General features: G+C 43.2%; 1 protein-coding gene across 1 annotated transcript; it reads left to right on the top strand.

Annotated features, from left to right (window-relative positions):
• The first annotated feature begins 44435 nt into the window (after window positions 1-44435).
• LOC124789913 lies at window positions 44436-142087 on the top strand. The gene is made up of 3 exons (XM_047257430.1): window positions 44436-44800; window positions 84579-84893; window positions 140727-142087. Exons 1-3 carry the CDS (start codon window positions 44448-44450, stop codon window positions 141067-141069), a joined length of 1011 nt encoding a protein of 336 aa, XP_047113386.1. The 5' UTR covers window positions 44436-44447; the 3' UTR covers window positions 141070-142087.
• The last annotated feature ends 2092 nt before the right edge of the window (window positions 142088-144179 follow it).

Below are 144179 nucleotides of genomic sequence, written 5' to 3'. Positions count from 1 at the left end.
TACAAATAAGAGCTCCGATAATGCATTGCCTTTCTGTTCTTTCTGTGGGCGGTACTTCCGTCATCGGTATTTGTGCATAACTTTGTCCCATAAGTTTTGTCAACTAAATGGATGTTGCACGTAGATGTAGCACTTCGTGGCCTCACAGAAAATCTTTTCTCTTTTCAGCATAAATACAGGAATGAAGATGAACAGGACAATGAGCAACTAGTAAACATTTGATGGCAATCGTGTGACACTGAAGATAGACTACGACTGAAAATGAAGCGTGAAGTTAAAGTGTTGTGGTGGGCCGGCGTGGCCGTGTTGTGTGCAAGCGTGTGTTTAGGGGAAAGTGTTGACTCGGACACTGCGACGAGAAATAGCCAGAAGGACAAAGAACGTAGTGGCAGAGACAGTTCGAATAATACGGAGGCGGAGGCGGAGGCGGAGGCGGCGACATGGTGCCCGTCGTGCGCGGTGAACTCGCTGGTGGAGGAGATGCGGCGCGACTGCGGCGAGCGGCCTGGGGGCGGGCAGGCGCCGCCACCGGATGTGGTGGCCTGTGCGGAGGCGGTGCTGGGGAGGCTGCTGCAGCGCGCCGAGGTCCGCGACGTGCTGCCACTGGCGCCAGGCCTGGCGCTGCGCCGCACCACCGGGGGCGGCGGGGGCGGAGGTCGTGGCGCCGCGGAACCGCTTGCGACCCGCGTGGGTCGCTTCCTCCGCACGCACGCCCTCACCGTCTCCCTACGCGACGCGTGGGCAGCCCTCTCTGGGTCTCGTGCATCTACCGCCGCCAGAAGCTTCTTTGGCCTCTTCCAACCAGGTAACTCCACCCCTACGTCTCATTTCACCAGTCTACGTTATTTTGGTAACTTCTGTTAAGTCACTCAAAGTACGATGGGCGTTCAATAAGTAATGCTACACATGTTCCTCCCGGTCAATTTAGTTGCTGGACGTCGTCAACTATTCCCCCTTTCAGCTCCTATAGTTCCATTAAGTTACGATAGGTGGCGGCGCTATACGCAGCCTTTAAAATGGCGTCTCTAACGGAGGTGCGTTCCGAGCAGATTAGAGATTAGATTACATTAGTTTTTCCTTCCATAGATCCGTGCTGAGGAGATCCTAGTGGATGTGGAACATATCTATACTAAGATGGTATCTGTTCTTTCGGACATGTCCGAAAGAACAGATACCATCGGTGACCAAGCAGCTCGTTAGTATGAAATTACAATCAAATGAACACCCTTAGCTGCTTACAGGCGTTGACATACGGGAATCGGCAACGCGCCGCGAGTAATGAGCATAATGGGCGGAGGCACTACGAATGTAGTGCGGGACAATAGGTTGAGAATGTGGGTTTCGCGGGAGCCGTACCAGAGATAAATCCCTGCAGTCGCGCTATCCTCTGTGTCCTCGGTGGCTCAGCTGGGTACGCCGGCACGGTAGGTCAGCGTGTCCGGTCAGAGGGTTTAGCTACCCTCTGTAATAAAAAAACTGAGTGCACGGATCAACAAACAACCAGAACGAGTGTCATAGATACGTCCGCCATGAACAAATTCAACGAACAGTATAGAACAAAATGGCATCAAAAAAAAAAAAAAAAAAAAGATAGATAGAGCGTCTGCCATGTAAGCAGGAGATCCCGGGTTCGAGTCCCGGTCGGGGCACACATATTCATTTGTCCCCGTTGACGTATGTCAACGCCTGTAAGCAGTTAAGGGTGTTCATTTCATTGTAATGGAATGTGGAACATGTCAATTTTTTTAAGCTGAAATAACAATACTAATAGTATTATTTTATACATTACATCATTTGTGTCTACTAAAAACTTCGTCAGTGGAGTAGAAGGAGTTCCCCACTAGTAACTCTTTCAGTCTCCTTTTAAACTGATCTTCATTTGTAACTAAATTTTTTATGTTTGCTGGCAAATTATTGAAGATGAGTGTTCCGAAGTAGTGGACCCCTTTTTGAACTAAAGTAAGTGCTTTTAAGTCCTTGTGCAGATCATTTTTGTTCCTGGTGTTGTATGTATGAACTGAGCTCTTTGTTGGAAATAGAGATATATTATTTAGACAAATTTCATTAAGGAGTAAATATACTGAAAGGCAGTAGTTAGTATACACAGTTCTTTGAAGAGGTTTCTACAGGACGTCCGTGAATTTACTCCACAAATGATACGTATTACACGCTTTTGGACTCTGAAAACTTTTGTTTGACTTGAAGAGTTACCCCAAAATATTATACCATATGACATTATGGAATAAAAGTAGGCAATGTATACAAGATTTTTCATTTTTATGTCGCCTATGTCTGCTAACACTCGAATTACAAATACAGATTTGTTAAGGCGTTTCTGCAAGTCTGTGGTGTGCTCCTTCCAACTGAATTTATTATTGTTGTGTACATAGTTTCGCGTAGTCAGCGCATACACAACTTTCCCACTAGAGCGCGCCCCGCTAAGCACAACAGCGCAGGCGCAGCGCTCGTCCGTCTCCGCACTACGAGATGGCGCTGCCATAAAGACGGACCAAATTCTGCTTCCGCCGATCCGCTAACGTAGAACCTTTTCTGCTCGCGGATCACACTTGCGCAGTGATACCTGAACGCGCGAGGTATTATAACGAGTGTACAGACCTCCGATTAGTCAGTCTGCATTAGTCCGTAGTCAAGTTTCAGTCTGCACCTAGTGAGATTACCATATTCCTGTGCATAGCCATGAAGATAAACGAATAGACACTTTGTCAAGTATCAGAGATATGTGAGAATAAGATTAACGTACCAAGACCAAAGTAACTTCAGATTGTCAGTTGTAAATAGCATCCAGAATGAAGTTACGTAATGTCTATGCTTTTTATTATTTTAATAAATGTGTGTGAAAATTAATCAAGTTCTGTTTAAAGTTGGTCACCGTCAATCTGCTACTCTAAGCGTGCAAGTGGCATTTCTATCGTCTGACCTAACGGCAGAAGATAAACACGCCACGATAAGACCACGAGACATATTGCTGACACTTGCCTACTTCGTTAGAGCGACAAGTCAAATAATCTGATGGTGTGTGTACCGAAGGTCTTACAGTACGCACACCACAATTATCAAGTTGTAATCCCAGGAATTTAAGACTGTCAACTTCTTCTATCTGCTCTTCTTCAAATTTTATGCATATGCTGGGTAGAAACCTCTTACAGGTTCTGAATTGCATATAGTGAGTCTTTTCGAAGTTTAATGTCTGTGAGTTGGCTTTAAACCATTCATTAATATACATGAATGTATCATTAGCAGATCTTCATAGAACTACACTCGACATACTATTTATTGCAATATTTGTGTCATCTGCAAACAAAACGAACTCTGTTTCTGGCAGTGTAACAGATGAGAGATCATTAATGTACACAAGGAAAAGCAATGGCCCTAAGATGGATCCTTATGGGACACCACATGTAATTTCTTCCCATTCTGATGATGACCGATGACTTAATTCACTAGTCCCTTGCACTGACACCCTTTGTTTCCTGTTAGCGAGGTATGACTTGAATCATTTTTCAGTACTGCCCATGACACCATAGAATTCTAATTTCTTTAAAAGGATGTTGTGGTTCACACAATCAAATGACTTTGACAAGTCAGAGAACTGTCACTGAGTTCCTTTTGTTGCAAAACCAGAACATCACAAATATCCGTAGGCGCTTGTACAATGTCTGCGAAGACCTCACAGTGAACAAAAGTACGGCGAGTCGTTGGACGAGGTGCCTGTCATCAAATTTTTTGTGTAATATCGTCACAGGGAATGAAACGTGAGTTCATCTGTTCGAACCGGAAACAAACTGGCAATCCGTGGTCTGTCGCCACACCACCTCCCCTGTGAAGAGATATATCCCACGTGTTCGTCGCCATATAAATGCAAACGAACTTCTCCTTCTCCATGATTACCCAAGGCCTCGGACAAGTTTGCACAACCGAGAGCAGCTCACAAAACTTCACTGAACTGTTCCTCCCCACCCTCCCTACAGCCCGGATCTGACACCTTCCGACTTATCTTGAAAAACAGTGCTTAGTGGCCAAAACAGTGGGGAATATTATGGTACGATGAAACACTGAATGAAATCAACTTACTTTCAGAAAAAGAGGTGTTCCATTACTTGTTGAACGCACCTCGTACCGAAATGACAAGAAAAGGTCGTTAAACACTTCACCATATTTCTTCTTTCTTTTCGTTTTTTTATTTTAATTTTCTTTTAGTAAAAACCGTTAGTGTAGGCTATTTTATTTTATTTCGTAGTCGTAAATAACAATATGAGGAACAATATTCCCCGCTGTTTCTTTTTCCAATACGGGGAAGTCGGGACGAGCAGGGTTATCCTTGAATACCTGTGGTGTTTTAGAACACGCCTGAGCAGCGAGTACAAGACATACAGAAAGATACTAGTACCAGTCGGTAGAGAATCTCTCCAAGTCTTTTAGTCACATTAAATGTGCTGACCATGGGCACCGTTGGTAACATTGTGAACGTCAAACACATACCTACATTTATTGATACAAATTGTACAGAAGGGCGTCACAGCAGCTCGTTGTGCTAATCTGCCCAGTTGGTTGCCTATCTGCAGACTCAAATTAGTTCATTTCGGCAGTGCGAAGCTGAGCAGAGCAGAGGGTTTACAACGAAATATGAAGAAAGCACAACCTACAGGTGCAAACTGTAATTATAAGAATTCTGCGGATTGTTAGCAGACATCGGTTTATCAGTGGGACACTTATATAACGGTATGTATATTACAATTACATGCAGCAAATTCTGACTGCTTCTCAACCTATCGTGCTACACATACGTACCAGTGGTAGTGATAGCTTGAGCTGTATCCTTCAGTTTTTTTAATTTCTGTCATCGGTCATATGACTGTTTCGATGAGACCCGGCACGAGTTCCCCTCCCGCGTTAAACTCCCCATTCCACTGTTGCACTTGCACCATACGTTTTCAATTATTTCTTCGATGATTTCCAATCTTTGTCATTCGCTAAAGCTTTTACCCTCCACTGCTCGCTATAGTACTCTTATGTTGCTTCTTCGCCGATACTGCGAAAAACCTCCTCATCTTTATCTAATCAGGCCACCTAATTTTCAAAAATTTCTTTTTGGCACCACATCTCAACCACTCGACTCTCTTCTGTTCTAGTTTCCCCGACGTCCGTGTTTAACTACCAAACAATGCTGTGCTCCAAATGTACATTTCCAGAAATACCTTTCGTAAGTTTACGACTGCGTTTCATACTACTCGGCTTCTATTGGCCACTAATCCTCTTTTTGGCTGTGCTGGTCTGTTTTTTGTGTCCTATATGCTTTGTCCGTCATGGATAATTTCGCTTTCAATGTAGCAGAATTCCTTAATTCACCTGCTCAGTCGTCACAAGTTTTTATGTTAATTTAGCGCTAGTCTCATTTCTGTTACTTCTCGTTACTTTCGTCTTTCTTTGGTTCTCAAGCATATTCTGTAGTGATCTACTTCTACTGTAATTCTTCTTGACCTTCACTGAGAACAGCAATGTCATCAGTGAATCTTTCCATTGACAAAATCATCCCCCTTAAACTTTCTTCTCTTTCCACCGGTGCTTGTTCCATGTATACATTGAACAGTAGGCGAGAAAGGCTGCATCCCTGTGTTACACCTTTTCAATCTGAGCACTACATCCTTGGTACGTCTTCCCCCACCCCCCACCCCTCTTGAACCGTGGACCTTGCCGTTGGTGGGGAGGCTTGCTTGCCTCAGCGATACAGATAGCCGTACTGTAGGTGCAACCACAACGGAGGGGTATCTGTAGAGAGGCCAGACAAACGTGTGGATCCTGAAGAGGGGCAGCAGCCTTTTCAGTAGTTGCAAGGGCTACAGTCTGGATGATTGATTGATCTGGCCTTGTAACATTAACCAAAACGGTCTTGCTGTGCTGGTACTGCGAACGAATGAAAGCAGGGGGAAGCTACAGCCGTAATTTTTCCCGAGGGCATGCAGCTTTACTGTATAGTGAAATGATGATGGCGCCCCCTTGGGTAAAATATTCTGGAGGTAAAGTAGTCCTCCATTCGAATCTCCGAGCGGGGACTACTCAGGACTCAGGAGGACATCGTTATAGGAGAAAGAAAACCGGCGTTCTACGGATCGGAGCATGGAATGTCAGATCACTTAATCGGGCTGGTAGGTTAGAAAATTTCAAAAGGGAAATGGAATGGTTGAAGTTAGATATAGTGGGAATTAGTGAAGTTCGGTGGCAGGAGGAACAAGACTTCTCGTCAGGTGACTACAGAGTAACAAATACAAAATCAAATATAGGTAATGCAGGAGTAGGTTTAATAATGAATAAAAAATAGGAGTACGGATACGCTACTACAAAAAGCATAGTGAACGCATTATTCTCGCCAAAATAGACACGAAGCCCACGCCCACCACAGTAGTAGTAGTTTATATGCCAACTAGCTCCGCAGATGACGAAGAGATTGATGAAATGTATGATGAGATAAAAGAAATTATTCAGATAGTGCAGGGAGACGAAAATTTAATAGTCATGGGTGACTGGAACACGATAGTAGGAAAAGGAGGAGAAGGAAACGTAGTAGGTGAAAATGGAATGGGGGTAACGAATGAATGAAGAAGACGCCTCGTAGAATTTTGCACAGAGCAGAACACTTGGATCAAGATTCATGAAAGAAGGTTGTATACATGGAAGAGGCCTGGAGATACTGGAAGGTTTCAAATAGATTATATAATGGTAAAACAGAGATTTAGGAACCAGGTTTTAAATTGTAAGAGATTTCCAGGGGCAGATGTGGACTCTGACCACGACGTATTGGTTATGAACTGTAGATTAAAACTGAAGAAACTGCAAAAATGTGTGATTTTATGGATATGGAACCTGGATAAACTGACAGAACCAGAGGTTGTAGAGAATTTCAGAAAGAGCTTTAGGGAACGATTGACAAGAATGGGGGAAAGAAATACAGTAGAAGAATGGGTAGCTTTGAGAGATGAAATAGTGAAGGCAGCAGAGGATCAAGTAGGTAAAAAGACCAGCGGTAGTAGAAATCCTTGGGTAACAGAAGTAATATTGAATTTAATTGATGAAAGGAGAAAATATAAGAATGCAGTAAATGAAGCAGGCAAAAATGAAAACAAACGTCTCAAAAATTAGATCGACAGGAAGTTCAAAATGGCTACGCAGGGATGGCTAGAGGACAAATGGAAGGATGTAGATGCGAATATCACAAGGGGTAAGATAGATACTGCCTACAGGCAAATTAAAGAGCCCTTTGGAGAATAGAGAACCACTTGTATGAATATGACGAGCTCAGATGGAAACCCAGTTCTAAGCAAAGAAGGGAAAACAGAAAGATGGAAGGAATATATAGAGGGTCCATACCAGGACGATGTACTTGAGGACATTATTATGGAAATGGAACAGCATGTAGATGAAAATGAAATGGGAGAAATGATACTGCGTGAAGAATTTGACAGAGCACTGAATGATCTACGTCGAAACAAGGCCTCGGGAGTAGACACCATTCCATTAGAACAACTGATAGCCTTGGGAGAGCCAGCCCCGACAAAACTCTACCAACTGGAAAGCAAGATCTATGAGACAGGCGAAATACCCTCAGACTTCAAGAAGAATATAATAATTCCAATCCCAAAGAAAGCAGGTGTTGACAGGTGTGAAAATTACCGAACTATCAGTTTAGTAATTCACGATTGCAAAACACTAAGTCGAATTCTTTACAGACGAATGGACAAACTGGTAGAAACCGACCTCGGGAAGGATCAGTTTAAATTCCGTAGAAATGTTGGAAGACGCGAGGAAATACTGACCCTACGACTTATCTTAGAAGATAGATTAAGGAAAGGTAAACCTACGTTTCTAGCATTTGTAGACTTAGAGAATGCATTCGACTATGTTCACTGGAATACTCTCTTTTAAATTCTGAAGGTGGCAGGGATCAAATACAGGGAGCGAAAGGCTATTTACAATTTGCACAGAAACCAGATGGCAGTTATAAGAGTCGAGGGGCATGAAAGGGAAGCAGCGGTTGGGAAGGGAGTGAGACAGGGTTATAGCGTGTCCCCGATGTTATTCAATCTGTATATTTAGCAAGCAGTAAAGGAAAAGAAAGAAAAATTCGGAGTAAGTATTAAAGTCCATGGAGAAGAAATAAAAACGTTGAGGTTCGCCGATGACATTGTAATTCTGTCAGAGACAGCAAAGGACTTGGAAGAGCAGTTGAACGGAATGGACAGTTTCGTGAAAGGAGGATACAAGATGAACATAAAAAAAAGCAAAACGAGGATAATGGAACGTAGCTGGGTGATCTTGAGGGAATAAGATTAGGAAATGACACACTTAAAGTAGTAAATGAGTTTTGCTATTTAAGGAGCAAAGTAACTGATGATGGTCGAAGTAGAGAGGATATAAAATGTAGACTGGCAATGGCAAGGAAAGCGTATCTGAAGAAGAGAGATTTGTTAACATCGAGTAAAGATTTAAGTTTCAGGACGTCGTTTCTGAAAGTATTGGTGTGGGGTGTAGCCATGAATGAAAGTGAAACAGGGACGATTAATAGCTTGGACAAGAAGAGAATAGAAGCTTTCGAATTGTGGTGCTATAGAAGAATGCTCAAGATTAGATGAGTAGACCACATACCTAATGAGGAGGTATTGAACAGAATTGGTCAGAAGAGAAATTTGTGGCACAACGTGACTAAAAGTAGGGATCGGTTGCTAGGACATACTCTGAGGCATCAAGGGATCACCAATTTAGTACTGGAAGGCAGCGTGGAGGGTATAATCCGTAGAGGGAGACCAAGAGTTGAATACACGAAGCAGTTTCAGAAGGATGTAGGTTGCAGTAGGTACTGGGAGATGAAGAAGCTTGCACAGGATAGAAGAGCATGGAGAGATGCATCAAACGAGTCTCTGGACTGAAGACCACAACAACAACAGGGTTTTTTCCTGTAGTTTACTTGTATTTGTCTTGGAATTTGAAACATCTTGCACCACTTTTTACATTCTCGAACGCTTTTTTCCAGGCCGATAATCCTAAGAACATTTCTTGATTTTTCGTAAGCTTTGCATCCATTATCAGCCACAACGTCAGAAATGCCTATCTCGTGACCTTTTCATCCGAAAACCAAACTGATCACGTAAGGGGCCCTTAATTTTCTTTTCTCTTCCTCTGTGTCAGTGTCTTGGAACACTATTTCGGGACTCAAACATTGTGTAAAGAGTCCGATATCGAGGAGGATCCCTAATGGTGAGTTTATTTTTACCACTCAATCCCCCTTTCATGTAACTGTATGGGAGAATGGGTAACGTTTAACTGCTGTCAGGTGTCGTGACGAGATCTTGGGACCTCATGTGCAGTTGTTGCGAGGTGTGTGGGCCCAGACGTCGTATTGATGGACTATAATGCTCGACATCGTAGAGCACGGTGGTTGATTGTTTCTTGAAAACGGAAGATATTGAACGCATGGCGTGACCTGCTCACTCTCCCGATTTGAAAACCTTAGTGCATTTTTGGGATGCACGAGGGAGACGGTAAGCATCATGTCAGCATCCGCCAACCAATCTCCAAGACTGCGAGCAGCTCTGCAAGAAGAATGGGCATTACTGCAACATGAGACTAATGAAATCATTCACAGCATGTCTCGTCTTTCTCAGGCCTGTGTTGCTGCCAGAGGTGGTCACACCCCATACTGAGCATATTAACCACTTGTCGGAATGTGTGTGCTAACCCGTTAAGCTGGAAAAAACGAAGGACATTTTTGTCTACATTTATGCATATTGCACTCGTTTGCGTTCTGTCTTCTTTACATTGTTTATAGTTTACTATCACTTGTTTACACTGTTCTGGGGCAAAAGAAACGTCATCTTGCAAAATTTTCTTTTGCTGCTTTGATTTTGGACACTAGTGTATGTTACACTTTCGTTGGTTATTCACTCTCTCATTGTTACCTCTATCTTGGCAGTCCGCTACTGGAGAACCCAATTGAATTACAGGCCACATATCCTGTGGATACGCATTATGTGCCTTTAATGCTGTGGTTTCCATTGTCCGCTACATCGTCATGCCGTTGATCGTTGCTGGTTCTTGTGCTTTTTGGGGCAGTTTCCCACACCAAGGGCGAGAGAGTGCCCTTAGACTGTGTCTGCGCCTCCGCCGTGTTTGACAAAGCTGTTTGCAGACCGAGGGTGACTCCGTACATCAAGTGCCTTCGGCCGCCTTTGCTGATAACTTTTGTTAGAAATTGAAATAGTGGCTGGATTCGAACCCTCAACCCAGGACATTTTGATACGTTGCTACTAGATAACGAATAGTTGCGTATATAGTTTTTTTATTCCTGAACTGGTGTTTTGGAATCAGTCCGTGATAAAACTGACAGAGGTAATTGTTGTGGTCTTTAACCTGTAGACTAGTTTGACACACTTCTCCATGCTAGTTTATTCTATGTAGGTCTCTTCAGCTCTGCTCAAGTGCAGAAATCTACATCACTTGAACCTTCTTACTATAGTCAGACCTTCCTTTCCCTCCACATTTTTACCAGCCACAGTACCCTCCATTTTCAAACTGATGTTTCCTCTATGACTCTAAATGTAAAAATAAGGAAAATCAACGCCCCGTCAACGATGAGGTCATTAGAGGTGGAGCGTAACTTCGGAATAGGAAAGGATGGGAAGGAACCATCCTGGCATTTGCCTTTAGTTATTTAAGGAAATCATAGAAAACGCACGAGATATATCCTATGAACCGATTTCTTCTTTTAGTGTGCCATTTTTTTCTATTCGACTCATTAGTTATTCAGTCTACCCATATAACCTTCTGTTTTATTTATTATTATTAGCACTGATTCCTGGGGCACCCCCCATTTAACCGTGCCCCACTTAGAACCCACATCATAGCCATTCTCAACACTTTGGATAATGACCTTTTGCTGTCTGTTGTTAAAGTAAGAGGTGAATCAACTGTGAGCTACTTCCATAAGGGTAAATTCTGGAGCAATATTTTGTGATAAACACAATCAAACGCCTTACTTAAATTAAAAAACATGCCTAGCGTTCGAAACCTTTTGTTTACCCCATTCAGTACCTCACTTGTTAAACCACTTCGAAAATCGAGCTGTATATTTGATAGCAAATTATGTGAAATAAAATGATCAATTAGATCAATTATCCTTACACGCACACCCTTTTCAAAAACTTTAGCGAACACTGATAGAATAGAAACAGGTCTAAAATTGTCTACATTATCCCTTTCTCCCATTTTATATAGCGGCTTTACTATTGAGTACTTTAATCGTTCAGGAACTGACCACTGTTAAAGGAAAAATTACAAATATTGACTGAGTGCAGGGTAACATGTGCAGTACAGTACTTTAATATTCTGCTAGATACTCCATCATATCCATGAGAGTCCTCAGTTTTCAGGAGTTAATAATTGACTCAATCTCCCCCTTGTCAGTATCACAAAGGAGTATTTCTGACATCAGTCTCGGAAAGGCATTTTCCAAGAGAGTTATACGATTCCCTATAGAAACTAAGATTTTATTTAATTCACCAGCAATGCTCAGAAAGTGATTGTTAAATATTGTAGATATATCTGACTTGTCAGTAACAGAAATATTTTTACTAACTGGCTGACTTAATGTCGTCGACTTTGTAATGCTGACCACACACTTTCTTCCTGACTGACCATATGGTTTTAATTTTGTCCTGTGAATTAGCAATTTTATTTGCGTACGACATACTCTTTGTCTTCCTAATAACATTTTAAGCATCTACAATACTGTTTGTAATGGTCAACTGTAGCTCGATTGTGACTACTTCTGACATTTTGATATAATTCCCACTTTGTTCTACATGATATCCTCATCCCACTAGTCAGCCAACCAGGCAGCCTTTTACTGCTAGTAACCTGTTTAGAACGTTCTACTCGAAAGCAACTTTCAAAGATAATGAGATATGTATTAATGGAAGCCTTACATTTTCATCATGTTATCGGCTCTATTAACACCCTACCTCTCTAGTTCCTTAACGAGGTTTAAAAAACTCTATTTTGCCGTAGCAGTAGCTTTCCTACATAGTCTGTAATTATGTATAGCCTTCGTTTGAGTACAAAAATATTTTAGTGTTAAAATTTGTGCATCATAGTCTGACAAGGCCATTCACCCTTTTACTAACAGAAAGCCCATATAGTAATGAAGAATGAATAAAAATACTGTCTATGACTGTTCGCCTGCACCCTAGTTGGAAAAAACTCAGTTTGCATCAGATCATATGAGTTTAGGAGATTTTCCAGTATCCTTTTTCTTGCACAATCACTACAAAATTAATATTGAAGTCACCACATGTAACTAATTTTTGGCACTGCCTATAAAGTGAACCAAGAACCCTCTCTAGCTTGAGAAGAAATGCTCTGAAGTCAGAGTTAGAGGACCCATAAATAATAACAATTACACGTTTAGTTTCACTAAATTCAACTGCCCCTGCACACCATTCAAATAACTGTTCAGTGCAGTGCCGTGATACGTCTACAGACTCAAATGGAATACTGTTTTTTACGTACATAGCCACTCCCCCAACTAGCAAGTAACTCCTTCAAAAACAGCCAGCTAATCTGTATCCTGGTAAAGGAAGCCTCTGAATTGTCAAATTATATAAGCGGTGCTCCGATGTACCAATAAGCAGTTCACTAACTTTACAAAGTCTTATATTTTGATGAAATACGCTAATTCTTTCACTATCTGCATACCTGATCTCCTCTGAAGGCGTTTCCTTTGCAACAGGGACTTCTTTTAAGCAGGGATATCTATCAGATAACTTCAGTCTACAAAAAGGTGCACCTATAACATCAACTACTACAGGAATTTTGCATGAGAGATCCTACCAGCAACCACTACACCGTCACCTTTAAGCTTTGCCAGCCTCCCCGTCCCATATGTATTGAGGTGCAGGCCATGCCTAGTGAAACCCGATTTACTGATGGACTCAGTTTGGACCACTGCAATGTGAGCCATGCCCTCCGACATCAGCGCCTTCTTCAGCCCCATGTTAAGACGTCTAACAGCAGCATTAAGAGGAGGTCGATGAAGACGCTGAAACAGTTGCGCTAAGTACACAATAGTGCCAACAGTTTGACTACCTATCTTTACCAGGTCATTACCTACATCATACTCTGACCCTATCAAGACTATTCCCAGCTCCACCCACAGTCAGTACCAGATCCTCTTTCGTAAAATTTCTGCATAACTCTCCTTAACAGTCACCTGAGTGAAACCTGCACTACGCCTCACAATGCTGATGACCTGGTACTCACTCCCCAAAACTTCCTGAAACTGTTGGCCCTCACCTCTGCCATGCGAACTACCCAGCAGCAGAATCTTTTTCTTTCTGTTAGAACTCGCAATTGACTTAGGTTCCCTAACTGCTGAGGGCTACTGCATGTTTCCTACACCTACAGCTACAAGACGCTCCTCTCCACTAAACTCTGACAGTTGGTCAAATCTATTGTTTATACGCACAGTACATCTGTCTGAATATCTCCTCCTCCTAGCACCATATTAATAAAGCTGAAAGATTTCATTCTCCACATTGATTCAGTGGCGTCGGAGAGAGTCACAGGAAAGAGTCGAACGTCCTCAGGGGCGATGAACAGCAAAGAGCGTCATGAAAATCTTTGGAAGAGACCTATATCCGGGGGTGGATATCTAGAAGCTGAAGAAGACTGCTTGGCTCTAAGTATTAATCCGAGGTCAGAAGTTACACACTCTTAGCTATGTGCAGCGTTGCGAGACAAATTGGGCCACGTAGAGCTCCGCTGATTGACAAGGTCGTTATAATGAAACTTTCTCTGTCTGAGCCAGTTTGGACAGAAGACTATTTGTCTCATGGGTATCCAAATCACCCGATAATATCACCCTAAAATTTCCACAGAAATGTAATTTAGTGGCATGTATTACCATTTGCCAAATGTGTCTCGCTCATTAAAACACCACTGTCTGGCTAGCAACTTGGCTTAACTATCTGTTGTGAGATCCCGCTTTACATCGAGTTCTGTCCCAGTCACTAAAGAGCAGAAAAAGTTACCTAGGAAAACCAGAGAAGGATTAATTGGAAATCCATAACTGCACACCGTTCCAGTACCCTCTGACAAATAGAACGTTAATAATTACTGATCAGCGTACATATTGTCTACTTGTCATTAACGTCATTGTAAGATGCGATTCATTTTGTAATTCATCTAATTATCTAATGCGACGACTACTTTTTATAGCTATCTTGTCTCTACCATCATCATCTGTGTCAGCTTCTTGTCGGTGGGCTAGCACTCGTACACCAGCTGAAGAAAGAAGCTTTGATTTTCAGCTTAGAGATAACTGCATGTTAAAAGCGTACGTCTCGCTGTTCTGGCAAAACAAGAAACTTAATAAAAATTTCTTACACTTGAAAAAGTATGAAATTTATGTTTTTACTGATTTTGCTTTGTTATCAGTGGGTTTAGAAATTCGGCCATACACGTCAGCAACTCTCTGATTAGACTCATTCATATACCTGCTGCTCTACCTGAGACTTTATTTGCGCAACACACATTACAGGCACGACAAGAAACAGAAGACTAAACTGCGGATCAAGAAAACCAGGTTTTCTTTACAACTGAAACAAAACACAAGCAAGGCATTTTTCGTACTAGCTCTCAACTAACTCTATAGGTTAACAACAATCTATGCTGGCAGCAGCACTGGTTGCGACAAGGGAGTCGTGTAACGGAAGGCACGAAGGGTTATGTTCAGCCGTCTGAGTGGAAAGATTCACTTTCATTGCTCACAATAGCAACTTTTCATCGTAAAATGTGTGTTGTGCAGTGTTAATGATCGTGATAAGTGTGTTGTTAATTGCGACGAAGAGAGAGGGGAGCATAGGTGAAATCCTGTGCTGGCATGCAGCCTACTCCAGAACAGCTCTGCTGAGTGTGACTGCTCAGTAGTAACACAATAAACACATATTCGTCAAGTCATCACTTCATTCATTTTTAATTTTCCGTGATTTCATTCTGTAAACGACAAGCCTGTTTCTTTCCCCAAACCTAGCTTCCCTAAAGATCTCACCGACGACGGAATGTTACAGTCAGTGTTTCTTCGTTTAATGCCGTGGGAGCCGTTGAACGTAGCGTCCCCATCTCCTGGGCGGGTCACCGACGTCACAAGATCTTTCTTAAAGAAACACTGCGGAAAGAAGCAGTAATACAAGACGATGGTGGTCAGGAGGACTTAAGACACTTAGAATGTGGACTACATTACTGGGCATTAAAACTGCTACACCAAGAAGAAATGCAGATGATAAACGGGTATTTATTGGACAAATATATTATACTAGAACTGACATGTGATTACTTTTTCACCAATTTGGGTGCATAGATCCTGAGAGATCAGTACCCAGAACAACCACCTCTGGCCGTGACAACGACCTTGATACGCCTGGGCATTGAGTCAAACAGAGCTTGGATGGCGTGTACAGGTACAGCCGCCAATGCAGCTTCAACAAGATACCACAGTTCATCAAGAGTAGTGTCTGGCGTATTGTGACGAGCCGGCTGCTGGGCCAAAATTGACCAGACGTTTTCAATTGGTGAGACATCTGGAGAATGTGCTGGCCAGGGCAGCAGTCGAACATTTTCTGTATCCAGAAAGGCCCGTACAGGACCTCCAACATGCGGTCGTGCATTATCCCGCTGAAATGTAAGGTTTCGCAGGTATCGAATGAAGGGTAGAGCCACGGATCGTAACCCATCTGAAATGTAACGTCCACTGTTAAAAGTGCCGTCAATGCGAACACGAGGTGACCGAGATGTGTAACCAATGGCACCCCATACCATCACGCCGGGTGATACGCCTGTATGGCGATGAAGAGTACACTCTTCCAATGTGCGTTGACCGCGATGTCGCCAAACACGGATGCGACCGTCATGATGCTGTAAACAAAACTTAGATTCATCCAAAAAAATGTTTTGCCATTCGTCCACCCAGGCATTAAACGAAGAAACACTGACAGGTGCTCCTGTCTGTGATGCAGCGTCAACGGTACCCGCAGCCGTGGTCTTGGAGCTGATAGTCCATGCTGCTGCAAACGTCGTCGAACTGTTCGTGCAGATGGTTGTTGTCTTGCAAACGTCCCCATCTGTTGGCTCAGGGATCGAGACGTGTCTGCACGATGGGTTACAGCCATACGGATAAGATGCCTGTCATATCGACTGCTAGTGATACGAGGCCGTTGGGATCCAGCACGGCCTTCCGTATTACCCTCCCGAACCCACCGATTCCATATTCTGCTAACAGTCATTGGATTTCGACCAACACGAGCAGCATTGTCGCGATACGATAAACCGCAATCGTGATAGGCTACAATCCGACATTTATCAAAGTCGGAAACGTGATGGAACGCATTTCTCCTCCTTACACGACGCATCACAACAACGTTTCACCAGGCAACGTCGGTCAACTGCTGTTTGTGTATGAGAAATCGGTTGGAAACTTTCCTTATGTCAGCACGTTGTAAGTGTCGCCACCGGCGCGAAACTTGTGTGAATGCTCTGAAAAGCTAATCATTTGCATATCACAGCTTCTTCTTCTTGTCGGTTAAATTTCACGTCTGTAGCACGTCATCTTCGTGGTGTAGCAATTTTAATGGCCAGTAGTGTAGTATTTGGGTGTTTTGTGAGTAATATCATGAGGGACATTTCAGACCATCTAAAGCTACCCAGTTTGACTGTTGGTAAAGTTGGTGTAAAGTGGAAATTCGAAGGAACAACCATTATCTAAACCAAGAAAAGACACACTCCATGTAATGACCGTTAAGCATTGCAATTGCAGTCAGCGGAAGGAATCACTCTTGAGTTCCAAAGTGGAATCGCCTACCAAAATGACTGTGCGTAGGGAATCAAAAAGAATGGGGCACAATGGTCGGACAGCTCCGCGTAAGCCATAACTTTCCGTTGTCAGTGGTAAGTGACGCTTGATGTGGTGTAAAGAGCAACGCCGCCGGACAGTTTATCACTGGATACGAGGAATTTAAAGTGACAAATCACTTTATATCTGTGACAATCCATTTAAAGAGTTTGGATTTGCCGTATGCTGCTGAGCAATATGTGCCATCATGTGTAATGCCATAACCGTAAGGGATTGTTTTTCGTAGTGAGGATAGCGTCCCCTTATTGCACTTAAGGAAACGCTTAATGCGGAAGGATATGAGCACTTCGTTGTGTACTGCGTACAGTGGAGGAACAGTTCTGGGACGATGGATGTATCAGCATGACAATTCAGCCTGTCATAAAGCAGCACCTGTAAGCCAATGGTTTGTGGACTATTACAATCCAGAAACGGACGGCCTGGCCACAGTCCCAACCTGTCTTGTTAAAGACCTCCGTCATTTATTTCGTTGCTCGTCACTCTAAGTCTTGTCACTACGAAACTTAAAAACCAAGTTAGATTCTGTTTATTATCATATGCGGTGCATTGTTGTTGTTGTGGTCTTCAGTCCAAAGACTGATTTGATGCAGCCCTCCATGCTGCTCTATCCTGCTTCATCTCCAAGTAACTATTGCAACCTACATCCTTCTGAATGTACTTAGGGAATTCATCTCTTGCTCTCCCTTTACGATTTTTACCCTCCACGCTGCCCTCCAATACTAAATTGATGATCCCATGATGCCTGAGAACATGTCCTGCCAACCGATCCCTTGTTCTAGTCAAGTTTTGCCACAAATTTCTCTTCTCCCCAATTCTGTTCAGTACCTCCTCATTAGTTACATGATCTACCCATCTAATCTTAAGCATTCTTCTATAGCACCACATTTCGAAAGGTTCTATTCTATTTTTGTCTAAACTAGTTATCGTCCACCTTTCGCATCCATGCATGGCTACATTCCATACAAATACATTCAGAAAATACTTCCTGACGCTTAAGTCTATACTCGATGTTAACAGATTTCGCTTCTTCAAAAACGTTTTCCTTGCAATTGCCAGTCTACATTTTATATCATCTCTACATCGACCATCATCAGTTATTTTGCCCCCCAAATAACAAAACTCATCTGCTATATTAAGTGTCTCATTTCCTAATCTAACTCCCTCAGCATCACCTGATTTAATTCGACTACATTCCATTATCCTTTGTTTGCTTTCGTTGATGTTCTTCTTATAGCCTTCATTCAAGACACTGTGTATTCCGTTCAACTGCTCTTCCAGATCCTCTGCTGTCTCTGACAGAATTACAATATCATCGGCAAACCTCAGTTTTTATTTCCTCTCCATGGATTTTAATTCCTACTCCAAATTTTTCTTTTGTTTCCTTTACTTCTTGCTCAATATTCAGATTGAATGACATAGGGGATAGACTACATCCCTGTCTCACTCCCTTCCCAACCACTGCTTCCCTTTCTTTCTCCGGACTCGTATAACTGCCGTCTGGTTTTTGTACAAATTGTAAATAGCCTTTCGCTCCCTGCGTTTGATCCTTGACACCTTCAGAATTTGAAAGAGAGTACTCCAATCAACATTGCAAAAGCCTTCTCTGAGTCTAGAAATGTTAGAAACGTAGGTTTGCTTTTCCTTAATCTATCTTCTAAGATAAGTCGTGAGGTCAGTATTGCCTCACGTGTTCCAACATTTCTACGGAATCCAAACTGATTCTCCCCGAGGTCGGTTTCTACCAGTTTTTGGGTCCAAATGGCTCTGAGCACTATGGGACTTAACATCTATGGTCATCAGTCCCCTAGAACTTAGAACTACTTAAACCTAACTAACCTAAGGACATCACACAACACCCAGTCATCACGAGGCAGAGAAAATCCCTGACCCCGCCGGGAATCGAACCCGGGAACCCGGGCGTTCTACCAGTTTTTCCATTCGTCTGTAAAGAATTAGTGTTAGTATTTTGTAGCCGTGACTTATTAAACTGATAGTTCGGTAATTTTCACACCTATCAATACATAGTTTCTTTGGGATTGAGATTATTATACTCTTCTTGAAGTCTGAGGGTTTTTCGCTGTCTCATACATCTTGCTGACCAGATAGTAGACTTAGGTCTTCCAGTGCTCAGTCAAATTCTTTACACCGTTCCATATTTCCCATTTCATCTTCATCTACGTCCTCTTCAATTTCCATAATATCGCCTTCAAGTACATCGCCTCTGTACAGACTCTCTATATACTCCTTCCACGTTTCTGCTTTCCCTTCTTTCCTTAGAACTGGTTCTCCACCTGAGCTCTTGATATTCGTACGTGTGGTTCTCTATGCTCCAAAGGTCTCTTTAATTTTCGTGTAGGCAGCATCTACTTTACCCCTAGCGATATACGCCTCTACATCCTTACATTGGTCCTCTAGCCATCCCTGCCTAGCCATTTTGCACTTCCTGTCGATCTCATTTTTGAGACGTTTGTACTCCTTTTTGCCTGCTTCATTTATTGCATTTTTATATTTTCTCCTTTCATCAATTACATTCTGTATCTCTTCTACTTCCCAAGGATTTCTACTGGCCCTCGTCTTTTTACCTACTTTATCCTCTGCTACCTTTACCATTCCATCTTTCAAAGCTACCCATTTTTCTTCTTCTGTATTTCTTTGTCTCGTTCTTGTCAATCGTTCCCTAAAGCTCTTTCTGAAACTCTCTACAACCTCTGGTTCTTTCAGTTTATCCAGATCCCATCTCCTTTTATTCCCACTTACATTATGAAACGGAATAAAAATATAGAGTCATATTCTCTTATGAACGCACAGTGGAAGGCATTCGATCTCAGATAACAGATCCATATGAAAGTCAATATTCTTCTAATGTTTTAAAGTTGACAGCTGGCTATCGTCGTAGACGTTCATGCTGCTATGTCATTGATGGCTGGTCATTCTCGATACCTATTAGGTATGTAAAGCAATATCATTGTCGCAGATCGAGAAGTATCATTCTATTGAGCATTAGCGACCTGAATCATACGTCGACTGGATAGGGTAATTGGGTACTCTGATCTAATTTCCTAGCTTCCTTTCATTTATTCTTTTTTTTCCTTTTTTATAATTCCCTGACGACAACATTGATGAAATACAGGAAGTGAAAACCTATTTACAACTTGTACCGTGACCAGACCTAAGTTATAAGCGTCGAATGGGATAAAAAGAAAGCAGTGGTTGAGAAAGGAGTGAGACAGGCTTGTGGCCTTTCCCCGCTGCTATTCAATATGTACATTGAGAATGCATTAAAAGAAACAGAAGGAAAATTTGGAGAATGAATGAAAGTTGAGGAAGAAGAAAGAAAATCGTTGAGGTTTGCCGACGACATTATAATTCTGTCATAGAGAGCAAAGAAGTTGGAAGAGCAACTGAACAGAACTGGACGGTTTTTCTAAAGGAGGATAGAAGGTGAAAATCAATAAAAGCAATACAAGTATAATGCAATGTAGTCGAATTACATCAGGCGATGAAAAGAGAATCAGTTTAGGAAATGGGGACACTTAATGTAGTAGATGAGTTTTGCTATTTGGGCAGAAAAATAACTGGTGATGGCCGGAGAATAGAGGACATGTAGACGCAAGGCCAAGAAAAGCGTTTCTGAAGAAGAGTAATTTGTTAACGTCCAGTATAGATTTAAGTGTAAGGAAGTCTTTCCTGAAATTATTTGTGTGGAGCTGAAACATGGACGACAAATAGTTCGGACAAAATATAGGCTTTTGAAATGTTGTGCTGCAGAAGAAAGGTTATGATTCTATGGGCAGATCAGGTAACTAATGAGGAGTAGAAAGAAATTTGTGGCACAGCCTGACTAGAAGAAGGGATCGGTTGATACGACACATTCTGAGGCAGAGACATCAAGCGATCACCTATTTAGTATTGTATGGAAGTGTGGGGGCTGTAAGTTGTAGAGCTAGACCAAGAGATAAATGTAGTAAAGAGGTTCAGAAGGATGCAAGTTGTAGTGGTTATTCGGGGATGAAGTAGCTATTCGGAGATGCAGAGGATAGAGTAGCGTGAAGAGCTGGGTGAAACCAGTCTTCAGACTGAACACCACCACTACCACAATAGCAAGAACAACTTGGTTCCATACCTCAGCCGGGTGAAAGATAATACTTACAGAATCACACTGCTGTCCGTCTTTTAAGACATCTTTTTCTCAGAATCGGGTTGAAGTATTAAGTTATAATTTACTCGTACGTCAGTTACTGAGATCCATGGTACCTGGCAGTATAAAAAATGTCTGTAAGTCAATGCAATAAAAATATACAGTCGTTTATGAACATCTTTTGATTCTCGCGAACTCACGTAGATTAACTATCCACCTAAATAATTAAGTTTTTTCAGTACCGTCATAGCACGAGTGCTACTCGCATTTGTTCGTTTTTTATATATTTATTTTTTGAAACGTATATCACATTGCACAAATAATCCACGTCATCCACATGGGTGGCACAAGTCGAAGGATTATTTTTTTTTTCCATTGGTCATCAGTCTTCACGAATTTCTCTCCTGTGCCAACCTTTTCATCTCAGAGTAGCACTCAATTACTTGCGGTATGTAGTCAAATTTCTCTTGGGTAAGGGAGTAACATGGCGCGACCCACTAGTCAGTTTGCACAGTAGCGAGCACAACGACCAATCGAAGGAATACTAGTAATGTGTTATGTCGTCCGCGTAAGGAGAAAGCGCTTGCCTGTATGACGGAGAGGACCGTTAAGTACCAGCGTGAGCAATCAGTTTAGTCTGTGGCAGGTTTCGTACGCGATAGCATAAGGACGGCGGCGGCGGACTCTTGGCAAGTGGGTCACAGCCGTCGGGGTGGTCAGGTCCGCAGCTCGCAACTCGCCAAGTGTGTCGGCCAGCAACCGTGGCGGCAGCCAACCGCACGCTCCCCTCACTCGCTGCACCTGCCTACGTCACGGCAGCGCCATTCCGGGGAATGCCGACACCGCGCTATATTGGGCTGCCAACGACATGATTCTCTGCTTACTTTCATTCGCTGTCTGATACAGTCTTCCATTTGTATTCAAGTATTAAACGTGTCTTACAATAACCAGCGGAAAAATGCTCCGATCGCAGCACAAAAAATGTCTAATATGCTCCTGTGTATTAAAAGAGTCGACTTAAAAGTGGCCTAACTGTTGTCTCATTCTGCCTTTCTCTGCATCTTCAAAAATTTTCCCAATAATTTTATCATGCGAACATATTTGCGCTCTTTTTAACATACAATTCGCCTCAAACTCCCGCAAGCTCCCCCTAACTGTAAATCGCTCACACTCACTAGTCTCTCGCTGTAAGTTGCTCATTCCCATCCACTTCCACTTGCCCATTCTCAGTCACTCATTCAGCCCAATTCATCACCATTATCTCTTTGTGTTTCTCTGTCACTGTAACTGTCCTTCTCCTCTGTCTAGCAGCTCCAGTCACTTTTCTTCTAGCCGGCCGGGGTGGCCGAGCGGTTCTAGGCGCTATAGTCTGGAACCGCGCGACCGCTACGGTCGCAGGTTCGAATCCTGCTCGGGCATGGGTGTGTGTGATATCCTTAGGTTAGTTAGGTTTAAGTAGTTCTAAGTTCTATGGAACTGATGACCTCAGAAGTTAAGTCTCATAGTGGTCAGAGCCATTTGAACCATTTTCGAACTTTTCTTCTAGCCGCTTGGTCTGAGGCGTCTTGTCACGGCCCGGGCGGTTCCCCTGGTCGGAGGTTCGAGTCGTCCCCCGGGCGTGGGTGTGTGTGTTGTCCTTAGCGTAAGTTAGTTTAAGTTAGATTAAGTAGTGTGTAAGCTTATGGACCGATGACCTCAGCAGTTTGGTCCCATAAGACCTTACCACAATTTTCCAAAATTACTTTTCGTCTGCCCAGCTAACACTATTTCCTCTCACTTCACTGTCTCCCTCTTGTTCTCTCTTACTGCTACTATGTCATTCATTCCTTCCCACTGCTGCTGTCTCTTCTAAGTATTACTATTTCTCTTCCTAGTTGTGACTATCATAGACTCTGTATCTCATTATCACTGGCTCTCACCCACTTCCACATTCTCCTTCTCTTTATTCCTCTCCCACTGACATTGCCGGCCGGCCGGTGTGGCCACGCGGTTAAAGGCGCTACAGTCTGGAACCGCGCGACCGCTACAGTCGCAAGTTCGAATCCTGCCTCGGGCATGGATGTGTGTGATGTCCTTAGGTTAGTTAGGTTTAAGTAGTTCTAAGTTCTAGGGGACTGATGACCTTATAAGTTAAGTCCCATAGTGCTCAGAGCCATTTGAACCATTTTGAACTGACATTGCCTACTTCGATCTTTTCCGTTCTGTCTCTGTCGGTTGTGTTCCATTGCCTCTGGGCCCTTCTCTGTCTCCCACATTGCCATTGTGTACCTAGCTTTTTGTATACCACAACCAGCTGAACAAAAGACACTCCTTGCTCTGGTCCAATTAGTTTACGTGACATATCTTCGCATCGCGGGCAGATTGCGGCGGTGGAAACCGGTTATCTGGTACTACTGTGGGTCACGTGACCTGAAACACGGTTGCGATCACCAGTGCAGAAGAAAAAAAATAATCACCTCCAACCGCAGTAAAAACCACAAAATTCCGTAGCTTACGTTCCACTTAGTGTAGGATATTCGCTTACAAGCAGTAGCTACCGGAAAGTATTCGGCACACGTAGATACTCCGAGCGTTGGTACCTTTCAGAGAAGGTTTGTAACGACGAATATGAAAGTCAGACATATTAGTGTTACGTCTATTTAACTGATACAAAAAAATGACATCACAGACATCGCATCTTTCACAGAAAATCATTAACGTTCGTCATTTTATTGTGCTGAAAAGTATCTGCGTTTGAATATTTAGTACGGGCAAGTAGCTGCTGTATACATCTTAGACATTATTTGTATAGTTAGCTAATGGTACAATGCGATTCAGTGAACGGAGAGGCTGAACGACAGTGAGAGGGCAATAAGTTTTTGCACATTCTCTGTTACAGCACAATTGGCTATATTCGTCCGAGAGGTGGATATAGATTTACATATCACAGAAGAGCTTCCTGATTTATTCACACGTACCGGCGAATATATATTTAGTGCTATTTAACATGCTGTTACGAAATTGAATCTACCTAGAATAAGCTCATTCCCGTTGTCAATGATGGCACTCCAAATACGGCTGGCTGTAATGTGGGATTTGCGGGACGTCTAAAACATAAGCTGAGCCCGGGACAGCAATTTCACTCAATGCATTGTGTAATTCAACAAGAGGCACTTTGTGCTAAGACTGTGAAATTTGACAGAGTTATGAATGTCGCTGTTAGGATTGTAAATTTCATATGGTCTGCTGGACTGAATCGCATATAGTTTAGAAAGATACTGCATTCACTGGAGACTGACTTCAATGATATACCCTAATTTTGTCAAGTAAGATGGCTGAGTAGGGGCAAAACTCTTGAACGTTTCCTCCTTTGGTGGAAAAGGTAAATCTTTTTATGAATATAAAAGGAAGATCGGTTCATGAGCTTTCTGACCCTCAATGGGTTGTTAACCTAGCATTTATGCCGAATAGCAAGTCATTTGAATAGTCTTAGTGCTTCTTTGTAGAGCAAAGTTCAGTGATTTGTATCTCTATTTTCTAAAATTCGTGTATTGCAAATGAAATTGGAGATACAGAGAGGTTAGTTTCAGGATCATGGTTTCACGCATTTTCTGAACGTGATGCGATTCGCAGATAACATTAATAATGACTTCGTTGACTTATTTATTCAATCGCTCCATTATTTGCATGCAGCATTTGCAAAACGATTTGAAAATTTAAGGTCACTTGAGCCAGATTTTGATCTTCATATCACCATGCTCGGTGGACGTCACATTTCTGTCCGCACAGGTCAATTAGAGCTGATTAATCTGCTGCGTGACCGCTTCATTAAGGAGAATTTTAGAATGGCGAATGACATCATTTAGTTCTATTCTAGTCTTCCATGGGATAGAGTTCCGTAACTACATGCGAAAGCAGCGGCTATGATATGCATGTTTGGTTGTACTTATTTATGTGAACAACTTTTCTCAGCCTTAAAGCTTTGCAAATAGATACATAGATCCCAAATAACAGATAGCCATCTGAAGGCCGTTCTTTGATTGTACACCACAAGTAGTATTTGTCCGGACATTCCCTCACTTGCCGCGCTGGATTAGCCGAGCGGTCCGAAGCGCTGCTGTCATGGACTGTGCGGCTGGTCCCGGCGGAGGTTCGAGTCCTCCTTCGGGTATGGGTGTGTGTGTTTGTCCTTAGGATAATTTAGGGTAAGTAGTGTGTACGCTTAGGGACTGATGACCTTAGCAGTTAAGTGCCATAAGATTTCACATACATGTGAACATTCCCTTACTTATAGCAAAACATGTGAAATACGCATCATAACACATGTAAATGTAATATTTTAGTATGTGATGTGATTATACAGGGTGACGAAGGAAAGGGCCAAAGGGAGGGCTAAGGTAAGCGGGATGTGCGAGTGCACATCCTAGAGCGAGACCAAGATTTGATCACAGTAAACAGGTTCAAATGGGTACATGAGGAGGTCGTGATCGTTATGCAGATATCGAGACACTTTCACAATATAGATTAGCGTGCAAAGCTGTATCAGATCATCATGCGGACTGAAAATGACATAAACTACATAAATAACAATGTGTGGAGTTCACCCACGGACGTCATGTAGGTACCTCTTCAAGAAGCTAGCCCTGTTTACTGCTCCGTCACAATACATACATCAGCAAATATAATTCGTGCTAAATAATCCACCACAATTTGAGAACAGTGATATTCATAACTATAACACTAGAGCGAAAATGACCTTTACAACCCATTGTTAAAGTTGTCGGTGGCTCAGAAGAGAATCCGGTATCGAGAAACAAAATTGTTTTTATCATGTGCCCAATAGCATAAAATGTTTGACAGATAGCCAACCAAACTATAAATCTAATTAAAAATCATTTCTCCTGGACAACTCCTTATATTCCATTGACGAATTTCTACTTAAACTGGTAGCCAATCAAATCGGCGATCGAGGACCCTGTAGATCATGCGCCGACCTCACAATGCTCCTCCATAGATGGCGATCTTTTGCACTGCGGATCCAATTGTCACGGACTCCTAGCTGGCAAATGTCTTTCTCTAGCTCATCCTCCCATCGGTTCCTGGGTCTTCCGATTGGTCGTGTACCATCAGGTCTTCCCATAAGTACGGCTTTTGACCGAGAAGTGTCTGGTCTCCTAGCAATGTGGCCTGCCAAGCTTATTCTCCGCGCTTTTAGTTTTTAAACGATGTTCGGTTGCCTCATCAGCTCATACAATTCATGGTTTTTTCTACACCTCCACAAGCTCCCTTCCTGGATAGGCCCAAAAATCATTCTCATAATTTTTCTTTCGAAGACCAACAAGGTTTCTTCATCCTTCCTTGTTTCTGTCCCATACAACAATATTGACACTATCACGGCACTGTATGCTTTAAGTTGGTCATAACTGACAGATTCTTGGATGGCGTTATCTGCTCTGGACTGAAATAAGTTTTTGACCCATTCACAATACGTTGGTTTCTTTCCTGTTTAAAATTATTTTGCCTGTTGAACCATGTACCAAAGTACTTAAAATTTTCCACTTTAGCAAATTTCCATATCCCTGCCTGTAATGGGATGTCATTAGGGGCTTCTCATGATACCTTATTTACCTCAGTCTTTTCCGCATTAATCCGTAACCCGATCTTAACTTGTATTTTGCTCTAGGTCCTCTACGGTTTCTGCCATCTCTTCCCCTGATTCTGCTAGAACTGCGACGTCGTCTGCATAACCCAATAAATCTGTCCTACCATTTAGCGTCAGCCCTTTGGTTTCTCTTTTCAATTCTCGGATCACTTTTTCTAGGACCAGAGTAAATAACAGTGGTGAAATAACATCACCTTGTCTCACACCCGTTCTGATATGGAATTCCTTGGACAGCTCTCCGTGGTATATAACTTTGGCTTTTGTCTGCGCTGTGCATACCTTGACAATATTTAGTAACCTCACTGGTATTCAAAGCTCTCTCGGGATGTTGTACATGCTTAATTAGTGGATACTGTCATAAGCCTTTGAGAAGTCCACGAACGTCACCATAAACCGATGGTCGAATTCCCAGCACTTTTCCCAGATTTGCCTCATGGTGAAAATTTGATCGATGGTCGATCGTCCGTCCTGGAAGCCTGCCTGGTACTCATCTACAATATCATTTGCAAATGACTTAAGTTTTTCAAGTATTATTAAAGACAGAACTTTATAAGGTACACTTAGGAGAGAAATGTCTCTGTAGTTGTTACAATTACTATTACTGTTCTTTTTATGCAGTGGGACCATGACGGCTGATTTCCTCTTCTAGGATCTCCTCTTTTTCCCATATTTCTTTTATGAGATTGTATAGCTCTTTCTGAAGTGTTTCTCCTTCTGACTTCAACATCTCTGCCGTTATCCTATGTTCTCATTATGCCTTATTATTCCTTAGTTTACGCATTGCTCTTTCTACATCTTGTTGAGTCACTTGAACGTTTGCGGCTTCTCCTTCACCCTCTGTATTATTTTCATGTGGAAAGACACCCTCTGGATCTTCAGCATTTGGCTCTGAGCACTATGGGACTCAACTGCTTAGGTCATTAGTCCCCTAGAACTTAGAACTAGTTAAACCTAACTAACCTAAGGACATCACAAACATCCATGCCCGAGGCAGGATTCGAACCTGCGACCGTAGCGGTCTTGCGGTTCCAGACTGCAGCGCCTTTAACCGCACGGCTCTTCAGCATTTAATAGTTCTTCAAAATACTCTCTCAAACTATTCAGAATTTTTTCTCGTCTGTTTGCATATTTCCATCCTTATCATTAATAACTAAAGCTTCGTTTCTGTGACCATTCCTCACATGTTTCAACATCTGAAACATTGTGCTGCTGTCTGATATTGTATTTGCCTTTTCGATTTCATTGATCATATTGTTCATCAACTTTCTTTCTTCTGTTCCCAGAATCCTAATTGTTTCTCTCCTTACGGTCTTGAGTGCTTCCTGTTGTTCCGCACATTGTCTGTCCAGCATGTGCACCGCACTTGCTCTCTTCCTCGGCTTCACAGCTTGTTCACAGGCCGCACTGAATCATTTCTTCCCAGTTGTTAGCTTTTTCTCTCCTAGAATCTCTTCAGCTGCTTCAATTACAGAGGTCCTTATTTCTTCCCATCGATTGTTAATACTTATTTCATCAGCGCGGTCTGATGTCAATACTTCACACTTGTTGCGCACTTTAATGTTATACTACTGACATATCTCTGGATCCTTAAGCTTCTCAATATCAAACTGTCTCTTGGCCATGGTTTTCTTTTTCATTTTGTAGCACAGCTGTAACCGTAATTTGGCTATGAATAGGAAGTGGTGTATGTCTGCATCTGCTCCTCTGTACGATCTCACATCCATCACACACTTCTTGTACCTCTCATCTATCTGCAGATGATCTATCTGATTGATGGTGCTACCATCTGGGAAAATCCAGGTGCCTTTATGGCTCTGTTTGGGGGGGGGGGGGGGGCGGGGAGAAGATGTTGAGCTACCACAAGTTTCTAACTACTTAATGCAAAACTGATTAACCACTCTCTTTTCCAAATGTTGGTCTATACATATCTTCTTGTCCCACTTTGGCATTGAAGTAGCCAGTAAAATAAAAAAAGAAAATTTTAAAAAATAAAAAAATGCGTTTTTGCATGATTACGGCTAAAAATACTATGTTCATTAATGTTAACACTAGTCGTGTATACACATTCTGTAACCTAACTCTTTCTCCCATCGTTTCCATGAAAGCACGGTTCAAATGTCCTGTGGCACTTGTAACTAACTAACATTGTAAGCCATAAGTAGCGGAGCCAAAATGTGAGAACGAGAGAGCACTCTCACTTCCAAGAGAAGCATATTGCTGGTCTGTTATTGGGGCAAGTTTTTGGACACTTCCAATGTGTTAGATCCATCAATGCAGTAGAATAAAGAAGTCGAGCAAGACACTGTGAACAGTGAATAAAAGTGGGCGAAAATCAATCCTCATTCATCAATATCTGCGAACATTGTCAGGTATCGATTATTGGTAATAAAACTCTGCCGAGACGGAGCTCAGACCAGGGTATCTTTCGTTCTCGGGAAGTGCGAACAGTATAGTAACAGCTAATGACGGTTGTACACGCCTCGCGGATATACTGAAAGCTTCACCTTATCACAGGTTGCTTCCCGATCCTTCCCATTTTCACATTTATATTGCTATTTTGGTGCACAACGCCACGAATCTGCCTCATCCGACGGTATATAGAGTTATTTAGATTCATAGCCTTTTTTACACTCTATACAACCAAGAGATGAAAGTACTAGTTCGGTAGTGCACTGCAACTGTATCTTCCCAAAGAAGTAATTACGGTGGACTAATTCCAGGGTAGGTACACTGGTGTCTTAAACACGACCAATTCCACCGTACGCGACCTAATCTTCCTAATAACATATGCATCGAAGTAAAATAACCGTAGTCGGGCAGGGTCATTCCGGGCGGATACTTGCTTCCGCTTGTATGTGATTATGTTGAATATTTAACTGTCTCTTGTAAACACTAAGAAGCTTCAAACTGTCATGAAGTCATAGTAACACATAACAAAGAGAATCTATAACCACAGATTTCAGACAAAACTGGACGAACGTTTCATATTCTGTGAGTGTAGCAACTCGAAAATGGTTGAAATGGCTCTGAGCACTATGGGACTTAACATCTGAGGTCATCAGTCCCCTAGAACTTAAAACTACTTAAACCAAAGTAACCTAAGGACATCACACACATCCATGCCCGAGGCAGGATTCGATCCTGCGACCGTAGCGGTCGCGCAGTTCCAGACTGTAGCGCCTAGAAACGGCCGGTAGCAACGAAACTTTGTGAATTGTTGATGATGAAAATTAATCATCTTAAAATACTAATCTGCAAAATATGCCCTACTTATCTTCAGCTATTCATGTGGATGACTCAATCCGTCATATCTGCTTCGTTTCGCTAAGTTCTGTGCGACTAACCCAGCACTCCCTTGTGTTTTGCTGGATACCTTGTCTTGTGAAGAGTAGCTATTTTTTACCTTCTTGGTAATTAACCTCGAAAGACGTTGTATAGTGTTGCAGTGTCAAGGAATAAAGGATGCACATGTTTAAAATTGAAATGCCATCATCTAATGCTGGGGACAAGGATGCGAACCCAGCACCTAATCGGATTGTTGAATAAGTACGTAAAATCAGAATGTCGATATCACAGTTTGTCACCAGTACTGGGGTTGGAACCTTAAATGACGACTGAAGTTGTATTGCTTGACCGGGATTCGAACCCGGCGCCTACCGCCGTCGTTGTCTAATCAGGAACAGACGAAAAATGTCCAATGTTGGTCCACCATCAGCGAGATGTGAACACGTTTAACTAGAAATAAGGTGACGAAAACGTCTATGCTGACTGAGAGTCGAACGCCGCACACATGGTTATGAAGACACGTTAATAATCAACTTCATATTCAGTAGTAGCTAAGAGTAGCATGTTTAGTCGCAAATCTTAAGGCCTTACTCATCCCTAGTAACGTGTAGCCTAATATCTGCGATATCATGATGTTAATTTACAAGTGGACTGACTGCCGTAAAGAGCAATGTTCTCTAGTAGTCGTGCATCATTGAGATGTAAATGAAGTGCCTCAGCAGAAAGAAATTTCCGTCTTGCAGCACGTATTGTTTCAGAGACACTGAGTACATGTTATAAGTGCACAAAACGTGTATTATATACAAAGTATATACTATTATTTGGGGAAGCTGCCGTCAAACCTGTTTACTTTTTCATTCCGCTTAGCTGCCGTGGTTGAATACAGGTTTTCTTAAGGCTACATCTAATGCACAGCGCTTACAAGAAAGTATAGTTCCCTGCGTCATGCTATTGCTAGCTAGGTGAAATATTTTGTGGTAGCTATGTTTAAAATGAATTATTTTGAAAGTATTGTTCGTCAAATATTTGAATAAATCATCAACTGTAGGTGTGCCTGCACATAGCATAGCATAGCATAGCATAATAGCTGTAGCTGCGTTAGTTTGTACTACAGACTTGGGTAGGTTAGGTGTAACTTTTGATCCTTCAAGGGGTGATCGTGGCCATGCGGCCCGGGTCTGTACTAGCCGCGGCTCACGAGCTGGCCGAGGCGAGACGCAAGTGAGCGAGCTGGCGGTGGCGTTGGTGGGCCAACAGCCCGGGACGAGCCAGCACGGCTGCGCCGCATGCCTCTGCCTCTGCCGCTCCGTTTGACGTAAATATATTTACCTCCTCTCCTGGAATCAGTATAAGAGTGGCAAGCAGAAATACACATCAGGCTGTCTGCCGTAATGGCTCACTGGGAAAGGTCTATTCGAGGTAGAGTCAAATAATGGTTCAAATGGCTCTGAGCACTATGGGACTTAACATCAGAGGTTATCAGTCCCCTAGAACTACTTAAACCTAACTAACCTAAGGACATCACACACATCCATGCCCGAGGCAGGATTCGAACCTGCGACCGTAGCGGTAGCGCGGTTCCAGACAGAAGCGCCTAGAACCGCTCGGCCACTCCGGCCGGCCGAGGTAGAGTCGACGCTCTCATTGAAGAAGGAAGATGTTCCATCAGAGAAGCTGGCAGACGGTATGGCGTACCACATACCACTGCAACGAGATGGTGGAGGATCTGCCTTGAAAGAGGCACCACCAACAGGGCTCCTGGCTCAGGCAGGAAGAGAGTGATCTGACAGCGGGAACACAAGGACCTAGTGTCTAGGAGCAGAGAAAATCCCTTTCTGAACGCGAAGCAGTTGCGGCGGGATACCAACTTCCCCGGCTCCAGTGACACGAATCGCCGAAGGCTGAGGGACGCTGGACTGCATGCACGACGATCCGCCGTGACACAATAGCTCAGCGAAGACAACGTTTTATACCGGCTAGCATTTGCGGAGCTCCATCTGAGGGCGTCGTGGTACAACGTCATTTTCATTGATGAGAAGGTGTTTTCCACCAATAACGACGGTCCACGAATCGTTTACAGGCCGCAAGGGACTCGCCATCGACGCGAATATGTAACCACGACGAGAAGAAGTGGCCGGCTATCTGTTACCTGCTGGGGTTGGAATTCTGCGAGAGGGGCGGGAATTCTTCGCAGGATTGAAGGAACTCTGGACAGCGCGCAGTATGCCCACATATTGGAAAATGTGATGCTTCCGTCAGTGCGAATGCTGTACGCAGAAGGGGACGTCACATTGGAAGAGGACTATTCTCCCATTCACAGGTCTGCATTTGTTCAGCAGCGGCTCTCCACGATTGGCGTCAACGTCATGGACTGGCCGCCACGGACGGCTGTTATGAACTCCATGGAAAACATGTGGGGGGCTGAGGTCGCCAGAACATTAACAGAGAACTGGCCTCGAAACCAACCAACTACTGCGGACGCTCTTTGGGACTGCGTCCTGGAAGCCTGGGAGGAAGTTGCTTCTTCAGGCTATTACGTCCGACGGCTTATGCATTCTATGCCAAGACGCGTGATAGAAGTACAAAATAATGAAGGATTCTGGATAAAATATTAGAGTTCTTAAAATGTTTTGTTCTGTCTTCCTTTTCGTCATTTTTCCTCATTGGGAGCTAGTGGAAGGTCGCGATGCAATAGAAAAGATACAATATGGGTTAGCTTTCCTTTGAGTTGCCCTTTTAATTCAAGTGGGTTTCTTTTGAATATACAGTTTGTTAAGTATTCTATTTTGATTTCATTTGTACCCTGTCTACATACTTTCAAACTAATCAGCGTAGATGGACTCTGTCACAGTATTTTTTGTTATTTCAAATACGTCTCTCTCTTCCCCTCCATCCATGAATACACCCTCCGTCCTCCACACAATAGCCAACGATTTCATATTATGTTTACTCGCCGCGCGGGATTAGCCGTGCGGTCTAGGGCGCTGCAGTCATGGACTGTGAGGCTTGGCCCGGCGGAGGCTCGAGAACTCCCTCGGGCATAGGTGTGTATGTTTGTCCTTAGGATAATTTAGGTTAAGTAGTGCGTAAGGTTAGGGACTGAAGACCTTAGTAGTTAAGTCCCATAAGATTTCACACACATTTGAACATTTATGTTTACTCGTTGTTAATATCTCTTTTAGTCTCTCTCACACTCACTCTCTCTGACACTATCGCCGCAAGTGCCCTTCTATTACACTCCCCCAAAACTTTGTAAACAAATCTAGCGGTTTCCAATGACGCTACATTTTCTCTTTTAATTTCTACTGTGTTTACTCTCTATCATTCCTCTCACCACCTATGAAACCGTATTCTTTGATCTCCCCTTCCCTATAACCCATTCTTCGTTCTGAGAACAGTCCTTTGTTATCTCTCGGTCCTAAGATAAAACGAACTGTGGCACACATCTAAGTAAGCAATACTTTGCAAGCATTTCACGCTTATATTTTGAACTTGTGCAATTCTATCCATTCCCAGATCCCGCCCTCCTTCCTGTTACGCGTCCCTTGACATCTGCATCTACATCTAAATGAATACTCTGCAATTCATAATTATGTGCTGGGCAGGGGGTTCTGTGGTCTGGTGCATTAATCTTGTATTGATGTGTAAAACGTGTAGGTTCACATCTCACATCAGTCGTAGATTTTTAACACACACAAGTAGCTCTCCTTCACCCCTAGTAACGCCAAGTGCAGAACGCCAGTAAGCTCCGTAGTTCAATATCCGCAGTAAAGATAACATCCCTCCGCTGCCGACTGGGCATTCGTTTGAGCTGTGACAGATGGAGAAACCCCGTAAGGCAGAGACTCTGTCACCAGCAAGCCGTCGTAAACTAGAAAAAGTATTTCATTTAATAAATCAATGGCCATGTAAGTTCACAAGGCTCTTACTTTATTTGAAACTGAGACGTTGAAAATTGTGGTGCTGGACTGGGATTAGAATTCGATTTCACTGTGTTCCCGAAGATTGCAAACTCTTCTAGGCGTCCTCGAAAGGCACCTGCCTGGTTTCGAATCCTGGTCAGCACAAAATATTCATTATTTCATTTCAAGCCCTAGCATGTGCACTCCGTGCTACTGGTGAAAAATAGTTGCATTTTCAACGTCTCTTCGTGCGTTGTCAGCTGTTACGTGTTCGTTTCAACTCACAGACACATTATGAGCTTTTTATCACAACATTACAAGATCAAACGTTTCCTTACATCTTTTCAAGTTCAAACATTCCTCTCCATCCTACTGGTGAAAACGGATTTGGGTTTCACGTTGTGTTCGTTGTGATCACCAACGACGACATGTTGTGGATTCAACTTCTAGCCAGCAAAGTATTTTCCATCACATCATTGAAAGTACAAACATGCCATTCCTAGCTATTATTGGAAAAGAATTTGATAGTTAAAGTTTCTTCATGACCACTTGTGTGGGGTTTGAATTCCATTCAGCACAGAACTTTTCATCGCCTGATGTCTAGCTAAATATGCGCCCATCTCGCTACTGGTGAACCAACAATAGCTATTTATCGTCTGTTCCTGGCTAGAAAACGACGGTGCTAGATGCTGGGTTCGAATCCTAGTCAGGCAAAAACAATTCTATTGTCAATTAAGGTTCCAGCATTTCGCTCTTGGTGAAAACATTTGATATTTAACTTCTGATTTTATGTACAGTCGTGCTCAAAAGTATCCGAACGACCTGAATTGCATTTCACCTGATTCCCAGGCGACCTACATAACGCAGTTGTCTAGCAGGTCCTTCAAATCGCTCCTTGGTACAGTCGTTTGACTATTTAAAATGGTTCCAACTAATCACCACTAGAAAACAACTCAAGATGTAAAGTAATACCTCGATACTACAAATATCAGGGAACATCTCATCACAGATAAGACTGTCCTTAAGGCTTGTAAGCTCACATTTATTGCAATAAATGACATACCTGAAATTTTAGCATTATTACGTCAGATAGGTAATGCACGAAGTAAGTTCGTCGTATTCATGATTTCCTCTTCAAAGTAACATACCATATTTGTTATTTAACACAAAATGTCATTAAAAATTTACGTTATTCACGTGCAGCTAGTTGAGAATATGTATGAAGTTCAAATGACACGACGAACGGCCTCGTTCTGCATATGGATTCAAACCCAGGTCATGCAGGCTGGGCAGCGGTGGCCATGCGGTTCTAGGCACTTCAGTCCAGAACCGCGTGACTGCTACGGTCGAGGGTTCGAATCCTGCCTCGGGCATGGATGTGTGTGATGTCCTTAGGTTAGTTAGGTTTAAGTAGTTCTAGGTTTCTAGGGGACTGATGACCTCAGACGTTGAGTCCCATAGTGCTCAGCGCCATTTGAACCAATCACGCGGGCTAAGATTTCGTGGCTGACGGAAATTAACAGTCATTCCTGACTAGGCATAAAGAGAGTGATATACCTCATTTTTGGACAACTTGAAATTACATAACGTAACATTTTTAGCGGACGTGAATTCCTACGCAACATCTATTGTCCCTGTTAACGAACTACGAGAGATGTTAAATATTGCTACTTCACAAGTAACTTACTTTAAATGCAGTGAGGTAAAGCTTTGTGTTGGACAGGGATTCGAACCCAGAACCTAATCGGATTGTTATCGAAGCACAATCAACTTTGACATATCGAATTTTCTCGGCAGTAGCTAGATGTATTAACTGAAATGACGAGACGAAACATTAATTTTTTCCTCCCCAGGACTCCAACCCGGCACATATCGCTGTTATATTCTAGAGAAAAGGAACGTTAAGTATGCGTTTGTTACACCAGCAGCGACATGTGAGCATGTTTGAACTAGAAATAATATGACAAAGAGTTCAGTGCTGACTAGGAATCGAACCCCACACATATCGTTGTTGACTACACACAAAGAGACGTCAGCTAACGAATTTTTCTCCATCAGCAGCTTGGAATAACATCTTTGAACTTACAGTGATCTCGCAAATAGTTCTGTGTCTCACTGGAAGTCAAAAACGTCAGAATCGTTAGTGTTGACAACGAATGAAAGTGTTCCTTTCCATTTGAGCTACTCTATTGCGCTATCTGTTTGTTGAAACCATCGTGCAGTGCAAAAGAAATGCTGTAACTGTCTGTCTCTCAGAAGTCTATATCCGGCCATATGCATTATCTCACAGCACTGTGGAATGCCGAAGTTCTGGAGGAACTGTTGTTCACTTCCAAAGGTGCTGTAGCTACGTCACAGATAGTAGCGTAACGGTAAGCATCGCGCACCGTCGATAAGACGTCGCGTGTTCTATTATATTCGCTACTACATTTTTTTTAAACGCAATTCTGCTGTCTGCTGAAGTTATCAATTTAATGGAACTTTGAACATAATTCTCTTCACTTCTCAACCCAAAATAGTCGCATGTGGAAAAAAGGCTAACTTCTGCGTCATTTTGTTCTTTTCAGGTTTAATAGACAGCCAAGTAGCAGATGCGCTCGAAGCTTTTGTATTATGTATGGGGAGAACGCATCGTGCCAAAATAGAAAAGTATTTCCTACATTAGCTGTCGTCTGGTAGTGGCATTTTATTCTTCTTCAAACCTTGTTTGACAGCTTTAACTCAGAACAAGTTTTCTACAAGCATGTAATCAATAAATTGCATGTGCATTGTCAGACTGTTATAGATAACATCAGAGAATTCGCATATATCGTTGATGATTAATTTCTCTCTCATGTTTAGTATTGTTTTAACAACACTAAAAGAAACCTTACGAAAACTGTGTACTGCGTTGTAAGAAATGAAATAAAACTACCCACGATAACCTTACGACGAAAGTCTGTTTTAACAAAACTGAGTATCTGTACACAAGCGTGCCTCTATCTGCACGAATTAGTAAAACACTATTCACTTAGATTTCGATTGGGTCTTTGTTTAAGTGGTATGCTGTCTCATACTCAACAGGTATGCAAATGTGGCATTTCATAAATAAAGTTACGTATTCCTAGAAACCCAAAATTTGCTTGTCAGCAGCGGAAAGAGGCGTTACCTGTTGTGCAGAATTGTACGTTTTTCACCACTGCACTATGAGCTGAAAGCATTTTCTTACGACTTGCTTATCGATGTTTGATCTGACTGCTTGCAGCTCTTACACAGAAGGGATAAAAACGTTACATTCAGCGAGGCTGGAACCGCGAACTATAACAGTCGCGTTTCCACAGTTAGCACGTCAACACAGACCTAGCGGATAGATATGGTTTGCGCTTTCCTCTTACGAGGCCAATAGTGGCTAGAACTCGTAAACCGCTATTTACAGGACGAGATTAGTTGCGATTGCCACGTTCAGTGACTTTGCTGGGCTGAAAACCGTAAATTTACAATCTTCTGTTACACCTCAAGAGATAACAACTCAGGTTATTCAATCGAAATGACACGAGAACTCAAGTGAACTTTGAGGCTTAATTCCATGCACACCAGGAAGTAACTCGTCGATCACAGAATTGCCAAACATACCTTGCGTTGTTGCCAAATCTCAGTTACATTACCAGCAGGAAGAAGACGAACCGATGTGATCCTACAGCGGGCTGGGAAGTGAGCATAGCTGGTGCCTCAAAGACACAGCTGCTACGGCCTGGAATACGTAATGCGTCTGATTCGCACTTCTGTAAATAGGTTTAGGGACTGGAGCTTAGTTGCTAATAATACCCAGGACTGACTGCTACTAAGCATCATAAATCAGTAACTCTCATAGTTGTTTTTATATTTCTTTCGTAACTGTACTCAAAACCAAGAAACTTATTCAGGGACGTTTCCGTGTCTCGCCGATAGTCGAGCACAACAAACAAATAAAAATTAAAAGAGAATGTGTGTGTGTGTGTGTGTGTGTGTGTGTGTGTGTGTGTGTGTGAGAGAGAGAGAGAGAGAGAGAGAGAGAGGATAAAAAATTGTTGTAAAGAAATTGAATACTGGTATGTAAAGAAATCTTTCATTAAAATGACTCGTTCCACATCATTACGAAATGTCGTATTCATGATCTATGGAACAAGTATTAATCTAATCTAATCTAATCATATCATATTGCTGACTAACCATGAAGAGTCATGAAGTACCGAAATTTTCGCCTATATCAGTAACCAACTCTAAACTTGAAAATAAAAGACGACAGTTTTTGTAATAAACCGGGACTCCTATCAAGACCCTTTCATCCCTGTTAACTAACCATTAAAGATGCCTGATATACCTCAATTCAGAAGTAACGAAGTGTGTATGAATTTAAAGATGAAGCGCATGATGTGAAGTTCTGCGACGGAGATACAAACCCAAGACGTAATCGGATTGTTAACTAAGTAAATCAAATGTTACGTATAGGTTTTTCTTGCCAGCTGCTAGGTGTTTAATCTAAATTAAGGACACAAATTTTTGTGCCTGAGCGACAATCGAACCGCACTCCTATCGTTCTTCATTATTGTCCACGAATATTGCTTAAGTATCAATTGCTTACTCACCAACAGTAAGATGTGTGCGTGTTTGTCCAGAAATTGTTGGCAACATGAACAGACATTAAAAATGCACGTTAATTTTCACTAGCAGGCCGGTGTGCACGTGATAGGGCTTGAAATGAAATTATGAATATGCTTCGATAACAATCCGATTAGGTTCTGGGTTCGAATCCCTGTCCAACACAAAGCTTAACCTCACTGCATTTCAAGTAAGTTACTTGTGAAGAAGCAGTATTTAACGTATGTTGTAGTTCGTTAACAGGGACAATAGATGCTGGGTAGGAATTCGCGACCGTTAAAAATGTTTACGTTTTGTAATTTAAAGTTCATATTTGTTAACTGATACTGTCTAAAATCGAGGTATATCACTCTCTTTATGCCTAGTCAGGAATGACTGTTAATTTCCGTCAGTCACGAAATCTTAGTTTGCATGACCTAGGTTTGAATCCATATGCAGAACGAGTCGGTTCGTCGTGTCATCAACTAGCTGCTCGTGAATAACTTAAATTTTTAACAATTTGTCAATTTATTTGGACTGTTGTGCAGCATTGTAAGTTTTTCACCATTGCACTATGAACTGAAAGTATTTTCTTACGATTTCCTTATGGATGTTTGATCTGACTGCTTGCAGCTCTTACACAGAAGGGATAAAAACGCTACATTCAGCGAGGCTGGAACCGCGAACTATAACAGTAAATTTTTAATGTCATTTTGTGTTAAATAATAAGTACGGTATGTTACTTTGAAGAGGAAATGATGAATTCGACGAACTTACTACGTGCATTACCTATTTGACGTAATAATGAGAGTGCTAACATTTCAGGTGTGTCAGTTATTGCAATAAATGCGAGCTTATAAGCCTTAAGGACAGTTTTAACTGTGATGAGGTGTTACCTGATATTTTTAGTATCGTGGTATTACTTTACATCCTGAGTTATTGCGATACAGAGCAGTGTTTTCTAGTGGTGCCTTGTTGGAACCATTTTCAATAGTCAAATGACTGTATCAAGGAGCGATTAGAGGACCTGCTAGACAACTGTGTTATGTGGATTGCATGGGAATTTGGCGAAATGCAATACAGGTCGTTCGGATACTTTTGAGCATGACTGTAATTCGTTAACAATCCTATTAGGTGCTGGGTTCGCATCCCTGTCACAAGCTTTATATGATGGCATTTCAGTTTCAAACATGAGCATACCTTGTTCCATGTGAATGACACCATATTAAACGTCGTTGGGGGTAATTCCCAGGACAGTAACTGTTATGCCAGGATTCCCAGTTCAGTACAAACATTTTCGTCGTTTATTTTCAGGATCTGAATTGATAACTGATACTGGTGCAAACGTCTATACTTCACGTCTCTTACGCCTGGTGATCCGGTCTCAATAAGGCACAAACAAAGCCTAGCTTAGTTAGCAATGGCTATAGGTGCTTGGTTTGAATCCAGGTCCAGAACGACGACGTTGGTCATTCAAATTTGTGTACATGTAGCTGTTGATGTGTTACGAGAACAATAATATTACTGGTGATTCGCTGTTAATGTTGAGATTTCCTTAGAGTGCTTGTTGCCGTTAATCGCGATTTTCTACTGGTTCGTCCAATATCCAGTTTCCAGAGCCACTCGCCGTTGAGCGACCTTCAGCATGTGGATGGAGAACCTTTTAGAGAGCGAAAAACTATTTTCCAATTGCCGTACAGCTTTGTAACTCCATATATTGTCTCAAGTATTTAATTTTGACTAAGGATTACTGTACAATATATGTAAAATAATCCGTTTTTTCAGAACTTTTGGAATGTCACTTGTTGTAATTAAGGTTAGTTTATAAGTTTTATGGGGTGTCTCATCGCTAAGAATATATTTCTAATATGTATTGTATGACGATATTAGTTGATGCTTAGACTGACTGCCATAAAGACCTTTGGTCTCTTAGTAGTCTCTTGCGGTACCCATTGTGTGTAGTCAAACGACTGTACCCCATGGGGTTTTGGTGTTTAGAGGACTTGCAACATAGCTACGTTATGTTGGTTGTATTCGGCAGTGACCCACTTTTTTTGCTGTCAAGTGTACATGGAGCAAATCGGTTGGTTGTTTTTGCATTCGATGTGGTCAACAGAGGGCTTGATGGAACTAAAGAAAGCACCGTAAGTTAATGAGCGGTTCCTCGGGAAACAAAAGAAAATGGTTTTTTATCATATTTTCGCCAGCATCAACAGACCAGAATCAAAATGGGAATTCCAAGACGTCTAGGTACAGAAAATGGCTGCTTTTTAAAGTTATATCCCTAAGATCCAGATATCCAACAAACTTCAAAATTTTCTACATGTATTTATCCGTTTTCCGAGATAAAATAGTGCTATTAAGCAGGTGAGCAAAGCAGCTATGATTATATAAAGTAAAAATATTGTTTACAATGCAAGAGAAATTATGCTAACGGAAATAAAAGAAATGGGGCATATGAGTAAGAGGAGTAAATATGGCCTGGATGCGATCATGAGCAGTATATGCAGTTAGAAGTGGTAAGTAAGTTAACTGTGCCTAGTCATTTAGTACTAAGCTTTGACTGAGGGACATTTGTTTATTAATTTCCATTACTGCACCATATTTATCACATCACATCCACAAAGGAACAAAGATCAATAATACAGAAATAACAGAAATTAATAAATTAATGAATTGGTTTTTATAGATGAAGACAGCTGGAACACCTCATACAAGGAGCTGACATACGATTACTAAAAAGTAACACAACTGCCTTGCTTGAAAATTGAAAGAAGGGCCACAGTGGTTTTTGAATGGGGCTTACCGGAGTAAGAAAGTAAAGCCACGAAAGCGATGGCTAGGCAATGTGGAAGAAGATATAAAATCTCTAACAGGGTGGCGCAGAACCACGCGGGAGTGGGCAGTACGGAGGAAACTTGTTGAAGAGGTGAAAACCCACGAAAGATTGTAATGCCATGAGAAAAATTTTAAGGAAAGGAACAAAACTGAATGAAAAATTGACGGAGTAACAAAATGGATTGAGAGTAAACGCAAGAAAAGTCAATACAATAAGAATTAGCATAAACGTGCTTAGTGATGAAATCAACATCAACATTGGGGTCACGAAAGTTAAGAGATTCTGCTACCTTGGAAGGAAAATAACGCATAACGGACAAAGCAAGGGTAACATTAAAAGCAGACTACCAGAAATGAAGAAAAAATTCCTGGTCAGAAGAAATCTACTAGTATCGAACAGAATTTGAGGAAGAAATTTCTGATAATATACACCACTGGCCAATAAAATTGCTACACCGAGAAGAGATGCAGATGATAAACGGGTATTCATTGGACAAATATATTATATTAGAACTGACATGTGATTACATTTTCACGCAATTTGGGTGCATAGATCCTGAGAAATCAGTACCCAGAACAACCAACTCTGGCCGTAATAATGGCCTTGATACGCCTGGGCATTCAGTCAAACAGAGCTTGGATGGCGTGTAAAGGTACAGTTGCCCATGCAGCTTCAACACGATACCGCAGTTCATCAAGAGCAGTAACTGGCGTGTTGTGACGAGCCAGTTGCTCGGCCACCATTGACCGGCGTTTTCAGTTGGTGAGAGATGTGGAGAATATGCTGGCCAGGGCAGCATTCGAACATTTTCTGTATCCAGAAAGGCCTGTACAGGACCTGCAACATGCGGTTGTACATTATCCTGCTGAAATGTAAGGTTTCGCAGGGGTCGAATGCAGGGTAGAGTCACGGGTCGTAACACATCTGAAATGTAACGTCCACTGTTCAAAGTGCCGTCAGTGCGAACACAAGGTGACCGAAACGTGTAACTAATGTCACCCCATACCATCACGCTGGGTGATACGCCAGTATGGCGATGACGAAAACACGCTTCCAATGTGCGTTCACCGCGATGTCGCCAAACACGGATGCGACCATCATGATGCTGTAAACAGAACCTGGATTCATCCGAAAAAAATGACGTTTTGCCATTCGTGCACCCAGGTCCGTCGTTAAGTAGGCCTACACCATCGCAGGCGCTCCTCTCTGTGATGCAGCGTCAAGGGTAACCGCAGCCAGGGTCTCCGAGCTGATAATCCATGCTGCTGCAAACGTCGTCGAATTGTTCGTGCAGATGGTTGTTGTCTTGCAAACGTCCCCCTCTGTTGACTCAGGGATCGAGACGTGGCTGCACGATCCGTTAAACGAGGCATCACAACAACGTTTCACCAGGCAACGCCGGTCAACTGCTGTTTGTGTATGAGAAATCGGTTGGAAACTTTCCTCATGTCAGCACGTTGTAGGTGTCGCCAACGGCGCCAACCTTGTGTGAATGCTCTGAAAAGCTAATCATTTGCATGTCACAGCATCTTCTTCTTGTCGGTTAAATTTCTCGTCTGTAGCACGTCATCTTTGTGGTGTATCAATTTTAATGGCCAGTACTGTATATATGGAGCACAGCATTGTGTGCCGGCAAGGGTGACCGAGCGGTTCTAGGCGCTACAGTCTGGAACCGCGCGACCGCTACGGTCGCAGGTTCGAATCCTGCCACGGGCATGGATGTGTGTGTTGTCCTTAGGTTAGTTAGGTTTAAGTAGTTCTAAGTTCTAGGGGACTGATGACTTCAGAAGTTAAGTCACATAGTGCTTAGAGCCATTTGAACCATTTGAACAGTATTGTATGGTAGTGAATCACGAATAGTGGGGGACCGGAGATGAAGAGAATGAAGCGTTTGAGATGTCGTACTATAGAATGATATTGAAAATTAGGTGAACTGATTAGATAAATAATGATGATTTTCTCTGCACGATCGGCGAGGATACAAATGTGTGGAAAACGCCGACAAGGAGGAGGAACAGTATGATAAGACAAGCGCTAAGACATCAGAGAATAACTTCCACGGTACTAGAGACAGCTGTAGAGAGTAAAAATTGTGGAAAAAGACAGAGATTGAAATACATCCCACAAATAAGTAACGATTTGCGGATAAGTGCTACGCTGAGATGAAGAGGCTGGCACTGGAGAGAAAACTAGCGGGTCACATCAAACAAGGCAAAAGACTGATGGCCCCCGCAATTTAAAAACAAAAAAAGAAAAAAACGCTACGTACTACGGCATTGTGGCGCTGATGTTACTATGTGCTTTTTAGGTGCAACATGAAGTCGCGTAGGAGGATTTCGACCACGGTCTAACAAAAATTTTCAAACTTTTAACACTGCTGATTAGGCCGCTAGAAAAATCTACACAAGACGCTTTTCGAGATTAACTTAACATCAAAAAATCTAAGAAGAAAGGTGGTATTCTTCGTGCACAGTATGGTGTTACGTGTGAGCTACCAGCAGTGTCACAGGATTTAAAAATGTTTTACAGTGTGTACCAGAACTGAAGACATATAAAACATTTATTACGTACATTTATTTTATCGATGTGATAGCACTCCGTCTTCAGGCCACAAGTGGCCCATCGGGACCATCCGACCGCCGTTCATCCTCAGTTTAGGATGAGGATGGGAGGGGCGTGTGGTCAGCACACCGCTCTCCTGGTCGTTACGATGGTTTTCTTTGACCGGAGCCGCTACTGTTCGGTCGAGTAGCTGCTCAATTGGCATCACGAGGCTGAGTGCACCCCGAAAAATGGCAACAGCGCATGGCGGCCTGGATGGTCACCCATCCAACTGTCGGCCACACGCGACAGCGCTTAACTTCGGTGATCTCACGGGAACCGGTGTATCCACTGCGGCAAGGCCGTTGCCCGTCAAAGTGATAGTAAAAGTTTTTGCCTACCCCTCATATACAAAGCCTGTAAACTGAATATTTTACATTTCGATAAAAAACTTACTGATGTTTTACGAAACATGTACCTAGCTGGAGTGTTGCGTTTTTTCAGGGACGGAGGTGGCCGGTAAGAGCTCGTTCATGGCTGGCTTTGGGCTGGGCTTCCTGGCGTTCGCTCTGAAGAAGCTGTTGCTGCCGGTGCTGATCGGCGCGCAGATCGCCAAGTCCATCCTGATCGCCATGTTCCTACCCTCCCTACTGGGCGGCCTGGGCAAGGTGCTCAACAGGGGTGTCTCCACGTTCGCGTCCGCCTCCAGCGCCTCCGGCTCCAACGGCGGCGGCGCGGGCGGCGCCGCCAACTTGGAGGATTTCGAGTTCAAGGACAACCTGGACGCCGCTGAGAGCAGCTACCCGAGCGGGACGTTCGCCTACCCCGAGACCCCGGGCGTTCTGCCCGCCTCTGCCATTTACAAAGACCAGTCCGCCGTCAGCAGGTATGTACACTAGCCAACAGTCAGCTGGTCATTTTCTCTCTGGACGAGTTTTTGGTCATATACGCTCTCTATATTATTTACTCTGTGTACTGTGCGAGACACCTTACGGTGTGTGAAGAAACATACCTGTGGTTCCACTTCGACCCTAGTCCTTACCATTCGCGATTGATTCTGGGGAGAACGATCAACGAAGAGCCCGTATGAGCTTTGCTCCATCTGATTATTTCGTCGCGGTCATTTCTCGAGTTGTATAAAGGAGGATTTAATATGTTGCCTGACTCTTGGAACTACACTCACAGAATCCATACGTACTAAAAAAATTCATGTAGGTGTGTACATTTGTATGTACGTTCGTATGTATGCATTTATGTTTGTTTCATATCTCCTCCTAAACCACCAATTTCAACCATATTTGATGTACATAGCACTTACTGTGTGGGAAGGGAGTAAAAACCACTCCCTCTCAGAAGAGTGAGGTGGTGGTTAAAAATTATTCAAGCTCACTAAATGCAAATAGCGAGACTATATTCGTTGAATATTTCAGAATGAGAGCAGTTAGTGACTTACAACAAACTTTACAAATAATTTCTAACCTTTAAGAGACTTTTTCTGACACTCCTCGCCCTCCACAAAGTAATGAAAATGAAGAAGTATATCACTTTCTACATATTCTCTATTCAAGCAGTAAAAGGGCCGCATCAGGTGTGGCGTTTAAATTTATTACTTCTTTACTACTAACTCTATTCGCAACATATTTCGCAGATAATACCTATATATACCACAGGATATACCTCCAAAATTATATAAATGTACGACACATGGGTAAGGATATGTTGTCCTGAGACTGGTTTGATGCAGCTCTTCATGCTACTCTATCCTGTGCAAGCTTCTTCATCTCCCAGTACCTACTGCAACCTACGTACTTCTGAATCTGCTTAGTGTATTCATCTCTTGGTCTCCCTCTACGAATTTTACCCTCCACGCTGCCCTCCAATACTAAATTGGTGATCCCTTGATACCTCAGAACATGTCCTACCAACCGATCCCTTCTTCTAGTCAAGTTGTGCCACAAACTTCTCTTCTCCCCAATCCTATTCAATACCTCCTCATTAGTTATATGATCTACCCATCTAATCTTCAGATTATATGAAGTCATTATTACTGAGTTGCTTGGAAATGAAACTGCAGGGCGAAATTCACTGAAGATACAGGTGAAATATGCATACAAATATAATGAAGTATGAAGTGTGTTACATATTCCCGAAAGGCTCCTCCTAAACCCTTCCATCGTTTTCAACCAAACTTGTTACACTTCTTACTATCTGAAAATAAATGCTGTTGGGATAAGAACCAGCATCCTCCCATTGGAGTTGAGATGATAATTCAGAGAGGGGAGAGGGAGTAGGACGGATTGGGAGGGGGGAGTAGAAGACGTACAACGATGAGGCAAGAGAGCAGGACGCAGATAGGGGGAGGGAGAATTGACAGAGGCAGGGAAGAGGAGGAGAGGGGCGAAGAGAGGCATAGGAGAAGAGGGGCAAGGAAAGGAAAGAGCAGAACATGAACAGAAAGGGAAGGTAGAAGAGACAGAAACAAGGGATGGGAGGAGAGGGATGTAGACGTGGAGGAGGAAATGGATAGATAAACGTAACGGGAGAAGGTGAACAGGTAGAAGGGACAGGGAAGATGGGTGGAAAAAGGATTAGATGGATAGAGAGAGGCGGTAGAGGCGTCTTACAAATTTACTGTCTCTGATGGACACACGTCCAGATCATCCGCACTCAAAATTTCGCCATCTCTCTCCCCACATTCACCACTGCTGGCGGCTCACCTCCAACTGCGCAACGCTACGCGCTGTTAACATCCAGCTGCCCAACACTACAATGGCAGACAACAATGCAAACAAGCCACAGACTGCACACAGCACAGTCAGTGATTGTCATACAGAGCGCTACGTGGCGTTACCAATAAGAAAACCTAAACAGCCTACTTACACATTGTAGTACGAGTGGATCGTGTTACTATAAATTATGATACAGAAATTCAGAATTAATTTACTCTCCCTATTCGAGGATAAAGAAAACAGTAGAAAATTTGGGTTGTTTATTAGGCCTATATCTAATAAAGCGACCACTTCCTTTGCTTTCATTAGCAGCCTCAGAATACAGTAAAATTGCATTAAATCCGTCTGTAGTCGGTAATAGCATTAGAAACACCATTTGCTAAATAAGACCCGATCCACAAACCACCATTTCCTTCTACCTGTACTCTTCATCGATTGTAGTTTTTTTATAGTGAGTACTGAAGTCGTGGTGCAGTGTTTCAGTGTAATTTACTGAAGGATGCGTTATTTAAACACTTGAGGCAGTAGAAGAAACGATTCTTACCTTTGATATTTTTATACTGTGAAATAATAAATACTGAGTTCATGCTCTTGAACTAATATTTTGTCAAGACAAAGCGCAGTCAAATATTGCAGCAGACCTAAAGGAAATCTGACCACAGTAAGAATCCCTCTAGATTCATCGGAAATGTTCATATTTCAAATTCTGTGATTAAGCAACTATTCTATACTCAATGCGTACTTTCGGCCGACATTCCTTTGGGGACGTGAGTGTCTTGACTCTCGGCAAACAGATCATTTGTATTTTGCATACCTTTGATGCTGTGACCGAGCGGTTGTAGGCGCTTCAGTCCGGAACCGCGCTGCTGCTACGGTCGCACGTTCGAATCCTGCCTCGGGCATGGATGTGTGTGATGTCCTTAGGTTAGTTAGGTTTAAGTATTTCTAAGTCTAGGGGACTGACGACCTCAGATGTTAATTTCCATAGTGCTTAGATACATTTTTTGAATTCCTTGTCGTAATTTTTTTAAGAACTGTGATAAAACAATAAAATGTGGCACGCACAAACTTAAAAAGCTTAACAATACTATCACTAGACTCATATAATGGGAACAAGATTCAAAATTCTACTCCGCCAGCCTGCTTCAGATTTTCCGTGGTTATTAAAATAAATATAAGGTGAATATCAGGATTATTTTTTTAGATTAGGCTTTGACAGCTACTTTATCCACCTTTATCTTCTGCATCAGTTAGGCTACCGATAGGCATATCGCTCCACAATGAACTCACCTAATAAATTAATAACTGTCAGACAATGGATAAAGATATCAGACGGGTGGTCCTCGTAATGAGTCGTAGTTATCGGCCTATAAAAAATCAATAAAGGTATACTGCATGCAAAAGGAATTCGATAGATTCTAAACTTGGCCCAAGTGAATCCTAAATTTATTTCTATCATATTCATTGTTGGTAGGTCAATAAATGACATTAATATAAGATTCAGTTCAGCATATGACAAAAGAAACATCTAATAAGAATAAGTTATGAGATACACTAGCGTTAATTAACTTGTCAAGCAAAATGGGGATCAAAAGTAGTCAGCGTCCTAGAATATTACCTATATAAGACATGCACTCTGCAAAAAAGCAGTGATGTAAGATAAGACTAACCTGAAGTGAAAATATCATACAACTACTCTTCCTCGTTCGGTTTTGGATGAGCCTTCACGAATTCAGCTAAGTATCAGAAAACAACCATCTTCACTCCTTCCTAACCAGCCGATGCCACTCGGTATTCTCAACGTAACTGTTGCGTGCAGACCAAGAATGGTGCAGGTGGCTGTCAACGGAACTCGTCAGACGATGTTCAGATCGCCTTTCAAAGTTGTTCTGCTTGCTGCTATTGCGTCCTTCCGCCTCCCCAAGAGAGAGATCTGCTCACAGTCTGTACTGCTCTATGCCTAAGAATGAAGTCGCGTCTCTTGTCCCTGCTCCACACCGAAAACATCATTAGCTAGTGAAATAGTTCTCCACAGCACCTGCCAATGGCGTTATAGTTAATTTCTGTTATTCTCACACCAAAGAACTGTGTAAAAAAGTGTTCTCCAATGAATCGGATGTTTCAAAAACATTCTGGGTCCCAAACCACATCATTGAATGTCCTTTTTAGCCCACCAGTTTCAGAAAGATGGCTCCAAACCTCAAGCTCAGTTCTTGCATATTGATGAGAGAATAGCTCGTATCACTAGGAAACACGCAACGTGCTTTCACCCGGTGGCGAAAAAGCACAGCAAGCAAAGTAACTAGGCTTTGTTTGTGTCCGGCTTTTCTAATGGTTCTCTCACTCAAATTGCTCTCTGAAAGTCACCGAACTGTGCACAGTGCCATTTGCAGAGTCCTTTGACGTACCAGGGTCTAGTTCTAAAAGTGGCCATTTATTTGCTTAACGTTTTACATATACGTAAGCGTTGTGCTTTGCATTTCTGCAGCTCATGGTAAACGTTTGTGGCGGTCCCAAGGAGGGCATCGAACAGAACAACAAGGGTCGGCAGCTTAGTAGCGCCACTTGGCCAGAATTGTTATTCCTCCCCTTGTCAGCAGAGACTCACAAGTCCGACTGTGGCCGTAGAGAGCCTCGTAGCGGTAATCTTGTCTCACCGTCTACGCTGTGGCCACTTGTTGGCTTTCCAGACCTCGTACGCAAGAAAATGACACTGCACAGTTACAGAGTCCCAGTCAGAATAGAGAAGGTTAGTAAGTAGAAAAAGATAACCTGAGTTACAACCACTGATATCATTACTGCAATTTGTAGGGCGTGTTGCAAAGTAATACCTCCTAATCTTTTGTGCGAAAACTCTTAAAGCTCTTTAAATAAAGCAAACGTTATGAACATTCTACTTCTTTATTTTTTATGTCTACATATTTATTTCTCATCATGGTCACCCTGGCGACGAATGCATTTCATGCAACGAGAAACCAGTTTCTTGATAGCATCACTGTTTCACTTTGTTGACAGAACCACAACCTCACCCTGCTTGCACCGCTTCATCTCTGTCAAAGTTAAGTTCTCGAAAGTGTTCTGTAAGTTTTGGAAACAGATGAAAATCGGACAGGACCAAGTTGGTACTGTATGGGGGATGATCGATGACAGTGAACCCAAGGCATCGTATTGTTACGGATATCGCAGTACTCGTTTATGGGCTGGCAACATCGTGCTGAAAGAGAAGATGTTGTCTGTGTGGTCGAACTCCTTGAAATCGAAACTCCGTTGCAGCGCCCTATTTCTCACGCGCCGATATAGTTACGTTATGCTCTACCATGTTACACGCTGCAGTTTTGAACCCTCTAACGCTAGTATGTAGACTTGAAGAATAAAGATGTTAATAATCCTTGTGTTATATAAAAAGCCATAAGAGTCTCCATATAGAAAATTCGGAGGCATTAATTTTGAACAGGCCCTCGTAGTATCAAAATTAAATCGATCTCTCTAAACATGGCTCTAATAGAGAGTAACTGAATTATCAAAATAAAAATGAACTGTGTCAAGGTGGAGGCGAACTGACACCTCTCCATTGTATGATTTTCATCAACATTGCACTTAATATTTTTTATTCGAGGTATGCTGCCATAGGATGGTCGATCCGCAACTGTTCACTACTGATGAAATCGGATAATTTTGCAACTGAGACTGATGAAATAAAAAATTATCCAATTTCCTCGTTGTATGTAATGGTCTATCACTGCACTCTCTCCAAAAAGAGAAATATTTCATGTGTTGTCGTTCTATTATTGAGAGGCATTAGAGAAAAGGCTCTTCAAAGACATATATGATGTTATATTCTACCAGACGGTAGCAGTAGTCGAATTTCTATCAGCTATTCGAATCAACTATTCGTGCAGCCCGTGGTTCCCAGACGTATTGTGAGATAAAATACATGTAGCAACTAAAAGCCGAATCCAAAATCATCAGCTACAGTTAATGGCTTTTTAAGCGTATAATGTTTCTGCTCAATAACAAACAAAAATACTTACTAAGACGGTAATATCTTAATATCTGCTTAATTTCAATTGACGCTGGTGAATTCGGCCGTGATCTAATTACAGTTGGCCACTTACCTCATGGGAAGATGTGTAAGTATAACGGCCACTGCGAGGTTAGAGTGTAACTGACGTGCACTTAAGTGGTGTTTATGAAATGAGTGGAGCAATGAGCTATATTCAGATGGCTAAAAGAGACACACGCAAATGGAAATGCTATTTGACTTGAAAATCAAAGTAAAAGATTCGGTCGCCACCAACTCTAGCCACACGACAAACACGAGGCTCGACTGAGTTGGAAAATTAATTAATTTAATCATAGTAAAACCTCATAAAAGAACATTCATTGTAATGTCACTCATAAAAAATGGTATGTAATTATTAATATGATCCAGGGATTGTTCACATGAATCAAATATTTTAAAATAAAGTAAAAAGTGTTTGAACACTGTGAATAAGAGTAGCTTGCAGCAACATTCCTGAAAACAAGATCTTTTCTAAAGAATTAGTTTTAAATAAAAGGGGAACACTAATTATTGGACCTGTGTGCATGGAAACACTATGGATGGGCTAACAAGGAAACTACACTGTAAATAGAGTAGGTAACGGAGGCGAAATGGTTCAAATGGCTCTGAGCACTATGGGACTCAATTGCTGAGGTCATTAGTCCCCTAGAACTTAGAACTAGTTAAACCTAACTAACCTAAGGACATCACAAACATCCATGCCCGAGGCAGGATTCGAACCTGCGACCGTAGTGGTCTTGCGGTTCCAGACTGCAGCGCCTTTAACGGAGACGTAACATCGGTACACTGGATAAGACTTGAAACAAAAGTATTTGTTTCTTAAGACATTGATATAATACATCTATATAACTGCTGTTGCCTGGTAACTGCGTACGACTGCTTGTGAAACGCTATACGATTCACAACAGAAACTCTTAATTTAGAATCGCGGTCGTAATTAGAGGGGGACGGGAAAGGTTTAATACCAGCATTCAGACCCACATTCACTCAAATACAGCAATGACGGCCCCAACACCAACATGCAACGAAGATAGGAAGTTTGTTCCGCTGTGTTGAGAAATTATTAAATAAAAGAGTAAATCTGAACAGCACGCTTGCATTTAAAGCTGAACACCGGTTTGGAGAAACAGCCTCAACGAGGGCCGCACGTACACCCTTACACGCTTAACATAAAATTACAAACCTCAAATGCAATTGTATAATCCGGACAGTATATATGTAATATTCCAAAATCAGAGCAATAAGTGAACTCGAGGACAGAGTCGGGGGGGGGGGGGGGGCAGAGGAAAGTTGGGTTCACAGTGAACTTGTGTGCCCACGTGGTTTGTGGAGACACAATTTCTGCGTTCAAATGTTCAAATGGCTATAAGCACTATGGGACTTAACATCTGAGGTAATCAGTCCCATAGACATAGAACTATTTAAACCTAACTAACTTAAGGACATCACACACATCCATGCCCAAAGCAGGATTCGAACCTGCGACCGTAGCAGCAGCGCGGTTCTGACTGAATCGCCTGGAACCACTCGGCCACAGCGGCCGGTAATTTCACGTACCGTGGCCAAATTCCAGCAACATTAAACCACGCAGCCGCGAACAATTAACATTTTACAGAGGACACATTTGAATAGACAAAGGGTAATGGCAGAGGGCCAACAAACTCTAATATTAACCCATGTGGATGGTTTCCAACGGACATATAGCAATGTAACGAAGAAAATTCACAAGGAGGCAAAAATTATCAAGTTTCGGAAACGATTTGAATGTATACACACGCAGTTTCAGGCACACAAACATTCACATTGAACCGAGGGCGCACCTCCTATGTGAGGTGCTACTTTCTTCTTACGGACCAAAGTCTCCATTAGAAATCAACCTGAAAGTCTGCAAAAGTCTTGAATTCCTTGCTGCGACCCAGCAGAACAATCTTTATAAGACAAAACGCGAGGCCAAAAACTAAAAGCTCCCCACTAGCTATGAGACAACGCGCCACGCAGTTAAATCAACTCATCCTTCTTCGAAGAGACCACCTTGGCTGCAGACCCTCGGAGAACTGGAAGCAGACTGCCCATCTCACACTAAAACTTCGCCCACACAACCCGACGCCAGGAAAACCCAGAGATGAGGCTTCCGCCACCAACCTAACACCGGTAACTTTCACACAAAGGGAACAAATCTCTTTGATTACCTGAAAGTTACAAGGGTTGGCCATTCTGTAAGACTCCCGCTGATTCTCTGCAGCAAACCACCGTACAGCAGAATGAAATAACCCACATTCATTCACTCACGCAAGCCAGAGAGTTTTGGAGTAGAAGAACATGGGATAAAGATTTTATGTAATCATAGTCGTGAGTTGGGTTACATATAAATGTCGTCATAGACGCATTAGCAAGTTTGAAAATAACCAACACAACAACCATATGATGCTTGCAAATCGTAGAAAGCAATAGGCTACGGCTAGATTGAATCATAGCTCAGTCTTCTGTGGTACGAATTTTAGCAACGAAAACACCCGAATTGTTCTGTAGGACGCAAAGTGCACTGAAAAGCAAATAAAGTGGTAATGAAAAGGGACTATAGGACCCTTTCAATAGGATGGGAGAGGGGGGATGTCTTATGGTCTATCTACCAATACTGAGAACTCACGGGCGTGCGCTATTCGTACCGATCAGCTACTATGGTATAAATGTCAAACATGGGTCATGAATGCACATTACAAAGACAGACATTTTCAAATGCGGCAGGTATCTGTAGCAAGGGATATGAAATTCAGTTAAGGTTGATTTAGTACAACGCAATGAGTGGAAGAAAAATTACAGTAAAACATTCACTGAGCATTTGTGATCGTGTCTTATGGCCGCTTATGGCCGCTCAACGACGAGGTTATCAGCCCGTGGTGTCACAAATTGCATAATGCATTTAAATATAGGCACAGTTACTGTTGTTAATCAACTACTCACCCTCTCACAAAGACAACACAATATCACCTGGCCAGGCCGCTACAGCGACACAATTTGTGGTCGCCGAGTCTGGCAGCAATCTGAAACAGGCAATGGTAGATACGAAGTGTTCCATGTGATGCTGACTTTTATCGATCAGTACTTGGGGCCGGCTGCCATCTCATCACGCCCTTATTATAGCTACTCTGCTGGGGACTCATAATATATTACTTTATGCAGGTTAGCAATTAATAATAAGTTCAGCGCCTATTCGGCCCAAGGTGCGGCCCCACAATGTCAGTATTGGGTCTTGAGCAAAAAGTTTGACGACCACTGCATAAGAGTGTCAATAAAGGTCGAAACTTGTGCTTGTCGATTATCATAAGAAACTGCTGGTGAGATATCTCGCAAAGCAACTTCTATGCTACTATTAGAGTCCTTATGATCGGAGTTCTCATAAATGCACTCTGTGTCCTACTTTCTGCCATACGTACGCTAATATCTTAGTTCAAATGGTTCAAATGGCTCTGAGCACTATGGGACTCATCATCTTAGGTCATAAGTCCCCTAGAACTTAAAACTACTTAAACCTAACTAACCTAAGGACATCACACACACCCATACCCGAGGCAGGATTCGAACCTGCGACCGTAGCGGTCCCGCGGTTCCGGACTGCAGCGCCAGAACCGCACGGCCACCGCGGCCGGCTAATATCTTAGTTTCAACAAAATTGACCACATAGACCTAAAATATTTCCATTCATCATCGCCGTCAAATCATCTTTCATTTTCCTCCTTGCTATTTGCGCTTCCAAATTGCAATCTCCTCATCAGACAGCTCCCAGAAGAATTTGCGAGGGGCGTTTGAAAAGTCCGTGCAAAAATAAAAACTGCTTACGTGTTTGGGGTAAACCTTTTTTTTATTTTTCGACATAGTCTCATTTTAGGCATATACACTTCGTCCAACGCTGTTGTAATTTGTTGATTCCTTCCGAATAATAGGAATTGTCCAAGTCTGCAAAACAGCTATTAGATGCTGCAATCACCTCCTCGTTTGAATAAAATCTCTGTCCTGCCAGCCATTTCTTCAAATTGGGGAACAAATAGTAGCCCGAGGGAGCCAAGTCTGGAGAACAGGGGAATGTGAAACGAGTTGGAATCCTATTTCCATTAATTTTGCGACCACAACTGCTGAGGTGTGTGCTGGTGCATTGTCGGATGGAAAAGGACTTGTTTGTGGTCCAATCGCCAGCGTTTTTCTTGCAGCTCGGTATTCAAACGGTCCAATAACGATGACTAATATTCACCTGTAATAGCTTTACCCTTTTCCAGATAGTTTATGAGGATTATACCTTGCCAATGCCAATTCCAAAAGACAGTCGCCATAGCCTTTCCGACCGCCTTTTTTTGGTGCAGATTCTCCCATGTAACCCATTGTTTAGATTGTTGATTGGTCTCAGGAGGATAGTAATGTGTCCATGTTTCATCCCAGTGACGAAATGACGCTTAAAGTCCTACGGATTCTTCCTGAACAGCTGCAAACCATCCTTGCAACACTTCGCACGATTCCGTTTTTGGTCAAAGGTGAGCCATCGGGGAACCCATCTTGCGGATAGCTTTCTCATGTCCAAATGTTTATGCAAAATATTATGTACCCGTTCATTCGAGCTACACACAGCACTAGTGATCTCACGCACTTTAACTCTTCTGTCATCCATCACCATATCATGGATTTTATCAATGACTTCCGGAGTCGTAACCTCCACAGGGCGTCCAGAACGTTCAGCATCACTTGTGCCCATATGGCCACTCTAAAAATTTTGAAACCACTTATAAACTGTTCTAATCGAAGCTGCAGAGTCACCGTAGTAATTATCAAGCTTCTCTTTAGTCTCCTGAGGCGTTTTGCCTTTCATAAAGTAATGTTTAATCACCACACGAAATTCTTTTCCGTTCATTTTTTGACAGTCACTCGCCTTCGTTGATTTACACGAATGCCAAACTCAAAAAAATAGACCAATATGGTTGAAACTTGGTGTGCGTTCTTTCCAGAGATGCTACTAACTAAACATAACCTCGATACGCGCCAGTAGTGTCATCTCTCGAACTTTGCACGGAGTTTTCAAACGCCCCTCGTATTAGTCAAATATTTATCCTCCAAGAGATAATTGAAAAATTATTAGCTGCTAGACAATAGAGGTACACCGTACTAGTGTCGGTTGTTTTTGGTGTTGTTCTTATTACTTCCTTTTTGTGTACTATATACTCGTGAAACAGCTTTAAGGATGCACTTAAATTGCAGGCTGGAATTCTCGTAGAAAGCATGTAATTGGTGTGGCGTGCAGCTAAAGTGGAGAGGGAGAGAGGAGTAGGTGCTGGGGCGCTGGCGTTTCTTCCGCTCGCCACGTTTACGAGTCCAGTAGGGTGAGGCCTGCGCCGTGTCGTCACGAGTATCGGCCGACCTTGAGCAGCGCCGGCCGGGCCGTGCGTTGAACCGGCTAGACCGCTCATCCCGGTGAAGGCGGAGAAGACGCTCCAGAAACGGATGTAGGCAGCGCGGCGGTTCTTCACGCTTTCACGGACCGACATCCCGCCGGCTGCTCGCTATCAAGAACCCTTCACCTCCGGCCCTGACGTACTCAGATCCATGACTCGGTGTCTGTGTAAAATAGTACACAAAAGTAGCTTGTGGCGAAGAACACTTAGTTCCGGTAATTCCACGAAATGAGCCACTGGTGATATACGCCTGAGAACTGCGGTGAAAAGCGTTTACCACGACAGCGTTTAACATGAAAAAGCGATTGACACGAAGCAATACTGCACTCTCGACGAAATACTATACAGGGAGTTACAAAAAGGTACGGCCAAACTTTCAGGAAACATTCCTCACACACAAACAAAGAAAATATGTTATGTGGACATGTGTCCGGAAACGCTTAATTTCCATGTTAGACCTCATTTTAGTTTCGTCAGTATGTACTGTACTTCCTCGATTCACCGCCAGTTGGCCCAATTGAAGGAAGGTAATGTTGACTTCGGTGCCTTTACAAGTACGACACGACATGTGGTTCATGCACGATGGAGCTCCTGCACATTTCAGTCGAAGTGGTCGTACGCTTCTTAACAACAGATTCGGTGACCGATGGATTGGTAGAGGCGGACCAATTCCATGGCCTCCACGCTCTCCTGACCTCAACCCTCTTGACTTTCATTTATGGGGGCATTTGAAAGCTCTTGTCTCCGCAACCCTGGTACCAAATGTAAAGACTCTTTGTGCTCGTATTGTGGACGGCTGTGATACAATACGCCATTCTCGAGCGCTGCATCAGCGCATCAGGGATTCCATGCGACGGACGGTGGATGCATGTATCCTCGCTAACGGAGGACATTTTGAACATTTCCTGTAACAAAGTGTTTGAAGTCACGCTGGTACGTTGTGTTGCTGTGTGTTTCCATTCGACGATTAATGTGATTTGAGGAGAAGTAATAAAATGAGCTCTAACGTGGAAAGTTAGCGTTTCCGGGCACATGTCCAAATAACATATTTTCTTTTTTGTATGTGAGGAATGTTTCCTGAAAGTTTGGCCGTACCTTTTTGTAACACCCTGTATACCTTCTGCTTTTCTAACGAGGAAGAAAAGAATCTTTAGATGCAAAAATACACTGGCGTGCAAAACCTAAGTACGAAACAAATTTTCGCGCGATATATCACTGGCAAGTAACAATTTTTGATGAAACTTGGACCGTACATAGAAAGGCCTGCTACCGTATAGTGCACAAAGCAGCAGAAAGTAATATGAAGCGTGCGCGGCTCGTGTTCATGCCGTTTCTTGCTTGACAGCTTCTCTTTACGGAACTGTCGCCTCGTTTCTTATTCGATTTACTGCCGTCATTAAGCTGCTGGCTTGCCTGCCCGTGAGTGGCAGCAGCAGCGCGTATCGATAAGAGCACTGTCGTATTATCTTTGACGCGACCGTTAGTATTTCCGGCTCGTCGTGTGTCGGGGGTTCAGTCGGGTCGCAGCGCCAGTGAAGTCCGGACAGCTAGTACTCACCGACTGCTGGGGAAACACATACACTGTCCGACGATACTTGAGCGGGGACGACCGTTGGTTGGTCGTTTGGTCGGTCGTCTCATCGGGCGACGTGTATTTGGTGTTCCGATCGCTTCTGTGCCCCTTCAATTGATCATCTTATGGGACTTTGGTCGGTTCCTACCTTGTGCAGAGATGTCGGGCGGCCAAAGGGCAATTGTTACCCCTGCATGGTTGAGTCCCAGCCAGTGTGCCCGGGTCGCCGTGTCTCGGAGTTCCGAACGGACATGGAGTTGACTCGGGATGGAGGTGCAGTCCGGGCAGTCAAGACTGGCCCAACTGTTGCAGACACACATGGCTTGATTGCGGACGACCTTGGTTGGTCGTTCTGTTGGTCGTCTCATGGGACGACGTGTATTTGGTCGCCGACCGTTTCGTGTTCTCTGTGTGTGTAGACTTGACATTCGTCCTGGTTGTTCCACAGCGATTGCTTTTACGATTGTTCGAGAACTTGTGGAAGTGTCTTCGTGGAACTGTGTCTAGCTTGTGTAATTTCGATTGAGCAGTTATGTTAATGCCGTCTGCGTACTGGAGTAGGCAGTCGGTCGGTTGGGATAGTGTAGCGAGGAAGTCTCCGCGGCGAGGGCGTTAGCGAAGCGTTCCGCAGTGTGTTTTTCCTCGCCGTGTTCATGCTGTCCGTACCGCGTGTAGTTTGACAGCCTTTGGTCTTGCCTGCGTCGGGTTGCCATCTGATTACTTAATCTTATTCTTGGCTGCTTATCTCACCTAACCTTACGTTATACTTACCTCCTCAGGCCGATCCTTGGAAAACTTCTGAGCACTATTGTTCTGTTGTTTTTGGATTGTAATTTTTGTCTAGTATGGTGCGAGACCTTGAGCCGCCTATTAATTTAGTTTGATTTAATTGTAAAATAAGGGCTTCAGCCGCCATAAGTTAACAAATCCACGTTAACCAGGCTTTAAGCCTTGAGTTGTCCTAAGTTCAGTATGTGGTCTTCAGCCGAGATTTAATGCAAAATATTTTTGAGATAAGGCCTTCAGCTGTCTTAAATAAAAATTTGAAAATTCACTTGTTTAAAACCTTTTTTAAATTTTCTTCTCTATTGGAAAATCTTGTTATCCAGGCCTTGTCTAGTGTGTGTGGCCTTCAGCCGCGTATTTACGTAAAATTCTTTTTTTAAGTAAGGCCTTCAGCCGTGTTTATCACTTAAAGCAATTTTAATAACTTGCGTTCGGGCTTTCAGCCATATTGTTTTTGAATCCTTTCAAGGGCATGTGTGATTAAGTGTTTTTAGGAAAATAACGTTTGTGTGTTTTGTGCAACTAACAGTAACTGATCTTGGCCCTTTCCACAACCATAATCTGATCCGCTCTGTCCTGCGAAACCAGATTTCATAATACGCAATGAGACAAACAGAAATGAAATTTTTAATCAGATGTAGTAACTGCACTGAAGTCACCGCGATTTGTGATAGTCCCCTGCACATTAGACAAGGTGGTAAATAGTTCTTAATTGTGTGTCTGATCATCAACTGCGGAAGTACACGCTCTGCAACGTGCTCCAACGCTGGCCACAATGCTGGTAAGTGGTTCGGGTAGGGCGTTCCATTTCTACACCAGTGCTGGTGGTCGTTGGTGCAATGCATCTCCCCAACGCATCCGACACGTACTTAGTGGAATTTAACTCGGGGGGACGAGCTGGCCAGTCCGTTAGCTGATTATCCTCTCGTTTCAAGAGCTTTTCCACCTGCTCTATTCGAGGTGGTCACGCTTTTTCACCCATTAAAATGAAATCTGGGCCGAATGTACCCCAGAGAGGTGAACATAATGATGGAGTACAGTGACACTATAACGTTGACCGGTTAGTGTATCATGTTCTAAGATGTAGAATCAGTACGACCGTGCAACATAACATCTGCACCACCAAAACGATCATGTTCGACAGTATTCGCGGGTGCATATCGTGATCCCACCTCTCGATATATAAGGGCACGTCCAGAAACACTACTAGAACAGAATCTGCTCTCATCCAACTAGAGCACGTAACTTCGCTCCTCGTTGGTCCAGACCTTACGGTCCTGTCACCATGGCAAACGGTGTCGCCGATGTGCGAGTGTCAACGGAACACAACGTACTGTCCGTCTGGCAAAGGAAGTACCCCCATTCGGTCGTCATGCCACTGCGGAGTGTGAGAATCCGTGCCTTGCAGTCCTATTAAATGTGGTTGCGACTGCACCCGCTATTTGATGTGGGTCCGTTCTTGCCTGATGCGCAATGTAGCACTCATCTGCTGCTGTATTTTACCGTAATCGACTACCTCCTCCACTTCGGGGAGCGGTGTCTCTGGTTCGAAACGCTAACTACGCACGTCACTGCTGTGAGCAATACCAAACTCCTGGCCTACACCCATCACACTTCGTCCTCCCAGTTTCTCGATAGTTCCTCCCCGTTTGAAGTCGTCCAAATGTTGCCTCCGGGCCATGTCGTTAAGAAGAACACAACCATACTGCACTTTAACTGCTCGCTTATTGACAGACACTGTCTTTCCCCATTCCTTCAACGCCATCGTGTTGCAGGGCTAGCCAAGTTTTGCACTGTAGTCACATTGACCTCACGCTATGTGACATCTAGCTTCCTGTGGATTACTTGGAGACCTCAGATAACATGCTCGCGTACTCCCTTCCATTTCCACCGCTTTGTTAATGTCTTACGTTACTTTATCTACTTGTTCTTAAGTTTTGCAGAGCTGTGGTGTATTTCATCTCTGCACTTTAAGGTCAACCAAAATTTTTTTGTCGTCATTTATGTTGATGTTGCTGTTGCCGTCTTAACTACAAAGACTGATTTGATGCTGCTGCCCATGCCAGTCTGCCCTCTGCAAGCCTTTTCATCTCTGCATAACTATCGCTAACTATATCCATTTCAGCCTACTAGCTGTACTCAAACCTTGGTTCCTACACTCTTCCCTCCAATACCAAACTGTCATTATCTAGACGCCTCAGGATATATCCTAACAATTGATCCCTTCTTTTAGTCAAGTTGTACACAAATTTTGTTTTCTCCAGTTCGATTTAGTACTTCCTCATCTGTTATTCGATCTACCCACCTATTCTTCAGTGTTCTTTTACACCATCACATTTCAAAAGCCTCTATTCTTTTCTTGTCTAAACTACTTATCGCCCACGATTCGTGGTTGCTGTGTCACCGCCAACACTTCAGTTTTCGAATTCGATGCATCGCATGTCGGAGTCGGTAAATTGTAAGTAAAAATCAATCAATTTTGTGCGTAAATAGTTTTCCTCTTATTTATTTTTTTAATGCAGGTACTGTAATTTTTTTCACGCGCAATGTCAAAAAAAAAAAAAAAAAAAAAAAACGAGACGAAAAGAAACCCCTATTTCGCTTTAAATTGAGATGGAGTTGCTAATGGCAACTGATGAAAAATGGAGCTAGAAAACGGATATCTGTAAGCAGTTTGGCATTGCTAACGCTACACTGTCGTCATTAATTAAAAACCGACATCAAATTACGGCAGTGACTATGTTCGAGCCATACAAAAAATGAAGGTGCTTTTCTTGTTTGATTCAGATGAAGTACTTCTCAGAAAACAACCAAACTATGATTTTTGTTGCTGGAAATATGACGTTTCTGAAGAAATTGTTGAATTTTCTGCACATAGAGGCTGACTCGAACATTACAAGAAGTCATGGAGTTGAAAATGTTTGCAGTGAAAGTAACAAGTTTTCACGGTTCTGTCAATAAAAAAAATGGTTCAAATGGCTCGGAGCACTATGCGACTTAACTTCTGAGGTCATCAGTCGCCTAGAACTTAGAACTAATTAAACCTAACTAACCTAAGGACATCACACACATCCACGCCCGAGGCAGGATTCGAACCTGTGACCGTAGCGGTCACGCGGTTCCAGACTGAAGCGCCTACAACCGCACGGCCACACCGGCCGGCTTCTGTCAATAGATTCGTTGCGGTCTATGTTACCATAAATGCTTGGTGAATATGACAGTGAACGTGCCGACAAAATGGCTTAGGCTACCTCTGATTATCCAATAAAACTTTCTCGTTTAAAAATCAAACATGTTTAGAAGGCGGGGAATAGGGATGGGGAAGAAGATATCTCTAAGGATAGAATCACGGTATCTGTCGGATGGTTTTTGGATGTATCAGAAAACTACCCTTATTAATCATTAGGTAAAGTCTGAAAGTGCGCTATTTAAAAAAAATATAATGACATTACCAAATGAATATTTGACTAACAGCCAAACCTGGTTAGTGGCTGTTTTTGCACCGATTGGATTCTCAATTTCTGAAAAACCATAACATCTTGTAAATAGATTTTCAATGTACTGTACTTATCCACACGAGTAAAGTTAAGCTGGAAATCGAATTACTGAACTGCAATAAAATTTAATGACATCTGAAATATATTATTTCTGCTTTTTCTTCTTTTCACGTGCATCGCTTAACCAGAAATATTCCAGTCCCTTCAGTTTTGTGTTAAACGGTTTTCGTTGCATATGTGAAATAAATGAATGTACACTATGTTATAATAAAAATTTCTGATAAACTGTCGAATTTATGCATCGCATAGCTCACACACACGCTTCACCGAGCGACTTTAAAATAGTATTATACCTTCCTAACTGAAGACATGACGTCTATGGCTGGGTGTTGTGTGCTGTCCTTAGGTTAGTTAGGTTTAAGTAGTTCTAAGTTCTAGGGGACTGATGACCATCGATGTTAAGTCCCATAGTGCTCAGAGCCATTTGAACCATTTGAACATGACGTCTGAAGGAACCGTGACCACTTTTCATATAATTAAAATAGACAGCCTGGGCCATTTTGTATGCTTATTTGGATTATCGTTTTGTATCTCTGATGCAAGGTCAGGCTCCAGTATCTAATTCCTGCGAAGCACAGTTCGTCCGCAGGGCGAAGATTCAGTAAAAAACTGTTTTTCCAGAGTTATTCTTAATACTCTTATTCTGAGAACTTCCATATATCCACTGCATATACCCTACTTCCTGGCTTGTGTACACTATGGTATTGGTTTCGAGGAAATGTACAGTTAATATAAATTATTGAATAGCTTCACACATCTTTGTCGCCAAATGATCTTCTTTAATTTTGTTCAGATAATTCACACTTGGTATTTACGTTTCCATATTACAATCAGTCCTTAATATTAACAATATAATCTATTTATGTGCTTCACGGATATTCGAATGGGTTAGCTACTACACCACAGACATATACCGTCAGTGCTGCTTGATTTTGAACTTGATCATACCGTTCCCGTTCCATCGCTATATTCTTGTGAAACAGCTTTGGCCCTTGTAGGTTGGAAGCCCTTTAGAAAGCGAATAAGCGATGCAGCGTACAGTTAAACTGTGCAAAGGGGAGCGGGTAAACTTGACGAGCTGCGCCGTGTTGACGAGTAGCGCTTCGTAGTAATTACATCCTGGCACCTGCCACAAAGGGAGACACCGGTAATCCGAATACACATAAAAAATTAACCAAGGTGGTGTATCTTTCTTCATTCTTGTCAGTTTCCTTGAATTAATCGTAATAATTAAATGACACGTACTAAACATTTCCGCCCCCGGTAGCTGAGAGGCGTCGGCACGGTAGCTCAGCGTGCTCGGTCCGAGGGCTGCTCGTCCTAATAAAAAACTGAGTAAAGGAATCAACGATCAACTTGAACGGATGTCTTGTGACGTCCACCCAGACCAAACGCAACTAACAATACCGAACAACATGCAAAAAAAAAAAAAAAAAAAGAGTCGAGTACCTATGCAAAAGATTTTTAAAAAAAGTGGTCAGCGCGAAAGAATGTCAGTCCTAAGGGCCCGGGTTCGATTCCCGGCTGGGTCGGTCATTTTCTCCGCTCAGTGAATGGGTGTTGCGTTGTCCTAATCATCGCCATTTCATCCCCATCGACGCTCAAGTGGCCGAAGTGGCGTCAAATCGAAAGACTTCCCCCCGGCGAACGGTCTACCCGACGGGAGGCCCTAGTCACACGACGTTCTTAACATTGCACCAACGCAATTACAAGAAGCAACTAGTAAACTGTCGGAGTATTGTTTTGAATTTCGTCTGATATGGGTTAACAGCGATGGGGGCTCACAGAGAATTCATATGACCTTATTCGTCAGCGACTATAGTCGCGAAAGAGAAATGCAGCAACCAGAAGATCCATTAAGTCACGGAATCAGCTGTAACAGAATCTTTTAAGGGACTTCGAAGTATTTACTGCCAAACGCAGTGTGATTCCGACAGTTAACTATTGCTGCCTTATAAAAATGTGTTGGTGTAATACGTTTTAATACGTGTCATTAAACTTAAAGAAATAAAATATGAAAGAAGTTTTCTAGTGCCTGAACCTATTCTGAACTTTAAGGTAGGTTAATGAAGCTCCTTCCTCTTCCACCCTTCCTCCCACACTCACCCCCAACCCCCTTAATCCAAATCAAACGAATTGCAAAACAGTGCAACAACACACGGCATGAAGAAGCGATGATAAGTTTGTAAGCTATGCTACTGCATAAATCGAACGGTTTATCAGCAAGCTTTTATTGCAGTACAATCTATGTCTAAAAAAGAGCTCGCAAGAAATGGTTGTTAACTATCCTTTTTCATTCATTTCGTTACATTTATTTATTCCACATATAACATAAAGTAGTAGCCCTAAAATAAAATTCATTTGTAAATTTACTTGAGCTGATCAGTATTCATCGGTTGAAGATTCAGAAAAAAATGATCGATCGGGCGATGTGGGGCTGTTCTTCAAGCACTACACTCGTATTCATGAGGGAATGGATCAAGATTCCTGTTTGGTCAACCTAATTTGGTATTCCTTAATTTCACTGAAAATTGGCTGGTGAATGCTGATATGGCCCAATGCTCAATATACGTCCATCAACGTTCCCACATCTACAACCGATCACTCAACAGTGCTCCGCCTCTCCTAACCTCTTCGATTGGTGTAAAAGGACTCTCTAAAAGACTGAACTCGTATATGGGAGAAGCGTGACTTGTATATCGATTTGTTTATTCTGAATTAGGTTCCAGCAATTTAGCTAGATATTTCAAAGTGAATGCTTGGATGGTTTATCTCCGGACGATACAATCTAACCTTCTGTCCCTCGTTTTTCCGGATGAACCCTCAAGTGGTCTTACGGCAATTAGTTTAATACTGATAGAGGTCGACCTGGTTGTGGTTTCGAAGCCACGTACATAAAGGACAGAATGCCTTTTCATTTCCAATTCGGGCACACAATATGCAAACAGCTACGATAGAATGCTTCCCACAATGAAATCGACACTTACCAGCTTTATAATGTAAAAGAGCGACTAACCTAACAATTTATGTATACTTATGAGCCTGTTCTTTTTTGAGACACATGTAATTATTTTCCGTTTCTTTCAAGTACGCTGAGGTGCGTGAAGATCATGGTCTGGTCATCGTGGTTTAGGTTTTCCATGGATTTCCTGTGGTCCTTTGTTCAATTTCTGTAATAATACTTTCAACAAGGTTTTGGTTGACTCTTATGCGTCTGAGTTAGTCTATTACAAATGAATTTAAAAACTGACTTATAAGTGATTGTATGTTATTTGCTAGTTTCGTTTCTACTATTCCCCGATAACTCCGTGTTTCTTTGGTTTATTCTGAGTCAATATTCTCAGGGCAGTAAACGGTTCGTTTCTTTCAAGAGATCTTGTAATTCTTCCTCACTTTCGCAGTGATAGCAATTTCATCATCGAATCGTATGGTTGATATCTTTACAGTCAGAATTTCAACCCTATTTCTGACTCTTTTTTTTATCGCCTTCCTTGTTTCTTCGATATGCTGTTCATATTGAACAGTAGAAGACACACACTGCTTTCTTGTCTTACGCCCTTTTAATAGTGCACTTCTTTCTTGATTTTCCAATATCATTCCCTCTTGGTCTTTTGTGCGGTTTATGTATTACCTGTCTTTCCCTATAGGCCATATACAGCGTGGTTATATTTAAACCTTCGCTACTTGACCCAGCATAGACGGAAATATATGGGTACCCAATTTTACAGGAATGATTTTCAGACTGTGCATTGTAGAATTTGTGTTTTTAGCAGTGTTAGTGCCATGACTTGCCTTTAGGCGCAGGTTGTGGTACGGTGACGTAGGACGAACTCGGACCCCAAGGACCAACGACAAGCAGTGTGAACGGCACAAGTAACTGTGATGTGCTTCACCAACATGTGATACCTGCTCTACGGCTGAGAGGAGCTTTGGACTCAAACTGTTTTAATTTAAAATGGAGTTCCACTTCTCATTGATCGTTGGATCAGTTGGTTCCACCTTAGCACATCTGGAAAAACCGATCACTGGCCGATCGGTACAAACTACATGGTCACCAAGATCACCAGTTTCGAACCCGTGTGATTTCTACCTTTAGGGTTAGTTGAAGGACAAATTTTACTAACGGGACACTAAAAGAATTTGAAGATGAGATAGCGAAGAAGGTAGCCAACACTCCACCACAGATGTTTCAAGTACCAGTAGAGTAATCTTTAGTGCAGTTCCAGGCTGTCATGGATACAGAGTGTCGTCACTCTGAGCAACGTTTCTAACATGGAATGTAAACATGGAACGCAATTAACAAATGTGACACCCTCATGTGGAAATTAAAATGTGTTTATTTCTATAGTTTATTGGTTATTTCTCTTCCTCAAACTTTCTTTATCTTACGATTACTCGTTTATCATGACGACTCTCTCAAGTTGCAAAAGTTTGACTATAGCCACCCTGTATATCTCTGCGTGAATTTCAGAACTCTTGCTAAAAGTTAACATTGTCGAATGCATTTCCTAATTCCATAAATCGTCTGAATGAGTATTGATTTTTCTAAGCCTTTCTTCCATTATCAAGTGAAACAACTCAATTGCCACTATGGTGCCTTTATTTTTCCTAGAGACAAAATGATCACCGTCTAACAGATCCTCAATTTCATGTTTTACCCTTCTTTGTATTATTGGATAAAGGTTTTATCAAACTGATTGTACGATAGTTTCCACTTTTATCTGCCCTTGCTGCCTATGAGACTGTCTGGATGACATTCCATCGAATGTTCAACGATATTCCTCCATTCTCACACATTATTGTGCCCCAATGATTTTAGAAACTTCGACAGAATTCTGCCTTTTTTGATCTAAAGTCTTCGAAAGTTATGTCAAACTCTGATTAGAATGACGTATCTTCTTTTTCATCCAAAATGAGATCTATTTCCTCTCTTATCATATTTCTTCCCTCATACATGCCCTCGATGTACTCTTTCCGGTTTTTTGCGATTTCCGTTATATTCAACAGTAGGAAGCTTTTGGCACCCACTATGCTGAAACACCGGTGGTAAAGAGGTAGCGTCTTTGATTAGTAATCAAAATGTTCTCTGTTTCGGGTTCGAAACCCGTCACCGTTTAAACTTTGATTAATAATCAGCATAGGCGGCAGAAGACCTCCGGCATAAGAAGTCACTATCATTCTGCCAACGGCCTTGTCGAAGAGAGCGAAGGAGCGGACAGAGGTTCAGGGCAGTCTCTTGTCCTTGGGGTGGCAAACTGCCCTTAAAGGTGGAAGAATCAGCAATTATCAACGGTATAAATATGCACTGCATTAAAGACACACAATGTGTATCCACGGGACATGTGGACTGTAATTGAAAAAGTGTCATGATGAACTCTCCGTTAGTAAAAGATTCCGTGATGGGACTGTCAAGGGGGAAGGTGACCATAAGAAAAAGTTTGAATAACCAACTATAGAATAACGTTCTACGAGTCGGGGCGTGGAATGTCAGACGCTTGAACGTGATACGGAAGTTAGAAAATCTGAAAAGGGAAATGAAAAGGCTCAATCTAATTATAGTAGGGGTCAGTGAAGTAAAATGGAAAGCAGACAAGAATTTTTGGTCAGATGAGTGTAGGGAAATATCAACAAACAGCAGAAAATGACATAACAGGAGTAGGATTCGTTATTAATAGGAAGGTAGGATAAAGAATGTGTTACTGTGAACAATTCAGTGATATGGTCATTCTTATCAGAATCAACAGCAAACCAACACCGACAACGATAGTTCAGTCCAAATCTGAAGATGGAGAGATGGAGAAAGTATATGAGGATATTGAAAGGGTAATACAGTACATAAACGGAAATGAAAATATAATAGTCATGGAGGACTGCATAGCAGTTATAGGGGAAGAAGTGAAGAAAACGTTACAGGAGAACATGGGCTTAGAACACGGAATGAGAGAGGAGAAGGACTAATTGAGTTCTGTAATAAGTTTCGGTTGGTATTAGCGATTACTCTGTTCAAGAATCAGAAGAGGAGTAGATATACTAGGAAGAGGATGGGTAATACGGGAAGACTTCAGTTAGATTACATCATGGTCAGAAAGAGATTCCAACATCAGATACTGGATTGCAAGGTGTACCCAGGGGCAGATATAGATTTAGATCGCAATATAGTAGTGATGACGAGTAGGCTGAAGTTTAAGAGATTAATTAGGAAGAACCGTACGCAAAGAAGTGGCATACGGAAGTTCTAAGGAATAACAAGATACGCTGGAAATTCTCTAAGGCTATAGATACAGCAATAAGGAATGGCTCAGTAAACAGTACAGTTGAAGAGGAATGGACATCTCTAAAAAGGGCAATCACAGAAGTTGGAAAGGAAGACGTAGGTACCGTACCAAGAAGGTAACTGTGAAGAAATCATGAGTAACAGGAGAAATACTTCAGTTGATCGACGAAAGAAGGAAGTACAAAAATGTTCAGGGAAATTCAGGAATACAGAAATACAAGTTGCTGAGGAATGAAATAAATAGGAAGTGCAGGGAAGCTAAGGCAAAATGGCTACAGGAAAAATGTGAAGACATCGAAATAGAAATGATTGTCAGAAGGACTGTCTCATCTTACAGGAAAGTCAAAACGAACATCGGTGAAATTAAAAGAAGGTTGGTAACATTAAGAGTACAATGGGAATTCCACTGATAAATGCAGAGGAGAGAGCGAATGGTTGGGAAGAGCACACTGAAGGCCTCTCTATGAGGGGGAAGATTTGTCTGATGTGATAGAAGAACAAAAAGGAATCGATCCAGGAGAGAGGGGATCCGATATTAGAATCAGAATTTAAGAGACCCTTGGAGGACTTAAGATCAAATAACGCAGAAGGGACAGATAACTTTCCGTCAAACTATCTAAAATCGTTAGGGGAAGTGACAACAAAACGACTATTCATGTTGGTGTGTAGAATGTATGAGTCTGGCGACATACCATCTGACTTTCGGAAAAATATCATCCACACAGTTCCGAAGACAGCAAGGGCTGACAAGTGGGGGAATCAACGCACACTCAGCTAAACATGTCATGCATCAATGTTACTTGCAAGAATAATATACAGAATAATGGAAAAGAAAATTTAGGATGTGTTTGATGACGATCTTTTTGGCTTTAGGAAACGTAAAGGCACCAGAGAGGCAAATTTGAAGCTGCGATTTATAATGGAATCAAGATTAAAGAAAAATTAATACACGTTCATAGCATCTGTCGACATGGAGAAAGCGTTCGACAGTGTAAAATGTCGCAACATGTTCCAAACACTGCCAAGAATAATTGTAAGCTATATGGAGAGACGGGTAGTATACAATATGTACAAACGCCAAGATGACCAAAAACGAAGTCCTCGGACTAAAAAGGGTGTAAGACAGGGATGTAGTTTTTCGCCCCTACTGTTCAATCTGTACATCGAAGAAGCAATGATGGAAATTAAAGAAAAGTTCAGAAGTGGGATTAAAATTGAATGTGAAAGGGAATCAATGATACGATTCGCTGATGACATTGCTGTCCTGAGTGGAAATGAAGAAGTATTGCAGGACCTCTTGAATGGAATGAACAGTCTAATCAGTACATAGTATGGATTGAGAGTAAGTCGAAGAAAGACGAAAGTAATGAGAAGTAGCCGAAACGAGAACAGTGAGAAACTTAACACCAGGATTGATAGTCACGATGAATGAATGAATTGCTAGTCACGATTGATAGTAGATGAAGTCAAGAAATTCTATAACCTCGGCAGCAAAGTAACCAGTTGAAGGCGGAGATGGAGGACATCAAAAACAGACTAGCACTGGCAAATGTGCATTCCTGGCTAAGAGAAGTCTACTAATATGAAACATAGTCTTCAATTTCAGGAAGAAATTTCTGAGAATGTACGTATGGAGCACAGCATTGTATGGTACTGAAACATGGACTGCCGTCCGCGGTGGCCGAGCGGTTCTAGGCGCTTCAGTCCGGAACCGCGCGACTGCTACGGACGCAGGTTCGAATCCTGCCTCGGGCATGGATGTGTGTGATGTCCTTAGGATAGTTAGGTTTAAGTAGTTCTAAGTTCTAGGGGACTGATGACCTCAGATGTTAAGTCCCATAGTGCTCAGATCGATTTGAATCATTTGAACCAAAACATGGACTGCGGAAAAACAGGAACAGAAGATAATCGAAGCATTTAAGATGTCATGCTACAGACGAATGTTGAAAATTAGGTGTACTGATAAGGTAAGGATTGAGGAAGCTCTGCTCATAATCTGTGAGGAAAGGAATATGTGGAAAACACTGACAAGGAGATGGGGCAGAACGACATCTCTTAAGACATTAGCGAATGACTTCCATGGTACCAGTTCAGGGCAAAAATTGCAGAGGAAAAGAGAGATTGGAATACATCCACCGAATAATTGAGGTCGTAGGTTGCAAGTGATACTCTGAGGTAAAGACGTTCGCACGAAAGAGGACTTCTTTTCGGGTCACATTAAACCAGTCAGAAGACTGATGACTCAAAAAAAAAGTGTTGAAGCCTTTCCTTTGAACACTCCGAAAGTCATTTTCACTTTACTGTACGGTAAATCAGCCCCCACAACCACATTTCTTTGTCGAATTCTTCACATTTTTCTTGCACTCATTTGCGCTCTAGATTCCGTGTGCTTCCACTGGCTATGATGCTTTATTTCCTTCTTTCCTTGTATGTTTTTGTATATCCGCCTCTGTCGATCAACTGAAGTATTTCTTCTGTTACCTGAAATTTATTCACCATCTCCTTCACATACCTACATTTGTCTGTAGAAATTCTGTAATTAATATTTTTGGAGATATAGACCCTCAATTGAATTATTAGTTATCGTATTCATCATAGCAGTAGCTACAGCCTCAGAGAAGTCGATCGCACGTTATCATTTCTTAGCATTTGCCCCACTTTCCAGCAATACCAAATTAAAATTTGAGTCTATGGTTACTTCTGATTCTGTTTTGCAATCTAATGTTTTATTTTGGAACGTGTGTCACACGACGATGTAATGCAGCTACTATCTTCCTGTATCTCCAGACCTTTCCCAAGATTACTACCTTACGTTCCGATTTTTGAACAGTGTATTCGCATTTACTAACTGACATCTATCGCAGATCTAGTCTAGTAGAGAATGAATCTTCCTCCTATCTCATTCCTCCTACCGAGCCCTTATCGTCACATAACTCTGCTTTGTATTCCTTAACCCAATACAGCATTCAAATTCTCCATTATTATTAGATTTTTATCTACATTTACATCCAGAATTTCCCTCTCAGCTGCCTCATACACTCCATCGCCCTGTGACGTTAGTGCGTATACTAAACTGTAGTTACTGGCCCTGCTTTGGTTTAAGTCCTGATAAGAATGATCCTTTCTATGAACTGTTCACAGTAACTCTCTCTTTACTCTGCCTTCTTATTAACAACGAAACACATTCTCGTAATATCGTTTTCTGATGTTGTTGATATCATCCTGTATTCGTCTGATCAAAAATTCTAATCTTCTTTTCATTACGCTTCAGTGATACCACTAAGTCTACGTAGTTGAGACTTTCAGTCTTTCAAGCTTCCATTCCATCAGCAAGTTGCTGACGTCCCTCGGTCCCATTCTTAGAATGCTATCCTTTCGATGAGTTTTCGTTCCTCCGTTTGACGCACTCCTAAAACTATTTTCACATGTGGCGATTTCTGCCTGTTAAGAACGACGCCCTGATTTTTTAATGAGTGATAGATATAAAGAAACAGTATTGGCGAGAGACAGTACACCGACAAAGCAATCACCGAAGATCCATGTACACCTAATTTGGTCATAGAAGATAGTCTTCCCAACCATACATCTGCAAAACGAACATCCGTGACATCGACTGAGAGCAAACATATTCAAAGTCAGCCTCGCATTAAGTGGTTAGTGTGCCAATCAGTACGACACACTCACGAAGAGTGACACTCCCACCTGGCACACTTAACTCACGAGAAGACTATTGTCATGCGAGGAGAATGCGCGCCTCTGCCAATGCCCTTGCCCCAGTTGTGAAGCAGGTGTTCACCTGTTGCTTCTGCTCCCTCGGCTGCAAAGCCCGTACGGTGGAACGAGGTGTCGTTCCGGTATGACTTCCCTACATTTAATTTTTCGGAACAAATTTGTTATTAGAAGCAGCTTTAAAAGAAAACATCGCTTTGACAAAATGAGTGAAATTTTAAGCGTCTGAAAACAATACATACAAGTCGAATAGTCAATATTCCATATTTACTTGCGGCATGCAATTCCCAAATCTATACACAGCAGAGTGAATTTGACACTACGAAAATTAAGTAGGCTTAATCTTTTCATTTGACAGCTATACCAAGACGACAGAATGAGAGCAAGGGTCTGACTGTGGGTCGCGGTCCGGCACACAACTTCAATTCGTCATGAAGGTTGTAGTTACAAGTATTATGGACTTTCAGTTCATTTCCAAAAATCATATTAAGCAACTTAGATGGGTAGATGCAGCTGATCTCGAATATATTCTATCAAGTATATACTTCGGACACAAATCGTAATTTAACCTTCCGCAAGAAAACAAAATTAGCGCAAAGAGAGAGCCAGAAAGAAAGAGAGAGAGAAGACAGAAGTAAACATACAAACAAAATGTTTATTAAATTATTGAATTATTGAAACTGTCTTAAGCCGCATTAAGGAAATTTGAGTCAGAGAAGCAAAATTAAAAGTGGAAATTGCGTTATTGATTATTTGCTAGCCTTGAACGAAATTATAGAACGGAACAACAAGTAAAAATTATCATTTTTGTCTGCGCTTCATAAATTTTAGAAATGCTTCCGGATGTGTTTCACCAACATTGACGCTCCAAAGAAACTGGTATAGGCTTGTGTATTCAAATACAGAGAAATGTAACCAGGCAGAATACGGCACACCGTCAGCAATGCCTATATAAGATAACATGTGTCTGGCGCAATTGTTACATCAGTTACTGCTGCTACAGCGGAAGGTTATCAAGATTTAAGTGGGTTTGAACGTGGTGTTATAGTCGGTGCACAAGTGATGGGACACAGCATTCTGATGTAGCGATGAAGTGGGGATTTCCCCGTACGACCATTTCACGAGTGTACCTTGAATATCAGGAATCCGTAAAACATCAAGTCTCCGTCATCACTGCGGCTGGAGAAACATCCTACAAGAACTGGACCAACGACGATTGAAGATAATCGTTCAGCGTGACAAAAGTGCAAGCCTTCTGCAAATTGCCGCAGATTTCAATGCTGGGCCATCAATAAATGTCAGCGTGCGAACCATTCAAAGAAACATCATCGATACGGATTCGTGAACCCTTGATGACCGCACGACACAAAGCTTTACGCCTCGCCTGGGCCAGTCAACACCGCCATTGGACTGTTGATGGCTGGAAACATGTTGCCTGGGTCGGACGAGTCTCGTTTCAAACTGTATTGAGGTAATGGACGTATACGAGTATAGAGACCACCTCATGAATCCATGGACCCAGCATGTCAGCAGGGGACTGTTAAGCTGGTAGAGGCTCTGTAATGGTGTGGGGCGTGTGCAGTTGGAGTGATACGAGACCCTTGGTATGTCTAGATACGACTCTGATAGGTGACACGTATCCTGTGTGATCATCTGCATCCATTCACGTCAGTTGTGCTTTCCGACGGACTTGGGCAATTCCAACAAGGCAATGCGACGCTCCCACACGTCTAGCATTGCTACAGAGTGTGGCTCCAGGAACACTTTTCTGAGTTTAAACACCTCCGCTAGCCACCAAACTCCCCAGATACAAACATTATTGAGAATATCTGGGATGCCTTGCAACATGCTTTCCAGAAGAGTTCTCCACCCCTTCATACTTTTACGGATTTATGGACAGCCCTGCAGGATTCATGGTGTCAGTTCCCTCCAGCACTACTTCATACGTTAGTCAAGTCCATGCCACGTCGTGTTGTGGCACTTCTGCGTGCTCGCGCGAGCCGTATACAGCATCAGGCAGGTGTACCAGTTTCTTTTGTCCTTCAGTGTAAATCTGTACTAAGGCCCTTGCAAAACGGACAATAATTGAAATTAGTATGCTAGACAATATTTACCTCAGCACTACAGCTTCCGTTAGACTTCATGAGATTAGTGAGAAATCCAAATGGTTCAAATGGCTCTGAGCAATATGGGACTTAACATCTGAGGTCATCAGTCCCCTAGAACTTAGAACTACTTAAACCTAACTAACCTAAGGACATCACACACATCCATGCCCGAGGCAGGATTCGAACCTGCGACCGTAGCGGTAGCGCGGTTCCAGACTGAAGCGCCTAGAACCGCTTGGCCACACTGGCCGGCGAGAAATCCAAAACTGAAAGAGTATTCGAGAAAGAAAATTTCATTTCTACATTATTATTATTAGGTGTCCCAAAGGAAGTCTTCACATCCTTGAAACTGAAAAACGGAGTTTTTCTGGTGACACTCTGCCGATTGCCTTAGATGCAAGTAAACGTTAAATAGAGGAGAACTGAATAAATATGAAAGTAATCCAGAAAATTAATTATAATAAAAGTGAATTAATGTATAAAAAATGGAAAAGAATATAGATACATATAGCTGAGAACTGCATTGCTTGAAAAGTCTATAGCAGGCTTTTGTACCAGATGGCCAGAATCGGTGTGAAAAGCTGGTAACGGTGTAGCAGCGTAGGTTGTGTAGAGAAATTATTGTTAAGAAAAAAAATTTGATGCGTTGCGCCGTTTCCGAGTTAATCAGCACTGAAGTTAGCCATTCAGGTCGTCGAGCGTGCAAATTCAAGTGTCCCGAAAGAGATGGTGTTGGCAAACGTGTGCTTCGTTTGGTTTCCTAAAACCGATCAAGACAGCGATACAAAAATTATGTATGGCATGATACTAAGGATCGAAACGGCTCTGTCATCTATGCTATGAGAATAACTGATACTAACTGTATCTACGATACAGTATTGCTATGCCTGTCTTATTCTGAATTACGATGCAATGTTCCTTTGGACAAGCATGTATATCCGAAGGAACAGGATCTGCGGCAACCACAGCCAATATGAAAGACATGAAATGTATTCGCAGTTGCGAATATGGACAACCATCAGCTGTATAATGAAATGAAGACACTGAAAATTTGCGCCGGGCCGGTACTCGAAAAGGATTTCCTGCTTATCGCGATCGGTTGCCTTAGCATCTGCCTATCCGAACACGACTGTTCTGCATATTCACAACTGCAAATATATTTCACATATTTCATAATGGCTGTAGTCTCCGCAATGCCTGCTCCTTCTGACTTGCAGGAACTTTGGATCGTAATTCAGAATAACACAGGCATTGCAGTATCGAATTTATCCGCCGACACCAGGCAAGCGACTTTCAAGTAAAATGTCTCCCCTGTACGGGAATCTACACAGTCGACGTACGAGTTTAGGTTGTAAACACATGGTTGTCGACATTGGGTCTGGCCATATGTCGTGCTGGGATAGCCAAAGGAGTCGGCCTTCGGCTGCGGAGCGATGCGATACATCCTGGCCACTCCGTGTCGCGTTTCCGAGTCTGTTGTATATCGCGCCACTGCGCTGGAGTTGAGTTTTATAGTTTTGTTCCTGATATCCAATGGCTCTTTCTGGTCGGAAAGCCGCGACCAAGATGGAGTTTGACGCAACGTACTCTAGATCCAATGTCCATGAAGTAGAGAGCTTTTTACTACACTTTATACATGCTGACCCGAAACAGCTGCCGGGTATCCACTTGTCTATCGTGTCCAGCGTTGTATATCTTAAGTTCACTGAAGATGAGACTTGTGACATACATCTTAGACGCTCGACGGAAGGTTACAGGTTCTGTCACTGAGACGGAAACGTGGATGTGGTAACACTTGAACGTCCTGAACTTGAAATACAAAATGTGCGCTTGTTGAGCTGCCATTTGAAGTTCCAGCGGATTTGGTCACACTTGTTCTTTGACCCTATGGCACAGTCTTCTGCCATACGGTGAAAAATGGAAGATCGTCTAAACTTACCCTGTCCTTAACGGGGTGCGACAGGTCGTTATTGAACAGCACTGCCATATATTTTAGAATCTGACGATCGCTGGTTGCTGGGCGATAATTATTTCCGACGGTCAGCCGAGGACCTGCTCCGGATGTGGACAGGTAGGTCATTTACGTTCAGAATGTCGCCTCGTGCAGACGTCTTCAGACGACCAGATTCTATGCCGATTACGTAAGATTCAGAGGCGAGACAGGAGACGTCAGTTGTCTATAACGACCTTCTATATAGGTACTAGCCTTGGAGGCCCCTGCAACAGTTCCTGAAGACCCCCAGCGTCTTCTAGCGCCGATGCCTCTGTTGCCCTCTCGTCGAGCCCAGGCGGAACGTATGCACCACTGCAATGACAAGACGACGTTGCGGTGGAAGTTGAAGAACAGGATGCTGCATCCACCCCCTGCCTTGTGCCGGACACAGAGGCGAGACAACGTAAACAGAAATCGCCAAAGCGCCATAAGAAACGGCGCATAACGACCGAGGCACTAGAATGGCCCGAGGAAGCAATGATAGATGAAGAGGTGCGTCAGCCGATACAGCGATCCGGCACGGCCGACCCTAACGTACTACATGGATCGATGTCTTCCCCGGCTACCGACGGGACCGCGCTCTGTGGGGACGTGGGAGATAACCGCAGCTCCGCCCCAGGAAATGCTTCCATAACTACGTCAGCCTCTCGAGATCCAGTGTTGTCGACCTCTCTGGGAGATCAGGCTGAGGAGATGAAGAACTAGGATGCGTTTCAGGACCCTGACGGTACACCGATGCCGTTGGTGGCGTCTACGTTGACGGCGACAGATGCCTGGGCCGGCATGACCTATATTCGCCGCTTCCTATCTCTTCGCCCTGAAGACACTCCTCACAGCGAGTACTGCCCACCTATAATACCAAGGACAGCCCTCCACGTGCCGGCCGGAGTGGCTGTGCGGTTCTAGGCGCTGCAGTCTGGAGCCGAGCGACCGCTACGGTCGCAGGTTCGAATCCTGCCTCGGGCATGGGTGTGTGTGATGTCCTTAGGTTAGTTAAGTTTAATTAGTTCTAAGTTCTAGGCGACTGATGACCTCAGAAGTTAAGTCGCATAGTGCTCAGAGCCATTTGAGCCATTTTGAGTCCTCCACGACTTGATGGAACAGACATACCGCCTCTCCACGATTAATGTCAACGGCACTACTTCTACTCTCAAAACTCGTACAGTGTAAGATACATTACGAGCTGCGGATCTGGATGTCGGTTCTAGGCGCTACAGTCTGGAACTGCGCGACCGCTACGGTCACAGGTTCGAATCCTGCCTCGGGCATGGATGTTTGCGGTGTCCTTAGGTTAGTTAGGTTTAAGTAGTTCTGAGTTCTAGGGGACTGATGACCTCAGAAGTTAAGTCCCATAGTGCTCAGAGCCATTTGAATCATTTTTGATCTGGATGTTGTTTTCCTTCTAGAAGTCCTACCAGTTCTCTGTCTCGATACCTACGGATATGATGCCTACGCCATGCCTTCAGACTTGGGTGGAGGAGGTACGGCTATTTTGCTCAGGGAAAGGATGATGGCAACTGTTGTATCCTATTTACAGGCGATCCGTGGGATCACACTCGCTGTTGGTACAGTCCGTCTGCTGAACCTGTACGCTCCTTCCGGAAGCGACAGAAGGAGACAACGCAGCACCTTTTATGCCGTAGACATAACACTGCTCTTCCACGACAATGCCGATCACTTGGTAGTAGGCGGAGATTTCAATTGTGTGCTCAGGTCATCCGACTAGATATCGCACTATACCATCTCCCCGGCACTTCCACATCTACGTCTACATCTACATCAACGTGATTACTCTGCTGTTCACAATAAAGTGCCTCGCAGAGGGTTCAATCAACCACCTTCAAGCTGTCTCTCTATCGTTCCACTTTAGAATGGCGAGCGGGAAAAACTTAAATTTTTCTGTGCGCGCCCTGATTTCTCTTATTTTATCGTGATGATCATTTCTCCATATTTAGGTGGGTGGCATCAGAATGTTTTTGCAATCAGAGGAGAAAACTGGTGATTGAAATTTCATGAGAAGATCCCTTCGCAAGGAAAAACGCCTTTGTTTTAATGATTGCCACTCTATTTCACGTATCATGTCTGTGACACTATCTCCCCTACTTCGCGATAATACAAAACGAGCTGCCCTTCTTTGTACTTTTCCGATGTCATCCATCAGCCCCACCTGATGCGGATCCCACACCGCACAGCAATGCTCCATAATTGGGTGGACAAGCTTTGTGCAAGCAGTCTCTTTAGTAGATCTGTTGCACCTTCTAAATGTTCTGCCAATGAATCGCAATATTTGGTTTGCCCTACCCACAACATTACCTATGTGATCGTTATAATTTAGGGTATTTGTAATTATAATCCCTAAGTATTTAGTTGAATTTACAGCCTTCAGATTTGTGTGACTTATTGGGTAATCGAAATTCAGCGGATTCCTTTTAGTACTCATGTGAATAACTTCACACTTTTCTTTATTCAGGGTCAATTGCCACTTTTGGCACCATACAGATATCGTATCTAAATCATTTTGCAATTCGTGGTTTTGGTCATCTGATGACTTTACTAGACGGTAAAAGAAAGCATCACCTGCAAACAATCTAAGACGGAGATCTTCTACTATGTCGTTAATATACACTCCTGGAAATTGAAATAAGAACACCGTGAATTCATTGTCCCAGGAAGGGGAAACTTTATTGACACATTCCTGGGGTCAGATACACCACATGATCACACTGACAGAACCACAGGCACATAGACACAGGCAACAGAGCATGCACAATGTCGGCACTAGTACAGTGTATATCCACCTTTCGCAGCAATGCAGGCTGCTATTCTCCCATGGAGACGATCGTAGAGATGCTGGATGTAGTCCTGTGGAACGGCTTGCCATGCCATTTCCACCTGGCGCCTCAGTTGGACCAGCGTTCGTGCTGGACGTGCAGACCGCGTGGGACGACGCTTCATCCAGTCCCAAACATGCTCAATGGGGGACAGATCCGGAGATCTTGCTGGCCAGGGTAGTTGACTTACACCTTCTAGAGCACGTTGGGTGGCACGGGATACATGCGGACGTGCATTGTCCTGTTGGAACAGCAAGTTCCCTTGCCGGTCTAGGAATGGTAGAACGATGGGTTCGATGACGGTTTGGATGTACCGTGCACTATTCAGTGTCCCCTCGACGATCACCAGTGGTGTACGGCCAGTGTAGGAGATCGTTCCCCACCCCATGATGCCGGGTGTTGGCCCTGTGTGCCTCGGTCGTATGCAGTCCTGATTGTGGCGCTCACCTGCACGGCACCAAACACGCATACGACCATCATTGGCACCAAGGCAGAAGCGACTCTCATCGCTGAAGACGACACGTCTCCATTCGTCCCTCCATTCACGCCTGTCGCGACACCACTGGAGGCGGGCTGCACGATGTTGGGGCGTGAGCGGAAGACGGCCTAACGGTGTGCGGGACCGTAGCCCAGCTTCATGGAGACGGTTGCGAATGGTCCTCGCCTATACCCCAGGAGCAACAGTGTCCCTAATTTGCTGGGAAGTGGCGGTGAGGTCCCCTACGGCACTGCGTAGGATCCTACGGTCTTGGCGTGCATCCGTGCGTCGCTGCGGTCCGGTCCCAGGTCGACCGGCACGTGCACCTTCCGCCGACCACTGGCGACTACATCGATGTACTATGGAGACCTCACGCCCCACGTGTTGAGCAATTCGGCGGTACGTCCACCCGGCCTCCCGCATGCCCACTATACGCCCTCGCTCAAAGTCCGTCAGCTGCACATACGGTTCACGTCCACGCTGTCGCGGCATGCTACCAGTGTTAAAGACTGCGATGGAGCTCCGTATGCCACGGCAAACTGGCTGACACTGACGGCGGCGGTGCACAAATGCTGCGCAGCTAGCGCCATTCGACGGCCAACACCGCGGTTCCTGGTGTGTCCGCTGTGCCGTGCGTGTGATCATTGCTTGTACAGCCCTCTCGCAGTGTCCGGAGCAAGTATGGTGGGTCTGACACACCGGTGTCAATGTGTTCTTTTTTCCATTTGCAGGAGTGTAGACCAGGAACAGTAGAGGGCCTATAACACTTCCTTGGGGAACACCGGATATTACTTCTGTTTCACTCGATGACTTTCCGTCTATTACTACTAACTGTGACCTTTCTGACAGGAAATCACGAATCCAGTCGCGCAACTGAGGCGTTATCCCATGGGCACTCAATTTAGTTAGAATACGCTTGTGAGGAACGATGTCGAAAGCCGTCTGGAAATCTAAATACATGGAATCAATTTGACATCCATGTCGATAGCTCTCATTACTTCATAGTGTAAAGAGCTACTTGTGTTTCGCAATAACGATATGTTCTGAATTCGTGCTGACTGTGTGTCAATAAATCGTTTTCTTCGAGGAACTTCAAAATGTTCGAATACTGTATATGTTCCAAAACCCTACTGCAAATCGACGTTAGTGATATGGGCCTGTAATTCAACAGATTACTCCTACTTCCCTTTTTGGGTATTGGTGTGATTTGAGCAATTTTCCAGTCTTTAGGTACGGATCTTTCTGTGAGCGAGCGGTTGTGTATGATTACTAGAAATGGACCTATTGTATCAGCGTATTCTGAGAGGAACCTGACTGGTATACAATCTGGACCGGAAGCCTTGCCTTTATTAAGTGATTTAAGCTGCTTTGCGACACCGATGATGACTGCTCTATGTTTCTCATCTTGGCAGTTGTTCTTGATTGGAATTCAGGAATATTTACTTCGTCTTATTTGGTGAAGGCGTTTCGGAAAACCGTGTTTAATAACTCTGATTTAGTGGCATTGTCATCAGTGACTTCACCGTCGTTACCGCGCACTGAAAGTATTGATTGCGTCTTGCCACTGGCGTGCTTTATGTATGACCAGAAACTCTTTGGGTTTTCTGCCAGATTTCGAGACAGAGTTTCGTTGTGGAAATTATTGAAAGCATCTCGCATTGAAGTACGCGCTGTATTTCGAACTTCTGCAAAACTTTGCCGGGCTTGGGGATTTCGCGTTCTTTTAAATTTGGCATGCTTTTTTCGCTGCTTCTACAACAGTGATCTGACCCGTTTTGCGAACCATGCGGGATAAGTACCATCACTCATTAATTTGTGTGTTATACATCTCTCAATTTTGCTGTCGATAATATCTCTATGAAATCATTCCACAACTTTTCTACGCTTACATAATCAGATCGGAAGGAGTGGAGACTGTCTCTTAAAACGGTGTTAAGAGCATTTTTATCAGCTTTTTTAAATAGATATACCTTGCGTTTCTTTTTGATGGTTGTAGGTGTTACGGTATTCAGCCTAGCAACTACTGCCTTGCGGTCGTTATTCCCTGTATTTGTAAAGAACATGGCTTTGTTGGACACATGGGTAATACAACACGGCGATCGAAAGGCGTACACGTACTTTACTAGCCCTTCCGCAAGCCGTTTGTATCGAGCTTACGTCATACGCGACCTGAGATGTGGCCGGCAGCGTTTACGGACCATCTAGCGTATGTGTGTACTTTCACCCTCTCACGCACACGCGTCCGACGAAGTAGGGATCCGTGGCGCCTCGATGTGGCCCTCCTTGATCAGGTAAACTATAGCTGCGAAGCTGAGTCCACGTGGAGCAGATGCCAACGGCGATTACCCGCCTTCGGTTCCAAGCTTCAGTTGTTGTTACGATGTGTCAAACCCGCCTTGTGCCGCTGGTGTACTGCGACCAGTGATTTCTACTACACCGCGCTCCGCGAACTGGCTGTGCAACCGCCGTCGTCGGAACAACAACCGGCAGAACACCACGTCAAGACAATTGCTACGTATGTGCGTGTGTGGGCGAGCACAACTGATGATGTTAGTTGAGAACGACCTTCCTTCCATCATATCATTCAAGACAGGAGAAGACGCAAGAGGCACCTCATTATGGAAGTGGAGACGGGAGATCTACAACGACCTGAAACACTAATGGATGTCGTCCTAGCCTTCACAAGTTTTTATACACTTTTCTACGAGCGAGAGTACAACAGGGCTATAGGAGTCAGAAAAGTCCTATCCGACCTACCCGTTTCTCAGAACCCACAACGCTCTTATCGGACGTGACTTTGGAAGAACAACGAGAGGCTATGTTACGCGATGCTCCGAACAAAACGCCTGGCGCTGCCAGACTCCCTCCTAAATTTTACAAAAGGTTTTTTGTTTTTAGTTATATTATTGTTCATGTTTTCTAACCACTCCTTTCTAGCTCTCCTTCTTCCCTCAATTTTTCTTTCGCATATCTGGTTGAGCCATATCCGGTTAGGTTTTTCCCGTTTTCCCAAAACTTTGCGGCTGCTTCATTCAGGGTGGTTTTGATTTTCGTCCAGTCTTCATTTATGTTATTGTGACCAGACTCCATTTGCTCCAGATTTGTTATATTCACAGCTAGTTCTATCACAAACTGTTCATTTCTTTCTGGCTCCTTTAACATATTTACATGATAGATTACGCTTTTGGTCATTGTGTTTGTGACTCACTTAAAATTTACCGTAATTTTAGCTATTACTAGGAAATGATCAGTGTCACAGTCCACTCCTTTGAATGACCTGGTGTCCTTGATGCAATTTGCAAAATGTTTTTGGATACATACATGATCATCTGGTTCACAGTTTGGCCATCAGATGATATCCATGTCCCCTTATGAATATTTTTATGGGGGAACATGGTACTAGATATACATGAGTTGTGATCTGTAGCGAAAGTAATCAAACGGCTACCATTGTCATTGCTTTTTTATGTAATTTCCAATGTCAGGTCTGTAAGTTGTCTCTCTTCCTACCTCAGTCCCCAAGAATTGTTTTGATACTATGGTTTGGCAGTGAGTCATATGTGAGATTCAGTTGGCTATAGAATTCTTCTTTCATGAGTTCATCTTTGTCTTCACAAGGACCATGTCCATTAAGAAACGTCAAATTTAGAAGATTGGTGAATAACTACCAAGGTTTTAAAATGGCATCAACGTCCAAACGACGGAGAGGACCATTATCCGAAGAGCATAACCAGGCACTTCTTGGTGGGCTCAGATGATACTGGCAGGAAGTTAAAACTGTAACACGAACAAGACCTAGACGCGAAATTGGTTGTTACCACGCACTCCGTAGAGGCTGAAGATACCAGTTATGGTGAATTACTAACACTCAGGTTTTTTTTAGCAAAATTGTATTGCAAGTTAAGTTCGTCTTTTCAAAAACATCTGACAATTGAAGTTACATTACTCACAACTGATCCACAAACAATGAGATTTAAACAACAAGTATTGTCTAACTTGATTAATCCCACATAAATGCAAATCATCAAATTACACATAGCATTACAAAACTGAAATATGTAACTAGCCTTTTTATTTAAACAGTTTACGCACATTCTGGGGTTACTGAACAATTACGAATTATCAGCCAACTCATCTATACTAACGCGTTAGCAAAAACAGAGATCATAATTATTTAGCATCTTTACCTCGGTCACAAGAAGATTTCTGCTTCCATGCTCAACAATTTTGACATACCTGTGCTTCACACAGCACACCACAAAAACTGCCTACTCCATCGTCTTTTTTTCACAGACAGCTACCTACAACTGAGCGCCCAGCGCTTTCTAACTCCAACAAGGCAGTACCTTTGGCTCTGCGGTCGCGTACAGTCAGCGATCCCCGTTATCAAGCCTACCAGAGACATTCATCGTTTATAGCATATTAGTTTCATTTTAATTTATTAATATTTTTATCATATTCTGGTGCCACATACAAGTGTACCCCAGTGTACTACTTTCAATGTCAGCAGATTCATGAAAGTTTAAGCCTTATGTGTTATTTTTATTTGGTATCTAGGAATCTGATGATAATTAGACGACCGAAACTGGTTGTGCAAATAAAGAATTTTTCCAGCAGCTCAAGGCGGTAATACGACATTCTTCAGATACGTAAGAGCTGTGGGGGTACGGCCTCCTGATATTATAAAGCTGTTTTTTTCCGGTAATCTTTTCAATTATTCAGCATTCCACCTCAGAAAATTTTTAAAAATTGTAATCTGTAATGAAAATAAAAACATTGCTTAATTTAACACGTATTATGTAATTTAAAACTTGTGAAAATGGACTAACTTTATTAAATATAAATTCCTATTCTCTTCTTCTTATCTATACCACGAGGTATCGATAATTTTTCTATTAAAGTATTATTCCTGTAATACTACGTACGAGTAAAGTATTGATAATTTACATTCCATACTGTGTCCTTAGGTTGGTGTATAGCAGGGACAGAATGCTCGTTTGTAATACCTACAAGTACCTTCATTCAAATGCAGGTGTATGCCACCAGACCAGTATGCAAATGAGGCCGTGGAGCTTCTGCCTGTCTAATTATGGGACCTCTGTTTGCAGTTTCAGGCCGACGGCGGCGCCGAAGCTGGGGATGGGCCTCGGTAACTACTACGGGTCGCGGCCAGCGGTGTTGGGCCCTGGGGTCAAGTCCCCGCGGCCGCACGACTTCACGGTGTTCCATCAGATCCCGAAGTCGTCGCTGCTGCTGAGCCACTACGACCCGTTCTACAGCCCTCTGCTGTCTCGGCTCGACAGCGTCTTCAAGCAGCTGGGCAGCGACTCGGAGCCGTGCCGCGAGCAGCTCGTCTGCGAGATGTACAGCAGCCCAGCGCGCTTCGCGCCCTACTCCAACCTCGTCTCCGCCCAGCTCAGCAGGTAACTGCGTCCGTTTAAAAGTTCGCGCAACACAACCTCTCTTCTACTATCATATACACTACTGGCCATTAAAATTGCTACACCAAGAAGAAATGCAGATGATAAACGGGTATTCATTGGGCAAATATATTATACTAGAACTGACATGTGATTACATGTTCACGCAATTTGGGTGCGTAGATCCTGAGTAATCAGTACCCAGAACAACCAACTCTGGCCGTAATAACGGCCTTGATACGCCTGGGCATTGAGGCAGACAGAGCTTGGATGGCTGTACAGGTATAGCTACCCATGCAGCTTCAACACGATACCACAGTTCATCAAGAGTTGTGACTGGCGTATTGTGACGAACCAGTTGCTCGGCCACCATTGACCAGACGTTTCCAGTTGGTGAGAGATCTGGAGAATGTGCTGGCCAGGGCAGCAGTCGAACATTTTCTGTATCCAGAAAGGCCCGTGCAGGACTTGCAACATGCGGTCGTGCATTATCCTGCTGAAATGTAGGGTTTCTCAGGGTTCGAATGAAGGGTAGAGCCACGGGACGTAACACATCTGAAATGTAACGTCCACTCTTCAAAGTGCCGTCAATGCGAACAAGAGGTGACCGAGACGAGTAACCAATGGCACCCCATAGCATCACGCCGGGTGATACGCCAGTATGGCGATGACGAACACACGCTTCCAATGTGCGTTCACCGCGATGTCGCCAAACATGGATGCGACCATCATGATGCTGTAAACACAACCTAGATTCATCCGAAAAAATTACATTTTGCCATTCGTGCACCCAGGTTCGTCGTTTAGTACACCATCGCAGGCGCTCCTGTCTGTGATGCAGCGTCAAGGGTAACAGCAGCCGCGGTCTCCGAGCTGATAGTCCATGCTGCTGCAAACGTCGTCGAACTGTTCGTGCAGATGGTTGTTGTCTTGCAAACGTCCCCATCTGTCGACTCAGGGATTGAGACGTGGCTGCACGATCCGTTACGGCCATGCGGATAAGATGCCCGTCATCTGGACTGCTAGTTATACGAGGCCGTTGGGAACCAGCACGGCGTTCCGCATTACCCTCTTGAACCCACCGATTCCATATTCTGCTAACAGTCATTGGATCTCGACCAACGCGAGCAGCAATGTCGCGATACGATAAACCGCAATCGCGATAGGCTACAATCCGGCCTTTATCAAAGTCGGAGACGTGATGGTACGCATTTCTCCTCCTTACACGAGGCATCATAAAAACGTTTCACCAGGCAACGCCGGTCAACTGCTGTTTGTGTATGAGAAATCGGTTGGAAACTCTCCTCATGTCAGCACGTTGTAGGTGTCGCCACCGTCACCAGTCTTGTGTGAATGCTCTTAAAAGCTAATCATTTGCATATCACTGCATCTTCTTCCTGTCGGTTAAATTTCGCGTCTGTAACACATCTTCGTTGTGTAGCAATTTTAATGGCCAGTAGTGTATAAAATTTATAAAATCTCTCCGGTAACTGCCTACATAATGACGAAAAAAAATTGAAATCATACCTAAATGCACATGTTTAAATGGTTTCTGTGGCAACGGAAGAACAAAAGCTCGTAAGTCAAATAATCAGTCTCCAAAATAAGACGCTTATTGCCGAGTTCGTGACAGTCGGCAGAGTGGCACATGTGCGGAGATGGACATGTTAACACTTCTGCAGGGCCCAAAATGCTTCGGGTAGTGCACATCGGAACAGGCTGTTCCAGGATACACCTTCCTGTCTGAATGAGTTTTCTCATGCTGAGGAAATTAGAAGGAGCAATCTTTTTTATTTGGTAAGAAACGTTCAGTAGCCGAGATTGTATTAACTCTTCTCTATTTTTGACAGTCGGTTTCGACAGATATAACTGTCATCTTCTGGTCTCTAACATCATAAATATTAATGGAATATGTCTCCCATTATAATTTAGGACTAAGATGTAATATTCGAGAAAATTGTTTGTTTGACATTACGAGAAACGAAAATGCAAACTGTACATTTACGTATCTTCAAAACATTGTTTATTACGAAACATGTTTATAATGTGTTGCAACATCTTGCATTGTTATAGATTGAAATGTGTGATGTTGAACTGCACTTCTTCCTTGTTTCACCAGTGCCGCTATATAATATATTCATTCTACGCAATTATGCACTGCCGTTTTCAATAATTATACCTCAATGCCCTGATATTTTATAGTGGATGCTTTATACATACATTGTAGATAGATGATATCTACTGAATCTAAGCAACGTAAGCTCCAGTTCGTCGTCCGTGGTACCTATAGCAAATTCCTCCCTCCCCTCCCCTCCCCCGGACGTCAACACTTTATTATTTCAAAAATTATATTGTGTGTTAATATTGTGTATACATTCTGTAGATACCGTAAGTTGAATCTACACACTCTCCCCCCAACCCCGCCCCCTCCCATGTCACCTTCCCAGCTAGGGATGTACACAATAACGTATAGTTGTCTGCGATCGTGTCATATTTGCGCTGAATCCCGCCTCCGCACCCCTCCCCTCTTCCATGACTCCTGTTGCATTTAGTAACTTACACATGCATCGGACATCTTGCTTGGTGCGGTTTTGTTTTTCCTAACACGCAGGGCCTCCCGGCCAACAATGCCAAACCATCAATTCATTTTTACTCGCCACAATGACACAGAAATATACTTTAGCTGAGTAAATACTAAAACTTACCTAACATACATGAACTAATCAGGACTTCTGAAGGATACAATGAGAATGTAAAAAAATTTTCGCGTACAAATACAGTGCAGTTCTGTAATCGTTACAATGTTTAAAAACCAGTCACAAAAGTTTGGAATTCTTAATTTTTGAAAGAGAATAATTAACGCTCTGATTTTATGATGCCTACGTAAGACCCGTCGAGTGCTTGTAAGTACGTACACGTCTTATCTTTGCCTCACTGTCATCCATTTGCACCAAATGCTTAGCCGAAGGTGGATCTCCACTGTATGGAACATGCCGTACACAGGTGAACAGATATACATTTTATTGTTTATTGTAATTTTTAAGACTCAACATTTACCTGTGAGAGGCAGGTATACGGACATGGACATGTGCACAAGGTACTTCCTAACTGGAAACGTTTTACTTCTGACAGACTTTTTACATAATGTGCTATACTTTACCAACCATAATGATAACATGGCACGAGGTTCAAACTCACGATGAACACGTTTTATAACAAACAATTTTTGAAGGTATGTAAATGTAGTTTCCATTTTCGTTTTTTGTAACGTCAAACACATCAGTTTTCTCGTGTCATAACCGTAAATCATGATAGAAGATATATTCCATGTTTATGCATGATCCAGAATGAAATTTTCACTCTGCAGCGGAGGTGCGCTGATTTAAAACTGTGTTCGAGTCTCGGTCCGGCACACAGTTTTAATCTGCCAGGAAGTTTCAAATACATGCTTTATGTTACTGACCAGAAAACGACAGTTAAATCTGTCGAAACCGGTTGCCAGATATAAAGAAGAATTTATGTGAGCTTGATCGGCCTTTGCGTCGATACTTGCAATGTACTGTTGGGAAGAGCCACTTGAAGCAAACAATTTGAGTAATTGTTCATACTTCACACATTTCTTACTGCGCGCCGTCACCATTATGGCAGTATCCCTATGTCGCTGTTACATCATTCTCCTACGTTGCTGACTTGGGCTCCCTGCTCATTTAGGATGTCACAATAATTTCCGCGTTCACTTCTGCACCATCAGCAATTCTTTCTCACTGCAATTTCACCTGGCTGTTGACCCGTTCTGATCTGCCCGTTGCGTTGCCAGGAAAGGTCTTTCAAATTTTTCTGGCTCCACCGAGGATACTATTCTGCTGTGCAACAGATGATTGCTTTTTTGAAACGTTTAAAACCAATGTACCTGGATGGAATCTGTGTCTTCTCATGATGGGCTTCTGAATTGGTATCATCCCGTCCTGAGGCAGAGATTACTGGTTGCAATTACCTTTTTAATTAATGTTCGTGGAAACCAGTTGTGGCCTTATTCGTGCCCACAAGGTAAACGAAGAACTATCCTAACACATAAGAATGTGTCCAGCTATAGCACATATTTCTATGAAATGAAATGTGCGCATGGCTAGGGCAGACCGGTCGCCAGGAGAAAGTCTTTTCCGTTGACGTCCCTTCGGCAATTTTCTGGTCGGTGAGGACGAAATGTTAAAAACAATACGACAGCCAGTTCCCAAGCGGAGAAAATCTCCGACCCGGCCAGGAATCGAACCTGGGTCCCTCCCATGGTATCCTGCCGCGGTGAGTGGTCACTCACCTATGAAGGCGGACATTGCCCTTGAGACGTTAGTTGTGTATTAAGGAGATGCACCTGAAAATAAAAATCTTCAGGACTTCTACAGCTATTTTGTCGACCAATGACTCGGAGCTTTTGCACTAACAACGCCTCTGAAAGATGAAGCTGAAGAATAAAATATTAATATCAAAAGTTCATCCAAATCTTCACTCGTCATTAAAAAGATATCTTGAAAACGCAGAGTACTACGGCCTCCTGTTTTACAAATTCATTTTAAACCTTAATGGTAAAAGCCCCCCCATGAACCATGGACCTTGCCGTTGGTGGGGAGGCTTGCGTGCCTCAGCGATACAGATAGCCGTACCGTAGGTGCAACCACAACGGAGGGGTATCTGTTGAGAGGCCAGACAAACGTGTGGTTCCTGAAGAGGGGCAGCAGCCTTTTCAGTAGTTGCAAGGGCAACAGTCTGGATGATTGACTGATCTGGCCTTGTAACAATAACCAAAACGGCCTTGCTGTGCTGGTACTGCGAACGGCTGAAAGCAAGGGGAAACTACAGCCGTAATTTTTCCCGAGGGCATGCAGCTTTACTGTATGATTACATGATGATGGCGTCCTCTTGGGTAAAATATTCCGGAGGTAAAATAGTCCCCCATTCGGATCTCCGGGCGGGGACTACTCAAGAGGATGTCGTTATCAAGAGAAAGAAAACTGGCGTTCTACGGATCGGAGCGTGGAATGTCAGATCCCTTAATCGGGCAGGTAGGTTAGAAAATTTAAAAAGGGAAATGGATAGGTTGAAGTTAGATATAGTGGGAATTAGTGAAGTTCGGTGGCAGGAGGAACAAGACTTCTGGTCAGGTGACTACAGGGTTATAAACACAAAATCAAATAGGGGTAATGCAGGAGTAGGTTTAATAATGAATAGGAAAATAGGAATGCGGGTAAGCTACTACAAAATGCATAGTGAACGCATTATTGTGGCCAAGATAGATACGAAGCCCACACCTACTACAGTAGTACAAGTTTATATGCCAACTAGCTCTGCAGATGACGAAGAAATTGAAGAAATGTATGATGAAATAAAAGAAATTATTCAGATTGTGAAGGGAGACGAAAATTTAATAGTCATGGGTGACTGGAATTCGAGTGTAGGAAAAGGGAGAGAAGGAAACATAGTAGGTGAATATGGATTGGGGGACCGAAATGAAAGAGGAAGCCGCCTAGTAGAATTTTGCACAGAGCACAACATAATCATAACTAAGACTTGGTTTAAGAATCATGAAAGAAGGTTGTATACATGGAAGAACCCTGGAGATACTAAAAGGTATCAGATAGATTATATAATGGTAAGACAGAGATTTAGGAACCAGGTTTTAAATTGTAAGACATTTCCAGGGGCAGATGTGGACTCTGACCACAATCTATTGGTTATGACCTGTAGATTAAAACTGAAGAAACTGCAAAAAGGTGGGAATTTAAGGAGATGGGACCTGGATAAACTAAAAGAACCAGAGGTTGTACAGAGATTCAGGGAGAGCATAAGGGAGCAATTGACAGGAATGGGGGAAATAAATACAGTAGAAGAAGAATGGGTAGCTTTGAGGGATGAAGTAGTGGAGGCAGCAGAGGATCAAGTAGGTAAAAAGACGAGGGCTAGTAGAAATCCTTGGGTAACAGAAGAAATATTGAATTTAATTGATGAAAGGAGAAAATATAAAAATGCAGTAAGTGAAACAGGCAAAAAGGAATACAAACGTCTCAAAAATGAGATCGACAGGAAGTGCAAAATGGCTAAGCAGGGATGGCTAGAGGACAAATGTAAGGATGTAGAGGCTTATCTCACTAGGGGTACAATAGATACTGCCTACAGGAAAATTAAAGAGACCTTTGGAGAAAAGAGAACGACTTGTATGAATATCAAGAGCTCGGATGGAAACCCAGTTCTAAGCAAAGAAGGGAAAGCAGAAAGGTGGAAGGAGTATATAGAGGGTCTATACAAGGGCGATGTACTTGAGGACAATATTATGGAAATGGAAGAGGATGTAGATGAAGATGAAATGGGAGATACGATACTGCGTGAAGAGTTTGACAGAGCACTGAAAGACCTGAGTCGAAACAAGGCCCCCGGAGTAGACAATATTCCATTGGAACTACTGACGGCCGTGGGAGAGCCAGTCCTGACAAAACTCTACCAGCTGGTGAGCAAGATGTATGAAACAGGCGAAATACCCTCAGACTTCAAGAAGAATATAATAATTCCAATCCCAAAGAAAGCAGGTGTTGACAGATGTGAAAATTACCGAACTATCAGCTTAATAAGTCACAGCTGCAAAATACTAATACGAATTCTTTACAGACGAATGGAAAAACTAGTAGAAGCCAACCTCGGGGAAGATCAGTTTGGATTCCGTAGAAACACTGGAACACGTGAGGCAATACTGACCTTACGACTTATCTTAGAAGAAAGATTAAGGAAAGGCAAACCTACGTTTCTAGCATTTGTAGACTTAGAGAAAGCTTTTGACAATGTTGACTGGAATACTCTCTTTCAAATTCTAAAGGTGGCAGGGGTAAAATACAGGGAGCGAAAGGCTATTTACAATTTGTACAGAAACCAGATGGCAGTTATAAGAGTCGAGGGACATGAAAGGGAAGCAGTGGTTGGGAAGGGAGTAAGACAGGGTTGTAGCCTCTCCCCGATGTTGTTCAATCTGTATATTGAGCAAGCAGTAAAGGAAACAAAAGAAAAATTCGGAGTAGGTATTAAAATTCATGGAGAAGAAATGAAAACTTTGAGGTTCGCCGATGACATTGTAATTCTGTCAGAGACAGCAAAGGACTTGGAAGAGCAGTTGAATGGAATGGACAGTGTCTTGAAAGGAGGATATAAGATGAACGTCAACAAAAGCAAAACAAGGATAATGGAATGTAGTCGAATTAAGTCGGGTGATGCTGAGGGAATTAGATTGGGAAATGAGGCGCTTAAAGTAGTTAAGGAGTTTTGCTATTTGGGGAGCAAAATAACTGATGATGGTCGAAGTAGAGAGGATATAAAATGTAGGCTGGCAATGTCAAGGAAAGCGTTCCTGAAGAAGAGAAATTTGTTAACATCCAGTATTGATTTAAGTGTCAGGAAGTCATTTCTGAAAATATTCGTATGGAGTGTAGCCATGTATGGAAGTGAAACATGGACGATAAATAGTTTGGACAAGAAGAGAATAGAAGCTTTCGAAATGTGGTGCTATAGAAGAATGCTGAAGATTAGATGGGTAGATCACATAACTAATGAGGAAGTATTGAATAGGATTGGGGAGAAGAGAAGTTTGTGGCACAACTTGACCAGAAGAAGGGATCGGTTGGTAGGACATGTTCTGAGGCATCAAGGGATCACCAATTTAGTATTGGAGGGCAGCGTGGAGGGTAAAAATCGTAGAGGGAGACCAAGAGATGAATACACTAAACAGATTCAGAAGGATGTAGGTTGCAGTAGGTACTGGGAGATGAAAAAGCTTGCACAGGATAGAGTAGCATGGAGAGCTGCATCAAACCAGTCTCAGGACTGAAGAGCACAACAACAACAACAATGGTAAAAGAATAAAGACATTAGAAGAATCCAAATTGACAGCAGCTAAAAATAGTTTGTGTGGGCTACACACAGAAACTTCAGTGAACAAGAAAACTCCGCAGTCATTTCGAATTTCGTAACTACTGAAAAACTGCAAAATGGTTAAAATTACATCTTTGTAGAACAGTGAAATGTTGTCCTGTCTTCAAAGCCATACAGCTTGTCAAATTGCAGAATTATGTGTGTTTTGACAGCAAAATGAACACTAAAATATAAAATGTGTCACTGAGATGCTGGAAAGGCTGCGAAGTCAGAGATACTGACATATCTAATCGATATGATCATTCATCCCACGTTTCCGGAAGTGGCGTCAAAGACACTAGCTTTCATTTAAAGTGAATCTGAGTATTTCCCACTTGTCAGCGTTTGTGCGGTTAACAGGCCGATATGTCATTTCAAGACCGGTTGTCGGTGCAAGTCTGCAGAACCGGCTGTTCGCTCACCCTATAACGTAACTAGTCCTGTGACCCGCTGGAATTCTCCACCTCTCTCTCCCTCTTTCTCTCTCTCCCTCTCTTTCTCACCTTCAATCTATTACGTTAAACATACAGTACCTGTACGTTGTATCCTTTTACCGTTCAGCTTTCTTTGTGATTCTAGGAGCTCGGAAAATATTAGCTAGTAAATGTCTTGTTTGAAAATACTCGTATCTTCATTTCTTTCCAAACGGGTAACATTTCATTTGTCTTCACTGTCGGCTTGTTTAGCTATCCAAGTGCACTATTAGGATCCTTCTTTATTTTTCAGGGTAATTTCTATTGGTATTCCATTTTCCAAGAGACATTGAGTCTCAGCTTCATCTTCGATAAGAGTAGAAGCAGAAGCAATGAATTGAAATTTGTGCCTCAGTTGGGACTTGAAAACAGGCCTCCTGGTTACTATGCAGATATGCTAACCAGTACACCACCATAGAATTGTGGCAAAAGTGCTAACCACTACACTTTGCTACGGTGGTGTAGTGGTTAGCGCATATGCCTTGTAAGCATGAGATCTGAGGTCAAGTCCCGACTGTTGCACAAACCTTAATTCATTCCTTCAGCTTATCTCCTTAAATTCCAGTGTTAGACGCAGTTCTTCAGTTTATCTATTAATGACATAGTGATAGGTTTCCAATAAGGCTATACTCATAATTATATTTTTGACATACTTGTGAGCTTCTTTTTCTGCCACCCAACTGAAGTTGAAATAGTTCTTCATCCCTTCCACTTCTATTTCAACGACCTTTGTCCTCACAGAATCATAAGAAATCAATGATTTATCATGGGGTTTGACTAATTTCCCAAATTCATCATTTGAAGCATATGCGTAAATAAAACTCTGTGCCACATTTCAACAAAGTTGCAGAAACTGTAGAAATTTGTGCACAATCTCTGTATAAAATGGTAGAACTGGATTTAATAGTGGTTTCAAATGTGGTGTAGCCAATGTTTCTGTTTCTTATGGTGGATATCGCTGTACAGCTTTAGATATTGAACATTATTCAATGTCACGAGTTTTCTTTACTCAGCATTCTCAGGTCCATTCTAAGTTAGTTCTCGATTAACACTTGATTAAATGAAGGTAAAACAATTGTAACACCTCATTAACTTGTCTTCCAGTTTTACGTCTCTATATCCTGTTTCAGAGCAGTTACTGGCATTACAGACTCGATCTTAAAACAGATATGAAATAACCCTTCTACAAATTTTGGAGCTCGCGATGAAGTTATTTCCTTCGTTCCCGTACCCATGGAGAAGTTTACGTGACCTTATATTTTGTCAGCGTCAACCATAAAATATTTATTTCATGGAGGCTTGTTTTATTAAATTTCTCTATTTGCATTTCGCTATTTACATTTCTCTAGTACGGTTACAATCGTGTTAGTGGCATATATCGATCGAATTTTTGTGGGTAGTCACCAGAAACGTGGAAATTTAAAGAACGGCATCATTCGCATAAGGTTGTTAATATAAGTGAGTACTTAGAAAGCAATACCATCTAGATCTGAGAGAGTGTTCAAATTTTGGTCAGAAAATAACATCTCTGTGTACGGACATTTTCTCCAAATACGATGCCTAGATTAGGAAGGCCAATTACGAGAGTTACCAAATTCTCGACTGGGCTCGCTAAGGCCGTGTGCATTTTATGAGTGAACATAGTTATAATCAGTCAGAAGGTTAGTTTGATCACACACTGTAATGGTGGTCATACCTGACTGACTGGGTGCCTATGCATTTCTTCGACTACTGAGCCACTTGAACAGCACACTGACAAATGGATTTATAATTTAATGCGTAATCCGATAAGATGTCTGAGCTGCTAATTTTTATTAACAGTGCGTTACGAAGGGTGTAGTATGCGAGAATCCCCTGTCAACTAAACTGACGATTCAGTTTTTCATGTCTTTCATAAAAATTTTACTTCGAAATGAATAATATTTTGATTCGTAAACCGATTTTTTTTAATATGACAACTGTTATGAAATCGAAAAATTTAAACAGCGCTCTCAGTGCTATGACGAATGAAAACGGAGTTATCTGAGACACAGGCAAAAATCAAGTGCAGTTTAAGTTGATAATTATGTTTCGCCAATCACCCACTGACAAGTGAAAACAAATTTCGAGGGAAATATCTACAGGATTTGTTTTATTATTTTTGTTTTCTACTCTTTCTAACGCTTGAAAATAGAAAATAGAGGTGTCATGCTGTTCTTAAATTGTGTGCGACTTCATCGAAATCATTCTACAGAATATAAAAACGTCGTAAACACATAAGAGGAGCTGTGTTGATCACTGTAACTGCTATTATCTTAAACTCAAACATGTTATCAGTAGAATTAACCGGCAAAAACACAGGAGGTGGAGATGTACTATTCAGGATCACCCAAATGTGTGCTGATATCTAGCGTTAATTCTCAAATTTCGGTGCACTCTCTCATGGAATGAGGAATAGAAACACGCATGACCTGTGTCAGTGTTTGCTTAGGATTAATTGGAAATATGAAGTGTATTATGTAATTAGAAAGTAGATGGAGTTATAATTTCATTTTGGGTAAACAATTTATAATGCATATCCTGAAGTGAATCAGTAATACGTTATGCCGCATTTTGTCTAACAACAGATACTGTGTTCAGCAACTATAGTACATTTTTCATTTTTTATTTAGCTGTTATCACGGTTTGACAGACCCTTACGTATGGTGGCAAATAAATAAATAATCTGAGACATCGCTGTAAGTGCTCTGTCTGTCAGGTGGCAGCTATGATGCAGAGAATCCTTTTGGCAGCATTATATCGAGCCCTGCTCAGCACAGGCGCCGGTTTGATCCGCTGCCTTCCTCTAACAACAAAGGAATAGACCAGCATAGACGCACTTTACAGCCAACTACACTAAAAAAATTCATGGGTATCAAAAAGCACAATTCAAGAAGAATTCATAAAAATAGGGCAAGTGGACTTACCTACCGAGATCTTCCAGGCACTACCCCATTCTGCTTCTAGTGAGACGGCTTCAATCTCCGCAAAGTGTTACACTTGTCACGAAAAAATAAAGTGCAGCACCGTCTCCACAAAGCGCTTAAAAGGAGCAGAACTAACGAAACAAAGGTCAACAGCAAGAAAATCCCACGTTTAATTCCAATCCTCTTCTCGTCATCGTGATTCCAATGGCGAGTGTTGGAACTTTCACCGACGCCGAAAAAAGCAGCCTCTTCGCGTGAGTGTAACGGTAATCAGGGACGGACAGCGAAATTCGCAGCCGGTTGGCACACTTCGGCCGCGAAATACGTCAGCAGCCTGGCTTCTACTGGGTAGCGAGCACGAGGTGGAGACGTCCCAGATGTCACCGTTCGGAAGGTTGGTCATGTAGGAAACTCTAGTAGCGTCGTTTGTCAGAAGGAAGATGTCATTTTCGTCTGATCATATTCTGAAAACACATTTAGCGAGGAGTGTTTTCACGAATTTGGTAGTGACATATTTACACTCCGCAAATCTACGTGAAGCGCACAGCAGAGGATACTTATTATCGAACCACTCTTTTTCCATTTCTTGCATTCGCGAGTGGACTGCGGAAGAAATGTCTGCTTAAATTGTTCACGGTGTGATTAATCTTATCTTCCCTTCATGGATCCTACTAGAATGGGACACAGCAGTCCTCACGTATTGCTGTTTCTTGGATCTTTGTAAGCAGACTTTCGTGGGGTAACTGGCGTCTTTCTTCAAACACCTGCCTGTTCAGATTTTTCATCGTTTCCGTGACTTAACTTCTGACTAATTGTGCTGCCAGTCTTTGTTCAGTACTCCCTGTTAGTTCTGTTGGATATAGGTCCCTCGAGCTAAGTTGGGCGACATGAGTGTTTTGCAGCATCTATATCTTTATATGCATGGTGAGGCAGCTAAAACGAGCCACTCCAAATATCGAGAATGAATAAATAAATAAGCGTGTGATTTTCGCCAAACGGAAAATATGACGAATTTCCTGACTTTCTGGACAAATTTTTATCGTTTTTGCTCACCGAACTAAGACACCGACTTCGTTTCTTCCTAATTGAGCTACATGCTTTACCTATGGTAATTTGAAAGAAGCTCCACGGAGAACTTCAACTATATGATGTGTATGGGACTTTATCACACAGCATCAAGATAACAGCGCCGGAAACCCCTGTCCCGCCGTCATAATAAGAGGTTACACACACGTAGCCCTGTTATATCAAATGTAAGCAAACATGCAAATTAGTTACGGTTCGTGTGTTAAGGTGTGCGTTTTAAGCCCATGCGGCTGTGCTCTGCTGTTGTAGCACTCAGATAACTTGCTCGTAAGGTTATCGAGACATTCGCAATGTACAGGACAGTCGAAAAAGTTAATATTGTTTATAGGTAATGTCAGCAAACCAGTATAGCAGCAATACGGTTGTATGCCGAAGAGTATTCACATCGTGCCAGGCACTCGCGATCTTCCTTTGCAAACATTATTTTAAAAAGTTATAGAAACTGGAAGTGTGGAGAATATAATACACCAAGGAAAAAGAAGAGCAGCAGATGAAAGAAATTAAACTAACATTTTAGCACACTGGACTCGCATTCGGAAGGACGACGGTTCAATCCCGCGTCCGGCCATCCTGATTTAGGTTTTCCGTGATTTCCCTAAATCGCTCCAGGCAAATGCCGGGATGGTTCCTTTGAAAGGGCACGGCCGACTTCCTTCCCCGTCCTTCCCTAATGCGATGAGACCGATGACCTCGCTGTTTGGTCTCTTCCCCCAAACAACCTAACCCAACCCAACATTTTAGCAGCAGTAACGCACAATGCAAATGTCACTAAGAAGCGCCCCGAAAGTACTAGAGGCATCAACCAAACGATTGTTCTGCGAACACTACATTCCATTACATTTAGTCAACTTCATACTTCACTGCATATACATCTTCGCGACAGTAGCTTCAACAATTTAGTGCAGTTTTCTGAATGTTTCCTACTAAAGGTTCAAAGTGATGAGGCATATCCATCTAATATTTTGTTTAAGGTAGAAGCATCGTTGAGCATCGTTTACAAACCACGCGTAAGTCAACCTTCGCAAAACACACTAATCACCAGCTGAAAATCCACGCTGACTCAAAGAAGTGGATAAAAACAACGTCCATATTCTGTCAAAGTCTGGCGGGTGTTTTTAAAAAGTCGCGCCATTTGTCCATGTTATGTTGTTGGGAATCTAAATACACTCAAGTGTCTCGAGTTACTAATATATTCTGCTGCCACGGTTGTTAGAAGACATCCCAATGAACATAAGATAATCAATGTGGTACCAACATGATATCAATATTAGGGATGTCCCTCCCATTCCGTACACGTAAAGCCAGACTCTCTGAAAAGAACGTCTGGAGACTGTTATAACTGTCGTTCCGGAAACGCAAAACGGTCTGCACACACATCAAACATAACACTTCTGAAGTTTCATACCACTTCTATTCTTTTATCTAAGGCGAAAATTAAAATAAGATGTCTACTAGGACATACCGACGACTCCCGAAGGCATGAAATGCCTTATAACACCGGTCTGTACTGCATTTAACTCCAGATGAAATTCAAAGTGTAGTATGGTTTCTCCAGAATTACTTTACACTGAAGTGACAAAGATCAAGTGCTATCTTCTAGTATCGCGTGGGACCTCCTCTCTCCTGGCGTAACGGAGCAGCTCGACGTGACGTTGACTCAGCAAGTCGTTAGAAGTCCCCTGCAGTAATATTGAGCCATGCCTCTATAACCGTCCATAACTGCGAAAGTGTTGCCGGTGTCTTTTTTTTTTTTTTTTTTTCGGGAACGTACGTCTTGATTATGTCACATAAATGTTCGACGGGAATCGTGTTGGACGAGCTGAGTGGCCAAATAATTAGCTCGAACTATCCAGAATGTTCTACAGACAATCGTGAACAACTGTGGCCCGGTGACAAGGCACACCGTCGCCCATAAAAATACCGTCGTTGTTCGGGAATATGAAGTCTATGAATGGCTGAAAATAGTCTCCAAGTAGTCGAACACAAACATTTGCAGTCAATAATCGATTCAGTTTAACCAGGGGACCAAGTCCACTCCATGTAAACACAGTGCATACCATTACGGAGTCACCTCCAGCTTGCACAGTGCCTTGTTGAGAACATAGGTCCATGGCTTCATGGGATCACACAACACTCGAAGCATACCGTCAGCTCTTACCAACTGAACTCAGGGCTCATCTGACCAGGACGCCGTTTTCTATTTTCATAGGTCCAGCCGATATTGCCACGAGCCCAGCAGAGACACTGCAAGCGATGACATGCTGCTAGCGAAGGCACCCGCGTCCGTCGTCCGTTCCCATAGTCCATTAACGCCAAATTTCGCCGCTCTGTCCTAACAGATACGTTCGTCGTACATCACACATTCATTTCTGCGGTTACTTCAGGCAGTGTTGCTAGTCTGTTAGCACTGACAACTCTACGCAAACACCGCTGCCCTCGGTCGTTAAGTGAAGGTCGTCGGCCACTGCGTTGTGCGTGGTGAGAGGAAATGCGTGAAATCTGGTATTTTCGGCACACTCTCGACAATGTGAATCTCGGAATATTGAATTCTCTAACCATTTCCTAAACAAAATGTTATGAAACGTGCCCTTAGAAAAATTAATGAATTACTGTGCTGATAAACCTCTTACATTATTTGATTTTCAAACAGCTGAGCAGAACTGAACGTACTCAGACATATCGCTCTTTACCTATTCTGATCAACACTAAACTGATACACAATATTTTTAGCTCAACGCAATCTTTTAATAATCCCTACAAAAGAATGGCCCTGACTAACATTATACCTTTCACAAATCACTTACCTCACAAAAATCTTCGTTACTCAAACTACTGCAATACAGCGAGCGCCACTAATGCCAGCTAAATAAAAGATTCAAACTACTGAAGGCACTAACTACTGATAGGCATAGTTAGCAAATGAAAGATTTTGATAGAGAACAAACATTGTATTTACCTTAATAGTGGTCAAAAGTCATAATATATATAGCAGTTCATGACATCCAGTCTTACAAATTTACTGTCTCTGATGGACACACGTCCAGATCATCCGCTCTCAAAACTCCGCCATTTCTCTCACCACATTCACCACTGCTGGCGACTCACCTCCAACTGCGCAACGCTACGCGCTGTTAACAGCCAACTGCCCAACACTACAATAGCGAATATTACTCCAACAATGCAAACCAGCCACAGCCTTCACACAGCACAGTCAGTGATTTTCATATAGAGCGCTACGTGGCGTTACCAACATAAAAAGCTAAACAGCCTACTTACGATGTCTTTTGCGCCTGGCTCCAATTACCATTCCGCGTTCAGTGTCTGTTAATTCTGGTCGTGTAGCCATAATCCCATCGGACACTTTTCGCATGAATCATCTGAGTGCAAATGACAGCTCCGCCAACGCTCTGCTCTTTTGTGCGTTGGGTTCGCGACACTACCACCACCTGTAAATGAGCATATCGCTAACCCATGTCACCTCAGTGCACAGCGTGTAGCAATGCTCAACATGACATTTGAGCCCTTGGTACGGGTTGGCTTGGGTTGTTTGGGGGAAGAGACCAAATAGCAAGATCATTGGTCTTATCGAATTAGGGAAGGACAGGGAAGGAAGTCGGCCGTGCCCTTTCACAGGAACCATCCCGGCATTTGCCTGGAGGGATTTAGGGAAATCACAAAAACCTAAATCAGGATGGCTGGACGCGAGATTGAACCGTCGTCCTCCAGAATGCGAGTCCAGTGTGCTAACCACTGCGCCACCTCGCTCGGTATCCTTGGTTTGACATCCGTGATAATAAACATATAAACCGTAACTGAGTTAACATATTTAATTGAATTCGGTGTCATGGGGCGGTGTATCTCTTCTCCTGGCGGTGGAACAGTCGTTTGCTGCGCTGTTAGCCTGATACTGTTTGATCAAGTGAGATACACGTTATGTCGTTGAAGTTGTGCTAGAAACTTCTTACAAATGCCACAGAAAAATAAAGTTCTAACAGAAAAAAAACGAAGTCGGTATCGTAATTCGGCGACTGTAAACGATAAAAATTAGTTACGGACGTCATGAAATTGGCCATATTGTGCGCTATAAGTTGACGAGAAACGCACCTCGATATATTCATTCATTCTGGATATACACTGCTGGCCACCGTAAATGCAACACCAAGAAAGACAAGAGGTAGCACAACAAAATTTATTTTGTAGATAACATGTTGACCAAGTATCAAATGATTACGTTTACAGACGTCTGTGACATGTGGTTCCTGCCAGAATCAGTAGCCAGAGTAGCCGCCATTGTTGGAGATCACCGCTGCCACACGTCTCGGCATTGAGTCAAAGAGACGTTCCTGGGGTACAGCAGCCCAAGCAGCTTCCACACGTTGCCAAAGATCATCTGGTGTGGCAGCTGGGGATGTAATCTGGGTCACTCGTTGAGCAACCATGGACCACATGTTTTCTATGGGCGAAAGATCCGGAGAGCGAGCCGGCCAGGGAAGCAATTCAATCTGGTTATTGACGAAGAACCTTTGGACAATGCGTGCCACGTGTGGTCGCGCATGATCCTGTTGAAATATGGCTGTGGCCGAGCCCTGAAGGTAAGGAAGGACAACTGGCTCCAGCACCTCGGATATTTAAAGTACCGACAATGCGTACTAGAGGCGTGCGAGAGTAATATCCAATACCGCCCCATACCATAATACCCGGTGCAAGACCTGTGGTGTCACCGCCAGACACCACACTTGCTAGGTGGTAGTTTAAATCGGCCGCGGTCCATGTAGTACATGTCGGACCCGCGTGTCGCCACTGTGATCGCAGACCTAGCGCCACCACCAAGGCAGGTCTCGTGATACGAGAGAGGACTTCCTGTCTCTTTACGAGCGCATACACCACATGTTGACGTGCACCCTGGACTAGTTTTGCAGGCGTTTCCTAGCTCCCCTCGGACCGAATGGCCGGGTGCGGGTGGCACAGCCTCGCCTGTTGTTAGGCTCCCCACCTCCTCGCATACGTCAACATGTGGTCCTCCCCACGGCGGGCGGAAGCCTTATAACACGACCGTTCGCCGATTTGCGGGGGAGGAATGTGGTGTCACCGCCAGACACCACACTTGCTAGGTGGTAGTTTAAATCGGCCGCGGTCCATGTAGTACATGTCGGACCCGCGTGTCGCCACTGTGATCGCAGACCTAGCGCCACCACCAAGGCAGGTCTCGTGATACGAGAGTGGACTCGACCCCAGTTGTACGAGAACCAAGCTACCGCCCAGTTGTACGCGAACCAAGCTACCGCCCAGTTGTACGCGAACCTAGCTATCGCCCAGTTGTACGAGAACCTAGCTACCGCCCAGTTGTACGAAGCCTTTCTCTCTTATTAGCCGAGAGACAGAATAGCCATACAGTGATTGTACTTAAAGTCTTCTGTGTATCGTCAAGATCGATGTACAACAAGGAATGAGTAAAGTTAAGTATTAAACCTGCTCCGTACTTTTCTTCCTAACATTAATTACTTATCCTGTTCCAGTACTTCCAGTCCGTCTGCGTTAGTCTCGCGTGCATTTTCAGCCACCTCAGCTTCACGGTGTCGGCCCGGCTGCCGACACAACAAGACCAGTGTGGCGGCGCATAATGCAGCTGTCCAGCATCCTCTCTCCACGGTGTCTCCATACTCGAATCCGACCATCGTGGTGCTGCAGACAGAAGCGTGCCTCGTCAGTAAAGACAACGTCATTCCATTCTGCCGTCCACATCCGTCTGTCATCACACCATTGGCGACGGAGACGTCTGTGGTTCTGCGTCAATGGTAGACGAAGCAATGGACGTCTTGCGGACAGACCACTCTGCTGTAAACGGCGTCGAATGGTACGCGCAGACACTGGATGATGCGTTACAGACGCAATGTGCAGTGCTATGGTTCGGGATGTCACTGAGCGATCCGTCACTGCCATGCGCACAATTTGCCTATCAGCACGTGCAGTGGTGCACTGAGGTGAACGCGATCGACCACGTCGGTCCGTCGTACCCTCCTGCATCCAACGGGCACATATCCGCATTACAGTTGTTTGGTTTCGTCCAACACGACTAGCGATCTCTCTGTATGATAATCCACAATCTCGGTAAGCCACTATCCTTCCTCTGTAGAACTCGGATACTTGATCAAAAGATGTTCGCTGTTGTCTACGAGGCATAACTGATCGTCTTGTGAAACAACCACAAGGTAAACACACGTGCCGAACGTACACTCGTCGAAATCGCCAAGCCTTAAATGGCGCTATGAGGTGGCGCCACAGGCGCGCGTGATGTGCGTCTGCGCTGAAATTCTAATCAGTTGAATATCTCATCGCTGCAAACTCATGGTGTAAATTTCACTTGATTCGGATGCTTCCTTCAGGGTGTTGCATTTACGGAGGCCAGCAGTGTATTTGCGGTGGCCTGCTTCAGTTGCGTCACCGTGTATACTCCGCAAGCCAGCATACGTTTCATGTCGAACTACCACTGCTATTCGTTTCCTTTTCTGTTTCATTCGCAACTGAAGCCATGCAAAAACAACTGTCTACGTGTTTCCGAGGCCTGATTCGTCCTGCCTTTTCCTCGCGGTCTTTATTGAAGGTGTATGTTTGTGGCAGCAGGATCTGTAGTCTGTCAAAAACGTCGATTCTCTTAACTTCCTCGGTGATATCTGGCGAAAGGAACCTCTCTCCGTAAAATGATCCCCATTTGACTTCACGGAGCATTTCTGTAATACTCCAGTGTTGATCGAACTGTAACACAACCAGCAGTACACCTCTGAATTGCTTCGATGTCTTCCTTTAATCCTATGTGGTAGAGACCCTAAACACTCGAATAGTTCCCAACAATGGCTTGTACAAGTATTCTGTACGAGCTTTCCTTTATACATGAGCTATGCTTACCCAGAATTCTCTTAATAGACAGGTGTCGATGATTCCACTTCATGTCTCTCTACAATGTTACACTTCGATATTTAATTGATATGCCTGTGTAAATCATCGGACTACTAGTATTCGTACATTACAGAAATGTTGTTCCTACTTATCTGTGTTAACATGCATATCTCCACATTTATCACACCAAACTGAAAACCTATCCAAGTCATCGTGTTTCCTCCCACTGTCACTGAACGACATTTTCCCGCACCCTGTAGCTTCATCAGCGAGCAGTCGCAGACAGACCCCTTAATGTACACAGGGAACACGAGCAGTCCTATCACACTTCACTGAGGATTTCTAACCATAGTCTTGTCTCTGATAAGCACTCGCCGTCCAGGATATCGTACTGGATTCTGTTACTTAAAAAGTCTTCGATTCACTACGATACCTGAAACCCTATTGAGTATGCTCGTACCTTTGTCCGTAGTCTGCAATGGAGCCTGTGTCAAATGCTTTCTCATCGACTGTAGGCTGAATGCATTTTCCGGCACCTTTACAATGAACCGAAGTCTGTCCTCTGTTTTGTACTTTCGAAATATATTTATTTCTGTGTTAGAGAGTTTCCAATAACAGTTCATTAAATTTTGCTTCTTGTAGTCGCTGCGTTTGATGAAATACTGAATTACCAAGTGTATTAATATGAACGTCGAAAACATTTCGGTAGTTTTCTCAACGATTCAACACTTATGTGCTACTTTGTTCACCGCTTTATACCCCAAGGTTCGTCACCCTGATATCTCTGAAATGAAAAGCATTTATGTTTCCCCGTCAGCGTATAGTAACAAATATGACGAAAAAACTGGTTTTTGTGTACTGGTACACTGTATAGAACAAGTGAAAGTGTCTTTCATTGGCATCCATACAACAGAAAGGACGGAGTTAGGGCTTAAGCAAGCCAGGAACTAAATCATTCCTTCTCACTGTGGTATGGAATGATTGCATCACATAACTACAGCAGTATCCTGGAGAACCCGCAAGGCGACATGATTTAAGTACAGTTCAATTGCATATTTAACAGTTACATTCATTTATGTTTTTATATTGGATTTTATCCTGTAGGAACTTTATCACTTCACATTAAATCTTGAGCTCACTAAGTGAGATAAAAGGTGCTAGTTACGATCTGCACAATGAAGTCAGGAAGTGCCTGATATTTATGACAATTTTCGCTGTCCGAATATCGTGTCAAGAAGAAAGAACACTCCCGCATACACCAAGAGGACATAGTTTGTTATCTGTGCAAGCCATCTGTATAGGATCTCTATTGAAAATTTAAATTTTAACTTAAAATAATTTCTGTATAATGTGAGTAATGGAAATGATCTATTTTGGTGTAATTTTTGTCAGCACGTCAAGCGTAACACGTATTACGCAGGCTTGGGCGACAGCGAGGTAACAACACTGAAATGGAATACGCGTCAGCAGATATAGTCTGAGGGAACAAAAATTTTGGCACATATTACTTTCGAAATCACCAAGCCTTGATTCTGCATTGGCGTATCTGCTCGATATTGGTCGATGCGATACACCCTAAAAGCTTTTGAATATCTATTGTGGATGGATTTTGTTTCCTTCAATTTCCTTTAACTCACAATTTTGTTGTGAATGAAAATTTCCGCAATTTACGCTCAAATAAATTGAAAAACTATAAACTAAGACGTTCTCTGTCCTCAGATATATTTTTCTTTGCAATTTTTTGAATTACATTACTTTTGTAAATTTCATTCCGCAAAACTTAACTGACTTCCCTGATTAACACATTAATGCTTTCCCGTTACGAGATTAGGGGCTCTCAGGACTAATGCCTGACACCGTCGGCCGCAGCAAGATATGGTAGGTGTCAAACAACATGGCATAAATCACACTCGTACTCGCTTATCACTCTTCAGTGTAGAGTCACGCCAAACGAGTATCTTCTAAATGCACAGGAGACATCTTGAAATTGATAGATACTTGTAATCACTTCACTTTCAGGGGAGTGTAACAGAACACACGGAACAATTACGCACTCTTGATATAGACGTACGCTGTGAATTTGAATTTTATGCTTCGGGAATGTGTAAAACACGGCAAATTTAATGGATATTTCATTCTTTTCATTTGCGAAAGTCCGCAACCCGTAGATGCAAGTTTACATGGGTTCCTTGTATTGCGTCAATCCGAAAAAGAACTGCTACAGGAATTATCAACTAGCAACGATTGGTAGTTCCAGATTATCAGTCTGAATGTATTACGTCAGGCCTCTTGTGTTATTTTCGAGATGAACTCACGAGAAGGCAACGGCAAGTGCCATAACCCGACTTTCCAGAAACTTCTCTCATTGGGAGAGGGCTCAAAATAAACGAGGACGTGCTTTGGATTATCCACAGGTACCCGACCGTTCCTTAGAAAACGACGGTCAATGTTTTCGACGTACTTTTTGTGTCTTTTAGCGAGTAAATAGTTCGGCCAAAGCCGTGGCGCAGCTACTAACGTCGCGGTTTTACAGTTTTGCATCCCATGTTCGAAATCCGATTATTATTTTTATATTTGTTTCTCACTTACGTACCCATGTTTGTAGAAGATTACTACACGATCGTTTACAATGTGTATTGAAGTAACGTTTTCCTTATTCGCATATTAACTGTATGTCTGGTGAATGAACAAAAAAAATTAATTACTTAATTAAAAATAAAATTATTTGAAATAGTTTTCAGTGAACTTCTTGTAGTATTTCTTGATTCATAATGAATAGCAAGCGCCACTGTCCTGTAAAGCGATCCGTTATGCGGGGTTTGTCCCAAAATTATTACCAACGCGTGAAATCAGATGGTTCAAATGGCTCTAAGCACTATGGGACTTAACATCTGAGGTCATCAGTCCCCTAGACTTACAACTACTTAAACCTAACTAACCTAAGGACATCACACACATCCATACCCGAGGCAGGATTCGAACCTGCGACCGTAGCAGCGGCGCGGTTCCGGACTGAAGCGCCTAGAACCGCTCGGCCACAGCGGCCGTCACGCGAGAACCCGTGAAATCATCAGCAGTTTTAAAAACTACGTTTTTTTCATTTTTCTCAAAGCGGATCCTCTCCAAAAACATATCTATTGGTAAACAAACACGGGCAGAAGAGATTCAACATCAAAACATTAACAGCGCTTCTTTCCCGAGTGGATTCACACGAGGATATGTCACTGTGGCAGACCTGCCTTCGCGCGATGCTCGTGGTGTTTGGAATTTTGATGTTTCAAACGTTTCTATGATCCGTGTCGTCCAAAGGAAGCACCAAATATTCCTCAAGAATAAACATAAGAATAAAATATAATAATTAATATAAGCAATCGTATAAGAATGAAATATAAGAAGATGAGAATTTAAAAAGTTTGTAACCCTCGAAAATACCATAGACACATATATTACACAATAAATGTATTACACTTATTTTGGAACGCAGTTGTAATTTTGTAATTAATAGGAGGCCCTTGAATCCCCTAGCTTGATAAAAAACTTTCGTTGAGTAACTTTGTAAGAACATGGGTAGACAAATGAAAAAAAGTTAAAGAAATACCCACGACGCTAGCCACTGTGTCATCATTTCCACTGTGATTACCGCCTGCTAAGAGGCACATAAAATGCCTGGAAAACTTTGACCGTTTGGGTGGTCAAGTATCTACGGATAAGCCGAGACACGTGTTCACTTATTTTGAATCTCCCACTAAGCGAAGTTTCTGGGAAATCGGGTTATGGGACTTGCCGTGATCTCTTCGTAAGTATTTCAAGCGTACATAATGCTGTAAGTGCCACGTCAGATCCCTCATATTCACAATTTACTATCATGTGAACTCAACAGGATCATCCATTGACAAGCCATTTGCTTGAGTCAAAAATCGAAATGAAATCTGAAATAATGCCAAACAAAATTTCATTTTATGTTCGGAACAGGGGACTCGTCCTGAACACAAATTACTAATGAAGATATGAGAGTCGTCATCACATGTGAGATTCCTCGTCCAGTACGCCCTACTTGTTACTCTCTGATACCAGTCGTCATGTACGCTACACTGCACCAGGTCCTTGCGGATTCCAACCAATAACCTTTCCTTCTTTGTTTCCACTTGGAACAAAACTGAACAGCTTTACGGTCCTTCGGTGGCCCTTCATTCAGATGTTGTGTCTCTCCACATAAGGCGAAAGATGTTGAACACTTATTCCAAGTTAAAATTGTAGTGACATTGCAGTTCTTCAGTGTCCTCGTCTTATACCGGGCAAATCGATCGAGTTGTCCCATTAGTTAGCACCTCGGGAAAAGTGGAGTTCAAAATGGCGACATCCAAACCAGATTTCCGTTTTCTGTCGTTAACTAAATCAGCTAGGGTGAATATTACGATGGTCCCTTTGAAATTGGCACAGCCGATTTCCATCGAAAATTTTTCTTAAGACTTTTCCCTCAAAAATAAGAATATTAGTGAAGTCATTCTTTGCGGTAGCCCCACCTCTCACATACATATAGCATCACAGGTTGGATCACTGTCCGTATTATTTTAGCCATTTTGGTTTGATTTAATTGTACCATTACTGGTTTCGGGCCTGAGCCCATCGTAAAATGGAAGCGTTGACCTCTTTGCATGTTCCACATTTGTGTCCTAAAATGTAACAAAACTGTTGTGATTACGTAGTTTAAAATAGGTGTTACATTTAAGTCGTAAAATATAATCGTAAAAGACTACAAAATTTTTATGATTATTAGTTTTATATTGTACTTACTTCATAAAAAGCCTTCCTTTATATATTGTAAGAGAGATGTTTGGTAGTCTTTTACAATCCGTGTTTCTTTCTTATCAATGAACTGACTTAACTACAAGATGTCAGATACATTTGTTTATATTGGCTGCTCGTTTGATGTGCCGAAGAACGTGACATGTGTACAGATATGGCACACTTCTGGAGTTACCGCAAAGATACTTATTCATAGTAAAAATACTTTGATACAGTTAGATATTTAATTATTTAGACTTGAAATATTCTGGTAATGGCCAATGAAGAATTTTCTCTCTGCCATTCAATTATTGTTTCCGTCATTTCAAATCATGGGAGTTTTATGACATTTTGGAGGTACATCTGGTTTTTTAATCATTACTTAGTATGCAGTCAGCTTTACTGTGAATGTGGTTGTGTATTTCTAGTTCCTCTAACAAATTCATCTTTACTACTTTTCGGCAAAATGTAATATCTCGAGCTGTCTTTGATGCTTATCTCTGAGCTTCCGTGTTGGACTGCGTGAGCAGGAGTTTCAACGAACGATACCGCGAACACATGGATGCTCCGAATGATACCGTGAACACATGGATGTTCTTAGGCTGAACAAGATGAACAAATCCAAAATGGTTCAAATGGCTCTGAGCACTATGGGACTCAACTGCTGTGGTCATAAGTCCCCTGGAACTTAGAACTACTTAAACCTAACTAACCTAAGGACATCACACACATCCATGCCCGAGGCAGGATTCGGACCTGCGACCGTAGCGGTCGTGTGGTTCTAGACTGTAGCGCCTTTAACCGCTCGGCCACTCCGGCCGGCATGAATAAATCAGCACCACTAACAAAGATAAGGCACCACACTCTTTTGCTGTTACTCAGATTTGTAAGTATTTTTATGAAGTTATCAGAGGAAAATCAAACACCTTTATGATAAGGCTTCTATATAAGTAGCCTCTCGGTTTATGATTATGGGATGGTGTTGATTTTGGTTTGTTATCTGACGACTCCAAGTCGCCGCTTCAGTTGAGCATTGGGTGATCAACTACTTGGTCACTGAATTATGGAAATAAACATTATTTAATTCACTTGTAGTTATTTCCCGAAATGACAAAAAATCTGTATCAACTACGTCGCCGAAAGCTAAATTTAGTATCATTTGGTCACTCGATGATCATAATTCAAAGTGTTGGATAGGCTGCAAAAAAATTATAACAACATATGGTAAATGAGATTTATTTCTAGGATTAAAACGGAGGCATTTAAAACAAAAGACACAGGATGTTTCTTAGAAAACAATGCGAACTTACGCAAAAGAATGAAAGACCATGTGCTAGTCAGGAGCAGCAAATTTAATAAAACATCAGACATCCAAATACGTTACACTTGCACACAGACATGCAAAAGTAATCAGCACAAGAAGTTATACTACGGAACGCAAAGTAACTCAGAATAATATTAATATACAAAACATGGAAAAAACTAATACGTATTTTGAAATGAAAACATTGAAGCTACGGAGTTGCTTTCGTCGTAGTTATCTTAGAAAAGTCTAAGGAAAAAATAATACGTACACATGGGACTTAAAAGAGAATTTATGCACTCAAGAATCAGAGAGAGGATCAAATGACATTAAAAAAAATCTCTGTCGAAGTGTGCCCGGCAAAGCACAATATATACGAATAGCTGGATATTCTGTACACATCAGGTAATTCATCTACCAAAGGTTTAGGACAATATGTAGCAGCCTTTCCGAGGCCAGGTCGCTGGGAACGTTTGTCTGCTCTTTGTGTTCGAACTGTTCGTGTGCTGCAACGGAGCGCATCAATGCGTCGCGCATAGGTATCAGGCGACAGCGTTCCGCTCTACATCTGCTGCTAGGCGACGACCTATGTGGAACGGCGACACAGCGGCACTGCAGCTACTGCAGTCGAACGAGAATACGGACTACGGGGAAAGACGTAGCCCTCTAATGGAGGAAGTACGTTACCAGATATCTAAAGACAGAAAATCCGTATATAATGAGGTGACAAAAGTCACGGGATAGCGATATGCATGTATACATAAGGCGGTATATACATATACATATACAAGGTATAAAAAGACAGTGCCTTGGTGGAGTTGTCATTTGCACTCGTGTGATTCAGGTGAAAATGTCTGACATCATTATGGCCGCACGACGGGAATGAAGACTTCGAATGCGGAATGGTAGTTGGAACTGGGCTCAAGGGACATTACGTTTCGGAAATCGTTAGGGAATTCAACATTGAGAGATATACAGTGTCAAGAGCGTGTCCAGAATATCAAATGTGAGGCATTGCCTCTCACCACGGATAATACAAGGGCCGACGGCCTTCGCTTAACCTTTGCATAAAGTTGTTAGTGCAAACAGACAAGTAACACTGCGCGAAATATAGCTGGAATCAACGTAGGACGTACGATTAACATATCCGTTAAGAAAATGCCGCGAAATTTGGCGTTAATGGGATACGGCAGCAGACGACCGATGCGAGTGGCTTTGTTAACAGCACGGCATCCCCTGTAGCGCCTCTCCCGTGCCCACAACAACAGGTTGGAGAATAGCTGTCTCGGAAATCATGGCCTGGTAACCTGAGTCCCGATTTCAGTTGGTAAGAGCTGTTGGTAGAGTTCGAGTTTGGCGCAGACCCCAGACCCTAGTTGTCAACAAGGTACTATGTAAGCTGGTGGTGGCTCCATAATGGTGTGGGCTGTGTTTACATCGAATGGACTGGGTCCTCTCCTCCAGTTGAACAGATCATTGACTGGAAATGGTTATGTTTGGCTACTTGAAGACCATTTACAAATATTCCTGGATTTCATGTTCTCAAAAAACGGTAGCTTTTTTATGGATGGTAATGTGCCATTTCACTGGGTCACAATTGGTTTGAAGACCGTTCTGCACAATTAGAGCGAATGATTTGGCCACCCAGATCGCCCGACGTGGAACATAATCGAGAGGTCAGTTAATGTACAAAATTCTGTACCCGCAACTCTTTTGCAGCTATGAACGACTATAGAGGCAGCGTGTCTCAGTATTTGTGTGGAGTGCTTGCCAAGTCCAATTACTGCACTACGCGGGGAAAAGGAGATCCGACATGTTGTTAGAAGGTGTCCCATGACCTCTTGAACTAAAAATATTATTTGAAAGAGGTTTCGCCGGCCAGGGTGGCCGAACGGTTCTAGGCGCTACTGTCTGGAACCGCGCGACCGCTACGGTCGCAGGTTCGAATCCTACCTCGGGCACAGATGTGTGTGATGTACTTAGGTTGGTTAGGTTTAAGTAGTTCTAAGTTCTAGGGGACTGATGACCTTAGAAGTTAAGTCCCATAGTACTCAGAGCCATTTGAACCATTTTTTGAAAGAGCTTTCGATTCCGATAATTATTTCATGTGCCAGATCGTCGATGTCAGTAATGGCTCTAAGCACTATGGGATTTAACATCTGGGGTCGTCAGCCCCTAGACTTAGAACTACCTAAACCTAACTATCCTATGGACATCACACGCATCCATGCCCGAGGCAGGATTCGAATCTGCGACCGTAGCAGCAGCGTGGTTCCGGACTGAAGCGCCTAGAATCCCTCGGCCACAGCTGCCGGTGATGTCAGTAACTAGCCCACACTATTCACTCTTAAGGCTGCTTGATAAGAGCTCCGAATATTCGACCGATGCTCCAGATTAGGTCACACTAACATCTTGTACGTAGTTTCCGTAAAAGAAACACTGCGCTTTCTCACAAACTACTCAACGAATGTTTTCCATTCATCTCCGTTATTACTGATATTTGTACCTGAAGAATAAGTTGCATAATGGTTCGGAGTCCACGTTAAGTTGTAGGTCCCTGTAAGTGACTTTGCAAGTCAGTTTGAAGTCATTTAGAGGTCTGTGGAAGTCCAATAGAACAATGACTAGGAGACACCGCCGTCCTCAAACAAACCATTTGGTTGATGAAACCTTTACTTTACTACTGATTACAAGTGTTAGATTTATGGCATATTTTAGGTATTCAAATTATTTGTCAGGCCCGACAAGATTATCACTAATCTTACAACTTTTTTACTCTATTCCGAGCACTGTTTGTTTATTCTTCAGTTTTCCCGGCGTGCTGAATATTCGATGAGGTTTCGGGATTGCATCCGGGTCATGTTGATTTCTTGCCACAATATTTCGGCTAGCAACCGTCCAGCCATCTTCAGGTGAGAGTCTGCCACTGGCAAGAAGTAAACAGAATCCTGCTGCAATCCGTAAACCTCATAGAATTCTGTTCGTTTAATTTTTACAGTATATATATATATATATATATATATATATACTGTATATTTCGATCACGGAGAATACGTACGAACTGTCGCGCCACGCCAACACTGACAGTTGAAATGTGCAACACGTTTGATGACGAAAGTGCTACCATCTGCCGGGTTATGATGTCAACGATTCGTGTTCATCATAAAGTGAGAGATGGCAGTATTTCGTATGTATTTAAATCCGTCAGTACATCTTATATTTGTGATCTTCTTTCGATACGTAACACATTTTGACAAACTGCGATTTGTAAAAAATTCTGGTGTAATGGAAAAACAACTAAGGTCATTTTTGGATTCAGCGCTCAAACGTGCATGGGAATACATCATCAAAACTTGCAAAGCATGATACAACCGAAACACCAGTACCGGCCTTTTGTTATATATGTATACTTCTGCATAGTGTTTATCAACTGCGTCGGGAAGAACTGCGCCATTGCTCGCCTAGTTAGCACATCCGCCGTAAGCGAGAGTGAGCGCCCTAGACGGGAAAGCCTGGCATCGCGGCGCGGTGCTAACTGCTAACCCACAGCTGATTAGCGACACTTACTAATGGGCGGCATACCTGCGTGGCCACGCGTCTCTGACATTCCGAGAGAAAGACTTTCTCCTCCTGGAGGGCGACTTCTGGGTTCCGGAAGGATGTCACTGGTGGGTGGGACTGGTGACCCACATCCCGAAGTCATGCCGCCACCTCAAAAGCGGCGCGCCTTCCAAACGGCACCTCCGGAACGCGCGCTGCGTGTGTAAACGATGACTGCGCGATTCGTCACCGCGGGAGAAGTTTTCACAGTTGCGTTGCACACGAAACTACTCCAGACTGGACTACTCAGGAGCGAGGCAAGCTTTCCTTGACCTCTGAAAACTGCAGTGCTTGAACATAAATGCAGATGCTAGCAGAACCTGCACGTTGTGCTATTGTACTGGTTCATGAAAGGCAACTTTGCAGTGTCCTCAGCACGTTGCAAGTGTCATTAGTGGTCAGAACACTGTTCTGTGTGGTTGTGAGTGCATTCTATGGGAGCTAAGTAAGTTCGAAAGTGCCCGACCGGTTAGTTTTGCCGTCTAAAGCCGTCAGTACACGGACCATGCATCCTAGCGTTGAGCGTTGAGCGTTCCGAGTTTCTGACGTCATAGTGTGGAATAGCACGTTCGGGAGTCTTTCCGGACGTGCAGAGCAATATCTAGCATGTCAGATATTCTGAGCGTGCGTCTGAGCATTAACCAATGAAATGGCACAGCGTCACCTACGTCACATGCACGCCATCCCCGTTTCAGCACAGAGCTGTGAGGCGCCATATTGGCATTCAGTTCAAGCCTATACGTATATACACTACTGGCCATTAAAATTGCTACACCACGAAGATGACGTGCTACTGTCGTGAAATTTGACCGACAGGAAGAAGATGCAGTGATATGCAAATGATTAGCTTTTCAGAGCATTCACTCAAGGTCCCGCAGCACACAATTCTGAAAAATATATTCATATCCTATCACATTTAGAGTTTTTTAAAAGCAGTTAGGGAACCACGCTCTAACCAAGTAATGTACCCCTATGCTGCAACACCACCTCCTCCGTACTCCACTGTTCGCGCTACACATCACGGCATGTAGTAGTGTTCTCCAGGCTTTCACAGTTAAAAAAAGTACTCCCAATATTTTAAGACGTGATTCTCCACCTACGCGCTGGGATTTAGGCTGTCCGCGCAGTTCCTACAACATCGATACGTAGGAAACTGACCATTTGTCTAGAGTCGTGATTTAATACACAATTTTGAAATTTGACGTCTACCTTCAAGCGTCTTCCAGTTCCAGGCTTCTCCGTGACGATCTCCCGTGACTCGAAGAAACTTATGACCATTCTTGCCGTCCTTCTTTGTATTCATTCAGTATCCACTGCTGGCCCTATTTTGTAGGAATCCCACACACTTAAGCAATATTCTAAAGAGGGAAGGACAAGCGACTTACATGCACCCTCCTTTGTAAGCTGAGTGTGTTTTCCCAACATATTGTCAATGAACCGAAGTGTGCTACCTACCTTATTTACGACTAAGCCTGCGTGATCATTCGGTTTCGTATCCCTACAAATTGTTACACCCAGATAATTGTATGAAATGACTGATTCTGAGACTCACTGATGCTGTACTGCTAAGATTACTTGCCTGCTTTATACGAAGTGCAAAATGGCTCTGAGCACTATGGGACTTTACATCTGAGGTCATCAGTACCCTAGAACTTAGAACTACTTAAACCTAACTAGCCTAAAGATATCACGTATATCCATGCCCGAGTCAGGATTCGAATCTGCGACCGTAGCGGTCGCATGGTTCCAGACTGAAGCGCCTAGAGCCGCTCGGTCACACCGGCCGGCCATACGAAGTGCGCAATTTTACATTTCCGTTCATTTAAAGCAAACTTTACGCTAGAATCTTATCTAGATCAGACTAGACGTTTGTTCAGCTTTTTCAAATAGTACTTTCTTGTAGATCATCACCTGCAGGAAGTTTGAGGTTGCGATTAATATAATCTACATCTACATCTACATCTACATTTATACACCGCAAGCCACCCAACGGTGTGTGGCGGAGGGCACTTTACGTGCCACAGTAATTACCTCCCTTTTCTGTTCCAGTCGCGTATGGTTCGCGGGAAGAACGACTGTCTGAAAGCCTCCGTACGCGCTCGAATCTCTCTGATTTTACATTCGTGATCTCCTCGGGAGGTATAAGTAAGGGGAAGCAATATATTCGATATCTCATCCAGAAATGCACCCTCTCGAAACCTGGCGAGCAAGCTACAGCGCGATGCAGAGCGCCTCTCTTGCAGAGTCTGCCACTTTAGTCTTCTAAACATCTCCGTAACACTATCACGGTTACCAAACAACCCTGTGACGAAACGTGCCGCTCTTCTTTGGATCTTCTCTATCTCCTCCGTCAACCCGATCTGGTACGGATCTCACACTGATGAGCAGTACTCAAGTATAGGTCAAACGAGTGTTTTGTAAGCCACCTCCTTTGTTGATGGACTACATTTTCTAAGGACTCTCCCAATGATTCTCAACCTGGCACCCGCCTTACCAACAATTAATTTTATATGATCATTCCACTTCAAATCGTTCCGCACGCATACTCCCAGATATTTTACAGAAGTAACTGCTACCAGTGTTTGTTCCGCTATCATATAATCATACAATAAAGGATCCTTCTTTCTATGCATTCGCAATACATTACATTTGTCTATGTTAAGGGTCAGTTGCCACTCCCTGCACCAAGTGCCTATCCACTGCAGACCTTCCTGCATTTCGCTACAATTTTCTAATGCTGCAACTTCTCTGTATACTACAGCATCATCTGCGAAAAGCCGCATGGAGTTTCCGACACTATCTACTAGGTCATTTATATATATTGTGAAAAGCAATGGTCCCATAACATTCCCCTGTGGCACGCCAGAGGTTACTTTAACGTCTGTAGACGTCTCCCCATTGACAACAACATGCTGTGTTCTGTTTGCTAAAAATTCTTCAATCCAGTCACACAGCTGGTCTGATATTCCGTAGGCTCTTACTTTGTTTAATGGCTCTGAGCACTATGCGACTTAACTTCTGAGGTCATCAGTCGCCTAGAACTTAGAACTAATTAAACCTAACTAACCTAAGGACATCACACACATCCATGCCCGAGGCAGGATTCGAACCTGCGACCGTAGCGGTCGCTCGGCTCCAGACTGTAGCGCCTAGAGCAGCACGGCCACTACGGCCGGCTTTACTTTGTTTATCAGGCGACAGTGCGGAACTGTATCGAACGCCTTCCGGAAGTCAAGGAAAATAGCATCTACCTGGGAGCCTGTATCTAATATTTTCTGGGTCTCATGAACAAATAAGGCGAGTTGGGTTTCACACGATCGGTGTTTCCGGAATCCATTTTGATTCCTACAGAGTAGATGCTGGGTTTCCAGAAATGACATGATACGCGAGCAAAAACATGTTCTAAAATTCTACAGCAGATCGACGTCAGAGATATAGGTCTATAGTTTTGCGCATCTGCTCGACGACCTTTCTTGAAGACTGGGACTACCTGTGCTCTTTTCCAATCATTTGGAACCTTCCGTTCCTCGAGAGACTTGCGGTACACGGCTTTTAGAAGGGGGGGGTAAATTCTTTCTCGTATTCTGTGTAGAATCGAATTGGTATCCCGTCAGGTCCAGTGGACTTTCCTCTGTCGAGTGATTCCAGTTGCTTTTCTATTCATTGGACACTTATTTCGATGTCAGCCAGTTTTTCGTCTGTGCGACGATTTAGAGAAGGAACTGGAGTGCGGTCTTCCTCTGTGAAACAGCTTTGGAAAAAGGTGTTTAGTATTTCAGCTTTACGCTTGTCATCCTCTGTTTCAATGCCATCATCATCCCGGAGTGTCTGGATATGCTGTTTCGAGCCACTTACTGATTTAACGTAAGACCAGAACTTCCTAGGATTTTCTGTCAAGTCGGTACATAGAATTTTACTTTCGAATTCACTGAACGCTTCACGCATAGCCCTCCTTACGCTAACTTTGACATCGTTTAGCTTCTGTTTGTCTGAGCGGTTTTGGCTGCGTTTACACTTGGAGTGAATCTCTCTTTGCTTTCGCAGTAGTTTCCTAACTTTGTTGTTGATCCACGGTGGGTTTTTCCCGTCCCTCACAGTTTTACTCGGCACGTACCTGTCTAAAACGCATTTTACGATTGCCTTGAACTTTTCCCATAAACACTCAACATCGTCAGTGTCGGAACAGAAATTTTCGTTTTGATGTGTTTGGTAGTCTGAAATCTGCCTTCTATTACTCTTGCTAAACAGTAAAACCTTCCTCCCTTTTTTTTATATTCCTATTAACTTCCATATTCAGGGATGCTGCAACGGCCTTGTGATCACTGATTCCCTGTTCTGCACTTACAGAGTCGAAAAGTTCGGGTCTGTTTGTTATCAGTAGGTCCAAGATGCTATCTCCACGAGTCGGTTCTCTGTTTAATTGCTCGAGGTAATTTTCGGATAGTGCACTCAGTATAATGTCACTCGATGCTCTGTCCCTACCACCCGTCCTAAACATTTGAGTGTCCCAGTCTATGTCTGGTAAATTGAAATCTCTACCTAAGACTATAACATGCTGAGAAAATTTATGTGAAATGTATTCCAAAATTTCTCTCAGTTGTTCTGCCACTAATGCTGCTGAGTCGGGAGGTCGGTAAAAGGAGCCAACTATTAACCTAGCTCGGTTGTTGAGTGTAACCTCCACCCATAATAATTCACAGGAACTATCCACTTCTACTTCACTACAGGATAAACTACCAATAACAGCGACAAACACGCCACCACCGGTTGCATGCAATCTATCCTTTCTAAACATCGTCTGAGCCTTTGTAAAAATTTCGGCAGAATTTATCTCTGGCTTCAGCCAGCTTTCTGTACCGATAACGATTTCAGCTTCGGTGCTTTCTGTCAGCGCATGAAGTTCCGGTACTTTACCAATGCAGCTTCGACAGTTTACAATACCGTTTGCTGCTTGGCCCCCGCATGTCCTGACTTTGCCCCGCACCCTTTGAGGCTGCTGCCCTTTCTGTACTTGCCATCTAACCTAAAAAAACCGCCCAGTCCGCGCCACACAACCCCTGCTACCCGTGTAGCCGCTTGCTGCGTGTAGTGGACACCTGACCTATCCGGCGGAACCCGAAACCCCACCACCCTATGGCGCAAGTCGAGGAATCTGCAGCCCACACGGTCGCAGAACCGTCTCAGCCTCTGATTCAGACCCTCGACTCGGCTCTGTACCAAAGGTCCGCAGTCAGTCGTGTCGACGATGCTGCAGATGGTGAGCTCTGCTTTCATCCCGCTAGCGAGACTGGCAGTCTTCACCAAAACGGCCGGTGTGGCCGTGCGGTTCTAAGCGCTTCAGTTGGAACCGCGTGACCGCTACGGTCGCAGGTTCGAATCCTGCCTCGGGCATGGATGTGTGTGATGTCCTTAGGTTAGTTAGGTTTAAGTAGTTCTAAGTTATAGGGGACTGATGACCTCAGATGTTGAGTCCCATAGTGCTCAGAGCCATTTGAACCAGCCATTCACCAAATCAGACAGCCGCCGGAAGCCAGAGAGGATTTCCTCCGATCCATAGCGACACACATCATTGGTGCCGACATGAGCGACCACCTGCAGATGAGTGCACCCTGTACCCTTCATGGCATCCGGAAGGACCCTTTCCACATCTGGAATGACTCCCCTCGGTATGCACACGGAGTGCACATTGGTTTTCTTCCCCTCTCTTGCTGCCATATCCCTAAGGGGCCCCATTACGCACCTGACGTTGGAGCTCCCAACTACCAGTAAGCCCACCCTCTGCGACCACCCAGATCTTGCAGACTGAGGAGCAACCTCTGGAACAGGACAAGCAGCGATGTCCGGCCGAAGATCAGTATCAGACTGAGACAGAGCCTGAAACCGGTTCGTCAGACAAACCGGAGAGGCCTTCCATTCAGCCCTCCCGAATGTCTTTCGCCCCCTGCCACACCTCGAGACGACCTCCCACTCTACCACAGGTGAGGGATCAGCCTCAATGTGGGCAGTATCCCGGGCAGCCACAGTCGTAGTCCGATCGGGGGATGCGTGGGACGAGCTGGCCGTCCCCGACAAACCCCCATCCGGACCCCCACAGTGATGCCCATTGGCAACAGCCTCAAGCTGTGTGACCGAAGCCAACACTGCCTGAATCTGGGAGCGAAGGGATGCCAACTCAGCCTGCATCCGAATACAGCAGTTGCAGTCCCAGGTGTCAGGTGGTTTAATACTACATGTTACTTACAGTTAGTTTAACCTATAGATGATTTGAACCATCTTCTAACGAAATATTGTAGAAGTAGTCAGTTTACAGGATATGTACACGTGACTAGTTTTAAGATTTTTAAACATATTATTTTTCAGTCCTACTAGTGCAACTGCACTGAAAAACTAGTTTCGCTTCTCTCGGGTTATCGATTTTTAAATAAAATATTAGTTTGGGAAATAGAGGCACTTTCCCTGAAGAAGTAATTTTCGCTTACATTTAAGATTTCCTCTGCTACCCATCATTCATTTTGCTTTATTGTGCAAATGATAAAAAAATGTTTGTCTGTGCATCTTGAACTCATGTCTGAGCCACTTCGATAATAGAGGTCAGTATGTATTTCTTTTTTACGAAGGTGCTGTTAAAATGCAATAACTCCACGCATTAATACCACTAAGACTGCTATGGTTCAACTCCACATGTTATTCTTACTGTTCACATTTTTCCAATTAACAACTTCTTTGCAAGTGATGAGTTACCCCAGAAAACTGTTTTGTAAGACACTATTGATTGAAAAAGTGCAAAATATCTTAGGAAGTTGATTTGTGTGTTTGAAAGACGAGCAATTCTACGAAGAGCGGAAGTAGCTGAACTTAATTGCCTGAGCAGCTTCTTCCAGTTCAATATATACCCCAGAAATTTGGAGCTTCTATCCTGTTTACTGACGCCTGTTCGTCCGCTTTTAGTATCTCACCATAGCACTGCAGACAGCGGTGCTCAACTTGATCCGTGTTTCTTGACTTCAGGAAGGCATTTGGCACCGTCCCGCATTGCCGTTTAGTGACAAACATATGAGCTTACCGAGTATCGGGCCAGATTTGCGACTTGTTTCAAGACTTCCATGCAGATATAATTCAGTACGTCGCTCTTGACAGAACAAAATCGACAGATGTAAAGGTATCTTCCAGAGTATCCCAAGCAAGTGTGACAGGACTGTTTACTGTTTTAGAGTTTGTGGTAACGACCTAGTAGAAAGCGTAGGAAGGTCTTAATTACTGTTCGCAGATAATACGGTTTTCTATAAGAAAGTAGCAAAGCCAGAAGACAGTTTCGATTTGTAGAATGACATGCAGAGGACTGCAGGCTCTTTTAGTTGATGCTACAAGTTGATAACTGTAACATACTGAGCACAGGAAAAGAAATCCACTACTGCAGAATTGCACCATTCATGAGAAATTGCTAGGAACAGTATTTACCATAAAATATCTAGGAATACCTATCCACAGCGATCTTAAGTTGAATTATCATAGGCCGGCCCGTGTGGCCGAGCGGTTCTAGACGCTTCAGTCTGGAACCGCGCGACCGCTACGGCCGCAGGCTCGAATCCTGCATCGGGCATGAATGTGTGTGATGTCCTTAAGTTAGTTAGTTTTAAGTAGTTCTAAGTTGTAGGGGACTGATGACTTCAGATGTTAAGTCCCGTAGTGCTCAGAGCCATTTGAACCATTTTTGAATGACCATACAAAACAAAGAGCAATAAAAGTAGATGCCAGACTGAAATTCCCAGGAAGAATCTTAAGGAAGTGGAACTCTTCTACAAACTGAGTGGCTTATAGCCGGCCGGTGTAGCCGAGCGGTTCTAGGCGCTTCAGTCTGGAACTGCGCGACCGCTTAGGTCGCAGGTTCGAATCCTGCCTCAGGCATAGATGTGTGTGATGTCCTTAGGTTAGTTAGGTTTAAGTAGTTCTAAGTTCTAGGGGACTGATGACCTCAGATGTTAAGTCCCATAGTGCTCAGAGCCATTTGAATCATTTTGAGTGGCTTATAAGGCGCTTGGTCGACCGATTCTTCAGTACTGTTCATCAATAATCTGGGATCCTGATTAAGGAGGGCTGACAGAAAAGATAGAGAATACCCAACGATGAGCGGCGAGGTCCCTCACAAGATTGTTTAGCCCACGATAGAGCATTGCAGAGATGCTCAACAAGCTCTAGTGCCAGACGTTACAAGTGAGGCGTATCACATTACGGAGATGTTTACTATTGAAATTTTAAAAGAGTGCCTTCCGGAAAGAGTCGGACAACTTATTACTTCCTCCCAAATAGATGCCACGAAATGACACGACAAATAAATTCGAGAAATTAAAGCTAATACAGAGGCTTAACGACCTTCTTCCCATGAGCCATTTGCGAGTGGACCGGGAGTGAAGGATCAGTTCGTGGTAGCAGGAGTAACCTACGCCACACACCATTAAGTGGCTCGCGAAATATGACGTAGATGGAGAAATAGTTGAAGGCGATGACAGTATCCATATGACAAAAATGGTTCAAATGGCTCTGAGCACTATGGGACTTAACATCTATGGTCAATAGTCCCCTAGAACTTAGAACTACTTAAACCTAACTAACCTAAGGACAGCACACAACACCCAGTTATCACAAGGCAGAGAAATTCCCTGACCCCGCCGGGAATCGAACCCGGGAACCCGGGCGCGGGAAGCGAGAACGCATATCAATATGACAATGCACCCTGTCATAAAGGAGCGTCTTTGAGATACCTTGGGAAGTTAGAACGATGAATTCGTTCCAGACCACAGCGCACAAGGTTATTGCCTTCTCTGGTTTTGGATCGTGAGAAAGAATGTGCTGCAATTCCTAGACATTCAGATGCCTTATTGAAAGTGTGCCCAGCGAAGTTCAAGAAGTCATAAAGATGAAGGGTGGATACACCCGATATTAATGATGACTAGTAGGTGTCGGAATGCTTTGGATCAGGTAGTGTGTGTGCGGGCGGGCCTCGTGACACGCCACTCCTTGGAGCGCCGGCCACTTTCCTGGTGTCAGAGGAGTCGTCGCCGACTGACTGGAGGGGAAAGCGGCTCTGGGCTTCCGGCCGGGGCCCCAGTTGCCTGCGTGACCCGGTTAGGGCGGGCGGCCGGTCGCCGCGCCTCCGCACAGCTCAGCACGGCTCGGAACAGCGCTGAGCAGCGCCCACTACTTTTTTCCGCCGCGTGTCACTCGCGCTCCGAGCCCACAATCTGCCTAAGTGCCGGCCGCTTCCTCGGACACTGCACTCAACACTGTGCATGCCACTTCCGCCGCTGCCGTGGCCGTCTGCGGCGGTCGAGTGACCTCGAACGCAGCGCCCGGAAGAAGACCTGCGCGCTGTACGCAGCCAGATTTCCATTCGACTACATCTTCGTTTATTTCTTTCATTTTTATCATGTTTTTATTAGGTCGTTTTCTTGTCTCTCTGTCTGTTCGGCAGAAATGCTGCAGCTGATTTCAAAGTAACTTTCCAGTGAGCTGGAGACCTTAAATTTTAACTACAGCTGAGAACTGGCTGCCAATGCCATTTTAACTCGCTTTATTCTCTTTATGTTCCAATTAGCTCCCGGAGGGAAGGGAGCGAAAATTGTTGGTAACACAAGACATCTTAGCTGCCCTGCAGGACCAACGTGTTACGCAGATGGTATCGGAATGTGTTCCTGGGGGATGTGAGCGGACTGGCGTGGCTAAGCAGAGAGTGGGGGAAGGAGAAGAAGGATATCGATTTCTTGCCTGTCTCGCCAGTACAAATTTTGGAATAGATTCAACACGAATTTCCCAGTGAGGTAGAGGCTTTAAATTTATGAGCAGCTCAAAACTGAACTATGCAATATTAATTCGCTTTCTTCTCTCGTATGTGGCAGAGGGTACTTTGTATACCCCTAACATTTCCCCCTTTCTTGTTCCAGTCATGAATGATTCGTGGGGAGATATAATCCCAAAAATTTTGGTTTCACAATAAATCACACGTATCTAAAAGCTTTAAATTTAACTAAATACACGGGGCCTAGAATTACAAATGTTCAGATGTGTGTGTGTGAATTCCTAAGGGACCAAACTTCTTAAGTCATCGGTCCCTAGACTACTTAAACTAACTTAAAGTAACCTATGCTAAGAACAACACACACACACCCATGTCCGAGGTAGGCCTCGAACCTCCGGCGGGAGGGGCGGCGTAGCCCGTGACATGACGCCTCAGACCTAGACATACAAATAGCTTAAATTAGAACGATGACATAGATATAGCAAACCAAAGACTGCGATTTCTTGGCAGACACTTAGAAAATACCACAGGTTTACTAAAGAGACTGCTTGGACTACACTTGTCTGCCCTCTTCCGGAGTACTGCTGTGCGGTGTAGGATCCGCATCAGATAGAATTGACGGAGGACATCGAAAAGGTCCAGATAAGGGCGGCTCGTTTTGTATTGTCGCGAAATTGGGGAGAGAGAGTGCCACGTATACGATACTTTAATTCGATTGGCAAACTAATACAAAAGCGTTTTTTCGTTGTAGCAGCCCTCATGAAATTTCAGTCTGCAGTATTTTGTTGACATCCACCTACATAGGAAGCCATGATGATCACAGTTAAATAAGAGCTCGCACAGAAAAACTTAAGTATTCCATTTTCCGCGCGCTGCTCGAGATTGGAACGGTAGATAAATAGCTCGAAGGTGGTTCAATGAACTCTTTTCTAGGGACTTAATTGTGACTAGCAGAGTATTCATACAGATGTAGTTATAGAATTACTGGTTAGCCTCCGTGTGTGCTCGAATCTCTCTCATTCAAGGTCTTTTCGTGAGATATAGGGGTCGAGCGGTTCTAGGTGCTTCAGTCTGGAACCGCGGGCCTGCTACGGTCGCAGGTTCGAATCCTGCCTCGGATATGTATGTGTGTGATGTCCTTAGGTTAGTTAGGTTTAAGTAGTTCTAAGTCTAGGCGACTGATGAACTCAGATGGTAAGTCCCATAGTGCTTAGAGCCATTTGAACCATTTTTTTCGTGAGATATACCGATATATTGGCCGAGTCAGGCGAAGAGAAAATGAAATGAAACTGAAATTTACCACATGTCTCTGTTGTAACCTCATCAAAACGTTTGAAATCGACTGAAAAATTTCATACACACAAGAATAAAAAGCAGAAAATTGTTACTTGAATAAAAATAAATTCGTTATACACCACGCTTTTCGCTTAAAATCTTACAAGTATTTTCATACATACCCGTACATACATACCCAGCTATCACTGGTCCTCCAGACTATGCGCTGCTTCCACAAATTGCCTCCATTGCTTCCTGCTTCCTGTTTTGTGATCGGCTCCCCCAAGTGTACGCAACCCCAGGACTGCCACGTCCGTCGCTAGATCATCCCTCAAGCGCTGCCTCTGTCGTCTTATGTTTGGTTTCCCCTCAAACGCCTTCTTCAGCTGTCTTACTTCTGGCACACGCGCTACATGGTCGACCCACTGGATTCTTCTATTCTTCAGCTTTTTTAAGGTTGTTGGCTGTTGCACCGAGGTATATTTCTTCGTTCTTCCTCCTCCTGCATTCTCCTTTATCTAAGATTGGTCACCAAATCTTCCTCATTACTCTGGATTCAAATATTAACAGTTTTTAATTTTCACGTTTAGTCATGCTCCAGATTTCTGAACGTACATTACTGCTGACCGTATCACTGTGTCATAGGTTGTCATATTAGTGTTCTACACCTACATCTACATGGTTACTCTGCAATTGACACTTAAATGCCTGGCAGAAGGTTAATCGAACCATTTTCAAACTACTTTTCTACCATTCTACTCTCGAATGGCGCGTGGGAAAAAGGAACACCTAAATATTTCCGTTCGAGCTCTGATTTCTCTTATTTTATTATGATAATCATTTCTCCCTACGTAGGTGGGTGTCAACAAAATATTTACGCATTAGGAAGAGAACGTTGGTGATTGAAATTTCGTAAATAGATCTCGCCGCAAAGAAAACCGCCTTTCAGGGACTGCCGCCCCAACTCGCGTATCGTATCAGTGACACTCTCACACCAATTGCGCGACAACACGAAACAAGCTGCCCTTCTTTGCACTTTTTCGATGTCCTCCGTCAATCCTACCTGGTAAGGATCTCATATCGCGCAGCAGTATTCCAGCAGAGGACGGTCAAGTGTAATCTAGGCTGTCTCTTTAGTGGGTTTGTCGGATCTTCTAAGTGTTCTGCCAACAAAGCGCAGTCTTTATTTCGCTTTCCCCACAATATTATCTATGTGGTCTTTCCAATTTAAATTGCTCGTAATTATAATTCCTAGGTATTTAGTCGAATTGACAGCCCTTTGACTTGTGCGATTTATCCTATACCCAAAATTTATCGGATTTCTTTTAGTACCCATGTGGGTGACCTTGCACTTTTCTTTGCTTAGTGCTAATTGCCACTTTTCGCACCATACAGAAATTCTCTCTAGATCGTTTTGTAATTGGAATTGATCGTCTGATGATTTTACTAGACGGTAAATAACAGCGTCTTCTGCAAACAATCTAAGGGGGCTGCTCAGATTATCACCTAGATCATTTATATAAATCAGAAACAGCAGAGGGCCTATGACACTACCTTGCGCAACGCCAGATATCACTTCTGTTCTACTCGATTATTTACCGTCTATCACTACGTACTGTGACCTCTCTGAGAGGAAATCACGAATCCAGTCACACAACTGAGACAATACTCCATATGCCTGCAATTTGATTAATAGTCGCTTGTGAGGAACGGTATCAAAAGCCTTCTGGAAATCTAGAAATATGGAGTCGATCTGAGGTCCCATGTCGACAGCACTCATTACTTCATGGGAATAAAGAGCAAGCTGTGTTTCACAAGAACGATATTGTCTGAAGCCGTGTTGGTTATGTATCAATAAGACATTTTGTTCAAGGCGATTCATAATGGTCGAGTACAGTATATGCTCCAAAATCCTTCTGCAAATTGAGGTAGTGATATGGGTCTGTAATTCAATGGGTTACTCCTATTTCCTTTCTTGAATATTGGTGTGACCTGTGCTACTTTCCAGTCTTTAGGAACAGACTTTTCGTCAAGTGAATGGTTGTATATGATTGCTAAGAAAGGCGCTATTGTATCTGCATACTCTGAGAGGAACCTGATTGGTATACCATCTGGACCGGAAGACTTGGATTTATTAAGTGATTTGAGTTGTTTCGCAACACCTAAGCTGATTCAGAAGGACGTAGGTTGCAGTAAGTACTGGGAGATGAAGGAGCTTGCACAGGATAGAGTAGCATGGAGAGCTGCATCAAACCAGTCTCAGGACTGAAGACCACAACAACAACGAAAGGTATCTAATTTTATGTCACTCATGCTAATAGCTGTTCTGATTTCGAATTCTGGAGTATTTACTTAGTTTTATTTCGTGACGGTATTACGGAAAACTGTATTTAGTAACTCTGCTTTAGTGGCCCCATCATCGGTGACATTTCCATCGCTATCGCGTATGGATTGTTTCATGCCACTGGTGTACTTTACATACGACCAGAATATCTTTGGGTTTTCTGCCATATTTTGAGACAATATTTTATTATGGAAACTATTAAAAGCTGATATTCGTTATGAGCTGCGCATCTCTCTGAGAGAATATTTGTATTTTATTCTCACTGATAATCTTTACTTGATGTCCACTCCTATCGTGTTGTCACCGGTAAACCAAGATCTCAGGTGTTTGAACTGGTGAACTCTCTTGAACCGCTTGCGACCTTTCTCAAGAAATTCTTCCAGCTCCTGCCTTCTTCTTTGTTAAAGGCACTGCACTAACTCTTCCAGGACAGTGGATTTCCTGTCGTATCGTCTCTGTAAATAGTGGGAAGGAGAACTCAGTCCCACCCAATGAGCGACAGACACTACTTTAGTCATACGACCATCTTCAAAGAGGATGACAAAATTTCCAATTAAGCTGCGGCTGGCAACCTGGGAACTCTCACGTCTTCTCACTCTACCTGCGTATTTTGGCATCTTCCAGAGTTGGTTGCTGGTTCTCTAGCAGGCTGTTCACCACCAGGAACTGCCTCAAATGTTTGTCAGCTTTCCTGACTTGTCAAGAAGGCAGCAACCGAAGAACAAATCCACTTGTTTGTTATGGGAAAGGGTGTGCTTTGCTCAACTGTCCCCAGGCGTTTGGGACTCGGTGTCATCGCTTTGCTTTCTGTCAGCTAAACTTTACCTGTCAGGCGTTTGGGAAAATCTCACATGCAGGTACAGTCTAAGTGGATCCCTCATGTCTGGAGCACCTGCAAATCACGCGACCTTGAGAAAATCATCATAGTCACCCTTCTGCTGAAAATCAGTACAGATAAAAATCAGGACTAAATAACGATCTATTAACAGCCTTCAGTTCTCAGTTGTTTTCTTTAGTAATAGAAACAGGAAGAATAGTTGATTTCTTGTAAGATGTATAGTTTTTTCTGCCTTGTATTCTAGCTTGAATTTCATCTCTCCCTCAGAGACCAATCACTGGTCTCATCAATATGTAAACTACTATACCTTTTTCCATGTCTCCATGCATCATATAATCCACGTATATTAAGGTCACAAGGTGTGAGATAAGGGCTATCAATCTTCGACACTTCCTTAGGCACACTGAATACTTCAGTTCAAATGTACCTGCAATCCATTCACTGAGTTATTGAAATGAAGTAGATTATCAGTTGTTGATGGTCCGCTAACGCAAAACGTATATACACTCCTGGAAATGGAAAAAAGAACACATTGACACCGGTGTGTCAGACCCACCATAGTTGCTCCGGACACTGCGAGAGGGCTGTACAAGCAATGATCACACGCACGGCACAGCGGACACACCAGGAACCGCGGTGTTGGCCGTCGAATGGCGCTAGCTGCGCAGCATTTGTGCACCGCCGCCGCCAGTGTCAGCCAGTTTGCCATGGCATACGGAGCTCCATCGCAGTCTTTAACACTGGTAGCATGCCGCGACAGCGTGGACGTGAACCGTATGTGCAGTTGACGAACTTTGAGCGAGGGCGTATAGTGGGCATGCGGGAGGCCGGGTGGACGTACCGCCGAATTGCTCAACACGTGGGGCGTGAGGTCTCCACAGTACATCGATGTTGTCGCCAGTGGTCGGCGGAAGGTGCACGTGCCCGTCGACCTGGGACCGGACCGCAGCGACGCACGGATGCACGCCAAGACCGTAGGAGCCTACGCAGTGCCGTAGGGGACCGCACCGCCACTTCCCAGCAAATTAGGGACACTGTTGCTCCTGGGGTATCGGCGAGGACCATTCGCAACCGTCTCCATGAAGCTGGGCTACGGTCCCGCACACCGTTAGGCCGACTTCCGCTCACGCCCCAACATCGTGCAGCCCGCCTCCAGTGGTGTCGCGACAGGCGTGAATGGAGGGACGAATGGAGACGTGTCGTCTTCAGCGATGAGAGTCGCTTCTGCCTTGGTGCCAATGATGGTCGTATGCGTGTTTGGCGCCGTGCAGGTGAGCGCCACAATCAGGACTACATACGACCGAGGCACACAGGGCCAACACCCGGCATCATGGTGTGGGGAGCGATCTCCTACACTGGCCGTACACCACTGGTGATCGTCGAGGGGACACTGATTAGTGCACGGTACATCCAAACCGTCATCGAACCCATCGTTCTACCATTCCTAGACCGGCAAGGGAACTTGCTGTTCCAACAGGACAATGCACGTCCGCATGTATCCCGTGCCACCCAACGTGCTCTAGAAGGTGTAAGTCAACTACCCTGGCCAGCAAGATCTCCGGATCTGTCCCCCATTGAGCATGTTTGGGACTGGATGAAGCGTCGTCTCACGCGGTCTGCACGTCCAGCTCGAACGCTGGTCCAACTGAGGCGCCAGGTGGAAATGGCATGGCAAGCCGTTCCACAGGACTACATCCAGCATCTCTACGATCGTCTCCATGGGAGAATAGCAGCCTGCATTGCTGCGAAAGGTGGATATACACTGTACTAGTGCCGACATTGTGCATGCTCTGTTGCCTGTGTCTATGTGCCTGTGGTTCTGTCAGTGTGATCATGTGATGTATCTGACCCCAGGAATGTGTCAATAAAGTTTCCCCTTCCTGGGACAATGAATTCACGGTGTTCTTATTTCAATTTCCAGGAGTGTATACAGGATGAGTCACTAACTATTGCCACCAAGAATAACCCCGAAAGGACGAAAGGAGCTGAAAAGTTTGTTGGACAAATGTTGTATGGGACAACGGATAGTTTGGTACTTGTTTTCTGATGGCGGCAATCGAGACGATTCCAGTGATGTGTAACAGTAAGGTTTTGAAGGTCAACGAAGATCACAAAGGTGGCATGAACGTCCATTTACAGAAGGTGTTCGAATTGATGACCATTGATATCAATACAATGTTGCAATCTTCTTATCATGGACTAAATTGTATTCCTTGTCACGTCGGCACTTATCGAAGCACATGCTCTGACAGTTCTCTGTTGCATATCTTCAGGTGTAGTTGGAACGTCTTTATAAGCAATGTCTCTTACAAATCCCCACAAGAACAAATCCAGATGCGCTATGTCTGACGAACGAGCCGGCCGCCGCGCATCTCCTCCGCGTCCAATTCAACGACTTGGGAATTGTCTCTGCAACTCATTTCTAGCCAACAGAGAAAAATGTGCCGGACACGCGCCGTGTTGATACCACATCCTGTTCTTTGTTCCTAAAGGTATTTCTTCCAATAATAGACCTAATGTTTCTTGCACGCATGTGGTGTACTTCCTACCATTAAGATTTCCTTCAATGAAATAGGGGCCTATACTTCTGTCCTCCAGGATCCCACACCATACATTCACCGAACACGGTTGTTGGTGTGCAACTTGCTGCAGTCAACATGGATTTTCAGTTGACCAATAATGTATGTTATGTAAATTAACATATCCATGGTTCGTGAATGTAGCCTCGTCAGTATATCAAATCAAATCAATAAATGTGACATCCCTCTGAAAAATGGTTCAAATGGCTCTGAGTACTATGGGACTTAACATCTGTGGTCATCAGTCCCCTAGAACTTAGAAATACTTAAACCTAACTAACCTAAGGACATCACACACATCCATGCTCGAGGCAGGATTCGAACCTGCGGCCGTAGCAGTCCCGCGGTTCCGGACTGAGCGCCTAGAACCGCGAGACCACCGCGGCCGGCTACATCCCTCTGAATCTGAAGCTGAAACAATCCGCAGAATTCAGTGCGACGCATACAATCCGTACCATTTAATTCTTGGTGGAGACTGATATGGTAAGGATGATACTTATGGCGATGCAGAACACGAACTACTCTAGTCTGGCTCATGTCAGATTCCCTTGATATTTGATGCGAACTAACACATGGATCTCGAACCACAGTGGCAAGAGTACCAATTTCCGTTTCCTCGCCGGCCTCTGTGGCCGAGCGATTCCAGCCGCTTCAGTGCGGAAACGCACTGCTGCTACGCTCGCAGGTTCGAATCCTGCCTCGGGCTTGGATGTATGTGATGTCCTTAGGTTAGTTAAGTTTAAGTAGTTCTAAGTCTAGGGGAGTGATGACCTCAGATGTTAAGTCTCATAGTGCTCAGAGCCATCAGAACCATTTGAACCGTTTCTTCGATAGTATCTTTCAAATGGTTCAGATGGCTCTGAGCACTATGGGACTTAACATCTGAGGTCATCAGTCCCCTAGAACTTAGAACTACTTAACTATTTATTTAAACTACTCAAACCTAACTAACCTAAGGACATCACATACATCCATGCCCGAGGCAGGATTCGAACCTGCGACTGTAGCGGTCGCGTGGTTCCAGGCTGAAGCGCCTAGAACCGCTCGGCCACATCGGCAGGCTAGTAACTTTCCTTTGCCGGATATGTTTCCGATGCGTTAAAGATCCAGTTGTTCCCATTTTTTTACACACATATTTAAATACACGACGTGTAGGGTGAGTAAGTTGAGGATATCTTTCAGTGTATAAGTCTCTAGCCCTCATTTGATTGGCATTCTCCGTAAATAAGAAGCATACCGACTTCCAAGGAATACATCATTCACATTCGCTTGATTCGACGATACTAATCTTACCGTTCCTATTAGTGTTGTATTGCGAAAACGTCGAATGGTGTTTACATATCAGTGGCATTCTACATGGATACGCCATATTCGCCGAATATTTACTATTTGCACTATATACGAGAGAGAATTGTCAGTGCATGTACTTCGCTAAGCGCCGAAGTGATAAGGAATACCACTAAATCCATGATAAGAAGATTGCAGCCCTGTACTGATACCAATGGTCATCACTTAGAACACTTTCTATAAATGGACGTTCCTGCCACCTTTGTGACCTTCGTTGACCTTGAAAGACCTTACTGTTACACATCATTGGATTCGTCTCGATAGCCGTTATCAGAAAATAAATACCAAACTATAGCACCCTATTTAAAAAAAAGCAAAGTTGACCTTCATATCTCTGACGCAAGGGGTTTCGTGCAACCATGGTAGGTATGGAGCAAGGATCACAAATCTGAAGTCCGCATGTAAACTGAAAAAGTGTAACCATTATGCTAGTTTTGCCACTGTCTCACCAGTTACAACAAGTTACATTAGTTAGCGTGAGTACTGAAGTGAAAACACATATACCCTGTGAATGTCTTAAACTCATACACGATGCATTTCAATAAACTTGTTAGCACAATAGTGTCGTCAAATATTGAGCTGTTACGTTCACATCAGACCACTAACACGTCCAGTGTCTCGTCCACCTTTATATCATTTTTCCCCATTACTTCACAGTCACTGCATTCCCCTTGCTATAATGAACTCTTGATTGTCTGGCTTGAAAGTGTTAATAACCAACTTCTGTAACTCATATACAGGATCTTGCTGGCTCTGAGCACTATGGGACTTAACATCTGTGGTCATCAGTCCCCTAGAACTTACAACTACTTAAACCTAACTAACCCAAGGACATCACACAACACCCAGTCATCACGAGGCAGAGAAAATCCCTGACCCCGCCGGGAATCGAACCCGGGAACCCGGGCGCGGGGAGCGAGATATACAGGATCTGCTTCCATACAAATTTCTGTAGACACTAGATTTGGGCCACGCCCTGGCTATGCCCATGTTTAGTTCCTCTTGACTACGCATTTCTGACGGTAACGGGAAAATTCGTTCTCTGTCACATGCGTATTCACGAGGTTACAGGTTGTCGCCCGGGGTGACCGAGCGGTTCTAGGCGCTACAGTCTGGAACCGCGCGACCGCTGCTGTCGCAGGTTCGAATCCTGCCTCGGGCATGGATGTGTGTGATGTCCTTAGGTTAGTTAGGTTTAAGTAGTTCTAAGTTCTAGGGGACTGATGACCTCTGAAATTAAGTCCGATAGTGCTCAGAGCCATTTGAACCATTTTCAAGAGGTTACAGGTTACAGCATTTGAGTTCCAAGGACTCTTTAGCTGCCACACAATGTCAACTGGAAGATGAGCAAGCCCTCTAGTGAAGTTTATCTGCGAGTTCCTGGGAATGTTCTCGCACTAGAAGCTGCTTGGAGAAAGTATTCACCTAGCGTCCTCTTCTTGTAACTCTTTCCCATGCGAACTGCAGAGGCACCGATTACTTCGTTACTTGCGTATTAAAATGAGATATTGCGAAGTCACTGTGGACGATGACCAGTTTGGCGTTAGCAAAGGTCTTGGAAGACATGAAGAACTGACAGCCAGATTTTAATTAATCTGTCAGCTGGTGATGCGATTAGACGGGGGGTGAGGGGGTAGGGGTGTTGGGGGGGGGGGGGGGAGCTGTGACAAGAATTGGCACATGTAGCACAGGTTATTGAGGACACTTGTTGCAGCAGGTACGAAATAGAGGTGAGCACAGCACACATTGTAAAGGTAGCATCGCAAACCCAATTGATAAACTGATGATGGTTCAAATGGCTCTGAGCACTATGGGATTCAACTGCTGAGGTCATTAGTCCCCTAGAACTTAGAACTAGTTAAACCTAACTAATCTAAAGACATCACAAACATCCATGCCCGAGGCAGGATTCGAACCTGCGACCATAGCGGTCTTGCGGTTCCAGACTGCAGCGCCTTTAACCGCACGGCCACTTCGGCCGGCTGATAAACTGATGACCAACGGATAATAAAGACAAGTTCTTTTAAATGAGTATTGCACGTTTTTATAGTGATTTCTGAGATTTTTCAGACGTGGTTGATACTAGGTATTTTTTTTGGGAATTCCACCCAGATGAAACGTCTTCAAGAAAAAATTGTATATTTTTACAGAAGACCAACTCGATATGTTCTGTGCAACTAGTCAAATTTTATATCATATGTTTCAATTCTGAACAATCGCTTTTTTGAGTCATCGGTCTTCTGACTGGTTTGATGAGGCCCACCACGAATTTCTCTTCGGTGCTAAACTTTTCATTTCAGGATAGCACTGACAGCTAATTATTTGCTGTATGTAATCCAGTCTCTGTCTTCCTCTACAGTTTTTACCCTCTACAGCTCCCTCTAGTACCATGGAAGTCATTCCCCGGTGTCTTAAAAGGTGTTCAATCATCCTGTCCCTCCTTCTTGTCAGTGTGTTACACATATTCTTTTCCTCTCCGATTCTGCACAGAACCTTCTCATTCCTTACCTTATCAGTCCACCTAATTTTCAACATTCGTCTGTATCACCACATCTCAAATGTTTCGATTCTCTTCTGTTCAGGTTTTCCCACAGTCCATGTTTCACTGCCATACAATGCTGTGCTCCAAAGGAACATTCTTAGAAATTTCTTCCTCATATTAAGGTCACTGTTTGATACTAGTAGACTTCTCTTGGCCAAGAATTCCCTTTTTGGCAGTACTAGTCTACTTTTTATGTCCTTCTCTCTCCCTCCGTCATAGGTTATTTTGATATCTAGGTAGCAGAATTCCTTAACTTCATCTGCTTCATGACTATCAAACCTGATGTTAAGTTTCTCGCTGTTCTCAATTCTTATACTCCTCATTACTTTCGTCTTTCGTCTGTCCACTCTCAATCCATTTCCTGTACTCATTGGACTGTCCATTCCAGCCCACAGATACCATAGTTCTTCTTCACTTTCACTGATGATAGCATTGTATTCAGTGAATTGTGTACCTGATATCCTTCCCTCTTGAATTTTAATTCCACTGTTGAGCCTTTCTTTCATTTTCGTCATTGTTTCTTCGATCTATAGACCGGACAGTAGGGGCGAGAGACTAAACCCCTGTCTTACACCCTTTTTAATGTGAACACGTCGTTCCTGAGTTCCCAGTTCTACAAATCAATTCTTGGAAATAAAAAGCATACTAAAAGCCCATTGACCTCTGCAACATAAGTGCTGCAGGAATATGAGCATTTCCGACATTCTTCTTTTTCCATAATGTCGTATCATCAGCAGGCTGAGATGAGGCTTTCAGGTTCAAAGTGAAGCTTCCACACTACTTTACACTGTGTTTTGAAATGAACTTCCCCAACAGGTCAAAACAACACCCTGTGACTTCGTCTTTTGCATGCCTCTGACCGCGGGACGGAAAATACCGCTTGAATCGACGCAGAAATAATCCTTTAATGTGAAAAAAGTAGACTGACCCGAAGTTAAATCAGCCATTGAAGCAGTACGGAATAGCTCAGGAGGTTGAATGCCGCTGTACAGTTTGGGTCTGCCAAGAATGTACAGATAACTGTCAGTGTTACTTCTGTAACTCACAGTGGAATGAATCTGGAACTTCTTCGGTTGTTTAAAACTCTTTGAGACGGCAACCAGGCACAAATTTATTTTAAGTTCCTTTATTCAAAAGGTACCTTTACCGGTTTCGAATCATTACAATTCATCGTCAGAGGGCTTTCATGCTTTCATTGCTGTCTCGTCACCTTCAACATTGGTTTTCAAATAACAGCCTCGGTCTCCAACCATGTCATCATATGATAAAATTGTTTAAAACTCGTTTAGGAACCATGTACACTTGTCACGGAAAACTATTCTATGCTCCTGGTGATATTCAGTCACACTGCTGTGGCTCTCAGTTTCTCTAGCGAAACTTTTCGGTAGCATACACCATACTGCGCGCATCACAGAGCCGGATATGAGTAAACTGCTGTCTCAAGTCACTCACAAACTCAACATCTATAAACCCAAACTAGGGATGTATTTGGGTAAAAGACCTCCACTCAGAAGGAACATCGAAAAGAAACAAAGATACCTCCACAGACTCCAGAAAACACAGACTAACTTAAATTACCAGTAATTAATAATTAAGCTTCCTTTTATGTATATTTGGACAGTATTAGATTCCTCGAATACTAGATTTTATGAATCAGTAATATAAGCGGTTCCTGTCTTGTGAACTACTAGCAGCATTCACAGGAGTTTAGAATAATTATTTTATACGTTGAAGTTCATCCAAAAAATATAAGAAATAATTTTAAAGGATAACGCTATCCGATTAGAAAATGATAGGAGGAGCGAGCGCAACAAACCTGGGTATGGTGGTGGTGGGCAGGGAGGGGGGTGGGGGGTGGTTAGGTGCGCGGGTGAGGGTTGGGTTGTTCATGCGTATCACGCGTCCTAGACAACAAGTGCTAAGTAGAACGAATAGTCACATTTAACATGCGAAATTACAATAGCTCATTTGAAACGAAACTAAAATGCAAGCACATTTATCGGATATTTTTTGCCAAAAGTTTCAAAGTTAGCATTAAAACGTGTTATTTCACTTTACACGCCTTTCGAAGAGCTCTCTAAAGGCGTTAATCAACATCACACAAGAGTGAAGAACTTTGCATTCAACAAAATCACGCACCCCTCTGCCTACTTTCATACACCTGAAACCTCTTTTCGGTATCTTCAACTGTTCATGAAATGGCGCCGACCGGTGTGGCCAAGCGGTTAAAGGCGCTACAGTCTGGAACCGCGTGGCCGCTACGGTCGCAGGTTCGAATCCTGCCTCGGGCATGGATGTGTGTGATGTCCTTAGGTTAGTTAGGTTTAAGTCGTTCTAAGTTCTAGGGGACTGATGACCTTAGAAGTTAAGTCCCATAGTGCTCAGAGCCATTTTGGTCATGAAATGAAAGAGGTGCAAGTTTTATGTGGGTAACTCTATATAATCCAGTGGCTCAAGAGTGCCCGTTTACCCGCTGCTGGCCCGTCCCCAGTAAACAGAAAAACGGTTATGTTTGTTGGTGAACAACGCAACCAGCCACGAATGTTTTTAATATGCTTCATTTCAGTGCCATTATCGGTTTCGAGCTTTCGTGACCATCTTCAGACGACGAACGTTTCCGGTTGCATTAATGTTTTCGTCAGAAAAATGTTGTCTGCCGCTTCACTGTAGAAAAATATTTGTATATTTAGCACCGCTTCATATGTTACTACCTTAGCGCCCGCTGCTTCGCTCGCGTAGTCTGTACGGCCTGCAGAGATTTTTTTGTCTCTATTTAATCGAATTTTTCTGTTGGTCACAGATTACAACACCTTCTGAGATAATCACTGTAATTAAGGCCATATAAGCATGGTCTTTTCAGAATGTACTTCTGACTAAAAAGCGATTCTGGTAGCTGGAGTCCAAAGTCTATGTTAATTCTATGTTAATCATGCCTTCTGTGTTCTTGTGGAGATACTTCCATAGCAACAAATATTTTTTTTTACATGTAACCGGGAAGTAAAATATCAGTTTTCATACAGGGTGACAGTTGCTGAATTACATTTTAAAAAATGTAAATTAGTTGCAAAGTACGGCGTGCACATACACTTTATTCAATATGTAAACGTCGCTACAGATATTCGGATTTAGTTTATGACATGTTCGATGCGCCTACATAATTGGCGATAATGTGGTGCAGACGAATAGGGAACTTCTGCATGTCTGCTGACGTGTCGATGCTGGCCATGACCTCCTGAATGGCTCAACAACGGTTTTGAGGTTATTTCTGTACACCGTGTCTTTACAATAGCCCCTCAACACGGAGTCCGGAGAATATTGCGGCCAGTCGAGGCCCATGACGGAAGCGTCTGGGTACCCCCGAGCCAGAATGCGGTCCCAGATGTGCTTCTCCAGGACATCAAACACTCTCCTGCTTCGGTGGGGTCCATATCCGTCTTGCATGCACCACATCTTGTCGAAATAAATGTCACTTTGGAAAATGACCATGAAATCATCTTCCAAAAACGGTAGTCATTGTGCTATCAAGAAATATCGCACCGACTATTCCGTGACTGGACGTTGCATACCACACAGTCACCCGTTGAGGGTGAAGAGACTTCTTGATCGCGTAATTCAGATTCTCAGTCCCCCAAGTACGCCAATTTTGCCTACTGAAGAGCCCATCCAAATGAAAGTGGGCTTCGTCGCTAAACCAAACCATACAAATTCCATCATGCACCGCGGCCAACCGTGTAGCTTGAACGTCTTAAAGCAAACCGTTCAGAAGTTATCATGATTTTATTCCATATAGTTCAATAATTGTCACCCTGTAAATCTAGTTTAAATTTTTTTTTTAATGTAACGAAATATTTTCTTAAAAATTTTCGTCCCCTGTTGCACTCCCTTAAGGACTGAATTTCCAGAAACACAGAACCATACTTTTATTTTTAAATTTCTAAGAGAGAAATCAAAATGTAGCCTTAAAAATATTTAATACTTCTTTAGTAATTACGTATTTTCAAAACAACTTTCACCCCCTGTTTTCGCTCTTAGTGGTTGAATTTCCAGAAATGCTGAAACATGGTTTTTTTTCTGACAGAAACCAAATACTAGCTTTCGTAGTTCTAGCTTCAAAATTCCCTGAAGAGTGATATATTTTCATAAAGCCTTTCACCTCTATTTCACCCCGTTTGGAGTGGAATTTCGGCCAATCACTTCTTAAACGATGCCTACATTTTAAGATCACACCCTCTCCAAACTTCAAGTTTCTATCGTTAGCGGTGTCGGCTGGGCGATGATGAGTCGGTGACTCAGTGTGACTCTATTTCACCCTCATTGGGGCTGAATTTCCAAACAGTAAAACACGTATTTTTTATCTCCAACCGAGAAGCCAAACACCAATTTTCAGTGATTTAACTTTAAAAATGCTTTCGCAATGAAATATTTTCGTAAAATCTTTCACCCCCTATTTTACCCCCTTAGGTTTGGAATTTCCCAAAATCCCTTCTTAAATAACGCCTGCAGTCCAAGGTCTACTCCTTCTCCAGATCTCCAGATTTCAAGTTTTACCCTTAGCGGTTTGGACTGGGCGATAATGAGTCATTTAATCATTCAAAACATTATCTTTTATAAATGGAATGTTCGATAGTAAAAACAAGTAATCGGTCATGATAGCCATCTTAAGAGGGCCATGGTTGCCCGAAACCGATTATGGAATTGAAATGAAGCATTTTAAAAGTGTTACTGGCTGGATGCGTTTATTCACCAACACTCGTTAACGGCCGCAAAGGCCACGAGATCTGGCATGCATAAAACAGAGTCATTATGTTTATTATGAATGAAAAGCCACACTGCACTGGTATAATATTCTACAATATTTATTAGTTATTTTACCAACCGGTTTTAGGGCATTACGTCATCATGAGGTAAAAAGATAAATTGTGGTGGAGTGAAATGTTTGTAGAATCAAAGATTTATACTAGTGCATCTGCAGAGTATCACTGTTATCATAGATGAAAATTATTAATATTAGATTTATCTGCATAGGTCAATCTGACAGGGCAAATATGCACCCACTTAGAGGAACATTATAGAAGTTGGAAACTTAGAAATGGAGACTCTCCTTTGGCAAACCACCTGAAAGAAGGCCTTAGTTACAAGGTGTAACAGGAAGTCTTACGTCGCTCCTTAAAGGGAAGAAGATCAACTACCTCGAAGTAACGGAAGTTAATAAACAACACCCATATGCAGAATGAGATTTTCACTCTGCAGCGGAGTGTGCGCTGATATGAAACTTCATGGCAGATTAAAACTGTGTGCCGGACCGAGACTCGAAGTCGGGACCTTTGCCTTTCGCGGGCAAGTGCTCTACTAACTGAGCTACCGAAGCACGACTCACGCCCCGTCCTCACAGCTTTACTTCTACCAGGACGGGCCGGCGAAAGGCAATGGTCCCGAGTTCGAGTCTCTGTCCGCCACACAGTTTTAATCTGCCAGGAAGTTTCAACATCCATATGCTCAAGCTTAGTACTGAACAACCAGACGCAGTTCCCTTAGTCACCACTTCTAACTGATGATACTACTCATAATCCCATCCAGGCCATGTTGTAAAGTACCCGTTTCATTCACATGTCTACTTTTTTCTTTATTTCGGTTACTATAATTTCTCTTGTGCTGTTAAAAAGATCATTTTGTATGAGGTATCGAATATACTGCTTCCCCCTACTTATACCTTCCGAGGACATCACGAATGTAAAATTAGAGAGATTCGAGCGCCCACGGAGGCTTTCCGACAGTCGTTCTTCCCGCGAACTATACGCGACTGGAACAGGAAAGGGAGGTAATAACAGTGGCACGTAAAGTGCCCTCCGCCACACACCGTTGGGTAGCTTGCGGAGTATAAATGTAGATGTAGATGAATCATAGCTGCCTCATTTACCTGCTTAATGTCACTAGTATATCTTATCTGTTTGTAATTTAGGACCTATTGAAGACGAGATTATTTTGTTCAGCCATTTCCTTGGAGCAGGTCACTAAAGTTTATTGTTCATCTCCACAAATGGAAATGTTAACATTGTTATTTCAAAACTACTCTGTTTCGTGCGTTCAGGGAACTGAACGAGTTGCGGAAGCCCTCGACGGACAATCCGGAGATCCTGCGCTTCTTCCGCTACATGAAGGCCGCCAAGGACGGGCAGGACGGGCTGCCGTGCGCCCAGCTACACCCCGGCTGCTCCGCCTCGGCGTCGCGGCCGCCGCTGCTGCAGACGTTCCACGACATCAACAAGCTGGTGCACGCGCGGAGGCTGGGCCGCCTGCTCACAGCAGACTCTGAGACTGAGTCCCAGCCGACCGAGGTCGGAGAGTACGTCACCGCTGAGGCCACGGTTCCACTGCCCACCGTCGCAGACAACATTCCGAATCCGACAGCAGAAACAGAGCATGGTAGTTGAGTTTCTGACGCGATAACAATGGGAGTACACTACCTCTAAGTACCCACTCCATTACTGCAGACCACTGCACTACCAAATGAAGTAATCAGAAACGTGTCTTTCATTCCCAATCAGGTACTTCTGTGCGACGCTTTTCGGCATTCAATGTAGTTAATTTTTTTGTATATCTGAATATGGTCCTCAGTCTCCGCCACACAAATGTAGTCCATTTGGTGGTCTAGTTTCATTTTTGTGTGCGAAATTCGTCTTCTGTTGATATATCAAAAATCTTTATTACGTTTTAACTAAGTGTCGGCAACTGCACCGTGTCTTGTCCACAGATTACACAGCCAAAACTCTTGAAGTTTCATTTAAAGAAACGACTAAAAAGATACGCACTGAACACTTTTTAACTCCCACAGAGCATTTATTCATTTGATCCAAATTTACAATTTGCAGTATATGAATGTGCATACAATTCATTGTTGCTTTGCTGATAATTGCTACCATTCAACAGCTAAATTTCCCGAGACTCGTATTTATTTATATCAACTAATGAAAAAGTCCACTACACTGACAGTTGCGCAATCAGTAATTACTATTGTGATTACTGGTATAGATCAAATTGAGTGTTATATGAATTATGGGATAAACAGAGCTTTGGTTCTCTTTGTGATTACCTTATTAGCATGGAAGATTTTAAGGGATATCTTGGAGGTCACAAGAGAGCAGGACATTTGCCCAATTGCGATTTATGGCTGTCAGCATTTTCTTTTTTAGTGACACAGGTTTCTGGCAAATATGGCATTTGTAAGGCATTCATAAGTAAGTTCCAAAGCACTATAAATGAAATGGAAACTAATTTTTAAATTGCAGTTAGGAAGAACAAGAGAAGTGACATGATCACTGATTGAAAGTCCAGAAAAATGTTCTTATGCAGGTCGTATTTATTACTATATGTATTTTCGTAATGATAACAGTTCAGTCCCTCAAACAAACATGAAACCATCTTTTTTTTCTTTTTTATGGAAACATGATCACTTTTCATAAGGTAATTTTGAAAGCATTAGATTTGAAACTACCATATGAATTTGATGACGATGATAGTGTGTAATTATAATAAACAATACGCATAGTAATGCTGCTGTTTATTAGGGTCTCATATTTATTAATTAATTTATTTGTGACATCAACTGTCTATTTATAAATTATTTTATTATTTATTGCTGTATTTGTTATTTGTTGAATAAACACACCACCATAGTCTCTACTTCCATTTATTTCCCTTAAACATAACATCCCTAACGGAGCTCTCCCTTAAATTGTTTACATTATTGTATACAATTGAGTTAAGTGTGTAGAACGATAGCACACAGAACAAAATCAGACTATTAACTGTTGACAAACTACCAAATACCATTTTAAAACAAAGCATTTGTTCGAAACCACAAAAGTACAGCAATACTGAAAACAAGTCAAAACCATTAAAGCACAGCAAAGATCACCTACTGAGCTGAAGGGAAGAAGGTGTTCTTTTTTTTTTTTACTTATAAACATAAGTGACAACTTTTAAAGATTAGTGATGTGTATATATAACAACATTTAAATACGCTGATGCTTTCACTCTCTCCCATAACTGTTTATATATATACACTCCTGGAAATGGAAAAAAGAACACATTGACACCGGTGTGTCAGACCCACCATACTTGCTCCGGACACTGCGAGAGGGCTGTACAAGCAATGATCACACGCACGGCACAGCGGACACACCAGGAACCGCGGTGTTGGCCGTCGAATGGCGCTAGCTGCGCAGCATTTGTGCACCGCCGCCGTCAGTGTCAGCCAGTTAGCAGTGGCATACGGAGCTCCATCGCAGTCTTTAACACTGGTAGCATGCCGCGACAGCGTGGACGTGAACCGTATGTGCAGTTGACGGACTTTGAGCGAGGGCGTATAGTGGGCATGCGGGAGGCCGGGTGGACGTACCGCCGAATTGCTCAACACGTGGGCGTGAGGTCTCCACAGTACATCGATGTTGTCGCCAGTGGTAGGCGGAAGGTGCACGTGCCCGTCGACCTGGGACCGGACCGCAGCGACGCACGGATGCACGCCAAGACCGTAGGATCCTACGCAGTGCCGTAGGGGACCGCACCGCCACTTCCCAGCAAATTAGGGACACTGTTGCTCCTGGGGTATCGGCGAGGACCATTCGCAACCGTCTCCATGAAGCTGGGCTACGGTCCCGCACACCGTTAGGCCGTCTTCCGCTCACGCCCCAACATCGTGCAGCCCGCCTCCAGTGGTGTCGCGACAGGCGTGGATGGAGGGACGAATGGAGACGTGTCGTCTTCAGCGATGAGAGTCGCTTCTGCCTTGGTGCCAATGATGGTCGTATGCGTGTTTGGCGCCGTGCAGGTGAGCGCCACAATCAGGACTGCATACGACCGAGGCACACAGGGCCAACACCCGGCATCATGGTGCGGGGAGCGATCTCCTACACTGGCCGTATACCACTGGTGATCGTCGAGGGGACACTGAATAGTGCACGGTACATCCAAACCGTCATCGAACCCATCGTTCTACCATTCCTAGACCGGCAAGGGAACTTGCTGTTCCAACAGGACAATGCACGTCCGCATGTATCCCGTGCCACCCAACGTGCTCTAGAAGGTGTAAGTCAACTACCCTGACCAGCAAGATCTCCGGATCTGTCCCCCATTGAGCATGTTTGGGACTGGATGAAGCGTCGTCTCACGCGGTCTGCACGTCCAGCACGAATGCTGGTCCAACTGAGGCGCCAGGTGGAAATGGCATGGCAAGCCTTTCCACAGGACTACATCCAGCATCTCTACGATCGTCTCCATGGGAGAATAGCAGCCTGCATTGCTGCGAAAGGTGGATATACACTGTACTAGTGCCGACATTGTGCATGCTCTGTTGCCTGCGTCTATGTGCCTGTGGTTCTGTCAGTGTGATCATGTGATGTATCTGACCCCAGGAATGTGTCAATAAAGTTTCCGCTTCCTGGGACAATGAATTCACGGTGTTCTTATTCATCATCTACAGCCTAGTAAATGGTTACCCATTTTTCAGAATTTCTGTTGTCTGTCTGTTGATTGATGTGTAATG

This window comes from Schistocerca piceifrons, chromosome 3, assembly GCF_021461385.2.
Source record: "Schistocerca piceifrons isolate TAMUIC-IGC-003096 chromosome 3, iqSchPice1.1, whole genome shotgun sequence".
NCBI lineage: Eukaryota > Metazoa > Arthropoda > Insecta > Orthoptera > Acrididae > Schistocerca > Schistocerca piceifrons.
The sequence above is the reverse complement of the archived record's forward strand: the minus strand, read 5'-3'. Positions and strand labels throughout refer to the sequence as shown.

What these genes read in the sequence shown, in the direction of transcription:
- LOC124789913 (XM_047257430.1), top strand. Translation starts at nt 44,448, where the DNA reads ATGGCTGGCTTTGGGCTGGGCTTCCTGGCGTTCGCTCTGAAGAAGCTG. An exon ending in GACCAGTCCGCCGTCAGCAG is followed by an intron (nt 44,801 to 84,578) that starts GTATGTACACTA and finishes CTCTGTTTGCAG; the next exon opens with TTTCAGGCCGACGGCGGCGC. An exon ending in GTCTCCGCCCAGCTCAGCAG is followed by an intron (nt 84,894 to 140,726) that starts GTAACTGCGTCC and finishes TCGTGCGTTCAG; the next exon opens with GGAACTGAACGAGTTGCGGA.